At 45.2% G+C, this 141,682-nt stretch overlaps 4 protein-coding genes across 7 annotated transcripts; all 4 read left to right on the forward strand.

The window, feature by feature from the left end:
- Nucleotides 1-20,461: 20,461 nt before the first annotated feature.
- On the forward strand, nt 20,462-26,745 carry LOC138794163 (short-chain dehydrogenase/reductase family 9C member 7-like). Its single transcript, XM_069972932.1, has 4 exons — nt 20,462-20,793; nt 22,232-22,490; nt 23,285-23,451; nt 26,525-26,745. The coding sequence occupies exons 1-4, from the start codon at nt 20,478-20,480 to the stop codon at nt 26,743-26,745; spliced, it is 963 nt and encodes a 320-aa protein (XP_069829033.1). The 5' UTR covers nt 20,462-20,477.
- A 2,512-nt stretch (nt 26,746-29,257) lies between these two features.
- Nucleotides 29,258-45,738, forward strand: LOC138792700 (short-chain dehydrogenase/reductase family 9C member 7-like). 3 transcript variants are annotated; one of them, XM_069970415.1, is made up of 5 exons: nt 29,258-29,299; nt 38,196-38,530; nt 41,094-41,352; nt 43,444-43,610; nt 45,379-45,738. In XM_069970415.1, the coding sequence occupies exons 2-5, from the start codon at nt 38,215-38,217 to the stop codon at nt 45,597-45,599; spliced, it is 963 nt and encodes a 320-aa protein (XP_069826516.1). In that variant the 5' UTR covers nt 29,258-29,299; nt 38,196-38,214; the 3' UTR covers nt 45,600-45,738. The 3 variants fall into 3 exon arrangements, with proteins under 3 accessions (XP_069826516.1, XP_069826514.1, XP_069826515.1); XM_069970413.1 differs by lacking the exon at nt 29,258-29,299 and adding an exon at nt 29,320-29,486; XM_069970414.1 differs by lacking the exon at nt 29,258-29,299 and adding an exon at nt 29,320-29,482.
- A 2,860-nt stretch (nt 45,739-48,598) lies between these two features.
- LOC138793626 (short-chain dehydrogenase/reductase family 9C member 7-like) lies at nt 48,599-98,354 on the forward strand. 2 transcript variants are annotated; one of them, XM_069972281.1, is made up of 5 exons: nt 48,599-48,827; nt 85,914-86,248; nt 93,143-93,401; nt 95,151-95,314; nt 98,007-98,354. In XM_069972281.1, the coding sequence occupies exons 2-5, from the start codon at nt 85,933-85,935 to the stop codon at nt 98,225-98,227; spliced, it is 960 nt and encodes a 319-aa protein (XP_069828382.1). In that variant the 5' UTR covers nt 48,599-48,827; nt 85,914-85,932; the 3' UTR covers nt 98,228-98,354. The 2 variants fall into 2 exon arrangements, with proteins under 2 accessions (XP_069828382.1, XP_069828383.1); XM_069972282.1 differs by lacking the exon at nt 48,599-48,827 and adding an exon at nt 56,705-56,780.
- A 32,252-nt stretch (nt 98,355-130,606) lies between these two features.
- On the forward strand, nt 130,607-137,957 carry LOC138794164 (short-chain dehydrogenase/reductase family 9C member 7-like). Its single transcript, XM_069972933.1, has 4 exons — nt 130,607-130,938; nt 132,091-132,349; nt 134,968-135,134; nt 137,737-137,957. The coding sequence occupies exons 1-4, from the start codon at nt 130,623-130,625 to the stop codon at nt 137,955-137,957; spliced, it is 963 nt and encodes a 320-aa protein (XP_069829034.1). The 5' UTR covers nt 130,607-130,622.
- The last annotated feature ends 3,725 nt before the right edge of the window (nt 137,958-141,682 follow it).

Below are 141,682 nucleotides of genomic sequence, written 5' to 3' on the forward strand. Positions count from 1 at the left end.
AAAAATAAAAAAAAAAATAAAAAAGGGAAAAAAGAAGGGGGGAAGAAAAGGTACGCAAAAAAGAAAAGAAAACTCAGAATACATAGTAACAAGCGTAACATAGCCATGTAGATAGGTAAAGTAATACTCTGCAATCCGTCAATGGGCCAGGAGAAAGACCGTGTGGATACGGGTATAACTAGAAGGGAACACAGGTTTTTCTCATGAATGCTGGGGCTCAACTAGTGTCTATTTAGTACCTGATTCAACATGTTTTGAACCGGATTCCTACAGCACTCCCACAGAATTCTCGTTGGTAGACCTGGAGTATCTATCCATTGTCCCCAAATTTTTTCAAACTTGTTTGGACATTTGCGTTTAATGTACACTCCCCTTTCCAATCTTATCAGGGCATTTACTTTAGAAATAAATTCTGGTACAGTGGGTGGGTCAGCCTGAATCCACCTGGAGGCAATAGTTTAACTGATGTCTCTATTGATTGTATTCTATGAAACTGTCTGCTGGTTCTTCACCCTGACCAATCCCCGAGACAGCTACCTCAGGGGCCACTGCCCTATCACAGAGGGTTATCCTGTCTCTTTGCCCAATTAGATTCTCCCCCGAAGTGCTAGTATATATATTAGGGTTGTGACTAATTGGTTCAGTCACGATGAGATCAGAGTATTGTATTAGCTAGTGTGTATGCTTAGAGCCTGCTGAGGAGATTCTTCTAGGGCCTGGCCAGACGGCCAGGACCCATGTGTGGAACTATAGTCTTTTTCTCCTAACCTCTGCTACTCTAGCCATGTCCGTCTAGAGAGCCATGAGTGAGGGGCTGTGGTGAACTACAGGACTAATCCTATCCACGCTGGGTTCCTGTTCCCCTACCTCTGATTACTACACAAGATTAACTGAGGTACTGTACAGGTGAGAAGTTAAGCACAGTGCAAAGGCTGAGTCTCTACTGCAACCTGCTAGGATTTGTAGATGTTCATTCCCTTTAGTACAGGGCTCTTTTCTTATTCTCCCAGCTGAGTACCACATTCTCTGGATAGGATCCCAAGTTTACAGCCCACAGACCCCCAAATGGCCTCAGCTCCACATCTAAAGGTTATTCTATTCTAATTATTTATAGTTTCCAGAGCCTAGGTCAATGGCTTATTTTTATATTACTCCCAGCTTCCAAGCTGTGCCTGAAGTGTCAGTTTTATCTTCTCTCGTCTACCAGTGTACCACCTGTGTTCTATACCTGTAAAATCACAAATGTATATTGTATTATTGAGATTCCTACCCTGCCATGTTCCAGACTCTTCCTGTTTTGTCTGGCATGTGCCGTCTTTCTGCAATTTAAAGGGACAGTACATCCCTAATTGGTTATGCACCTAAATGCCTCCTCACTATAAATACTGTATGTGCACCTGTCCTGCCCTTCCTTGTTGGAGCCTCTGCATGCTTCCATAAAGTGTGGTCCCAGCTTCTGCCCATGATTCCTGCCCGTGATTCCCCCAGCCAAACCTTACTGGCAGCTCTGCCGCCAGAAGTCATATAGTATGTATAGTTCTATACGTAGCGATTGTGTGCCATACTCTGACAATAAGCAAGAGTACTGCCGACAGAGCAGGGCTATTGGCTCTGCCTCCCCTTGTGACAATAATAGTTAGGTCACATGATTTGCCTGGATATAATATAATATAATTTTTTTTTCTTTTTTTTAAACACATCATAAAAGTTGCCTTTTTTATTTTGTAAATGATCACATTTTGCAATGGTTCAATTTCAAGCATACTGTCACAACAGACTTATTTACTTATTATTTGACACAATTTATACAAATTTGTTGAACAAAAGAAATTAAATGTTTACCAACTGACCTTGTTAGATGGAGATGAGAGTAATTGGAGCATACCGGTGGCTGAAGAAGTTGGGTGTAGCCCTGTGGAGTCCTGGAAAACATAGGTACAGCCATAAGCATAACTTATAGGTACATGACATTTCCTGAGAATCTTCTCAATGGAGATCAGTGATGTAGAATGGTAAACTTTATTTTTTTTTTTTTTTATAACCAATGAAGCGGGTGGGCCAGATGGCAATTTGGGAGTGAGGCTGTGCTCCTAACAGTGCTCCTGGCCAAACATTATGCTGACTAAGGGTACAAACACACCGTATACGCAGCAGATACGCATCAAATACGCAGCAGATCTGCAGCAGATTTGATGGTGCAGATTTGATGCTGTGTTCAGTTATTTAAATCTAATCTGCTGCGTATCTGCTGCGTATTTGCTGCGTATCGCAGCAGTAAATACGCTGCGTATACAGTGTTTGTGTTTGTACCCTTACAGCGCAGGACCGACACTGAGGAGGAAGGTAAGACATACACCTTCTTTCTTAGTGTCCCGGCCGCTATAGGGGACTCTCAGCTGGTTAGATTTGTCTAACCTGCTGATAGCTCCCCGTTAAGGGTCCATTTACACAGAAACATTATCTGACAGATTATCTGCCAAAGATTTGAAGCCAAAGCCAGAAACAGACTATAAACAGAGATTAGGTCATAAGGAAAGACTTAGATTTCTCCTCTTTTCAAATCCATTCCTGGCTTTGGCTTCAAATCTTTGGCCAATCTCGACCAACCACTATGCCATCAACACACCCAGCTCTACACAGGTTCTGTACACCATATAAATTACACTGCAGTTATATTAAGTGACTTACAGGGGACGTCTTCTCTCATTAGAGTTGTTTCCTTTTCATTTTCTTCTCCATATGCCCTGGGCCATTATAAGAACTTCTCCGAGCCACGAATCCACAGAATCTGCCAGACAGACAAATTAGGCTCTGTGTAGACAGCTTATAGATTGCCCCTTGTTCAGTCCTTCATATAGATGGCCCCATGTGCATCTACTATAGTAGAGATCCCCCTCTGTGTAATCCATTTATAGTAGATGACACCCTCTGTGCATCACCTACAGTATATCAGGGGTAGGGAATCTCGGCTCTCCAACTTCTGCAAAACTACAACTCCCATCATGTGTGGACAGTCAAAAATAAAGCTGTAGTTTTGCAATAGCTGGAGAGCCAAGGTTCCCTATCCCTGCCGTACAGTATATGGTCCCCTCTGTGTAGTCCTCTTAGATGACCCCTCTGTGTAGTCCACCCCCAGTGTAGTTCCCCTTATAGATGCCCCCTAGTCCCCTTCATAGATGGCCCCTCTGTGTAGTTCCCCTTTTAGATGGCCCACATTCCCCATAAAGGTAGCCCCCAGTGTTGTCCATCCCCGTCCCGCATATAGGTAGCCCCCAGTGTTGTCCACCCCCCATATAGGTAGCCCCCAGTGTTGTCCATCCCCCATATAGGTAGCCCCCAGTGTTGTGCATCTCCCCTATAGGTAGCCCCCAGTGTTGTGCATTCCCATCCCCCATATAGCCCCTAGTATTGTGCATCCCCCCATATAGCCCCCAGTATTGTGCATCCCTAGTCCCCATATAGCCCCCAGTATTGTGCACCCCTAGTCCCCATATAGCCCCCAGTATTGTGCATCCCCCCATATAGCCCCCAGTATTGTGCATCCCCCCATATAGCCCCCAGTATTGTGCATTCCTAGTCCCCACATAGCCCCCAGTATTGTGCATCCCCAGTCCCCATATAGCCCCCAGTATTGTGCATCCCCAGTCCCCACATAGCCCCCAGTATTGTGCATCCCCAGTCCCCACATAGCCCCCAGTATTGTGCACCCCTAGTCCCCACATAGCCCCCAGTATTGTGCACCCCTAGTCCCCACATAGCCCCCAGTATTGTGCACCCCTATTCCCCACATAGCCCCCAGTATTGTGCACCCCTAGTCCCCACATAGCCCCCAGTATTGTGCACCCCTATTCCCCACATAGCCCCCAGTATTGTGCACCCCTAGTCCCCACATAGGCCCCAGTATTGTGCACCCCTAGTCCCCACATAGCCCCCAGTATTGTGCACCCCTAGTCCCCACATAGCCCCCAGTATTGTGCACCCTAGTCCCCACATAGCCCCCAGTATTGTGCACCCCTAGTCCCCACATAGCCCCCAGTATTGTGCACCCCTAGTCCCCACATAGCCCCCAATATTGTGCACCCCTAGTCCCCACATAGCCCCCAGTGTTGCCCCTCTGATTAAAAAAACAAACAAACACATAACTCACCTAACCACACGCTCCCCCGTCGGTCACCGGTCTCCTCTTCTCTCTGCCTCCGCCCGATGAGCAGCCCTCTGGTGAAGTCCTGGCAGCGTCATCGCTGAGCACTCAGCGTGCGCCGCGGCGGCTGGGACTTCCGGTACTAAGAACACAAACCGGAAGTCCCAGCCGCCGCGGCGCACACTGAGTGCTCAGCGATGACGCTACCAGGACTTCAGCAAAGAGCTGCTCATCGGGCGGGACACTCTTGTGATCGCAAGCAGAATGCTTGCTTGCGGTCACAAGAATGATTGACAGGGCTGGAACACTGAACACCCGTGAGGCCCGGGAGGCCGCTGAGTGTTGCAGGCGGTCATCTTTGGGGGGGGCGAGGCCACGGACCCCCTGATGTTAGGGGCCCCGTAGCAGCCGCTACGGCTGTTACGGCGGTAGTTCCGCCCCTGTGTCAGTTGCAATTGATGTTCCAAACTGCTGGCACTGTTAGGGTGCCTTTAGGGTGTGTTTACACAAAGAAATGTATCTGACAGATTTTTTAAGCCAAAGCTAGGAACAGACTATGAACAGAGAACATGTCATTAAGGAAAGACTGACATTCCTCCTCTTTTCAAATCCATTCCTGGCTTTGGCTTCAAAATAAATCTCTCTGTGTAAATGCACCATTACACACAGATATCTGACAAATTATTGAAGCCAAAGCCAAGAATGGAGAAATCTTAGTGTTTCCTTCATGACCTGTTTTTTATTTATAGCCTGTTCCTGGCTCTGGCTTCAATCATCTGTCAGATATCTTAATGTATAAAAGGACCGTGAGATAGCTTTTAGGTGAGGGAGACACATGGTACCTTTCATATATCCTTCTGTGATTCAAAAACATAGAGAAATGCTTTTATTCTATGGTACAAAGAGATGCTTTCCTGAGCTTCTGAAGGGCAGCAAGCTGTAACCACTCCTTACTCCCCCTCCCATACCTGACCCTGCTTGGGCTTCCAGGTGTCAATCAAGCAGGTAGGGGAGGGAGAGGAAGCATTCAGCCTGCAGCTATTCAGGAGTTTGAGAAAACATCTTTGTACCAGAGAATAAAAGCATATTTCTACATTCTGGAAACACAGCTGGATATATGAAAGGTACCATGTGTCTCCTGACCTAACAACATCAGTAGTTTCAAATGTGAATTACAGCTGACAGATTCCCTTTAAGTTTTCCCAAGGGCAGCCTAAAAGCTTATTAGTCTTCAAGTGTTCCTGTCATGATGGGCCACTGCCAGATCAAAGGCAAGTTCCCTTGTTCATCCTGAAGTTTGAGTCTCAATAGATGAGAACACACAGATGAGACTGTAATGCGCAAGACCCCCATTAGATCAAAAGGGGGAACTGCGCATTGCATGTTTACATACCTCCCAACTTTTTTGGGTGGCCAAAGAGGGATATTCAGAGGTTTTGCCGGTCTGTATCTCAGAGGCATGTCGTATCTCAGAGTTTAATGCATGGTAAGGGTATAAACCCACACACCGTATAAGCAGCGTATTTACTGCTGCGATACGCAGCAAATCCGCAACAAATACGCAGCAGATTAGATCTCAATAACTGAACACAGCATCAAATCTGCTGCGTTTTTGCTGCGTATCTGCTGTGTATACAGGATTTCTGTCCCCGACCAGTAAAGACAAATAAGTGTATCCGGATTGGTGAGAGCGCAGTGGTTGGTGCTGTAGACAAAGTGGTTGGTGCTGTTGATGTAGTTGTTGGTGCTGTTGTCGCAGTTGTTGGTGCGGATATTGGTGCTGTAGATGCAATGGTTGGTGCGGTTATTGTTGGTAAGGAAGATGCTGTTGGTGCAGTAGATGAAGTTGGGAATAAAGGTATTATGAAGCTTAGTAATCTTCGGGCAATGTGTAAGAATGCTCGCAGCTTAGGAAACAAGATCTGTGAGCTGACGGCCATTATGTCTAGAGATGATTTGGACCTTGTTGCTGTAACAGAGACCTGGTTCAAAGAGTCTAATGATTGGGACATAGTTATACCGGGATATATTTTGTACAGGAAAGACAGAGCAGAGAGAAGGGGAGGCGGGGTAGCCATTTATGTCAGGGATAGTCTTAAATCGACACTCATCCAAAATACATATAAAGAGCTGGAGACTCTCTGGGTTTGTATGCAGTCCAAAGAGGGATCTGTTATTAGGATAGGTGTTATCTATAGGCCTCCGGGGCAAAGTGAAAACTGTGATAACATGCTGATGGATGAAATGACTAAAATGTCATTAAAGGGGGACATCATAGTTATGGGTGACTTCAACATACCGGATGTGGATTGGAATATCCCTTCTGCACTTACATGTAAAAGCAAGAATGTAATGGAGGCCCTTACAGGGGCATCTCTGAAACAGCTTGTGAAGTCACCAACCAGAGGAGAGAACATTCTAGATTTAGTATTTACTAATGGGGATCCGGTGTCTGAAGTTAGAGTGGAAGAAAATTTAGGTTCCAGTGACCACCAGTGTCTATGGTTTGACGTACAAACTGACTACGTCCAATCCCATACTACAACAAGAGTATTGGATTTTAGGAAGACAGATTTTAATAAAATGGGGGAGTATTTAGATAAAGAATTAAGAGGGTGGGATAAAACATCGGGAGCGAGCACTCAGTGGGCAGAATTAAAAAAAATGTCATATTAAAGGCAACTAGACTACATGTACGAGAAGTTAGCAAAAGTAAAAGGAAGAAGAATCCATTATGGTTTACTAGAGAGGTTAAGGCCATTGTAAAAGGAAAAAAGGCAGCGTATAGGAAGTATAGAGAGACTGGGAATGATGCTGACAGAGAGACGTATACAATTATACAGAAGGAGGCAAAGCAGACTATAAATGCTGCTAAAGCCATAAATGAAGAATAAATGGCAAAATCTGTTACTGTGGGGAATAAAACCTTCTTCAGATATATAAGTGACAGGAAGAAGAAGAAGAATGGCTGCAGCATTACTAAAATAAGTAATGGGGAGAATACGTTTATTGATGGAGATAAGGCGGTCGCTGACTATTTGAATAGTTACTTCTGCTCAGTGTTTTCAGAAGGTGGCCTTCACAATCACAGGATGGTTGGACACAGCATTGCCTCCAGCTATATGGGTTCGGCTCCAGTATTTTCAGAGACTGAAGTTGCAGAGGAACTTGCCCGTTTAAAGCTGAATAAGGCGATGGGTCCAGATGGGATCCATCCCAGGCTACTTAAAGAACTCAGATCTGTGATTGCTGCCCCCCTGACAGATCTGTATAACCAATCCCTGCTAACAGGAGATGTCCCCGATGATTGGAGAACAGCCAATGTTATACCAATCCACAAGAAGGGGAATAGAGAAGAGCCCAGTAACTACAGGCCAGTGAGTCTGACATCTGTAGTAGTGAAAATGATGGAAACTCTTCTAAAAAAGAAGATAATGGATCACCTAAGGATCAACAATTTGATGGATCCAAACCAGCATGGCTTTACTGAGGGCCGATCATGTCAGACTAATCTCATTGATTTCTTTGATTATGCCACAAAAGTGATGAATGAAGGTGGTGCTGTGATATCGCCTATCTGGACTTCAGCAAAGCTTTTGATACAGTTCCCCATAAAGAGCTGATAGAGAAGTTGGAGAAAATTGGACTAAATCCCTGGATAGTTCAGTGGATTTGTGGTTGGCTGAAGGATAGATATCAGAGGGTTGTTGTTAATGGTGTATATTCCGAGCAGAGATTGGTTACAAGTGGTGTGTTCTGGGTCCTATTCTTTTTAATATGTTTGTAAGTGACATAGGAGGAGGGTTGGTAGGTAAAGTTTGTCTGTTTGCTGATGACACAAAAGTGTGCAATAGGGTTGATATTCCTGGAGGTGTCAGTAATATGGAAAATGATTTAGCTTCGCTAGATAAGTGGTCCAAACAGTGGAAATTGAAGTTCAACGTTTCCAAATGTAAAATAATGCACTTGGGGAGGAGGAATCCTCTATCCGAGTATCACATCGGCAGTACTGTGTTGGAAAAGACTTCAGAAGAGAAGGATTTAGGGGTAATGATTTCTGACAGCCTTAAAATGAGTCACCAGTGCAACCAGGCGGTGGGGAAAGCAAATCGTATGCTGGGGTGTATAGCTAGAGGTATAACCAGTAGGAAGCTGGAGATTGTGATCCCGCTGTATAGAGCTCTGGTGAGACCACATCTGGAATACTGTGTCCAGTTCTGGAGACCTCACCTCAAAAGGACATTGATAAAATAGAACGGGTCCAAAGACGGGCTACAAAAATGGTGGAGGGTGTGAGGCATAAACCATATCAGGAAAGACTTAAAGATTTGAATCTGTATAGTCTGGAGGAAAGACGGGAAAGGGGGGACATGATTGAAATCTTTAAGTATGTTAGGGGACTAAATAAGGTTCAAGAGGGAAATGTTTTTAGTAAAAAACTGAGCTCAAGAACAAGAGGACACAATGAGAGGTTAGTTGGGGGAAAGATCAGAAGCAATGTAAGAAAATAATTTTTTTACTGAAAGAGTAGTAGATACCTGGAACAAACTTCCAGCAGAGGTGGTTGGTAAATCTACAATAACAGAATTTTAACACGCCTGGGACAGACATATATCTATCCTAAGATAATAAGAAAGAAAATACTAAAAGGGCAGACTAGATGGACCCAGTGGTCTTTTTCTGCCGACAATCTTCTATGTTTCTATGACACTTGGGTTTCAGTCGAGGAATATTTTACACTTCTATACTTTTTCATTCAAGGATGCATTCACACATCCAGGATCTGCCGCAGATTGATGCAATCACACATACAGGATCTGCCGCAGATTGATGCAATCACACATACGGGATCTGCTACAGATTGATGCAATCACACATACAGGATCTGCCGCGGATTGATGCAATCACACATCCAGGATCTGCCGCAGATTGATGCAATCACACATACAGGATCTGCCGCAGATTGATGCAATCACATATACGGGATCTGCTACAGATTGATGCAATCACACATACAGGATCTGCCGCGGATTGATGCAATCACACATACAGGATCTGCTGCAGATTAACCCTTAGGGGACACAGCCAGTTTTCATATTTGCGTTTTCGTTTTTCCCTCCTCGTGTATATAAGGCCATAGTGCCTGCATTTTTCCACCTAGAGACCCAAATGAGCCCTTATTTTTTGCGCAACTAATTGTACTTTGCTATGGCAGATGTAATTTTTGCCTAAAATGTGCCGGGAAACCAGAAAAAAATTATATGTGTGGTGAAATTGAAAAAAAAAATGTTTTTTTTTTATTTGGGGGGGGGGGGGGGGGGGGTTGTTTTTACTCCGTTCGCCCTGGGGTAAAACTGACTCGTTATATATGTTCCTTAAGTTGTTATGATTACAACGATATGTAACATGTATAACTTTTATTTGATTTGATGGCTTGTAAAAAATTAAAACCTTTTAAAGAAAATATATGTTCCTTAAAACCGCTCCATTCCCAGGCTTATAGCGCTTTTATCCTTTGGTCTATGGGTCTGTGTGAGGTGTCATTTTTTGCGCCATGATGTGATCTTTCTATCGGTACCTTGATTGCGCATATACGACTTTTTGATCGCTTTTTATTACAATTATTCTGGATTCGATGCGACCAAAAATGCGCAATTTTGCACTTTGGGATTTTTTTGCGCTGACGCAGTTTACCGTGTGAGATCAGGAATGTGATTAATTAATAGTTCGGGCGATTACGCACGCGGCGATAGCAAACATGTTTGTTTATTTATTTATTTTTATTTATAAAATGGGGAAAGGGGGGTGATTCAGACTTTTATTAGGGGAGGGGATTTTGTGTTATTAAAAATACATTTTTCTTTTACTTTACACATATACTAGAAGCCTCCCTGGGGAACTTCTAGTATATGTACTCTGATCTCTCATAGAGATCCATGCAGTATAGTTATACTGCATGAATCCATGAGATCGGTGTTCTATTGCTTTTGGCTGCTGCAGCCAAAAGCAATAGAATGCCGAGCCGGGATCAGCGCCATTACGGCGCAGACCCCGGCCCGGGATGGATGCGGGGATCGCCCCCCCGCAATCGCGCCCCAGGGGGGCGATCCCCCCACTAGACCACCAGGGATGGAGATGAGCAAGTATTTAGAAGCAGCTGTCAACTTTGACAGCTGCTTCTAAGTACTTAATTAGCGGGCACGGCGATTGGACCGTGCCCGCTAATAGCCGCGATCCCGGGCTACATGCGGCACCCGGGATCGCGGCAGTTCAGAGGGGGGTCGCCGCGGGACCCCCCTCTGAACTCCCATAGCGGCACGAGGACGTTCAGTAATGTCCTGGTGCAGCTATGGGTTAATGCAATCACACATACAGGATCTGCTGCAGATTAATGCAATCACACATACAGGATCTGCCGCGGATTGATGCAATCACACATACAGGATCTGCTGCAGATTGATGCAATCACACATACGGGATCTGCTGCAGATTGATGCAGTCACACATACAGGATCTGCTGCAGATTGATGCAATTACAAATACGGGATCTGCTGCAGATTGATGCAATTACACATACAGGATCTGCTGCAGATTGATGCAGTCGCACATACGGGATCTGCTACAGATTGATGCAATCACACATACAGGATCTGCTGCGGATTGATGCAATCACACATACAGGATCTGATGCAGATTGATGCAATCACACATACAGGATCTGCTGCAGATTGATGTATCACACATATAGGATCTGCTGCAGATTAATGCAATCAGACATACAGGATCTGCTGCAGATTAATGCAATCAGACGTACAGGATCTGCTGCAGATTGATGCAATCACACATACACGATCTGCTGCAGATTGATGCAGTCACATACATGATCTGCTACAGATTGATGCATTTAGTCACACTGATATCTGCAAATCTGCAGCAGATCCTGTATGTGTGTCTGCATCTTTAGGTCCCATTCACACACCAGTAATTCTGTCTTTATTAGCAGACCCACAACTGCGGACAGGATTAGGAAGGTGTTTCAGTAACTGTCCCCATTTGCAGGGACCCACTGTCAGATAGGTGACATGGCGGCACAATGGCTTAATCATTGTTTTGTGGCACGGATCATGTCCCCAAAACGTATCCGTAACACTTACAGATGTGTGTATGGGGCCATATAAACTGCATGTGTGAAATGATGTGTGAAAGGGGCCATAATGTCACATGATTCATCTGAATATAAAAATTTTTAGGATCCAACTTGCACCACATTATGGAATAATATGCAACTTTGGGTCTATTATACAATAATAGGCCCATTTCTAGTAAAAAAAAACCAGGGACATGTAAAGAGCAAAGAGGGACGTGGGTCAAAAGTAGGAACTGTCCCTCCAAAAGAGGTTTGTGTTTGTATCTATGGATATCCGGAATTCTGGACAGAGGAACTTGCCAATAATCCGGCAGAGGGCCGTCATGACAGGTACACTTTTAGTCTGATACCACATCACCAGCAGTACTTGACATGTCACTTCTTTCGGCAGATAGCGGAATACACCGGCCCATAAAATGGTGTCTATGGAGCCGGTGGAAAGGCGCGCGGACACACAGCGGAATTCCTCAGTATGAACCCACCCTTTAACTGAAAGCACCCCTGACCAGCGCTTGCAATTATGCAGTTATGACTACACCTGACAGCTTGGTTGTCAGTCAGGAAGGGGGGCGGGGGATCAAATGTTTGCTATGGGGCCCAGCCATTTCTAGTTACGCCCCTGGTTAGACAGGAATTACCTGTGTGGGGTGTTAACATGTAGGAGTCTTCTAACAATGGCATTAACATTAACTTAATATTGCACAGATAATGTATATATCTATGTGTGTGTGTATATATATATATATATATATATATATATATATATATATATATATATATATATAAATGTGAGTTTAACCCTATAGCCCCTGAAGATGTTTGGTAACAGGAAACGCGTTGGGCTGAAGAATATGTGATGTGAACAGGACCCAAACAAAAAAGGAAAAAAAAAGGGAAGTAACCTCTTCACTTCTTTGTGTGAAAAATATTTATAGACGCAATAGTCTGAATACTCACAAAACAAAAATAGTGCAAAAAATTAAGGGACATGAAAAGATACAAGTAATAAATATTGTACACAAATATACATGGACAAATAAGAAGAAAAAAGGTGTACTGATATATGTGATTTTTGTAAAAAAATTTTAGTCTAGCATTTTTTGTACAAGCTAAATTATTGGTGGTGGCTGTGTAAATAGGTAATAGGTCTTTTTGCCTGGTGATTCTTGTGAACTTTTAAACGAGGAAAATAAAAGTTATATTTTACAGTACATTTCCTACTTTTTCAGTGCAATATATATATATATATATATATATATATACAGGATGATCACTACAATATGTGTATAGGGTTTGTCTATTGCAGTGGGCATTGAATACACATGTATCACAGAAACAGTATACATAGCTATGGAAATGACTGTGTGTATAACAGGTATGGTGTTGGGTGTGTCGGGTATTCACAGCTGATCATTATCACCCACAAAACCAGGTCTTTTGTGTACAAGAACCCAGGTCACAACTGTTGGTAATAGCTTGGGGGCATAAATAAATACCAGGATGGAAGGATGACCTATTCCAACCTTCTATATTTGGTCCTATACAAACACATTCCTGCAGAAAGCCCACAATTATCCTGTAGTGCCACCAATCAGGATAGGACACATTATAGTCAATGGCTACAATGTGTATAAAGAGGGCCCAGGGAGAAGATGGTAGGTATCAGGAAGCTATCAGGAGAAGAGAAGAAACCCCACAGCTGTGAAGAACAAGACCGCTGGACGGTAGAGAGAATCATATCATTAGGTACTGTTCTGATCCCTATAACTTATTTTATTTTCCTGCCTATGGTGCTGTGTGGCGATTCATTTTCTGTGCTGTACTCTGTAGTTTGGATGTGTACTAGTTTTGCATGAATTTTAATTTTTCATAACTTTGAGATTTACCGAAAATCAACTAATGTGATTTTTTTTTTAAATTAAGTCTTTTGTACAGGATCAATAATACTATATGTCAATAGTTTAAACAAATCCACATGCTTTAGTACCAAGAATGTTTTTTTTTTCTATAAAAAAGGGAGATGGCACTTTTTAGATTTTTTTTAACCTTTTTTTTTTTTTTACTCCCTCCCCCCCCCCCCCCCCCTCCCCTCTCCGATAAGGACAAATGGTGTCAGAGTGTTTGATTTTTCTGTGCAAAAGATAATACTGTTAAAGGGCAACTCCAGCAAAAAAAAAATTATTTCATATCAACAGAATATCAAAAACATATCTTCCAGTAAGCCCTTTAACTTGTAGTTTGGAATAGTCAATATGACAGCACTCATGGGGTGTATTTATTTTAGGGTTTCTGTCAGGGCCGGACTGGGACTTAAAGTCAGCCCTGGCAGTCAAACCCCAGCAGCCCACATACCATATCATGGTTAGCGGTGTTAAAGGGAACCTGTCACCCCCCGTGCCGGGGTGACAGGCTCCCGACCCCGTTAGAGCCCCCTATACTCACCTAATCCCGCCGGGTCCCGCTTCTGGAGGTGGTCGGGTGATGAAGATCTCAGCTGCTGCAGCCCGGCGCGCGCACTGAGAGATGAGTCCAACACCCATAGAGAATGACGGAGCGCTGGACTCTCCTGTCATTCTCTATGGGTGTTGGACTTATCTCTCAGCGTGCGCGCCGGGCTGCAGCGGCTGAGATCTCCGTCACCCGACCGGATCCAGAAGCGGGACCCGGCGGGATTAGGTGAGTATAGGGGGCTCTAACGGGGGTCGGGAGCCTGTCTACCCGGCACGGGGGGGTGAAAGGTTCCCTTTAAATACGAGCTGTAGCAAATTCTGCTTTATTTAGCCATGTCCCCCACCCTTAAACATGTGAACCCCACCATCAGCACCTAAAAATAATGATATAACATAATCTGCTGGGGATTTGATGCGGCATACTGTATTTATGCATTTATTTCAACTGATTAAATCAGAAGCATCAAATCCGCATTGGATTAGGTATGAACCTGTGAAGTCTATAGCAGGTACAAAGCTGTAGATCCCAGTGTACAGGTCAGGGATCGGACCTTTAGTCCATTGTAAACCTCTATAATCATTCTTTTCATTACCAGCTGAAGTGTCACAGAGGTGGAGCCACAGCAGCACCTTCTGCACCGCCCCTGTCTGCTCTGACTGATGGACGTATAGGGTGGTGGTGCTGCTACCGCTGCTGTTGTGAAACTCTAGTTGGTAATGAAAAGGACAATTATAAAAGTTTACACTGGACTAAAGGTCAGTGATATCTCGCTCACATCTGGCTGCTGAGATTTATAGCCCTAGACCTAGTATGGACCTCACAGATTCCCTTTAATGGTGCGTTCACACCTACAGGATCTGCAGCTGATTTTCTGCAGCAGATTTCATTTAAATAACTGAACACAGCATCAAATCTGCTGCAGATCTGCTGCAGATCCTGTAGGTGTGAATGCACCTTAAAGGAGAAAAACATGGCCACCTTCTTCCAGAAACAGCGCCACACTCTTCTTCAGTTTGTGTGAGGTATTGCAGCTCAGTTCCATTGAAGTGAATGGAGCCAAGTTGTAATACCACACACAGTCTGAGGACAGGGGTGTTTCTGTTTTTTGACAAAAGTTACTATATTTTTAAAATCCCTTTTATCCTGACTATGTCTCCATATAATGGCGGTATAAGTAGTAAGGTTTTAATTATTAAAATGTTTCTGCTGGTTGTGATCCCACATGTAATCAAAGCTACATAATGAGCTGCTAGGTAGATATTTCCTACTGGATATCTATCTATCTATCTATCTATCTATCTATCTATCTATCTATCTATCTATCTATCTATCTGTCTGTCTGTCTGTCTGTCTATCTATCTCAGGTATAAGTAGGTCCCCAGGACAAATTTTAGGCATATATAATGGAAACATAGGTAAGAATTTCCTGTGCATGATAATACAGTCATAGCTAATAACACTACTAAGCAAATATTATCCCCATACTGTACATGTTACTGCCATACTCTTACCAAGCAAACCCACCAATATTGCCAATTCTAGCAGTATATAAGTAACAAATAATATCACCCCACCATGAGCACGGCCATTATCACCACATAATGACTAACACCACTACACTGTGACTAAATACAATCCACTATATAAAACACTAATATTACCAATAATACGAGTAATACAATCACACCATGCCGACTACTCTCACCATACGGTGACGGTATAATACCACTATACTGTCACAAAATAACAGCCACTTTAAAAGACCAATATTCTCCCAAAGCAGTGACCATAGAACACAGGTGTCACACTCCGGCCCTCCAGCTGTTACATCACTACAAATCCCATCATGCCTGGACAGCTAAAGTATGATGGGAATTGTAGTTTTGTAACACCTGGAGGGCTGGAGTGTGACACCCCTGATACAGAGGTAAATCCCAGCTGTATAAAGGTTCTGCAGACCTTATAAGTGATTATAGTGCAGTTACATCATGTGACTCACAGTAGGTGTCTTCTCTAGACGTCCACTTTTCCTTTTCTTCTCCATCTGACTCCGGCCATCATGAAGGCTTCTCTGGCCATGACTCCTCTCCACGGGATCTGCCAGACAGACATTTTAAGCTTCTTGCTCCAGCAACATCCTCATCTATACATCCCTCCATATAGAATAACCCCCCCATGGTACTTCCCCCCCATATAGAATAACCCCCTGCTCATGTACATCCCCCCATAGAGAATAGCCCCATTGCTGTACATGTACATCCCTCCCACATAGAATAACCCCACTGCTGTACATCCCCCCATATAGAATAGCCCCCCTATGAATCCCCCCATTTAGAATAGCCTCCCCTGATGTACATGTACATCCCCCCATATAGAATAATTCCCCCCGTGCATCCCCCTACAGAATAGCCCCTGTGTGCATCCCCCATATAGAATAATCCCCCCCTCCTGCATCCCCCATATAGAATAGCCCCCCCGCTGTACATGTACATCCCCCCATATAGAATAATCCCCCCCGTGCATCCCCCCCTATAGAATAGCCCCTCTGTGCATCCCCCCATATAGAATAATCCCCCCCGTGCATCCCCATATAGAATAGCCCCCTGTGCACCCCCCCATATAGAATAGCCCCTCTGTGCACCCCCCCATATAGAATAGCCCCTCTGTGCATCCCCCATATAGAATAGCCCCCCCCTGCTGTATATGTACATCCCCCCATATAGAATAATCCCCCCGTGCATCCCCCCTATAGAATAGCCCCTCTGCTGTACATCCCCCCATATAGAATAGCCCCCCTATGCATCCCCCCATTTAGAATAGCCCCCCCCTGATGTACATGTACATCCCCCCATATAGAATAATTCCCCCCGTGCATCCCCCTTATAGAATAGCCCCTCTGTGCATCCCCCATATAGAATAATCCCCCCCTCCTGCATCACCCCATATAGAATAGCCCCCCCCGCTGTACATGTACATCCCCCCCATATAGAATACCCCCCCCCCTGCATCCCCCCTATAGAATAGCCCCTCTGTGCATCCCCCTATAGAATAGCCCCTCTGTGCACCCCCCCTATAGAATAGCCCCTCTGTGCACCCCCCCTATAGAATAGCCCCTCCGTGCACCCCCCATATAGAATAGCCCCTCTGTGCATCCCCCCATATAGAATAGCCCCCCCCCGCTGTACATGTACATCCCCCCATATAGAATAATCCCCCCCCATGCATCCCCCCTATAGAATAGCCCCTCTGCTGTACATCCCCCCATATAGAATAGCCCCCCTATGCATCCCCCCATTTAGAATAGCCCCCCGATGTACATGTACATCCCCCCATATAGAATAATTCCCCCCGTGCATCCCCGCTATAGAATAGCCCCTCTGTGCATCCCCCATATAGAATAATCCCCCCCTCCTGCATCACCCCATATAGAATAGCCCCCCTGCTGTACATGTACATCCCCCCCTATAGAATAGCCCCTCTGTGCATCCCCCCATATAGAATAGCCCCTCTGTGCATCCCCCCATATAGAATAGCCCCTCTGTGCATCCCCCCCTATAGAATAGCCCCTCTGTGCACCCCCCCATATAGAATAGCCCCTCTGTGCATCCCCCTATAGAATAGCCCCTCTGTGCATCCCCCCATATAGAATAGCCCCTCTGTGCACCCCCCCATATAGAATAGCCCCCCTGCATCCCCCCCATATAGAATAGCCGCCCCCCTGCATCCCCCTCCCATATAGAATAGCCCCCCTGCATCCCCCCATATAGAATAGCTGCCCCCCTGCATCCCCCCATATAGAATAGCTGCCCCCCTGCATCCCCCCATATAGAATAGCCCCCCCTGCATCCCCCCCATATAGAATAGCTGCCCCCCTGCATCCCCCCCATATAGAATAGCCCCCTGCATCCCCCCATATAGAATAGCCGCCCCCTGCATCTTCCTCCCATATAGAATAGCCCCCCTGCATCCCCCCATATAGAATAGCTGCCCCCCTGCATCCCCCCCATATAGAATAGCTGCCCCCCTGCATCCCCCCCATACAGAATAGCCCCCCTGCATCCCCCCATATAGAATAGCCGCCCCCCTGCATCCCCCTCCCATATAGAATAGCCCCCCTGCATCCCCCCATATAGAATAGCTGCCCCCCTGCATCACCCCCCACATAGAATAGCCGCCCTCCCCCATCTCTGGCCACATGTGAGGGGGTTTAAAAAAAAAAAAAAAACATTCTCATCTTACCTCGCTCCCAGCAGCTTTCTCCTCCTCGTCTTCGGTCCTCAAAGGCGGCGGCAGCAGCAGCAACTTCTCCTCTCTCTCCTCCAGGTCCTCAGCGGCGCGTCAGGGAAGTGACGTCGGTCGCTGGGGGCCTGGTGGAGGTGGCTGCAGACGTGCCTGCGCGCGGCACGTCTGCGGCCTAGGCATTTGGGGGAGGATCAGGTGGGGCGGAGACACGCCACCGCAGCCCCCTCCCGCCACCACAGCCCGCTGACCTCGGCCCGGCTGGCCCGCCCCTGCCCGCTCCTGATGTGCTCCTCCAATCAACGAGGGGCCGCTGCGGTCGGCCGCATCGGCCCCACGCTCCTGCTCCACGTTGATTGGATTGGAGTAGCACGGCAGGAGCGGGCAGGGGCGGGCCGAGCGGCTGGGCAGAGAGAAGCGGGATGCGGTGGCGGGCCACAGCGGTGAAGATTTTTTTTGTTTTTTTTTTAATTAAGCAGCCCGGGCGGGCCACGGACTGGTAATCCGGCCAGCCCAGCAGGCACTTGCCCGGCTTGCCAGATTATCGGTCCGGGCCTGGTTTCTGTCCTCCATGAACCCAGCCTCAGTGGACCTCTAAGCACCCCTCTGCACTGACTGGGCAGTACCCTTAACTGTATCAGCCCTAGCCAAAAAGGTGAATTTACCTACTCAAAAACAGCCCTAGTCAACAAAGAAGGACCATGGCCATATTGTCACACAACATATATGCAGTGTCCCAGATCAGCCCTTCTTATGCTCACACTTTTATTATAACCAGTTCTGTTCTGGAAAGCTATGGTCCACTGCAAACTGCGTGTATTGTGTCACCCCTGCAGTATTCAGGTCTGCTATTTCATTCATTTATTGCATGTATATTCAGTTATCAGTGCCTAATGGTATTATGTTGTCTCCCAGTGTTTAAGTATGGTACTTCTCATGTATATTTCTCTGTATATGCCTAAGGCTGGGTTCACACACTGTATACTTCAGGCAGTATTTGGTCCTCAAGTCAGGTCCTCATAGCAACCAAAACCAGGAGTGGATTGAAAACACAGAAAGGCTCTGTTCACACAATGTTGAAATTGAGTGGATGGCCGTCATATAACTGTAAATAACTGCCATCATTTCAATATAACAGCCGTTGTTTTAAAATAACAGCAAAAATTTGCCATTAAATGACGGCCATCCACTCAATTACAACATTATGTGAACAGATCCTTTCTGTGTTTTCAATCCACTCCTGGTTTTGGTTGCTATACAGCCTCACAAATACAGCCTCAAATATACATAGTTTGAACCCAGCCTAATGGTGTAATAATGCAATGACTGGATGTCACGTGACTGTGCCCCTGCTTCCATGGTAACTCCAATGGTCATCGAGCTTTGGCTGGGGTTACCATGTGACTTCCTGTTCTACCTCAGTCTATCTCCTGCCCCAGAGGGGATAGGGTGTGTTGCTCTGCTGTTCCTGTTCAGTCTGGTCTTGTCCTCCACCTTCAGGAGACAAGTTGTGTGTCTATTCCCTGTCACAGAGGAGACAAGTTCTGTCCGTCCTCTCTCCCTGCTAAGAGAGAGGCCTGCGTGTGCTCTGCTGCTCTAGTCCACTGGCTGTGTTCCTGTCTCAAGTCTCAAGATTCTCATCTGGGTGTCGATTCATCTTCTCTAATCATCAACAGCAAGTATTTCATTCAAGTCTCATTCCACCCAGCATCTCAACTTCAGTTTCACTACTACTCCCATCATTCAGCACGCTACTCTCACAGCCTATTGCAGCATCACCTATTACTCTGCTTTATTCAAGTTTGCCTTATTCCCGGTTGCATCCGGAGAGACTGTTGCTACTAGTTACCACCATTACAATAAATATACAACTACCGTTGTTTCTGAACCTTGGCATTGGTGTGATAATTGGTGCCCTGACTAAGGACAAAGAAGAATCGCATGCCCAGTATTCCCGCATGGTCAGGAGCCCGGTTTCCAGCTGTATCACCCTCGTGCCTACACCGTGACCTCATTATCCTACAGCTGCCCCGGTTCCTGCCTGTTAGCACCATCTATACTGCGGAGTGGCCCCTAGGGGCCAGGGCATCGCATATACACATGAAACATTGAACCGACTACCTTGGTTTTAACTAATATGCATGTTACTACTGTATATATCTGATATGCCATGGAGATTTCAAGATTTCCTTCCTCCTTACTTTGCATAATAAATTCATACAGAGCCGCTTTATACCAAAGATGTTTGGTTTGTTTAAAAAACTGTTTTATTAATATAAACACATCACCATCCAGCAATTGGGGGGTTCAGTTGCATCCCAGTAGGCCCAATAATAGAAGGCCCAGGAACCTTCTAGCAGGCTCCATAATAGAAAGCCCATTAGCAGTCTAGTGTAAACTGTAAGGACAGATGGAGGTCCATAACGCTAATATTATTTATATAGAACAAAAATGATCTAAATGACAGAATTTTATTACAGGATAAGACTATAACTCATCATGTGGCTTCTCCTTCTGCTGGTGGTATTTGCCCTGATGTTCTTGTACAGATGGTACAGACAAAGTCTGATCCTGGAGAATCTTACAGACAAATATGTCTTTATCACTGGGTGTGACACTGGATTTGGAAACCTGCTGGCCAAGCAACTGGACAAACGTGGGATGAAGGTTCTGGCTGCTTGTCTGACCGATCATGGGGCGAAGGACCTAAAGAAAGAGACCTCTAGTAGACTGCAAACAATGATACTGGATGTTACTAACAGCAAAAGTGTAAGCTCTGCTGCCGAGAGTGTGTCAACTATAGTTGGAGATTCAGGTGATCATTTGTTTTTCTATACCTACACAATTTGCATGCTTTCTGTAATGTTTTGTTGATTATATACTATACTATGATGTATAGAATAGGTTGTCCAGGACTTGATCATTTTCTTGCCTTCCAGAAACAGCGCTACACCTGTCCATTTGATATACTGTATCTGGTACTTCAGCTCATCCCCATTCATCTAAATGGAACTGAACTGCAATAGCAGACACAGCACATAGAAGCACTAAGTATCTAAACGAGAAAAATAAAAAAATAATTTCTTAGAACATTTTACTAATATTCTATTATAAAGGACCAAGTTGGCAACCATGACACATACCTGTTTGGCCTTCCACACATGGCTCTCTGGCTGTTGACAGCTACAAACACTATTGTTTATAACTGTCACCAGAAATATTGTATTATTGATGCTTTGAGTAATATTACACACACTAGGGCACCACTTTACATAGTGACTGTTAGATTAAATGACACTTCAGCACAGAATTGATGCCACTTTTTCAGTACACAATTGTGGTGTCCCACCGCAGGTGTTACCACAACTGTTGCAAAGGCCCTTCACTCAATGTCAGGTGGTGAAGAAGGTATTTATTGGTTTCACCACCAGATGTCAGTGTTTTGTATGTGAACCTGTATATATTGCACAGCTGTAGTGAACAAAGGGTTACTGCTCCTGTCTTGGATCAGTACTTTAATGTGTACCACTGCAAATGTCTGCCCCCGTCCAAATAGGTGAAGATTGGTGCATGCACTGGAAAAATCACACACTGAACACCAGCTCAGCTGTAAGAGACCTCTCTCCTTTATTGTGGGTTACAATTGTTTATATACGGTAGGTGGCCGGGTCAGTGTTGTGTGCAAAGCCCTACACAAACATTCCACAGTGGACTGGTCACTTCAGGATTGGTTGTTTCTTCATATGGGCGCTCTTCCTCTTGGACTTAGATTAAAACATCTTGGGTGTAGTCTCAAGTGGTTTGTGTAAAAATCTGCACCTTTTCATTGGTGAGAATCTAGGTGATATATTGACTTAAAGTAGGATCTCCAGCATAAAATATTTTCTATCACCCCATAACATAGCCCACATTAGAAGTATTCTTGTACTTTTTTATATTTTGTTCTTAAATCTTCAGTAACTGAAACATTTAAACATTCCTAGGATAAACAAATATCTATCCTAAGATAATAAAGAAGGAAAAAATATAAGGGCAGACTAGCTGGACCAGACAATTTTCAATGTTTTACCTGATGTACGGATCATATTTGATAAATTCCCATATATATATATATATATATATATATATATATATATATATATATATATATATATATATATTGCCCATTAAGATATGGAAACCGTTTTGATGTTCATGTAGTTTGTTGATTAGTTTTTTGTTTTTTTTTGTTTTTTCTTTTTGATATATTGCAGGGCTCTGGGGCTTGGTTAATAATGCTGGGTTTTTCCTTTGCATGGCTCCAAATGAATGGCAAAAAAAAGATGATTTCTTAAAGGTGCTCAATGTGAATTTGATTGGCATGATAGACGTGACCCTTCATCTACTGCCTCTTTTAAGAAAAGCAAGAGGACGTATTGTTAATGTATCTAGTGGCATTGGAAGAATAGCCATTTTTGGTGGAGGATATTGCTTGTCCAAGTACGGTGTGGAGGCTTTTTCTGATAGCTTGAGGTGAGTTTGTGTAAAATTCTAAAAAAATATTTAAAATTCTGGTAATATTGGCACAGCTAAATACTATTAAAAATTGTTACTACTACATTTTATATTCAATTTTTCTATTCTCCTTGCTGTTATTTAAAGCCACTCTGTACCCACAATCTGATGTAACTGTGCCCAAACTTTGCACCACCCCTCCGTCCCTCCTCCCCACCCTCTTCATCATTAGGAATGCCACTGGAACATTTTCTCCTGTCTGAACATTGCACAGGTGCCTTAACGATCCAGCCCATGTTCAGTATTCACACAGCTGAGGAATAGGAGACAATCTGCCTGGAGCATTCCTAACGATGAGGAGGGTGGGGAGGAGGGACAGAGAGGTTGTGCCAGCCTAATGAATACACAATCTAAGCCCCAGCCGTTGGGCACGGGGCTGCCAGTTTAAAAGTTGTTTTTAGGACAATAACTGCATAAAAATTCGCAGATCGCTTTGTGTAAACAGTCTTTCAAAGATTCACCCTATGTGAAAAATGGGCTTAAGCGATCTTAAAAACAAACGCAATAACGATTTTTATTACGAATTTTCTAACGATTTATTCATCTAAATGCTGATCATTATAAAAACTAAATTGTTGCTTTAAAATTGTTAGACGATCAATTGGGCGAATTATCACTCTGTGTAAACGCAGTATTAGGGATTAATGACAGGCAGCTGTGTGACCGAGGCAGGTGGTTTATAAGTTTAAATGGCTGATAAGAAGATAGATACTAGTAAACCAAACTTTAACAACAATGTTTTTCCTCCACAGGAGAGAAGTACGTGATTTTGGAATAAAAGTCTCCATCATAGAACCTGGCTGTTTCCAAACACCTATGACCCTCTCAGTTGATATTTATGCAAATAAACTAAAAAGTCTTTGGGAAAATCTCCCCACCGTAGTTAAAGATAGCTATGGCCAGCAATACTATGAGCAATGTAAGTTGATGCGTACAGATACTACTCCATGTGTTCTAAAGTCCCTTAGTTACATATTTCTTTGACTTGAAGCCACAGCATCCAGATAATTCTGCAACAAAATCCGAACATAACGCATGCATATTTAGGACAGATCTGCATGAAAAACATGTTGAATTGCGCTAATGGGGTGTATTAAATCCAAGTGACTATGGTAGCACAAGCTGTAAATACACCCCTGACTATGCCCCTCATCTTCTATACTGCTGCTACTGCTACATCCATCATCTACTATACCGCTACTACTTTTATTACACTCCTCATCTACTATACCTCTATTACTACACTCCCCATCTACTAAACCTCTACTACTACTATACCTCCTATTTACTATACCTCACTACTACTACACTCCTCATCTACTATACATCTACCACTACTACACACCTCATCTACTATACTGCTGCTACTACTACATCCATCATCTACTATACCTCTACTACTACTATTAGTCCTCATCTACTATACCTCTATTACTACTACTACTACTACACTCCTCATCTACTATACCTCAACTACTACTATTACACCCCTTATCTACTATACCTCTACTACTACTACACTCCTCATCTACTATACATCTACCACTACTACACTCCTCATCTACTATACCTCTACCACTACTACACTCCTCATCTACTATACCTCTACTACTACTATTATACCTCTTATCTATTATACCTCACTACTACTACACTCCTCATCTACTATAAATCTACCACTACTACACTCCTCATCTACTATACTGCTGCTACTACTACATCCATCATCTACTATACCTCTACTACTACTATTATACTCCTCATCTACTATACCTCAACTACTACTATTACACCCCTTATCTACTATACCTCTACTACTACTACTACTACTACCACTACTACACTCCTCATCTACTATACTGCTGCTACTACTACATCCATCATCTACTATACCTCTACTACTACTATTATACCTCTTATCTATTATACCTCACTACTACTACACTCCTCATCTACTATAAATCTACCACTACTACACTCCTCATCTACTATACTACTGCTACTACTACATCCATCATCTACTATACCTCTACTACTACTATTATACTCCTCATCTACTATACCTCAACTACTACTATTACACCCCTTATCTACTATACCTCTACTACTACTACTACCACTACTACACTCCTCATCTACTATACTGCTGCTACTACTACATCCATCATCTACTATACCTCTACTACTACTATTATACCTCTTATCTATTATACCTCACTACTACTACACTCCTCATCTACTATAAATCTACCACTACTACACTCCTCATCTACTATACTGCTGCTACTACTACATCCATCATCTACTATACCTCTACTACTACTATTATACTCCTCATCTACTATACCTCAACTACTACTATTACACCCCTTATCTACTATACCTCTACTACTACTACTACTACTACTACTACTACGCCCCTCATCTACTATACATCTACCACTACTACAATCCTCATCTACTATACATCTACCACTACTACTATTATACTCCTCATCTACTATACCTCTACAACTACTACTATTACACTCCTCATCTACTATACCTCTACTACTACTACTACTACACTCATCATCTACTATACATCTACCACTACTACACTCCTTATCTATTACACCTCTACTTCTATCACCATCATCTGCTATAAATCTATATCTACTACTCCTATACTACTATTACTACACCCCTCAGAATTATTATTGTTTTAAAATTAAGATTTAAATGGAGAATCATCCATAATTTAAAAATACAGTGGTGCCTTGGATTACGAGCATAATTCGTTACGGGACCGTGCTTGTTATTCAAATCCACTTTTAAACCAAAGCAAAACTTCCCATAAGAAATCACTGAAATGCAGACAATTGGTTCCACACCCCAAAAATAATGATTTTTTTTTACTGTGAATAACATGTAAAACAGATAAAACAAACATTTATAAACAGCTGAATATGTGATATTATAAGTGACTGTACAGTACAGCAATCAGCATGTGGTGTATAATGTATAGTAAGTGCATAACCCTGATAACACAGCAGCAGTTTGTAGATACAGGATAGAACTGCAGATCCCCATAATGGCGAGGATGGGAAACTCAAGGGCTGACAGAGACTGCAGGGAGTATAAAGGAATGAGCAGGGAAGATGTGGGCATAGTATAGCAGCACTCTCTGTGAGAGGAGAGAGGGGTTACAGCTATGAAGAGATTACCTCCACAGTCCTGTCCCCTGATGTAAGCCCCAGCCTGAAGTGGATCTGCTATGATTTGGAAGGTGAGGGAGACTTCCTGTGTCAAAGTACAGTGCTGTAGACCCCGCTGTGCAGACCATGTTCCTCCTCCACTCGCCCTCCCACCCAGTACAGGGAGCTCTTTAACCAAAGCAATGCTCTTAAACCAAGACACAATTTTGAAAAACTGTGAGCTCTTAAGCCAAAACGCTCTTAATCCAAGTTACTCTTAAACCAAGGTACCATTGTAATTGAGATTTTATTTTTTTGTCCATATCGTCCAGCCCTACTAAGGGTTTAAATATATTCCGACCCTCCCAGACTTATCCCACCTAAATAAATACAGTCCTTAGATCTGACCTCCCCAAAAAAATACAGACTTAAGAAAAAAATCACCAATACGGACCCCATAAACCCAGTAACTTTTGTTTTTTATCCTTGCTGCCCATGAGGACCTGCAGAGGTTGTGTGACTACTTTGTATTGTCTTTTAACAGTATCTGCATATGAATAGTCCCCATTTGGAGGTGTTACAGTGATAATGATACTGCACAGCATGTCAATGGAGCCTCAGTTGCTTCTTGCTCCATGCAGGGCACATGCCCTAGTTGTTTCCTGTTGCTACATCCCTGGATATAGTTGTTTCTCTGCGTATGTAATACTTAAAGGTTTTGGAGAAGAAATCTGGTTATATAAATATATATTTTTTATTATTTATTTATTCTTTAATTTATTTTACATCACAACATTTTTACCGCTTTATTTACAGATGAGAAAAATCTGAAGGTTTTAATGAGAACCGCAAGTCCCAGGGCTTATTTAGTTCCAGACTCTATGGAGCATGCTTTAACTGCCGTATACCCCTGGACAAGATATACACCTGGCTTGGACTGCAAGCTCATCTACATCCCTGCATCTTACCTCCCTACTGTGTTTGCTGACTACTGGCTGAGTCGCTCTGCACCCAAACCAGCAGATATGAAATGCTGACCTAACAAAGTACAACCCAATGCTGCTGAATCAGAATAAAATTGGTTGTAATTCTAATAATAATTGTATCACCGAGACATAATAATACACCTTCTTGTAAACACGTCTAATAAAGTATAACATTTTTCTCATTGAAAATGCATTTGTGCTATTATTATGTAAATATATTTAAAATATTTGCGATATTTATTCTTATTTGTAAGACGAGCCAAATGTCAGGCAGCGGCTAACAAGAATAATAAAATTATGGGATGCATCAAAAGAGGCATAGATACTAAATATAAGAACATAAGGCCAGATCTACCAATCTGTGTGAAACAAAAACTGTAATTTCGCAAAGCAACCAATCATTTAACCAGAGCTCATTAAGATTTAAAATCTGAGCTGTAATTGGCTGCTATAGGTGAAGTACACCAGTTTCTGTTTCACAAAGATTGATAAATCTGAGCCATAGTGTCACCTCTGTACAGATCACTAGTGAGACCACACATGGAATGTTGTCTACAGTTTTTGGTCACCTGTATATAAGAAGGACATGGCTGAACTGGATCAGGTCGAGAGTGACCAAAATAATTAGGGGAATCGATAACAGATAAGTTTAGAAAAAAGATGTCTTGGGGGGATCTGGTCAGAATGTACAAATATTGAATGGACAGTATAGAGATCTTTGTAGTGATCTTTCTACACCTAGGCCTGTAACCAGGACAAGGGGACATCCTCTACGTTCAGGGGAAAAAGAGTTTCACGATCAGCACAGTTGGGGATTCTTTACTGTAAGAGCAGTGAGACTATGGAACTCTCTGCCACATGATGTTATCATGGCTTAATCAGAAAACAAGTTAAAGGGAGACCTGGATGCTGTTCTTAAAAAATATAACATTATAAGCTATGGGCCCTAGATTTCAGGTGATAGGATGTTGATCCAAGGATTTATTCTGATTACTCTATTTGGAGTTGAAAAGGAATTGTTCTTACTGCTATGTGGCAATTGGCACCTGTCTCATAAATAAGGGTTTTTTGCCTTCCTATGGATCAACACAGGGTTATAGGTTGAATGTGATAAACTCTTTTTTTGTCTTTTTTTTCCAACATTATTAACCATGTAACAGGATAGCCAAATATGACGTGAGCCCTCATTTATATCTGTCTGTATACTCATGGGAAGAAAAAACATGAGCAGCACTCAGAGACTCAAGTATCCAATAAGATCAATGAACAAGTGTCCTAACTCAACCAACATGCTACTTACTCTACAGTGGGGGATACAGGTCTGCAAGCCACAGCTTGTAAGTTGCTGCACAATCCAACCTTGTCATCCACAGAAATGTAAAAAAGGAAACAACCACCAAAGAGAAAAAAATCCACAGAATCAGGAAAAAATAACCCCTCCCATGCTTTCCTGATGAAGTATCTGGGCAAAACGTGTACGGGTGGATAGTATGGTGCTGCATGTGAAGCAGTCAGAGTTGGTATAAGCTATGTATAGAATTTAGGCAGGCTGCATTGGATGTGTGTCGGATCAACAGTTTTATGCAAATTTGATAAATGACTTAAGAAGCATCATAACCTGGAAATTAATATTTTTGGAGGTATCTAATATTTATATCATCTAAGCACTACGCACTTTGGGCATACACACACACACATATATGTAATTATTTATTTGCAGGTCTCATGGTCTCCTATACTAACATATTTTTTTGTTTGATTTCCCTTTTAAGAGCAAAAAAGGTATGTTCTTTAATGGGTTAAAAACATATCTGAGCCTGTTTTTGATAATATTTGGTAAAACGTAATTGGTGTAATTGCCAAGATACCTGTTTAAGTTTAAGTTTATATTTAGCAAAATTCCAATAATCCGGTATTTGAACAACTCTGTCCATTAATCCAGTATATAGTGTGAAATTGCATAAAACATTTTAAATAAAAAAGGTGATGTGAGTAAATTTGATAAGATTTTATGGTGGGAACACTTTTACCTATTTTGGCTGCCAAGTGTTCATGTGTTAGTGACATATCCAGGGCAGGAAAGCATTGAGCCTTAAACTGAGCCCACGGCTCATCCCTGCCTGTTTGGATGACCTGCCATAAATAGCAGTTCCCAACTGGGCAATGATCCCTACACCGGCTTTGTGCACAGGATTGGAAATGAAATAGTCACCAGTCTTGGAAAGACAAAGAATACCACGGCTAAGCAAAATAACAAACAGGAGATCCACAAGTTCAAGCCAGTAGTCAGAACCAGGAAATGCAATCAAAGGGGAAAGAACCAAAGGCAATGCCAACACCAAATCAAAACCAGGAGCTGAAGCTAAATGCAGAGTTACAATAAAATATACCACAAGTCCCAGCCATAAGTCAAACCAGAGAAAACATTAAAGGGGTTAACTAGAAGAAAAAAACCTACATGCCAAGACGAAACCAGGAGGTGGCGTCAAAGCGAAATCAGTATCCAAAAGAGCAAAGTACACAACATGGGAGAAAAGAGTTAAAATTTTAACCAGCAGCACAAGGTAAATGCACAAGACAGACAGAAGACTTGATCATGGGTGAGGTAAGAATGCCTGCACCCGTCTAAATCAGCAGCAGGGAGGGTGTGAGGAGTCAGAGTTAGCTCTGATTGGACCAGCGTCTCTCTCCTCCGACAGGCTGAACACCATTCCTGTTAGACAGTCCAGACGCTTTCACATACTCTTGCTGGAGCCCTGGGAGAACAAAACTTACTACAGAGGCATGAGTAGGTACGTTTATAACCGTTGGATTAAAGGGGTATTCCACTAAAACATAACTTTTCATGTGTTGCTGCCCATGATGAGACTAACAATTTTGTCCATACTTGTTATTATCCTTTCAGTCTCCTCCCCCCAGTTCTGAGCTGCTGGTTTCTTCTGAAAACACAAAAACTGTGGGAGATTTTCTCTCTTTCTCCCCCTCCTCCCCCCACCCTTCTGATACAGCTGATATAAACAAGTCCCTGTAAACAAGACCCAGCCATTACAACATTGACTGCCAGGCAATGTTTACATCAGCCGTCTCGGAAGGGAGGGGTAGAGGAAGAAAAAAGCTCACACAGTTTTTTTGTGTCTTCAGCAGCTGAGAACTGGGTGAAGGAGACTGAATAGATAATAATAATAATAAGTAAGGAATTAATTGTTAGTCTCACCATGGGCAGCAACCTATCAAAAGTTATGTTTTAGCAGAATACCCCTTTAAGATAGTCATGGTTTAAGTGTTTGAGAGATGGCAAACCTATTGATGTGATTACAAAGAAGAAGGAGCTCCAGATGTGGCAAAGAATACAAATACTTGCTGAATATATTTGTGCTGGGTCCCAGAACCCATGCACCACTGCTGTGTATACATGTATATAGGCCGGTACTGACCTGCATAATAGAAGGGTAATCTGGGTGCCGTGGTCTGGGCTGCTGCACACTGGTGTTGTGACTGTTGGTGGGCTTCTTGTGTTTGGGGTTGGTTTTGTCACGGTTTCCAGGAGTAGCCACCCCTGGACACACGGGCACTGGTCCCTTGGTAGAATAGTAGTGTGGTGTAAAGGTGCAGGTGAGGGTCGCAAAGAAGGTGGCAGAGTTCAGCACTTTACCAGTTGATACTTTTAAAAGCTTCAGTGCAATACAAAAGGTATACAGTATGGAAAAATTGCTCACAGGTGTAGTGCAGAAAAACAATACAACTCTTCAGGTACACTTGTCTAATTAGTGCAGTACTCTGCTGGGATTGTAGTGTAGATACTTGAAAGAAAAAAGTCTTGTACTCATATGGGTTTTTCATATATGACTGCCTTCTGCCCCACCAGGTTGGAGACCGCAAGGTAGGGTAGTACTAGGTCTCTGTCTTAGGGTTAAGCTCAGACTGAAGAGTCCCCCAAGCCAAAGCCAGGAATGGATTTAAAAAGAGGAGAAATCTCAGTCTTTCCTTTTATGACCTGTTCTCTGTTTATAGTCTGTTCCTGGCTTTGGCTTCAAAAATCCAATAATCTCTCTGTGTAAATACAGGCCGCGGCCTGTGATTGGCTGAGCGTCCTGTCAGCTATGACAGGCCACTCTGAAGCTGCAGCGTGCGGGACCCGGGGAGAAGAGGAGCAGGATGAGCCCTGGATCAAGGATAGGTAATGTATTGTGTCAGCAGCAGTCTAAACATTACTTTTACAGCATACTGGATTCATGGGGCCCCAAAACGTAATGTTCACAGTGCTGCTGACACAGCATGCGCCAATGTACGGCCCCTGCTCTCCCTTCCTTTCCCACATAGACACACACTCACCCTCATGGACACTCACCCTTACTCTGCCTGGTGAAGACCCCCAGCGTTCATTCTCACAGCACACCGGTGCACGATAATTGTCCACCCCTGAGTTAGATGATAGATTTTATTTTTTACAGGATTGCTGGAGTTCCCCTTTAGGCATGGATGAATGTGTGTATGTGTTTTGATCTCTACACTGCAAAAGATGTCTTGAAAGCTTATCTCTATTTTGGAAAGCAGGGTGATTCATAGCAGCTTGCTCAGCTCAGTGAAATCTTTGCATTCTTTGTATCTTGTTTTTAACAAGGTGTCTTATCTTGTGCATTAGCTTTGAGAATATACTTCAGTTTGTGTAGACATTAAGTTTAGTTTTTGCCTTAGTTTATAGTGTTTGATAAATGCTTACCTGGCTGCACTTCAGTCGTGGTCCCCTCGGTGGTGCTGCGGTGGCAGAGGCGGATAAGCAGCCTATCACTGCACCAGCGTTCATCCTGTGTTTTTAAATCTTGTGTACCAGAGCTCTGCTAGTGTTTCCTGACCTCAGCCTGTATCCAGATTTTGTACCTCGCTCCTCACTGTACTTCTTACCTTGACTTGTTATACTTTATTCCTTTTGGTTCTGTTGTTTTGCTCTCTTGGTTTTGACCCCGGGCTTGTATTGGACTTTGATTTTGGTTCTAATTTGTGGCTTATATGTCCTGGCCAGTGGCGTAGCTACCATGAAGGCAGGGAAGGCGACTGCTATGGGGCCCTTGCAGGAAGGGGGCACCAGAAAGCCCTGCTCTGCCTTCATGTTAGGTATGCCACTGATAGCCGACCACCACATCTCCCCCCCGCCCAGGAAGAGGGACCCGGCACCGTACTCTTTAGCCCGCTCACTGAAGTGCAGGTTAAACGGGATGCGAAACAGAAGGAGAGGGACAGAGGAGCAGGACCTGCCAGAATCTGCACGGCAAAAAAGGAGAGGGATGAAGGACCTGATCACATGACTCAAAGGTCCTCAATACCTTTGTGTAAGGATCAGCCTACTACAGAAGGAGGAGTGGGAAGCCTGGGGGAGCTGTAAGTGCTGTGTATGTGTGCCAGTGTACATATGTATCTGTGTATATACACTCACCGGCCACTTTATTAGGTACACCATGCTAGTAACGGGTTGGACCCCCTTTTGCCTTCAGAACTGCCTCAATTCTTCGTGGCATAGATACAACAAGGTGCTGGAAGCATTCCGCAGAGATTTTGGTCCATATTGACATAATGGCATCACACAGTTGCCGCAGATTTGTCAGCTGCACATCCATGATGCGAATCTCCCGTTCCACCACATCCCAAAGATGCTCTATTGGATTGAGATCTGGTGACTGTGGAGGCCATTTGAGTACAGTGAAGTCATTGTCATGTTCAAGAAACCAGTCTGAGATGATTCTAGCTTTATGACATGGCGCATTATCCTGCTGAAAGTAGCCATCAGATGTTGGGTACATTGTGGTCATAAAGGGATGGACATGGTCAGCAACAATACTCAGGTAGGCTGTGGCGTTGCAACAATGCTCAATTGGTACCAAGGGGCCCAAAGAGTGCCAAGAAAATATTCCCCACACCATGACACCACCAGCCTGAACCGTTGATACAAGGCAGGATGGATCCATGCTTTCATGTTGTTGATGCCAAATTCTGACCCTACCATCCGAATGTCGCAGCAGAAATCGAGACTCATCAGACCAGGCAACGTTTTTCCAATCTTCTACTGTCCAATTTCGATGAGCTTGTGCAAATTGTAGCCTCAGTTTCCTGTTCGTAGCTGAAAGGAGTGGCACCCGGTGTGGTCTTCTGCTGCTGTAGCCCATCTGCCTCAAAGTTCGACGTACTGTGCGTTCAGAGATGCTCTTCTGCCTACCTTGGTTGTAACGGTTGGCTATTTGAGTCACTGTTGCCTTTCTATCAGCTCGAACCAGTCTGTCCATTCTCCTCTGACCTCTGGCATCAACAAGGCATTTCCGCCCACAGAACTGCCGCTCACTGGATGTTTTTTCTTTTTCGTACCATTCTCTGTAAACCCTAGAGATGGTTGTGCGTGAAAATCCCAGTAGATCAGCAGTTTCTGAAATACTCAGACCAGCCCTTCTGGCACCAACAACCATGCCACGTTCAAAGGCACTCAAATCACCTTTCTTCCCCATACTGATGCTCGGTTTGAACTGCAGGAGATTGTCTTGACCATGTCTACATGCCTAAATGCACTGAGTTGCCGCCATGTGATTGGCTGATTAGAAATTAAGTGGTAATGTGCAGTTGGACAGGTGTACCTAATAAAGTGGCCGGTGAGTGTATGTACTGTATATGTATATGTCAGTGAGTGTATGTATGTATCTGTGGGTATATGTATATGTCAGTGTGTGCATGTTTCTCTGGCTATATATGTACAGGGCAGTTTCTAGGCCATTTTGGCAACAGGGCAAATCCTGATAAAAGCGCCCCCCCCCCCCCTTCCTGGACCTTACTCAGTTCAGCGCAGGGAAAGGAACTGGGGCTTTTATCAAGATTCGGGTCCCTGGGAAGGAGCAGTGTACACACTGCACTGTCGGTTCCGTGTGACAGGAGCCGACAGTGCTCTAACTGCTCAGCCCTGGCTTGATTTTTTTAAATTAAGGTCCTCTCCTTTTGGTCCCTGATGCCTCCTGCCATACCCCCTCAACCTGCGTGGCGCAGATTGAGAAACCTGGCTGGTCTAGAGCAGGCCTGTATTTAGAGTTCATGCTGCCCTAGGCACCTTGCATGCTGAGACATCTGTATCTGTGACAAATCCCATGTGTTTTCAGTCTAACTAAAACTCTGAGAACACCCTACATTTATACAGCTCTCAGGGTATGCTGCGAGTTGTAGTTTCTTAGCGGACAACCCTTTAACAAATCATTGTGTACAGAGGCTCCCGGTAGCGGCAATCTGTGGGTGACAACCATCAGACCTGAAGGTAGAGCAATAAATCTGTCTACACTGTACTACAACTCCCAGCATATCCTGAGGGCTGCAGACTGTCAGCATATGCTGGGAGTTGTAGTGCCTGCAGCTGTTGTAGATGGATCCTAGGTGCATTATACACTGGATGCTTTGTGGCATATAAGAATACATAGATCTGTGGGGGCTCAGTGTAGGGAAGTGATCCCAGAACATCACTAATAGGGGATAGAGGTAGATGTTTTTGTTCTGTCCCCTATTAGTAATGTTCTGGGGTCACTTCCATGCACTGAGCCCCCACAGATCTATGTATTCTTATATGCCACAAAGCATCCAGTGTATAGGACCCAACTACAACAGCTGCAGGTACTACAACTCCCAGCATGAACTAACAGTCTGCAGCCCTTAGGATATGCTGGGAGTTGTAGTGCCAGCAGCTGTTGGGTCCTAGTTTAAAAGTTTGCGCTAGTGTACTGTAGTGACCGCGGGGCTGTGTCAGTACACTACCGCAAACAATACACTGACCCATTTAGACACCAATGGTACACAGGCTCTGCACACTATAGAAGTGATTACAGTGCAGTTACTAAAGACTCACAGGTGACGTCTTCTCACTCACTCTTTGCTTTCCTCTCCATCTGGCGCAGCCATCATGAACACTTCTCTGACCACAACTCATTTGCAGAGGGGCAGCTGGGGGTGACAGGGGACAGGGGAGCAGCTGGGGTGACAGCGGGAGGGGGAGAAGCTATGGATGCAGGGAAAGGGGGAGCAGCTGGGGGGCAGGGACAAGGGGAGAAGCTAGGGGGGCAGGGGAAGCAGCTGGGGTGACTGGGGGAGGGGGAGCAGCTAGGGGGCAGGGACAGGGGGAGCAGCGAGGGTGACAAGGTGAGCAGATGGGGTGAAAGCGGGAGGGGGAGAAGCTATGGGTGCAGGGAAAGGGGGAGCAGCTAGGGGGAAGGGACAAGGGGAGCGGCTAGGGGGGAAGGGACAAGGGGAGCGGCTAGGGGGGCAGGGGAAGCAGCTGGGGTGACTGGGGGAGGGGAGCAGCTAGGGGGCAGGGACAGGGAGAGCAGCTGGGGTTAGAAAGGGAGCAGATGGGGTGACAGCGGAAGGGGCAGAAGCTATGCGAGCAGCTAGGGGGGCAGTGGGAGCAGCTGGGGTGACAGGGGGAGGGCGAGAAGCTGGAGTGACAGGGACAGGGTGCGCAGCTGGGGTGACAGGGACAGGGAGAGAAGCTGGGGTGACAGGGACAGGGTGCCCAGCTGGGGTGACAGGGGAAGGGCGAGAAGCTGGGGTGACAGGGACAGGGTGCCCAGCTGGGGTGACAGGGACAGGGTGCGCAGCTGGGGCGACAGGGACAGGGCGCCCAGCTGGGTTGACAGGGCGAGAAGCTGGGGTGACAGGGACAGGGCTCGCAGCTGGGGTGACAGGGCGAGAAGCTGGGGTGACGGGACAGGGCGCGCAGCTACGGTGAGAGGAAGAAAGCTGGGGGGGAGCAAGGGGAGCAGCCAGAGGGCAGGGAGGGGAGAGGGAGCGGCCGGGGGGCAAGGAGAGCAGATGGGCAGTGGGAGCAGCTAAGTTGGTAGTGGGGGCAGCTGGGAAGGCAGGGGGGAAGATGGGGGCAGCTGGGGTGGCGGGGGGAAGATGGGGGCAGCTGGGGTGACAGGCAGGGAGCAGCTAAGGTGGCAGGGGGGAAGATGGGGGCAGCTGGGGTGACAGGCAGGGGGGCAGCTAAGGTGGCAGGGGGAGAAGATGGGGCAGCTGGGGTGACAAGCAGGGGGGCAGCTAAGGTGGCAGGGGGAGAAGATGGGGCAGCTGGGGTGACAGGCAGGGGGGCAGCTAAAGTGGCAGGGGGAGAAGATGGGGGCAGCTGGGGTGACAGGCAGGGGGGGCAGCTAAGGTGGCAGGGGGAGAAGATGGGGACAGCTGGGGCGACAGGCAAGGGGGGCAGCTAAGGTGGCAGGGGGAGAAGATGGGGGCAGCTGGGGTGACATGCAGGGGGGGCAGCTAAGGTGGCAGGGGGACAAGATGGGGGCAGCTGGGGTGACAGGCGGGGGGGCAGCTAAGGTGGCAGGGGGAGTATAGGGATCAGGAGGGGGCAGTCTGCGGGCAGAGGGAGGGGGGGGTCAGGCTGAGCAACAAGGGGGCAGGAGGAGCAGTGAGGGGGGGGGCAGGGGGAACAGCCCGGGTCGCCTCTCTGATGCTGTTACAAGGCGGGGGTGAGCTGCTTCCGGCACTGACAGCCTCTGTCAGACAACCTGGAAGCTCACAGCTGCAGCTCCGCGGTCCCAGCACAAATGACGTCATCGAGCAGGAGAGAGGTTCGGGGCTGCAGCTGTGAGCTTCCGGCTTGTCTGACAGAGGCTGTCTGTGCCGGAAGCTCACCTCTGCGGACCCATCACACCCCCGCACCAGCACCACCCCCCCCCGCCCCCCTCCCGGGGGGCGCACGATAGCGGCGGGCGATGCGGTGCAGGAGGCCCTGCTGATTTAGTGAGTGCGGGGGCCCGGGTGCTGTTGGGGGCCGCCGGGCGCCCCCTAGCTGTTGGCGCCCTGTGCGGTGGCCTGGCCCGCCCGGCCCTAGAAACGGCCCTGTATATGTGTATACAGTAGTGTCTGTAACACTGGTGTATATGTGTGTGTGTGTGTGTGTGTGTGTGTCAGCAGTGTCTCAAGTGATTGACAGGTTTGCTCCCAAAGATGTTCTGCAGCAGTTTCTATTAATGCTGGGCTCTAATAAAAGAACCCACCACTAAAAGAAAATGCAGCAGATATTATTTCTGGTTCTTATTACACTTGGGAGATGATTTCCCTGTATATGGTCTATTCATGGTGTATATGTCATCACTAGTGTAATCACATTCCAGTGTAAATATGTATATGTCAGTGGTGTATTTGTATATATGTAAATGGTGCCTCTGTGTGTTTATATGTCCGTCATTGTGTGTGTTTGAAAGTTGGCCATCTATGGGGGGTGGGGACGTACAGGATTCATGGGCCCTGTACAGTTTTTTGCCATGGGGCCCCATGAATCCTAGCTATGTCCCTGGTCCTGGCTGCTTTGATTCTGACTCCTGACTACTCTCACTGTCTGATGGCCCCAGCAGTTAGCAGCATTAAATACAAAATAATAAAGAAGGCCTTCTTACCTCTTTGCACTCTTCTTTTATGGTGTCTCTGTGTCCTCCGCTCAGTGACAGCCCACTCACTGGGATTCAGATGGGACAGCGTCACAGTCACTGATTGGGTGAGCGAGCTGTCACTGCTGAGACATGTTTGTCTTGGAAAACGCAGTGACTGTCAGCGAGGAACCCAGAGACACTTCAGGAGTATACCGGCGGAGGCAGGAGAGGTTATAATGTTTTTTGTATTATTTTTTATATAACAGCAGCAAAATAGTTTTCAAATGCCATGGCACTCTATTATTGCAGTGAAATAAAAAAAAATGCTGAAAATAAAGTTCCATAGACTTTAATGCAAATCAGATTTGCAGCGTGAAATCTTTTGCACGTGTGAATGTACCTTCAAATAGCCAAGGGTGGATAGAAGTGACATTGAACAAAAGTATTGTCCTTCAATTATGTATGAGCTCAATTATACAACTCATAATTGCACAACGTGCATAACTTTGATATCTAGGTTTTAGTTTATTTTGTTGATGTATAATCATATCAATTTGCATGATTTTCTTCATTATGTTTATGTGACACAGGTTTGTAATCTTTTCTGATTATTTGTTGGAGCTTAATATTTAGTTTGAAGATTGTTTTGACTACCTTGTCTGAAGTATGGAGCTTGTTATTTTATGGTAAAAGATGAAATACATAACATCTGTGCATTACAAGCTCATACAACTGTAGGTTACGTATGCCACTGTTTATTGAGTATAAACAGATGAGTGGGCTCTGATGAAGGTTGAAGCTCTGTACCTGTGTTTAGGGCCTCCCCATCACAGTGTTGGTTGTGCTCGTGTTTTAGGAAAGTCCGTCATGGTGTTGTTCTCCCTGGGGTTTTATGTCTTTGGCGGATCGGAAGCTTCCACATTTGATGATTCTGGGCAGATCTCCCACAAAGTATGAATGAATCTAACTTTGAGCACCGTTAGAGATCCATATACCTGGCTAAAAACAACATTTTCAGTGTTATACCTGGAATTATACATTGGACATGTTTTTTTCAGTAATATTACTTATAAAACAACAATTACCTTAAATTACTGAATTCTATTACAGGATAAGACTATAACTCATCATGTGGCTTCTCCTTCTGCTGGTGGTATTTGCCCTGATGTTCTTGTACAGATGGTACAGACAAAGTCTGATCCTGGAGAATCTTACAGACAAATATGTCTTTATCACTGGGTGTGACACTGGATTTGGAAACCTGCTGGCCAAGCAACTGGACAAACGTGGGATGAAGGTTCTGGCTGCTTGTCTGACCGATCATGGGGCGAAGGACCTAAAGAAAGAGACCTCTAGTAGACTGCAAACAATTATATTGGATGTTACTAACAGCAAAAGTGTAAGCTCTGCTGCCGAGAGTGTGTCAACTATAGTTGGAGATTCAGGTGATCATTTTTTTCTATACCTATATAACTTGCATTTTATGCCATGCTTTTAGATTTACCTGATTTGCATAATTAATGTGGTGCATCAGTGGTTGATGTGCCTTGTCTGATTTTGTGGGAGATTACATAAAGAATAGCAACTTTAGTGATACCTAAACCAAGGTGTAGAAAGATAATAAATGTCTCTATATTTATAGACCCTGCTTCTGGGCACCATACTGTGGATTCCAGCATTGTACTAACACTAGTGATGTGACCGATGTTCTTCTCCAGCACTTGGAGTTCTTTGTGATTACACTTTCCTTACTGTCACTGTTGGGAATCACATGGGGCTTTTACTATGTGACCCAGTCAGCAGTATCACAGTCAGGCTTCCCCATGTGATCTAAAGAATGGAGTATCAAGTTTTCTGTTGGAGTAGAGCAACTCTTGCGCATGCACACTGCCACTTCATTCATTATCCATAGAATCTGACAGAAATAGGTGAGAGGTATTACAGAGGTTTTTTTATACCAACTGTGCTCAGGGTGGAGTAAAATAGAAAATAAAACATATGCTTACCTTCCTCCTTTCCTCCCTCACTATCCTCTGTGCCACAGAGTCCAATCCTGCTGTACCGCACTTCCTTTGTCTCGGTGTTGACACAAAGACCTGCTCACTTAATCAGTGGCTGAGGCCAGGGAATCATTGCAGCCACTTATTAGCTAATAGGAGGTTCCTGTGCCAACACCGACACAAAGAAGTGCTAAATGGTGAGAGGGAGCAAGGAACATAAGTATAGTTTTTTTTTTCTATCTAACTGCACCCTGACCTCTCCATAACAGACCTTTAATGGTCAAACAACTTCTGTAAAGCCATATTCCCATGTGGGCAGTGGCGTAGCTATAGAGGTCGCAGAGGTCGCACTTGCAACCCGGCCCGTCATCAAGGGGGGCCCGCAGGGGAGATTTTCATCTGTAAGGAGGGGGAGGACAGGAGAGTTTGGGCAGGGGAGTCACTATCTGCCTCAGCAGCGCACTTACTTATTAAGCGGCAGCCCCTAATTTCCAATGTGTCTGTGGACGGAGAGGAGGAGGATGAGGGACAGAGCTACAGTAGAGAACAGCCGCCCCTCCCCCTCCTCCCCTCAGCTCTGTGTGCTCTCGAGCCACCCTGAGACCTGCCATGCTGGGCCTGCAGCTGCTGGTAAGGACTCTACACACTGCATAAACTATCTGCTGGATTTTATATTCTTATGTGCAGAAACTGGTTCCTCATGCCTCCCTGTGCTGTACACATCATATAGTGTGCCTTCCTGTACTGTACATAGCCCATAGTGTTCCCATCATGTGCTGTACATAGCCCATAGTGGGCCCATCATGTGCTGTACATAGTCCATAGTGTGCCCATCATGTGCTGTACATAGCCCATAGTGTGCCCATCATGTGCTGTACATAGCCCATAGTGTGCCCATCATGTGCTGTACATAGCCCATAGTGTGCCCATCATGTGCTGTACATAGCCCATAATGTGCCTTCCTAGTCTTGTGCATCTTTAACCTGGGGCCCAGGTTAAACTTTTACACCAGGGCCCATGAGCCTCTAGCTATGCCCCTGCATGTGGGACTTTTATTGAGTATCCAGAGATGTGGGTCCTATCTCTAGGAGTTAAAGAAACAGTGTGCTACGCTGTTTACCCAACTGTCTTTTAAGTGTCACTGTCATTAGAACTTTCAAAATCTAAATCAACAGGGGATGTAAAATAAAGCATATTTACAATTTACATTTTTGTTATCATGCTGTATAATAAAACTATACTTACTTGTATCCAGGTCCAGTCTCCTGAAGTCAGCTTTTTAGTCTTGTGCTGGTTTAAAAAAAAAGAGAGAAAACACAGTGCTTTCTCTGTGAGCGCTCAGATGACCGGGACTTCCTGCTTTTTGTCTCTTTTTTTTTCAGCCAACACAAGAACATAACAAAAAAAAAAATATTCATGTAAATTACAAACTTGCTTTATATCACATGACCTGTTGGTTCAGATTTTAAAAGTTTTAATGACAGGTACACTTTAAAGTCAATGGGAGTAATGCAAATTGCATTAAACAGCTAACTAAGCTGTTTTCGACTTCCTGATCACCCCTGCCAAGCAGGCAGGAGAAGGCCATGAAGCCCTCATTTCCATATAAGAATACTACTAGAGATGAGCGAACCTCGAGCATGCTTGAGTCGATCTGAACCCGAACTTTCGGCATTTGAACTTTCGGCATTTGATTAGCTGTGGCTGCTGAACTTGGATAAAGCCCTAAGGCTATGTGGAAATCATGGATAAAGTCATTGGCTGTATCCATGTTTTCCAGACAACCTTAGAGCTTTATCCAAGTTCAGCAGCCACAGCTAATCAAATACTGAACGTTCGGGTTCGGATTGACTCGAACCCGAACCCGGTTCGCTCATCTCTAAATACTACTTTAAGTATTAAGACAAAAAGGATAAGTGTCCGGTAAGACATGAAAACAGTTTTGATATTGATATGTAGTTTGTTGATTTAGGTTGTCAATTTTGCTTTGTCTTTTTCTGCATTTCAGGACTCTGGGGCTTGGTTAATAATGCTGGATTTTGCTTTTGTTTTGCTCCCAATGAATGGCAAAAAAAGGAGGATTTCTTGAAGGTCCTGAATATAAATTTGGTTGGTATGATAGACGTGACCCTACAGCTTCTGCCCCTTTTAAGAAAAGCCCAAGGACGTATTGTTAATGTATCTGCTGCTTTAGGAAGACTAGCAGCTGTTGGTGGAGGATATTGCGTATCCAAGTATGGTGTGGAGGCTTTCTCCGATAGTTTAAGGTGAGTTTGTGTAAAATGGTGATAAAAGACTTTCAATACTGGTAAAATTGGTACATCTAAGGTAAGAGCTAATAAAAATGGCTGTTGCTGCATTTTATGCCCAGTTGCCTATCCTCCTTGCAGTTAATGAAACCATGGGATTATAAATTAGGGATTGTCCGAAACTGCCGAGGTTCGGGTTCGTATGAACCCGAACGCTCTGCATCAGATTCCCGCTGTCTGCCCGTTCCGTGCACTGGGTGGATACAGCGGGAGGACCGCCTAGAAAATTGGGATACAGCCTATGGCTATGGCTGTATCACAGTTTTCCAGGCGGTCCTCCCGCTGTATTCACCCTCTGCACGGAGCGGCAGACAGTGGGAATCATTTCCGAGAGTTGGGGTTCGTACGAAACCGAACTCGGTTCGGACCATCCCTATTATAAATAGATATACAGTTTACAGTGTTTAAATCATCTGTACAGTACTAGTCTAGCTAACTTAACAGTGTATATATATATTGGTCTGGTGCTCCATGCAAGATTTCACCTCATGAGGTAAGGATGATTCTAATAAAGTCAGGTTAGAAATCAGCCCAGAGCTACATGGAAGGACCTGGTAAAAGACCTGAAGAGACCTTGGACTTAAAGATTAATGTTAGTAACCTACTACACTGTCTTGGATTAAAATCCTGCAGGGCATGCAAGGTCCCTCTGTTTATGCCAACTCATGTCTAGGTCCATTTAAAGATCTCCATTGACCATCTGGATGATCCAGAGGAGAAGGTCATATGGTCAGATAAGACCAAAGTAGAACTTTTTGTAACTCCACTTGTCATGTTTGGAGGAAGAAGAAGGGTGAGTACAGCCCCAGGAACACAGTCCCAACCATGAAGCATGGGGGTGGAAACATCATACTTTGGAGCTGCTTTTCTGGAAAGGGTACAGGGAAACTGCACCATATTGAAGGGAGAATAGATGGGGTCATGTATCAAAAGGTTTTGCCCAGCAGCCTCCTTTCCTCAGCAAGAGCATTGAAGATGAATCCAAACGCACAACCAGGGCAACTAAGTAGTGGCTCCGTAAGAAGCATTTCAATGTCCCGGAGTAACCAATCAAAACACAATAGAAAATCTTTGAAGGGAGCTGAAACTCAATGTTCTGTTTGGAGGAGTGGGATAAAATCCCTGCTGCAGTGTGTGCAAACTTGATCAAGACCTACAGGAAACATCTGACCCCTGAAACTGCACCAGATATTATTGTGTGAAATACTTATTTTATGCAAAATGCTAAATAATTATTTAAAAATAAAACAATTTGATTTTCTGGAAATTCTTTTATAGATTCTGTCTCTCACAGTTGAAGTTTACCTACTATAAAAATGACAGATGTTTCCATTTAATAATCTTGCAAATATATGTATAGTCAGACCAGATGGAAAGTTATAGTAATTGATAGCACTTGTAACCTCCAGACAAATTATATAGGCACTGACACTTCGTTTTTTCCCAGACTTATTTTATAGTCATATATCTGGATGTTCTGTAGCAAAGTATAGAGACAAACAAGAGGGTGCTTCCTAGTGCAATACAATCAGTAAAAGGTGAGCACACACAAAATTTTATTGAAATGAACTCACCTAATCGAGTTGTGCACAAATAGGCACAACTCTATAGAAGCATGTTGTGGTATACATAAGTCACTGCAGCTCAAAGGAAAAGGGATCACCACCCGTGTCCACAGGTGTCAGGAATATGTTAGACACAATGGCTCGATCCAGACCTATCGTGCCACTTGAGCCTCTATGAAATCCCAAGCGCCGGATTAGCGGTTACCACAGTTTGTGATAGATGCAGTACAGATCGATCATCAATTAAGTAGCACAAATAATTTAATAATAAGCGCAACGCATTTTGGCACCCACATATATCAGAGCCTCAAGCATTCTCAAGCATGTCATAAGGTACAAACAAGTACTGTAGCAAAGTGGAAGTATGGCTGATACTCTATTTAGTGAGAGTGCGACTCCATATTGTCACAATTCAGGAGGAAGGAAGGAGGGAGGGAGGAAGGAAGGATTTATGATTTAACAATAATGTTTCTTTAATCTACAGGAGGGAAGTACATGACTTTGGCGTAAAAGTTTCCATCGTAGAACCTGGCTGTTTCCAAACGCCTATGACACTCGCAGTTGATGCTCACGTAAATAACCTAAAACGTCTTTGGGAAAACCTCCCCACAGGTGTTAAAGATAGCTATGGCCAGCAATACTATGAGCAATGTAAGTTGAGTACATGTGTTGTTATACAGATACTGTTTCATGTGTCCCAAATCCTTCATCACACCTTAGTAAAAATACAAACAGAATATCCCCAAGTCACCAGACTTACTTACAACTTTTATTTTATCAGCATGTATAGATTTAATAAATAACACAGCGACATTTCAGCCACAAGGGCCTTTTTTCAAGCTTGTATAACAGTTGTGAAAATACAAGGGTATTTAATATATATATATATATATATATATATATATATATATATATATATATATACACACACATCTATCTCATGGCGGTTGAAACACTACACTCTCAATTATTTAATGCTTAGCCACCCCTTCTTCCAGAGTGTGACACAAACAACTCTTTGACACTTCATTGCAGTAGGATTGTGGACAAATTACCAAAAGGCACCATGCTCACTAGGGGCCAGCTACAGCACCATACTGTCAGCACCTTAGGTAGGGCACAGGGGCTCCCTTTAAAGTGCCAAGACTTTATTGGAGCACATGTAGCTAGGCCTTATTTCCTACTCAGAGGTTAACTTTTGCACCTGAAACTCACAATTCCCACAAATAATCATTATATTAAGTTAAGGCCCTATTAGGGTGCGTTTACACAGAAAGATTTATCTGACAGATTTTGGAAGCCAAAGCCAGGAATGAATTTGAAAAGAGGATAGATCCCAGTCTTTCCTTTCTGACCTGATCCCTGTTTATAGTCTGTTCCTGGTTTTGGCTTCAAAGATCTGTCAGATAAATCTGCCTGTGTAAACGCACCATTACACAAAACCATTATCAGCTGTATTTAGCAAATTATCGGTCGTTACAGATGATAATCGCTTGGTTTAAGGGTCCATTTACACAGAAAGATTATCTGACAGATTATCTGCCAAGGATTTAAAGCCAAAGCCAGAAACAGACTATAAACAGAGATCAGGTCATAAAGGAAAGCCTGAGATTTCTCCTCTTTTCAAATCCATTCCTGGCTTTAGCTTCAAATCTTTGGCAGATAATCTGTCAGATAATCTTTCAGAGTAAAAGGATCTTAAAAGGTGGTGTTAAAAGGCAATGATCAGCCGACATGCACAATGTCAGCTGATCTTTGTCTTTTAACATGATGAAAGAAAACGATAACAATAGTGGCAGTCTGCTGGCTGTTGCTCTATATAACAGGAGCGGCCGCAGCAGATCGCCACTGTCTTCTATGGGCCACCAGAACACAGCCCCCCGAAATTCCCTGCAGTCTCCCCGATTCTTTCTGCTCGCTGTCTGTACATGTAATAGCACAGACAGCCAGCAGGAAATGAAATATACCAAAATAGACCCCCTAACCTGACAGAGACCCCATCTGTAGCCTTGCTGCTCTCCCCTCTAGCTTAGAGGACCAGTAGAAGTCATGTGCATGTCCTTTTGTAGGTCCTGCTACCTCCTATTATAGCTACTGTGACATGGTGCAGCATTGTTATAGTTATTTTCCTGTCAGTTACATCAAAATCTTCAACTAAATGACCCATAGCCCCTAAGCTGCAGCCAGGGGTGCTTCATTTTTTCCTACCAGCTATCACTTGATGTGAACCCTGCACATCTCAAGCATTTATGGCATATCCATTAGATATCTGATGCCATAAATGTTTAAGATGGAAGTTTAGAAGACATTTTTTTTTATTATTTTTAATTACAAAGAATCATAAAAATTAAAGTCTAGAACTCATAGAAAATAATATGTTATATTTTATAGCAAAACATTTTTACTCATTTATCCACAGATGAGAAGGGGATGAAGGGATTGATAGGAACTGCCAGTCCCAAGACTTATGAGGTTACAAGCTGTATGGAGCATGCCCTGACTGCTGTATACCCCTGGACAAGATATTCTCCTGGCCTGGACTCCAAGCTCATCTACATTCCTGTATCATATCTCCCTACTGTGTTATCTGACTACTGGCTGGGTCGATCATCACCAAAACCAGCTCTTATGAAATGTTAACAGAACAAAGCACAACCAATAGTGGATGAATTACAATGAAGCTGGTTGGAATTCCAATTAATTTTATCACCAACTGAGATATAATAGTACACCTTCTTGTAAACATGTTGAATAAAGTATAACATGGATTTCTCATTGAGACTTCTTAGAATAGAATTAATAAAGATGAGCAAACATGCAGGTCCGAGCTATTTCAAGTATTGCGCTACTCGAAAGTACTTGATATTTGAATGAATAGCGCATGGTGCTCAAGTAAAAATGATAGTCTCTCTTGAGACCCTATTACAAAGGGTCGACCTGTCAGGTCAGCACTCACTTGCTCCTCGTTCCCTGCTCGCTGCCTGCATTATTACACGCGCTGACAGCAGGCGGGTAAGAGCGGGAGGGGGGGTCACAGGGAGCAGCCCATAGGGGATAGCGGCACAGGTACATGAAGCCATTCCTTATGGACAAATAGTCCGACTGCGCCGGGTGAATAATACTGACAATTTTCTTGTTGCTTAGGGCTCGCAATCTGGAGGAGAGATTTTCCGGTAGGGCACCAGACTGCCCAAGAGGATGTTGGTCTGGTAAAATATATATCTATTCCACCAGTGAGATGCTCAAATATGTCCAAAGTGCTACCCCAAGTACCCAGCTCAAAAGAATCTCACAATTGATTGTATTGCTGCACTTATATTGAACCAAAGACTATTGATTGTACTGCACCTTTAAAGATTCAGTAAAGTGTTTTCCTGTTTAGGTCTAACTGCTGGACTCTGTGGTTCTTCTCAAACTACACCACGACTAACTGTTGTACTTTAAAAAGCTGTGTGTCCATACATCCAGGGGTGGGATTCTACCACTCCTAGCCACCATGACTAGTGCCTCAGCAGTACACCACCAACTTGCCCAGATAAACACCACCTTCACAACAGGTGCAGCGTATTTCTGCGGAGCATGCGCTGCGGAATCTGTTGGCGCAATACAAATGAATATTATTATTATCACATGCTCCTATGTGTGTGGCCATCTTATGGATGGAATTTCCATCTGCGCTGTACAGACAGAACAGGGCCATGGGCAGTCCAACTGATGGAACTTTCAGTGATTTATAGAATGGGTTCCCAAGTCTCCCATCAGAACAGAGATTTTGTCATAGTGACTGAGAACACTGATGGGGTGGCTGCTGTTAGAGAGGGAGACAGTGATCAGCGCAGCTAACTAACAGCAGCCACCCGGTCACCCCCAGCCCAGAGCTCACCCCCTGTGTCCAGAGCCTGCCGGCACACCGTCCAGCACTCACCCGCAGCACACAGCCCCGCGCCCCACAACCAACCGCCCCCCCATCACCCGTGGCATCCCTCACTCACCCACGGCATAGCCTCCGCACTCACCCGCGGCACCCCCCCCCACATCACCCCGCGGCAAGCTCTCCCCACCCCCCAACATCGCCCGCGGCAAGCCCCCACTATCGCCAGCGGCACCCAACCCCACGATCACCGCACGATCACCAAGTGGCACCCCCCCTTCGTGATCAGCCACAGGGCACCACCTTCACTCGCAGCACTCACCATCTCAGCTCTGCTACTCGGTTAGTGCCATCTCAGCTCTGCTACACCGTCCCCCCCAACTCAGCTCTGCTACATCGTCATCCCCAACTCAGCTCTGCTACACTGTCACCGCCAACTCAGCTCTACTACACCGTCACCACCAACTCAGCTCTGCTACACCGTCATCCCCAACTCAGCTCTACTATACCGTCACCGCCAACTCAGCTCTGCTACACCTTCCCCCAACTCAGCTCTGCTACACCTTCACCGCCAACTCAGCTCTGCTACACCTTCACCGCCAACTCAGCTCTGCTACACCTTCCCCCCAACTCAGCTCTGCTACTCGGTCAGTGCCATCTCAGCTCTGCTACACCGTCCCCCCAACTCAGCTCTGCTACACCTTCCCCCCATATCAGCTCTGCTACACCGTCACCGCCAACTCAGCTCTGCTACACCGTCATCCCCAACTCAGCTTTGCTACAACGTCACCCCCAACTCAGCTCTGCTACACGTCACCGCCAACTCAGCTCTGCTGCACCATCACCGCCAACTCAGCTCTGCTACACCGTCATCCCCAACTCAGCTCCGCTACACTGTCACCGCCAACTCAGCTTTGCTACACCGTCATCCCCAACTCAGCTCTGCTACACCGTCACCGCCAACACAGCTCTGCTACACAGTCAACGCCAACTCAGCTCTGCTACACCGTCACCCCCAACACAGCTCTGCTACACCGTCACCGCCAACTCAGCTCTGCTACACCGTCACCGCCAACTCAGCTCTGCTACACCGTCATACCCAACTCAGCTCTGCTACACCGTCACCGCCAACTCAGCTCTGCTACACAGTCACCGCCAACTCAGCTCTGCTACACCATCATCCCCAACTCAGCTCTGCTACACCGTCACCGCCAACTCAGCTCTGCTACACCGTCCCCCCCAACTCAGCTCTACTACACCGTCCCCCCAACTCAGCTCTGCTACACCGTCACTTCCAACTCAGCTTTGCTGCACCAACACCGCCATCTCCGCTCTGCTACACTGTCATCATCTCCTTCATTTTCTCAGCTTTACTTTACCATCATCAGGCATAAGCATTGCATGATGGGAAATGTAGTTTCCTATCTTGGATATAGATTGGCTTTTAGAAAAACTTGTGACTCAGGAACGGCAGCAGCTAGAAAGATGGGAGACGTCTCAAAATACTCAGAGGGACTGGGTGAGTAAGGCCAGCTAGGTTTGGGAGCATTACATTATTTTAGCTCTTGTGGGGAATACCTCTTTAAGCTTTCTAATGGTAAGAGTCTCTTTGTTGCCCATAGCAACCAATCACAACTCAGCTTTCATGTTCCCAGAGCAATGTGAGAAATGAAGCTGAGCTGTGATTGGTTGCTATGGGTCTCTTACTACAGCAGCACAATGCATTTCCCTTAGTAGTCCATAGCAACCAATCAGAGCTCCTCTTTCACTTTACCAAGGCAAATAATATGTGAAAGCTGAGCTGTGATTGGTTACTATCTGGAAACAAGGATAAATCTACTGAGACCCCACCGGGTGTTTTTGTTTGGGCAGCGTATACTCCTACAGCCAGTGGCAGAGGGAAGAGCTGGAGAAGGAGAGTGACCAGCAGGGGGCGCTCCTGTGTGCCGTCCACCATGGTTGTAGTTCCCCTTTCCTCCTCACCTCACACAATAACGGTGAGTACGGCAGAGCGGCCATCTTTGGGGGGGGCAGAGCTGACAGGTACAGTGTAAGAGAGGTGGTGTATGGTGTTTTTAGTGTCCCACATTATCATTATTACACACTTACACCCTTGCACACCTTACTACAATGTATAGTGACATAAAAAAGTACACATTCTTGGCAACAAGAAAAACCTTTATTTAAGTTATTAAATTATTCGCTGTCGGCGGTCGGGATGTCCCTCGGAGCGTGCTGTGGTGGTGGCGGCGGGGAAGCCGCTGAGCAATTTCTTGGAGATGATGGCCAGGCATTTCCTCAGCTCCTCGGTACTGGTGAAGCATCGCAGGATCAGTCTGATACTCTGTAGGAAGCCGATCAGCATCCTGCTGGTGGTTATAGTCCAGGACAATGTCGCACTCGCTGTGATTGCTTGCAGATCGCTGGTGCTGATGGTGGAAATCCACGTGATCCGCTCACCGGCAGTAGTAGTGGTGATCCAGGTGGCTGTGGTCATCCAGATCTCCAGGAAGCTGGTGAGGGTGGTGGTCCAGATGATAAGATCTCTTGTGCTGCAGATCCAGGTGATGAAATCACAGGCGGTGGTGATCACACTCACTGGCTCTACAGCAGCTGTGATCCAGGTCAGCAGGTCACATTAGTGAAAGTTCAGCTCAGCAGGCGGCTGGTGGTGGATGTCCAGCTAAGCAGGTCAGTGAAGGTGGTTGCTGCACTCTGGAGATGGCTGCTGATGGAAATGAGGTCACAGGTGGTCATATTCCAGTTGAGCAGTTCTCCAATGGTGTTGTTTGGGCTCTGCATTTTGATGGTGCTGGAGTTGCTACGCTGCAGGTTGGTGGTGGTGGAATTGGGCCTCTGCAGGTTGGTGGTAATCTTCCAGCTGGGCTGCTCTCTGATGGAACTGCAGGCCCCTGGTGATGTTGTCCCATCATTTTAAATGATTCGCTGTCGGCGGTAGGGATGTCCCTCGGAGCGTGCTGTGGTGGTGGTGGCGGGGAAGCCGCTGAGCACTTCTTCGGATATGATGGCCAGGCATTTCCTCAGCTCCTCGGTACTGGACAGACATCGCACAATAAGTCTGATGCCCTGTAGGGCGCCGATCAGCATCCTGCTGGTAGTGTTCATCCAGGACAACGCCTCACCCGCAGTTAGCAGCCAAGCGCACCTGTTGCAGCGACTGGTCAGCCAAGTGAGAAGCTGGAGGGTTGTGGCAATCCACACCAGCTTCTCACTTATGCTGCTCAGTGCGGCCTGCAGATCGCTGGTGGTGACGGTGGAAATAAACATTGTCAGCTCACCGGTGGTGGTGTTGGTGATCCAGGTGGCTGTGGTCGTCCAGATGTCCAGGAAGCTGCTGCGGGTGAGGGTTGTGGTCCAGATGATGAGGTCTCTGGTGCTGCAGATCCAGTTGATGTAATCACAGGTGGTGGTGATCACACTCACTCTCTCTACAGCAGCTGTGATCCAGGTCAGCAGGGCGCTATCACTGAAAGTCCAGCTTAGCAGGCGACTGGTAGTGGATGTCCAGCTGAGCACATCGCTAACAGCAGTCAGCCAGCTAAGCAGGTCAGTGAAGGCGGTTGCTGCGCTCTGGACATGACTGGTGATGGACATCAGGTCACAGTCGGGCAGGTCTTCAATGGTGGTGTTTGGACGCTGCAGGTTTCTGGTGGTGTAATTGGGCCTCTGCAGGATGGGGGTAATCTTACAGCTGGTCTGGTCTGTGATGGTGCTGTTTGGCCTCAGGCCCAAGGTGATATTGTCCCAGCTGAGCGGATCGCTGATGGAATTGCCCCAGCTCAGCGGGTTGATGAAGGGTTCAATCATGCTGAGTGGTTGTCTGGTGGAAAGACAGCCCACTAGGATTGGAACCAGATAGCACAGGAGGTTGCCAAAAATGGCAAGCTCCCTCTCAATCCTCTCCTCTCTCTCCATGGATTGACGAAAATCGAAAACACTAGAAATGACTATCAGTATACACAGGCAGAAAGCAAGGTAATACCAACAGTGTGATCGCTAGTGAGTCCCTAAGAACAGAGATTCTGGGGCTCTGCACCTTCTTTTATAGGGCCCTTGGATGACATCACCAATTATGTCACTTACGTGATGTCACTGCTTGTCGTAGTGATGTCATGAGCATGCCCAGACACGTTGTCAGGTTGTTGTTGTTTACAAGTCAATGGATAAACTGGATCCAACCGGTTCCAACCGGTTCCAACCGGTTCCAACCGGATCCAACCGGATGGCACACAATTGCATCGGTAGTTGCATCCGTTTTTTCCATAAAATGGATACGTTAAACGTATAGGATAAAACACATTGTGAACCTAGCCTTAGCCATGTCACCCACTATACAATGTCAGATGTGAAATAGGCTTTTATGGCCTCTCAGAATGATGTAGGGTGAGTTCAGACATGGAGGATATGTTGCAGATTTTTACAGCCCAATACATGGTGGCATAGAGCTCCCAAACAGTAACAGGACCCTCTTTGTGCCCCCCATCTGTAGGTGAGCTGCACCTTGTGCTTCAGTCTGTAGTTAGCCCTTCTCTTGGTGCAAAAATAACTTTGCACTTATGAATTATGACAATGCCCCCCGTCACTGCACCCCTAGATAAATTGGGTCACTGTCCTCCTAAATCATTGTTTCCCAACCACTGGCTCTTCAGCTGTTGCCAAAATACAACTCCCATCATGTCCTTCCAGTAGTGCGTGATGGAAGTTGTCGTTTTGCAGCAACTGGAGAGTGAGTCACTTGTTGGAGAACACTGGATTAAATAAACAGTTTTCCTAAATCTTTCTTTCCCAGTCAGTGACTTTTCAGCTGTTGCCAAACTATAACGGCCATTATACCTTGCCAGCAGTTCCTATTGGGGGTTGTAGTTTTGCAGCAACTGGAAAGTCACATGTTAGAGAGCGCTGCACTAAAAAAACTGTCCCACAAGTGACAGTTTCCTAACAAGTGACTGTTAACCTGTTGCCAAAATACACCTGCCATCAGGTTCTGCTAGCTGCTAACAGGGCCCGTCACTTGCCCAGGTAAGCCGGGTGCTGATGCCGACGCTGTGACTAGCGGTTGTACAACCTGTCCACATGCTTGTGTATGCAGCTCTCTACCTGCTACGAACCAGACAGATTTCCTTGATCTTGGCGTCCTGTATATCCACCCTGGTTGAGTATACATTACAAGGCGTATGCAGCCCTAAAAACCCTGAGGACCCCAGGGCAATAGGAAAAATGGCATTTATAATATGTTTAGTCCTTGCTTCACATCTTTAAAAAATAGTTTTTAAATCACCTGGTGTCAATAAGTTAAACTAATTTGTAACCTATTTCTGTATAAAAAAAAAGTCCAGTACTTATCAGCTGCTGTATGTCCTGCAAGAAGCAGCAGCGGATTAAATGCAACTTGGGCCCAGCCTGGGCCCCCATTGTGGCTGAACCACCCCCGCTAGCAGTGGCGCAAGCTCAATATTCTTCCGGTAAAGGAGGACACAATCCAGCCCTGGACCGTTACTGAAATGCAGAGAGGTGGGAAGCAAGCACAGAGAGGCATTACAGGCCTAGGCCCTGCTAGTGATGTCACCATACCAGCTTTTTTATTTTGATACTCAATACCAGTTCGATACCTCAAAAAAACAATACAAATATACCTCCTTGTGCACAACAACTATCATAGCCGCAGTCTGGGGGGAGGGCCCCCAGACAGCGGCTATGATAGTTGTTGTGCACAAGAAGGTATGCTGGGAGTTGTAGTGCACACTGAGGTATAATGAGAGTTGTAGTGCACAATGAGGTATGCTGGGAGTTGTAATGCACAAGGAGGTATGCTGGGAGTTGTAGTGCACAAGGAGGTATGCTGGGAGTTATAGTGCACAATGAGGTATGCTGGGAGTTGCAGTGTTACAGCAGCAGCCTTCCAATATAACAACAACTCTCAGCATCAGGGTTCTTGAGACTTGTAGTCCTGACAGCCCCACACTGTGCATGTTGCCATGGCTGCAGCCGCACGCAGTGACAGCACCCTCCTCTCCCGGCAGGCAGTAGCGGTCTTGGGCACCAAGCATCCCACGCAATTGCGTGGGGCCCCCGACATCCAGGGGGGCCCCGCTCTGGCACTGACAGGGCAGGAGCCATTGGCTCCCTCCCTGTCAGTCACTCTTGTGGCCGCAGGAAGTGTTTTCCCTGCGGTCACAAGAGGCCATGACAATGGGAGAGCGGCCTCTTGTGACCGCAGGGGAAACACTTCCCGAAGCCACAAGAGGGAAGAGAAGAGATGAGAAGAGGAGATGCCGGTCCCAGGTGTGTAAAAATGTTTTTGTTTTTTTTTCTGTTATATACTATATAGGAGGTAGAGCACACAGTGGGGGCCTATATAAAACGGGAGGAGCGCACAGGGGGGCTATATAAACGGGGGGAGCGCACAGGGGGCTATATAAACGGGGGGAGCGCACAGGGGGGGCTATATAAACGGGGCGAGAGCACAGGGGGGCTATATAAACGGGGGGAGCGCACAGGGGGGCTATATAAATGGGGGAGCGCACAGGGGGTCTATATAAATGGGGGAGCGCACAGGGGGGCTATATAAACGGGGGGAGCACACAGTGGGGGTCTATATAAACGGGGGAGCACACAGGGGGGCTATATAAACAGGGGAGCACACAGGGGGGCTCTATACAAGTGGGGGAGCGCACTGGGGCTATATAAACGGGGGGAGCGCACAGGGGGGGCTATATAAACGGGAGCACACAGGGGGCTATATACAAGTGGGGGAGCTCACAGGGGGCTATATACAAGTGGGGGAGCTCACAGGGGGCTATATATAAGTGGGGGAGCTCACAGGGGGGCTATATAAAGGGGGCAGCACACAGGGAGGCTATATACAAGTGGGGGAGCTCACAGGGAGGCTATATACAAGTGGGGGAGCACACAGGGGGTATATAAAACTGGGGGCAGCACACGGGGTATATACAACTGGGGGCAGCACACGGGGGGTATATACAACTGGGGGGAGCACACGTGGTATATACGACTGGGAGCAGCACACAGGGGGTCTATATAGTATACTGGGGGAGCACACAGGGGGGCTATGTATAACTGGGGGATCACACAGGTCTATATATAACTGCGGGAGCACACAGGGGGGTCTATATACCACTGGGGACAGCACACAAGAGGTATATACTACTGTCTGCAGCGCACAAGGGGTCTATATAACTGGGGGCAGCACACAGCGGTCTTAATTACATTGGGACTGCACAAAAGTGCCTATATGCCTCACTACTATACTGGGGCACAGAACATACCTAATTATTAAGTGGGAGCACAGGGACACCTTTAATCTGTGGGGGCACAGAGGGGCGTAACTACTATATATACGTAGAGGGGACCTAACTACTGTATGTGTTGGAGCCTAAAATATTTCTCTGACAGATTCTGGAGGGAAGATTACCAGCCGGGAGAAGACTTCAAGGTGGCTCACGCTGGATGGAGAGAGAAAGAAAAAGAAGTAAAAGATGCTGATCAGAGAAGACGCCTCCTGTAAGTCACTGGATGTAACTGCACTCTGTTATAGGGTCTGTAGTGATAGGGGTCATGGTGTGGCAGTATTATGTTATGGCATCATTGGTAATATCTTCCTGTTTTGTTCAGAGTAGTTTTGAGGTGATATGTAATCTCTGTATGGTGGTAGGAGGGTTATAAGAGGACTACTGGGGGGGGGGGGGCAGCGCATGTCGAGGAGGGGGGGCATGGGGGGGCCCCAGACATGACTTTGCTTGGGGCCCCAGAAATGCCAAGACCGCCCCTGCCGGCAGGCCATGCAGACACTGTCTAAAGTTAAGTAACTTTCAGCCACTCTCCTCTTTTCCTCCTCCCAGAGTGGCTGCAAACACTGCACAATGTGTACAGCACCAAGCAAACTGACAGCGCTCTGCACCCGCAATCAGCACCCTCCTCTCCTGACATCCTCTGTGCTGCTGTGACCTCCCCTATAAGATCAGCATCCTCCTCTCCTGACATCCTCTGTGCTGCTGTGACCTCTCCTAAAAGATCAGCACCCCTCCTCTCCTGACATCCTCTGTGCTGCTGGGACCCTGTGACCTCCCCTATAAGATCAACACCCGCCTCTCCTGACATCCTCTGTGCTGCTGTGACCTCTCCTATAAGATCAGCACCCTCCTCTCCTGACATCCTCTGTGCTGCTGGAACCCTGTCATCTCCCCTATAAGATCAGCACCCTTCTCTCCTGACATCCTCTGTGCTGCTGTGACCTCTCTTATAAGATCAGCACCGTCCTCGCCTGACATCCTCTGTGCTGCTGTGACCTCCCCTAGAGATCAGCACCCTCCTCTCCTGACATCCTTTGTGCTGCTGTGACCTCCCCTATAAGATCAGCACCATCCTCTCCTGACATCCTCTGTGCTGCTGTTACCTCCCCTATAAGATCAGCACCCTCCTCTCCTGACATCCTCTGTGCTGCTGTGACCTCCCCTAGAGATCAGCACCCTCCTCTCCTGACATCCTCTGTGCTGCTGTGACCTCCCCTATAAGATCAGCACCCTCCTCTCCTGACATCCTCTGTGCTGCTGTGACCTCCCCTATAAGATCAGCACCCTCCTCTCCCAGCAGGCAACGCAGCCACTGTCAAAGGTTCAGGGGCAGTACACATAGCTCCTCACTTGCAGTCCGGGCAGTGTCCCCCCCCCCTGGTTTCCTCTCGGGTCATGTATGCCTCCTGTGTGTGCGCTCCGTCTCTCTATGCCTCCTGTGTGTGCGCTCCATCTCTCTATGCCTCCTGTGTGTGCGCTCCGTCTCTCTGTGCTTCCTGTGAGTGCGCTCCGTCTCTCTGTGCCTCCTGTGTGCGCTCCATCTCTCTGTGCCTCCTGTATCTGCGCTCCCTCTCTCTATTCCTCCTGTGTGTGCGCTCCGTCTCTCTATGCCTCCTCTGTGTGCGCTCCCTCTCTCTGTGCCTTCTATGTGTGCGCTCCGTCTCTCTGTGCTTCCTCTGTGTGCGCTCCGTCCCTCTGTGCCTCCTGTGTGCGCTCCATCTCTCTATTCCTCCTGTGTGTGCGCTCCGTCTCTCTGTGCCTCCTGTGTGTGCGCTCCATCTCTCTGTGCCTCCTGTGTCTGCGCTCCCTCTCTCTATTCCTCCTGTGTGTGCGCTCCATCTCTCTATGCCTCCTCTGTGTGCGCTCCCTCTCTCTGTGCCTTCTATGTGTGCGCTCCGTCTCTCTGCGTTTCCTGTGTGAGCACTCCGTCTCTCTATGCCTCCTGTGTGTGCGCTCCATCTCTCTGTGCCTCCTGTGTGTGCGCTCCGTCTCTCTATGCCTCCTCTGTGTGCGCTCCCTCTCTCTGTGCCTTCTATGTGTGCACTCCATCTCTCTGCGTTTCCTGTGTGAGCACTCCGTCTCTCTATGCCTCCTGTGTGTGCGCTCCATCTCTCTGTGCTTCCTCTGTGTGCGCTCCGTCCCTCTGTGCCTCCTGTGTGTGCTCCGTCTCTGTGCCTCCTTTGTGTGCGCTCTGTCCCTCTGTGCCTCCTGTGTGTGCTCTCCGTCTCTTTGTGCCTCCTGTGTGTGCGCTCCGTCCTTCTGTGACTCCTGTGTGTGCGCTCCCTCTCTCTGTGCCTCCTGTGTGTGTGCTCTGTCTCACTATGCCTCCTGTGTGTGCGCTCTGTCTCTCTGTGCCTCCTGTGTGTGCGCTCCGTCCCTCTGTGCCTCCTGTGTGTGCGCTCTGTCTCTCTCCTGCTGCCACTGATAACAGGGCACTCTTTCCCCGCTCTCCACTCATCCTAGTCCTCATGTTCTCCAGGGTGTGTGTGCGCTCAGCTTCTCAGGATCCCTCTCTCCAGATCAAAAAATACCGACCTGCTGACTCTGGGAGCGGACAGTGCCGGGCAGAGGAGGTGACACCAGGGGGCGACACAGAGAACATGGCCGGCGCTCAGATAGGTAATTTAAAAATAACACTTTTTGCACTACTTTATTGCACATTTGCTGCGTCCTGGATGTACATATTAAAGGGGGACTCTGGAGAAAAAAATGTTTTTAGATAATCTGGTATCAGAAAGTTAAACAGATCTGTAAATTACTTCTATTTAAAAATTTCAAGAACTCTTCCAGTACTTATCAGCTGCTGTATGGCTTGCAGAAAGTGGTGTATTCTCTCCAGTCTGATACAGTGCTCTCTGCTGCCACCTCTGTCCATGTCAGGAACTGTCAGAGCAGTAGCAAATCCCCATAGAAAACCTCTCCTGCTCAGGACAGTTCCTGACATGGACAGAGGTGGCAGCAGAGAGCACAGTGTCAGATTGGAAAGAATGCACATAGAGTAAAGTTTACAATACATCAGTCTGTGAGTGCCGTCTATGGAAATTATAAGAAGAAAAGAGCAAGGAAACAAGGAACATGGCAGTTTTATTTGGGATAGAAACAAATAAAGAAAAGGTTTAATAGATATTTTGACCTTTTTTTCCTGCATTTTCCTTCTGGTTCTAATAGCCACAAATCTGTAGTTTTATATCAGGGCAAATAATAGGGACGTTCATTTCTAGCCCAGATCTCAGTGATGTCCTAGAAAAAGGAAAACTGGATCCGCCTCTGCGGAGCGTCTCCAACAGGTTATAATGATAAATGACACTTACTGCTTCTAATGAGGAGGCGAGGCCGGGTAACCCCCATAATATTATCAATGCCCAAAGACAGAAGCTCCTGTACCATCAGTGCAAGGTGGCTGAGAGCTTGTACCTGCTATATTACAGCCCATAGGGAAAGAGACATTTCTCCTGATAAACTGCAGACCTGTGTTACTAATCTATAACTATAATTACATCTTATTAGAATAAAATTACTTCACACGTACAAAATAAATCTGAATGTAACAGTTTTGGGTCTTTGATAGATAATATTTGCGCCCATATTCTGGGAAGAACATAGTGATACATGGTCCATAGGTGGATACAATATGTTGCCTCTCTTTCCAGCTATTTGCCATGATGATGGTTCCCGGACTCCGGATACTACATGGAGCAGATGCAGCTGATGGTTCCCGGACTCCAGATACTGCATGGAGAAGATGCTGCTGATGGTTCCCGGACTTCGGATACTGCATGGAGCAGATGCAGCTGATGGTTTTGTGGCTGATATTCCTGTGTTGTAGACTTGTCTCTCCACAGCTGGACATGAGGTTTAGATGACAATGAGGGTGGAACGTTGCGTCTGCAACCTGAGGAAATGTATTGTGTAAAATGATATCACTTCCATCATATTATCTAAAGGGGTACTCCGGGGCGGGAGGCCTTTTTTCAGTATCGCCGAAGAGGGAGTGGATGAAATCAATGACGTCCACTTATCTCCCCAATTCCAGAGCGGAATTGGGGGAACTGTGTTTTTACGCCATTCGCCCTGGGGTAAAACTGACTTGTTATGCATGTTCCACAAGTCGTTACGATTACTATGATATATAACATGTATAACTTATATTGTATCTGATGGCCTATAAAAAATTCAAACCATTGTTAACAAATATACGTTGCTTAAAATCGCTCTATTCCCAGGGTTATAGCGCTTTTATCCTTTGGTCTATGGGGCTGTGTCAGGTGTCATTTTTTGCGCCATGATGTGTTCTTTCTACCGTTACCTTGATTGCGCATATACGACTTTTTGATCGCTTTTTATTACATTTATTCTGGATTTGATGCGACCAAAAATGCGCAATTTTGCACTTTGGGATTTTTTTGCGCTGATGCCGTTTACTGTGCGAGATCAGGAATGTGATTAATTAATAGTTCGGGCGATTACGCAAGCGGCGATACCAAACATGTTTATTTATTTATTTAGTTACTTTTATTTAAAACCTGGGAAAAGGGGGGTGATTCAGACTTTTAGTAGGGGAGGGGGCTTTTTACTATAAACAACACTTTTTTTTTTTTTTTTTACACATATACTAGAAGCCCCCCTAGGGGACTTCTAGTATATATACTTAGATCTCTCACTGAGATCTCTGCAGCATAGATATGCTGCAGCCGGAAGTAAACGAGTGCTGAGCCGGGGACGGCGCCATCTTGGACGAGTCCCCGGCCGGCATCAGTAACGGAGATCGCTCCTCCGGGACAACGTCCCGGAGGAGCGATCTCCCCCACTAGACCCCAGGGAAAGGTTGCCTCCGGTAATCGGAGGCAGCTGTCAACTTTGACAGCTGCCTCCGATTAGCTAATTAGCGGGCACGGCGATCAGACCATGCCCACTAATAGCGGCGGTCCCGGACTACACGTGGCACCCGGAACCGCGGCGCTTCAAATCGGGGTCGCCGCGTGGCCCCGCTTTGAAGTGCTAATGAGGACATATGACGTACGGGTACGTCATATGTCCTTAAGAGGTTAAATGGAACAATTCACCACCTTTTTTGAGTTCTAAACCCCCAAAAATAGCATAATAAAGCAAGCTGCAATAGTTCCCACCATATATTGTGATGGTCATCTGTATTTTCAAAACGCCCAAAGTCACTGTTTTATCTTTTCTGGCATTGTATGTGGATTTAGTTTTATCTAGGTATCTGGGCAGTGTCTTTCTCCAAACCAGTCACAGTTCCTGGGCTGTAATCGCACCTCTTGGGGAATGATTGACAGTCAGGCAAGCTGCTTGGTCACCGGTGTGTTGGCGTATCCCCAAGATTTCATCCGGCTTCCCAGTGTCCCAGCAGGTTCCCTGACTGTCAATCATGCCCCAAAAGGTGCTATTACCACCCAGGACTGTGACTGGTTTGGAGAAAGAGTTAAACTACCAAAGGAGAAGATGCACAGCTTTTGGGTAAAAAGCGGCGGCTACAAAGCCAACATACAAGAAGACAACAAAAACCAACTATATATAAAGTATGTAATTAAGGCAATGGCACACCAAGGTGTCAAAATGTAGAAAATATCTTTATTTGTAATTCATTAAATACACAAAAAAAACACCCCAAAAAGATTTTACTTAAAAAACAAATAAAACCGCTAAATAGAGAGACATTACAGGTCATCATGTTCTCAGGGCCAATAAAGGAGGAGGGAAACTCCAAAGAAAGTCTCATTCCTTATAACACCATCATCATCTTATATGTAAATGCCAAAAGAACCATGTGCATGCCATCCCTATGAAGTAGCTGGTCCTCACCTTACTGTATACTGGGTTGACCCCCGGTGTGTCGGTACGGCCTGTCACTTGCTAGGTGGTGAAGTGTGAAGCCAGCTCTATGGTGGTTGGCCGAGATATAGCCGGGCCCAGTGATGTTATGTTGTTACGCCAGTGCCGGTTGGGTACACAGGTATGGTGGCACACCTGCTTTAATTTTAAAGGGCCGGTTATACCTTGTTCCCCTATGGACAGTGACCTGCCGGGTTGTTGCAGGGTCCCTTGAGTACTTATCACGGTGGTCCGGAGTGGAATAGTGACCCACCCGGACTATTGGTACTGTCACCCACAGAAAGGGGAGATGAGTGTGTGTGTACTGTGTTGGTGCTTGACGAGGAATCACATAGAATTTAGTTTACTAATTATTATTATTTTCACAGTAAGGCTATGTTCACGCTATGTAAAAGTACGGCCGATGACAACAACGGTCGTACTTTATGCGCCTGTGAACATAGCCTTATCTGCTATGGGATCCTGGCCGGAGCGTATACACATCGTATACGCTCCGGACGGGATCCCATGCGGACCTGCAAATAACTGACATGTCAAGAACAAGTATGGAGAAGCGCTTTGCTGAGTGCTTCTCTCCCCATCTCACTGTAAGAGAAGGGCTCCATAGACTCTTTACAGAATCTGTCCCTTGAAGAAAGACAGAGAGAAGGACTCAGCAAAGCACTTCTCCAAGCTCGTTCTAGGAATTTTTTTCAAAACAACTGGTACCAGAAAGTTATATGGATTTGCAAATTACAGTAGTTATCAGCTGCTGTATGCCCTGCAGGAACCGATGTATTCTTTCCAGTCTGACACAGTGCTCTCTGCTGCTACTTCTGTCCATGTCAGGAACTGCCCAGAGCAGGAGAGGTTTTCTGTTTCAATATATTTATTAGGTTTTAACAAACTTTTCCAAATAAAAACAGTTGTACAACTTAGAACCGTACAATATTTCCAACAAACATACATAATTTCCAAACAATTATACATACATTTCAACAAGAAAAGAAGAGTATTATAGTAGACAAAGATCTGATTATACATCAGGAAACCATCCATAGTCATAATCCTTGTTTAACAAAATAGAAAATGTTAAGATGAAAAATAGGAGCTTGATGTCCATGGTGACCAATTTTCTCTGAACCTTTTAATAGAGTTATTACCAAAGGCTATAGCCTCCTCATATTTGTATGTAGTGTTAATTTCTTGGATTGTGTCCTCTATTTTAGGAATAGAAGAAGATTTCCATCTTCTTGTTAAGAATAGTTTCGCAATTACTACTATTTTGCAAAACAAAATGCGAAACGGTGGTGGAATCATATGGATACCTAAGAGCAAAGGTGCTAATTGGGGTGTTAGTGGGATTTGAGGATTTGAGTTTTAAATAATTTGTCCACTAATTTAGAGATTTCACTCGAATATTGTGTTATCCGTGGGCAATACCATAGAATGTGCTGTAATGATCCTTCACACCCACATTCCCTCCAACATAAACTAGAGGATGAGGGGAACATCTTGTGAAGTCTAAGTGGGGTGTAGTACCACTGTAACCTTGCATTGGTGATAGCCTCTACATGAACTATACATTTTAGGGCCTTGTGTGACCACGAGAAAGCATGTTTCCAGTCTTCTCCGGAGGGGGAAATATTCAGTTCTGCGGAACATTTAGCATATGGTCCAATTGCTTCAAATGAGGTAGTTTTCCCTAATATTTCATAAATAGGTTTAAGACCTTTTGGTTGGGATTTAAGGATTTTTATAAGATCCAAATTACATTTCACATTTGTATGTTTCCTAGTTAGTAGAAATTGTCATAATTTTAGATATTTGTGTAGGTCTTCTTTTGGGAGGCCATATTCATTTTGTAAATCTAAAAAAGAACATAAAACACCTTCCCGGAATAACTGGTTTAATTCTGATAAACCCTTCGAAACCCACTCAGAAAGGTCGGTTTTGGGTAATGCGACATGTAATATATCTAGTGGAGTATTCGGCAATATAATATTATGTTGTACACGAACTGGAGAGAATGGAACGGCTGCACATCCCATCTATGGCTGACACTAATGCCACTAGGCCTATATTAAAAATCAACACCAGAGTGTCTGTATATGAATTGATCAAGCCATATTGCCCCGTGTACCACCGTGCAGGTCCTCTGGTCCACACGGGTCCCTACGCTAACTCCACACGGCACGAGGTACATGGGGCAGTATGGCTTGATCAATTCATACACAAAATTCTGATGTGTTTTTTTATTTAGCCTAGGGGCACTAGTATCAGCCATAGGTGTGAGGTGCAGCACTCTTTTTCTTCCTTGAACCGCATTTTGTTTCTCTCTTTTCTCCGTGTTTTGCACTCCTCCTGGTGAGACCCACATGACCGCAATTAGCAGGAGACACCTGAGTGCACATGGTTTTAATCCCTCCTGTCTTTTCCCATTCTGTCTACAGCAGCTATGGTGAGTGCAATACCTCATCCATACTCGTGCTGTTTGGGGGCGACCTTCTCCGCCGGCGGTGCTGGCCGGGTTCTGGTGTGGTGTTTTTGGGTCTGGTCCTGTGGCATGGGGGTCGCAGGGCCGTCCCATGGCCCCCGTTCCCTGGCTGTGCGTGCCTGCGGGGTTGGTGGCCACTGACTGGCACTGTGTGGACTTAGGGACCCATGTGTATCAGATACCGGCACGAGGTACATGGGGCAGTATGGCTTGATCAATTCATACACAAAATTCTGATGTGTTTTTTATTTAGCCTAGGGGCACTAGTATCAGCCATAGGTGTGAGGTGCAGCATTCTTTTTCTTCCTTGAACCGCATAATATTATGTTGTGTCCCTGTTGATGTGTACGAGATAATCCACATCTTAAATCCAGCGACTACTGTGGGAGAGAACATTTTGGGGAAAGGTAGATGCGCAGGAGAGGTTTTCTATGGGGATTTGCTGCTGCTCTGGACAGTTCCTGACATGGACAGAGGTGGCAGCAGAGAGCACTGTGTTAGGCTGGAGAGAATACACCACTTCCTGCAGGACATACAGCAGCTGATAAGTACTGGAGGAGTTCCTGAGATTTTTAAATAGAAGTAATTTACAAATCTGTATAACTTTCTGAGACCAGTTGATTTGGGGGGGGGGAATTCAGGAAGTTTCTCCCTTGACAAACTGCTCTCCTCTACACTGCTCCACTCTGCTCTCAACTATACAAGCACCGCTACAACTACCTCTACTGTACTCAGGACTGCCGTGACAAGAGCCCAAGGGACTCATCACAGCCTGGCAGGTCACCGACCATTTGGGGGAAGTACAGCCAGCCACAACACTAAAGCAGGTACCAACATCGCACCTGTGTGCTGGACTATCACTGGCATCACAACATTACTATCGCTGGCTGAGGTGTACAACACAACCGACCAACCACCACAGAAGTGGCGTCACCAGTAACATCACAGCACGTCACTGGTTGAGTACCACAATTACTTAGCGGCTCTACATTCCTGCCCATAGAGGTTAGTGTCAGCGTGACATCCTGTGTATGATGCCTGATAGGGTATATGGACGTGGTTAGGGGAGACAAACTCTTTAATTACTCTTAGAATGGTAAGTACTAGATCGGTTACATGTTAGTCGTGTGGCTTTTTGTACCCAGCATGTGTTTTTTATTAGAACTTACACACTTATACAGCGCCATCAGTGGTTCAGCTACCGCGGTCGCGGCGGTCGCCGCCGCGACCAAGTTCGCCACGAAGGGGGGCCCGCGGGGCCCCCAGGGCCCTGCGAGGCCCTCCCGATCAATCACTCTTGTGACCGCAAGCATTGTTTTGCTTGCGGTCACAAGAGTCCGGCTCCGTCTTCCCCCGGCTGCTGCGCGTCTCATCCCCTGCAGCGCGCGCATCCCAGAGCTCCCTGCGCGCCGGAACCGGAAGTCAGGGCCCAAGGCGCGCAGGGAGCTCTGGGATGCGCGCGCTGCCGGGGATAGGACGTGACACCCCCGGCAGCCGCCCAGCAGCCGGGGACAGACCAGGGGGAGTTAGGATCAATGTGGGAGCGCGTTGTTTTGTTTTGTTTTTTATCAGCCTGCAGGGTGGGGGGAAAGAGGGGGGCATCTATGAGGGTGGGGGAAAGAGGGGGACATCTATGAGGGTGGGGGGAAAGAGAGGGGCATCTATGAGGGTGGGGGGAAAGAGGGGGGCATCTATGAGGGTGGGGGGGAAAGAGGGGGGCATCTATGAGGGTGGGGGGGAAAGAGGGGGGCATCTATGAGGGTGGGGGGAAAGGGGACCATCTATGAGGGTGGGGGGAAGAGGGGGGCATCTATGAGGGTGGGGGGAAAGGGGACCATCTATGAGGGTGGGGGGAAGAGGGGGGCATCTATGAGGGTGGGGGGGAAAGGACCATCTATAAGGGTGGGGGGGAAGAGGGGGGCATCTATGAGGGTGGGGGGAAAGGGGACCATCTATGAGGGTGGGGGGAAGAGGGGGGCATCTATGAGGGTGGGGGGAAAGGGGGGCATCTATGAGGGTGGGGGAAAGAGGGGGGCATCTATGAGGGTGGGGGGAAAGAGGGGGGCATCTATGAGGGTGGGGGGAAATAGGGGCATCTATGAGGGTGGGGGGAAAGAGAGGGGCATCTATGAGGGTGGGGGGAAAGAGGGGGGCATCTATGAGGGTGGGATGAAAAAGGACCATCTATGAGGGTGGGGGGGGGAGAGGGGGGCATCTATGAGGGTGGGGGGAAAGGGGACCATCTATGAGGGTGGGGGAAAAGAGGGGGGCATCTATGAGGGTGGGGGGAAAGAGGGGGGCATCTATGAGGGTGGGGGGAAAGAGGGGGCATCTATGAGGGTGGGGGAAAGAGGGGGGCATCTATGAGGGTGGGGGGGAAGAGGGGGTATATGAGGGTGGGGGGAAAGAGGGGGGGCATCTATGAGGGTGGGGGGAAAGAGGGGGGCATCTATGAGGGTGGGGGGAAAGAGGGGGACATCTATGAGGGGGGGAAGAGGGACCATCTATAAGGGAGGGGGGGAAGGGGACCATCTATAAGGGCGGGAGGGGACCATCTATAAGAGAGGGTGGGGGGAGAGGAGGCCATCTATAAGGGAGGGTGGGGGGAGAGGGGCCATCTATAAGGGAGGGTGGGGGAGAGGGGCATCTATATGGGAGGGTGAGGAGAGAGGGGGCCATCTATAAGGGAGGGGGTAGAGGGGGCCATCTATAAGGAGGGGGGAGAGGAGGCCATCTGTAAGGGAGGGGTAGAGGGGGCCATCTATATGGAGGAGGGAGAGGAGGCCATCTATAAGGGAGGGTGGGGGGAGAGGGGGCCATCTATAAGGAGGGCAACATGGAGGGAGAGGGGCCATCTATTTGGGGGGGCAACATAGGGGGAGAGGGAATACACAGAGGGGGCATATATTATTAGGGGGTCACATAGAGTCAGGGCTACCCACTAAATGAGGGTGTAAAGGGGACAATACAGATGTGCAGCATGTATAGAGATGAGGATGGTGCAAGTGTGAGGAGACTAATATGTCTGTCTGGCAGATTCTGTGGATTCGTGGCTTGGAGAAGTTCTCATAATGGCCCAGGACAGATGGAGAAGATGAAAAGGAAAGAACTCCGATCAGAAAAGACGTCTCCTGTGAGTCACCTGATATAACTGCACTGTAATGTATAAGGAGTATAGAACCTGTGTAGAGCTGGGGCCACCTCTATATGACTGGATGAGGTGATTTAGAATACTGGATTTGGTCAGTAACAATATGGTGGTGATGGTAGTGGTTGTGGTGTGGCGGTAATGTTTCCTTCCTATATACTGGTATTACTGGTAATATTGGTCTCAGTATACAGGATTTGGTCGGTAACAGTATGGCGGTAATATGTACGGTGATAATACTTTCTCTTCCAATATGCTGGTGTTCTTGGTAATATCTGTCTTGGTGTATATATATATATATATATATATATATTAGGGCTGGGCGATATTGGCCTAAATCAATATCGCGGTTTATCGCATATGTAGCTGCGGTAACGATAATTGGACGATAACTATGACACGCCCCCTTTGTAAGCCACACCCCTTTTACAAGCCACACCCACTCGGCCGTGCCAAACTGGGGATAGTTTGTTTCAATAAAGTTAAAAAAAGTACAGTAACTCAATGAGCAGCAACCCAAGCTAGGTACACACTACAGGACATGTATATACAGGTATACAGCTATGTGCACACTACAGGACGTGTATATACAGGTATACAGCTATGTGCACACTACAGGACGTGTATATACAGGTATACAGCTATGTGCACACTACAGGACATGTATATACAGGTATATAGCTATGTACTATAGGTATCCAGAGTATATATGATGGGTATATAGTATATACAGGTGAAAGTACAGGGACGTACATTATAGGGGGCTGTAGATGGCACTGCACTGACACGCTGTAAAGATATCGATCTATCGTTCGTGACAGACGCACATCCAAGGCTGAAGTAGAGGGTGCTGAACACAGAAAGGCCTTTGGCAGGGGATCCCAAAATACAAAGCAGCAAGAGTCCGCAGCACACCAGCATATAGTGAAGAGATAAGCATGCTTGAAAATGATTCTGGAGTGAATTGAAACGTCGTATCCTGCACCTTATTTGATGGAATGAACCACTCTTCACTACATGCTGGTGTGCTGCGGACTCTTGCTGCTTTATCTATATCTATCTATTCCCTATCTATCTATCTATCTATCTATCTCCTATCTATCTATCTATCTATCTATCTCCTATCTATCTATTCCCTATCTATCTATCTCCTCTACGGGGAGGTGGGCAGGGGTGTACGGGGGGGCAGGCAGGGGTGTATGGGTACACAGGGGAGCGGGCAGAGGTGGATGGGTACACAGGGGAGCGGGCAGGGGTGGATGGGTACACAGGTGGGCCCGCAGGGGTGGATGGGTACACAGGGGGGCCGGCAGTGGTGGATGGGTACACAGGGGGGCGGGAGGGGTGGCTGAATACACAGGGGGGCGGGCAGGGGTGGCTGGGTACACAGGGGGGCGAGCAGGGGTGGCTGGGTACACAGGGGGGCGGGCAGGGGTGTTTGGGTACACAGGGGAGCGGGCAGGGGTGGCTGGGTACACAGGGGGGCGAGCAGGGGTGGCTGGGTACACAGGGGGGCGAGCAGGGGTGGCTGGGTACACAGGAGGGCGGGCAGGGGTGGCTGGGTACACAGGGGAGCGGGCAGGGGTGGCTGGGTACACAGGGGGGCGAGCAGGGGTGGCTGGGTACACAGGGGGGCGAGCAGGGGTGGCTGGGTACACAGGAGGGCGGGCAGGGGTGGCTGGGTACACAGGAGGGCGGGCAGGGGTGGCTGGGTACACAGGGGGGCGGGCAGGGGTGGCTGGGTACACAGGGGGGCGGGCAGGGGTGGCTGGGTACACAGGGGGGCGGGCAGGGGTGGATGGGTACACAGGGGGGCCGGCAGTGGTGGCTGGGTACACAGGGGGCGGGCAGGGGTGGCTGGGTACACAGGGGGGCGGGCAGGGGTGGATGGGTACACAGGGGGGCCGGCAGTGGTGGCTGGGTACACACGGGGCGGGCAGGGGTGGCTGGGTACACAGGGGGGCGGGCAGGGGTGGATGGGTACACAGGGGGGCCGGCAGTGGTGGATGGGTACACAGGGGGGCGGGCCGGGGTGGATGGGTACACAGGGAGCTGCATGCATATGCACCTTGAGAACTGACCGGCGTCCCTGCACACACATGACATTAATGTGCAGCGCTCGCCGGGAGGGGGAGTTGGGGGACCGGCACCAGTCCTGTCCGAGCGCCCTTCTCCTCCGGCCGGTGAGCGCTGCACGTTAATGTCCTGTGTGTGCAGGGACGCCGGACGGGACAGGATCAGCGGGACGGGGGAAGGGCTGTGCACTCAGGAACATTCTCCCCTGGACCCTGCTGCTCCTCCACTTCCCGCGCGCACACCGGCCTCCCTGCACACACAGGACATTAACGTGCAGCGCTCGCCGGCCGGAGGAGGAGAACGCTCGGACAGGACTGGTGCCGGTCCCCCAACTCCCCCTCCCGGCGAGCGCTGCATGTTAATGTCCTGTGTGTGCAGGGACGCCGGATGGGACAGGGGGAGGGCGGGCGCTCAGACTGGACGGGTGCGGGGGAGGGCTGTGCACTCGGGCATTCTCACCTGGGCCCTGCTGCTCCTCCACCTCCCGCTCTGATTCCGGCGTCCCTGCACATGACGTGCAGCGCTTACGCCGGGCCGCGACTGCGTGCAGAAGCTCTCTGGGAAATACAAAATTACCGCAGATACCGTCCTGGCTAAGTTGAGGTCGGTTAACCGACGCCAGTGACGGTATCGGTATTTTTGCGGTATACCGCCCAGCCCTAATATATATATATATATATATATATATATATATATATATATATATACACACACCAATAGCATCACTTGGTCGTGAAAGGAGGAGGGGGGGGCCCAAGTTGACCTCTCGCACCAGGGCCCAGGAGACATTAGCTACGCCCCTGAGCGCCATGTTCTGCAGTAATACTTACAGAGATTCCAAAAGCTGCCATCTTTTTGCCAAATCTTTGTAGAAACCAGAATGGGATACTGAGGACAGCCGAAATCTGGAAATGATAAAAACATTCAAATATTATCTGTCTATCTATCTATCTATCTATCTATCTATCTATCTATCTAGAAGATGGAGAGTCCACAGCACACCAGCTCAGGTAGTAGAAAATGTGTCGTTTATTCCAAAAAAATGGTGAACAAAAAGATGCAACGTTTCGATAGCCTCTCACTATCTTTCTCTATTCCCTGAGCACCCGCCACATTGGAATTGGATGTGCGGCTTGTTTTCTACTTGTTTTCTATCTATCTCCTATCTATCTATCTATCTATCTATCTATCTATCTATCTATCTATCTATCTATCTATCTATGTATCTATCTACACATTTAGAGAAGACGCTGCCCTCAAAAGTCAGGTGAGTATCGGGTGCCAGCAGTGTGCTGGGGATCTCCAGTACACAAATATCCGATAGAAAATACTGCAGCACGCCATTTCAAAGTGAAAAAAATAAGGTGGTTTATTCAATCCATACAGCAGGTGATGCGACGTTTCAGTCTCACCATTGAGACTTTTTTCAAGCAAATGAACACATTTCATTACACACGTGTTTTATAGTGATCATCTCAATACATAAAAAAAATATCAATCAGTGTAAAAAAGCAAATAGAGTGCAATAATAATCATGGTAGGGTTAACCAAATAATAAATAATAACAAATAATGTCTTTAAGACATACATGTTTAACAAAAGTGTTACTAAATATCAAATAGATAAAAATATATAAAGTGTATCTTTGTGTTAATTATAAGTTAATGAACATACAAAGCAGCTGGGGAACTCACCACACGCCATCAGTAAAGATGTAAACAACTGTTAAACATCCGTGAGAGACCATACTAGTGAATGTAACGCGCGCCAAGGTGAACCGCATTACTCAATGGAATGCATACGCGCATGCGCAGTGGTCACAATCGTGGAACGCATATCGTCTCATGTGACCAGTGTAGCGCAATGCACGCCCAGCCGGGAGTTGACAATCATGAGTGTGCAAAATGACCCACTATTTTAGATGGTCTCCTATGTTGTATGTCTCCATATCTTCATGTGACTAGTGTCCCTGGCAGCTGATTCTCCTGCTCCTTTGTGGCAGAGGTAGAACTTCAGCTCCCAGCATGCTCCTGTGTGGCTGTGGTAGAACTACATGATGACACGATCATCAGCTGATCGTTCTCTCTATTCCATGGAGCGAAAATCGGCCGAATCGGGCCGAATGGGGCGGATTCGGCTGATTATCGCTCCTGTGGAATAGGGCCCTTAAACTTCCAAAAGAGAAGATGCACAGCTTTTGGGTAAAAATCTAACATACAAGAACACAACTAGAACCAACTATATATATAAACATGTAAAATTTTATATATATAAAGTATGTAATTAAGGCAATGGCACACCAATGTGTCAACGTACAAAATATCTTTATTCGTAATTCATCAAATACACAGAAAAAACACCCGAAAATATATTTATTTTATTTTTTTTAAAACAAATAAAAACCGCTAAACAGAGAGACATGTCAGGTCGTCATGTTCTCAGGGCCAATAAAGGAGGAGGGAAACTTTAAAGAATGTCTCATTCCTTATAACACCATCAACATCATCATATATGTAAATGCCAAAAGAACCAAGTGCATGCCATCCCTATGAAGTAGCTGCTCCTCCCCTTGGTTCTAGTTTGGAGAAAGACACCGCTCAGATGCCGAGGTAAAGCTATGGTGCAGGAAAAAATAAGGGTGGTATTACATGGCCCAATACACCTGTTTAGCGAGCGCCGATCTGCTAGATTATCATACAGCAAGGGCTGAACGGCCATCATTGACGTCAGTGACAGGCCTCTCAGCCAATCACTGGCCAAGATGGAGCAGCACTGCGGCCAGTGATTGGCTGAGCGGTCTGACACTTCAAAGAGAGGTTAGGAAGTGTCAGCAGTGGCTCTGGTCAGTGCGGGAACATGGACAGGTAAGTATGCATATTTCTTATCTTCTATACACCGAGTACTTTGAAGTAACAGATAATCTCCCCAGGTAATAGGGCCCTTAAACAGTGATTTCAGGCACTTTGGTAATAATATGTCCCTGGCCCACGGGTCCAAGCCTGTTTTAAGACATGACAATATCCTGCTGGCCTTAGAAGCAGCTGATTGACATTGTGCAGTTCTGTACAGTCATGGCCAAAAGTTTTGAGAATGATACAAATATAAATTTTTACGAAGTCTACTGCTTCAGTTTTTAAAATGGCAATTTGCATATACTCCAGCATGTTATGAAGAGTGATCAGCTTAACAGTAATTACTTGCAAAGTCAATATTTGCCTAGAAAATGAACTTTATCCCCTAAAACACATTTCAACATCATTGCGGCCCTGCCTTACCAGGGACCAGCTAACATGGTTTCAGTGATTGCTCCATTAACACAGGTATGGGTGTTGATGAGGACAGGGATGGAGACAGGGCTGGCGTTTTGGGGGGGGTGGCAAACAGGGCAATTGCCCAGGGCCCCCATCCCCCAGTTACAGTAAGTTTTAGGTGAAGGAGCTCACAGTAAGCGTCCTGCAGCTGATGGCAGTGATCGCTGGCTGCAGCTGATGGCTGCTATCAGGGGTCACACAGAGGCTGCAGGACGCTCTGCTCCCGGAGTGTGTAGCTTCCCCCTCCACCTCCCTTCTGCATCATGTGATTTCCTCTGTCTTCCTAATGAGACTGGTGTGGCAGTCGGGACGATGGAGGAGAGGGCTGCAGGGTGAGGATCACAGCCTGCTGCTGCTGCTGCCGCCATGGATAAGGACAGCTACACCCAGCATGCTGTTAGAGGGGGTAAGTATACTGTACATGTAGTGTGTGTATGTACAGTATATTTGTGTATAATGGATGAATGTAGTGTGTATGTATACATGTGTATAATGGATGAATGTAGTGTGTGTTACATGTCATATGTATAGTGTGTGGACTGGATGGTTTGGATTTGTATAATGTGTTTTCATGGATGTGTGTGTGTGTATGTATATGTATATATATATATATATATATATATATATATATACAGGTGGTCCTCGGGTTACAACGGTCTCGAGTTACATCGTTTCGTGGTTACAACGCCTTATTCGACGCCTTATTCTGACTTACACGTTATGGACGTAACTCGAATACATGCAGCGGCAGAAGAATAAAGTACGATACTATACTGGTACAGTACTCAGTTATGCGGTTCTAGACTGAGGATATTGATAATTATGTAGGGTACTATGTTAGGATAGGCTAAGTGTTTACAGGACAGTACTGTTGTTATGGTACAGTACTGTATGAACATATGATCCGACTTACATCGAAATTCGGTTTACAACCCTGCCTAAGAACGGATCACTGACGTAAGTCGAGGACTACCTGTATATATATAGTGTGTGTATCAGCACTGCTGACTCCACTGTCCAGCGGAAGTGTAGCGGTGAATAGACTGTGTATAGGAGCTGCAGCCATTCTCTGGCCTCATCAGTCCTATGTAATTGCTGCAGGTGATCGGTGATTGGCTGCAGCTCCTATGTATAGTGTATGATGATGTCACTAAGGCAATAACGTGTGTTTTATTGAGAAAAAAAATAAGGTGGTGGTAATATTGGTCCGTATATAGAGTCATTATGCAGTGATCATTCTTTGGCAGCAATATTGGTCTGTATATAGCGTGTATAGTGTCATTATTCAGTGTTCAGTCTATGGTGGTAATATTGGTCTGTATGTAGTGTGTATATAGAGTTATTACCGCCATAGAGTGACCGCCACATAATGCATAATGACTCTATATATACACTATATACAGACCAATATGACCGCCATAGACTGACCGCCACATAATGCATAATGACTCTATATATACACTATATACAAACAGTGGCGGTCTTTGGCACCAAGCACCCCAAGCGATCGCTTGGGGCCCCCACGCCCCGCTCTTGTGCTCAAGACCGCTGGACAGGGCCGCTGCCCGCTCGCTGCTGCCATCTCAACTGTAACTATGAGCACTTGTAATGAGCGCTCAGTTACATGCAGCAGCACTGACAGGGCGGGAGACATTGGCTCCCTTCCTGTCAGACACTCTTGTGGCGGAGGAAGGGTTTTTCCTGCGGTCACAAGTGGCAGCTTTGTCCTTGTGGTGCCGGCTCTCCAGTGACATCACTGGCGCATCGGCGCCAGGACAAGGGGAGTGCGGCCTCTTGTGATCACAGGGAAAACCCTTCCTGCGACCACAAGAGTGAAGAGAAGAGGAGACGCCCGGACCCAGATGAGTATATATGACTATATACTACTGGGGGAACCACACAGGGGGTTTATATACTACTGGAGGAGCACACAGGGGTTTATATACAAGTGGGGGAGCACACAGGAGGTCTATATCCAAGTGGGGGAGCACACAGGGGCTAAATACCCCTGAGGGAGCACACAGGGGGCCTACATACTAGTGGGGGAGCACACAGGGGGTATATACAACTGGGGGCAGCACACAGGGGGTCTATATACAACTGGAGCAGCACACAGGAGGTCTATATACTTCTAGGGGAGCACACGGGGGGGCTATATATAACTGGGGCAACACACAGGGGTCTATATACTACTGGGGGAAGCAAACAAGGGGTATATACTACTGGGGGCAGGACATAAGGGGTATATACTATTGGGGGCAGCACACAAGGAGTATATATTACTGGCGGTAGCGCACAAGGGGTATATACTACTGGGGGCAACACACAGCGGTCTATTGTTTTGGAACGCGTGTCGAGGGGGGGGGCCAGACATAACTTCGCTTGGGGCCCCAGAAATGCCAAGACCGCCCCTGTATACAAACCATTATTACCACCATAGAGTGACCGCCACATGATATTGGTCTGTATATAGTGTGTATAGAGTCATTATGTGGTGGTCACTCTATGGCAGTAATATTGGTCTGTATATGGTGTATATAGAGTCATTATGTGGTGGTCACTCTATGGCAGTAATATTGGTCTGTTTATAGTGTATATAGTGTCATTATGTGGAGGTCACTCTATGGAGGTAATATTGGCCTATATATAGTAAAGTTTTCTTCAATTACGAAAGGAGGTAATATTTGGTCCTGATATAGTGATATTTTATTTTATTTAAAAAAAAAATGCATATAAATAGTTTTTGTGTTTACACCACTAGTGAGAGTCCTGGCATGTAGCAGCAGTCCTGATATGTAGCGGAGGTCCTGGCATGTAGCATTAGTCCTGGCATGTAGAGTTAGTCCTGGCATGTAGCGTTAGTCCTGGCATGTAGCGTTAGTCCTGGCATGTAGCATTAGTCCTGGCATGTAGCGTTAGTCCTGGCATGTAGAGTCAGTCCCGGCATGTAGCGGCAGTCCTGGCATTTAGCGGCGGTTCTGGCATGTAGCGGCAGTCCTGGCATGTAGCAGCGATCCTGGCATGTAGCGGCAGTCCTGGCATGTAGCGGCGTTCCTAGCATGTAGCAGCAGTCCTGCCATGTAGCGGTGGTCCTGGCATGTAGCAGCAGTCCTGCCATGTAGCGGCGGTCCTGGCATGTAGCAGCAGTCCTGACATGTAGTGGCAGTCCTGACATGTAGCGGCATGTTCCTTAATACCCCCTTAGTATGCCCCTTAGTACCTTCTTAGTATGTCCCTTAGTGCTCCCTTAGTAGCCCCTTAGTATGCCCCTTAGTACCCCCTTAGTATGCCCTTTAGTACCCCCTTAGTATGCCCCTTAGTACCCCCTTAGTATGCCCCTTGGTACCCCCTTAGTATGTTCCTTAGTACCCCCTTAGTATGCCCCTTAGTACCTTCTTAGTATGCCCCTTAGTACCCTATTAGTATGCCCCTTAGTACCTTCTTAGTATGTCCCTTAGTATGCCCCTTAGTACCCCCTTAGTATGCCCCTTAGTACCTTTTTAGTATGCCCCTTAGTACCCCCTTAGGATGCCCCTTAGTATGCCCTTTAGTACCCCCTTAGTATGCCCTTTACTACCCCCTTAGTACCCCTTTAGTATGCCCCATAGTACCCCCTTAGTATGCCCCTTAGTACCCCCTTAGTATGCCCCTTAGTACCCTTTAGTATGCCTCTTAGTACCTTCGTAGTACCCCCTTAGTATGCCCCTTACTACCCCCTTAGTATGCTCTTTAGTACCCCTTAGTATGCCCCTTAGTATGCCTCTTAGTACCTTCTTAGTACCCCCTTAGTATGCCCCTTAGTACGCCCCTTCGTATGCCCCATAGTATGCCCCTTAGTACCCCCTTAGTATGCCCCTTACTACCCCCTTAGTAAGCCCCTTAGTATGCCCCTTAGTATGCCCTTTAGTACCCCCTTAGTATGCCCCTTAGTATCCCCTTAGTATGCCCCTTAGTATGCCCCTTAGTACCCCCTTAGTATGCCCTTTAGTACCCCCTTAGTATGCCCCTTAGTACCCCCTTAGTATGTCCCTTAGTACCTTCTTAGTATGTCCCTTAGTACCCCCTTAGTATGCCCCTTAGTACCTTCTTAGTATATCCCTTAGTACCCCCTTAGTACCTTCTTAGTATGTCCCTTAGTACCTTCTTAGTATGCCCCTTAGTATGCCCCTTAGTACCTTCTTCGTATGTCCCTTAGTACCCCCTTAGTATGCCCCTTAGTACCCCCTTAGTATGCCCCTTAGTACCTTCTTAGTATGCGCCTTAGTACCCCCCTTAGTATGCCCCTTAGTACCTTCTTATTTTGCCCCTTAGTACCCCGTAGTATGCCCCTTATTACCCCCTTAGTATGCCCCTTAATACCCCCTTAGTATGCCCCTTAGTACCTTCTTAGTATGCCCCTTAGTACCCCCCTTAGTATGCCCCTTAGTACCTTCTCAGTATGCCCCTTCGTACCCCCCTTAGTATGCCCCTTAGTACCTTCTTAGTATGTCCCTTAGTATCCCCTTAGTATGTCCCTTAGTACCTTCTTAGTATGTCCCTTAGTACCCACCTTAGTATGCCCCTTAGTACCCCCTTAGTATGCCCCTTAGTACCCCCTTAGTATGTCCCTTAGTACCTTCTTAGTATGTCCCTTAGTACCCCCTTAGTATGCCCCTTAGTACCCCCTTAGTATGCCCCTTAGTACCTTCTTAGTATGCCCCTTAGTACCTCCTTAGTATGCCCCTTAGTACTCCCTTAGTATGCCCCTTAGTACCGCCCTTAGTATGTCCCTTAGTACCTTCTTAGTATGCCCCTAAGTACCCCCTTAGTTTGCCCCTTAGTACCTTCTTAGTACCCCCCTTAGTACCCCCTTAGTATGCCCCTTAGTACCTTCTTAGTACCCCACTTAGTATGCCCCTTAGTACCTTCTTAGTATGCCCCTTATTACCTTCTAAGTATGCCCCTTAGTATGCCCCTTAGTACCTTCTTATTTTGCACCTTAGTACCCCATTTGTATGCCCCTTAGTACCCCCTTAGTATGCCCCATAGTACTTTCTTAGTATGCCCCTTAGTACCCCCCTTAGTATGCCCCTTAGTACCCCCTTAGTATGCCCCTTAGTACCTTCTTAATATGTCCCTTAGTACCCCCTTAGTATGTCACTTAGTACCTTCTTAGTATGCCCCTTAGTACCCCCTTAGTATGCCCCTTAGTACCTTCTTAGTACCCCCCTTAGTACCCCCTTAATATGCCCCTTAGTACCTTCTTAGTACCCCACTTGGTATGCCCCTTCGTACCTTCTTAGTATGCCCCTTATTACCTTCTTAGTATGCCCCTTAGTATGCCCCTTAGTACCTTTTTATTTTGCACCTTAGTACCCCATTTGTATGCCCCTTATTTCCCCCTTAGTATGCCCCTTAGTACCCCCTTACTATGCCCCATAGTACCTTCTTAGTATGCCCCTTAGTACCCCCCTTAGTATGCCCCTTAGTACCTTCTTAGTATGCCCCTTAGTACCCCCCTTAGTATGTCTCTTAATTTGCCCCTTAGTACCTTCTTAGTATGCCCCTTAGTACCCTTCTTAGTATGTCCCTTAGTATGCCCCTTAGTACCTTCTTAGTTTGCCCCTTAGTGCCCCCTTAGTATGCCCCTTAGTACCTTCTTAGTACCCCCTTAGTATGTCCCTTAGTTCCCCCTTAGTATGCCCCTTAGTACCTTCTTAGTACCCCCCTTAGTATGTCCCTTAGTACCTTCTTAGTATGTCCCTTAGTACCCCCTTAGTATGCCCCTTAGTACCCCTCTTGGTATCCCCCTTAGTACCCTCTTAGTATGCCCCTTAGTACCTTCTTAGTATGCCCCTTAGTACGCCCTTAGTACCCCCCTTGGTATGCCCCTTAGTACCTTCTTAGTATGCCCCTTAGTACCCCCCTTAGTATGCCCCTTAGTACCTTCTTAGTATGCCCCTTAGTACCCCCCCTTAGTATGCCCTTTAGTACCCCCCCTTAGTATGCCCCTTAGTACCTTCTTAGTATGCCCCTTAGTACCCCCTTAGTATGCCCCTTAGTACCTTCTTATTTTGCCCCTTAGTACCCCCTTAGTATGCACCTTATTACCCCTTTAGAATGTCCCTTAGTACCCCCTTAGTATGCCCCTTAGTACCTTCTTAGTATGCGCCTTAGTACCCCCCTTAGTATGCCCCTTAGTACCTTCTTAGTATGCCCCTTAGTACCCCCCTTAGTATGTCCCTTAATATGCCCCTTAGTACCTTCTTAGTTTGCCCCTTAGTACCCCCCTTAGTATGTCCCTTAGTATGCCCCTTAGTACCTTCTTAGTATGCCCCTTAGTGCCCCCTTAATATGCCCCTTAGTACCTTCTTAGTACCCCCTTAGTATGTCCCTTAGTTCCCCCTTAGTATGCCCCTTAGTACCTTCTTAGTACCCCCCTTAGTATGTCCCTTAGTACCTTCTTAGTATGTCCCTTAGTACCCCCTTAGTATGCCCCTTAGTACCCCCCTTGGTATGCCCCTTAGTACCCTCTTAGTATGCCCATTAGTACCTTCTTAGTATGCCCCTTAGTACCCCCCTTGGTATGCCCCTTAGTACCTTCTTAGTATGCCCCTTAGTACCCCCGTTAGTATGCCCCTTAGTACCTTCTTAGTATGCTCCTAAGTACCCCCCCTTAGTATGCCCCTTAGTACCTTCTTAGTATGCCCCTTAGTACCTTCTTAGTATGCCCCTTAGTACCCCCTTAGTATGCCCCTTAGTACCTTCTTATTTTGCCCCTTAGTACGCCCTTAGTATGCCCCTTAGTACCTTCTTAGTATTTCCCTTAGTACCCCCTTAGTACCTTCTTATTTTGCCCCTTAGTACCCCCTTAGTATGCCCCTTATTACCCCCTTAGTATGCCCCTTTGTACCCCCTTAGTATGCCCCTTAGTACCTTCTTAGTATGCCCCTTAGTACCCCCCTTAGTATTCCCCTTAGTACCTTCTTAGTATGCCCCTTAGTACCTTCTCAGTATGCCCCTTAGTATGCCCCTTAGTAGCTTCTTAGTATGTCCCTTAGTACCCCCTTAGTATGTCCCTTAGTACCCCCTTAGTATGCCCCTTAGTACCTTCTTAGAATGCTCGTTAGTATGTCCCTTAGTACCTTCTTAGTATGTCCCTTAGTACCCCCTTAGTATGCCTCTTAGTACCTTCTTAGTACCCCCCCTTAGCATGTCCCTTAGTACCCCCCTTAGTTTGCCCCTTAGTACCCCCCTTAGTTTGCCCCTTAGTACCTTCTTAGTATGCCCCTTAGTACCTTCTTAGTATGCCCCTTAGTACCCACCTTAGTATGCCCCTTTGTACCTTCTTAGTATGTCCCTTAGTACCCCCCTTAGTATGTCCCTTAGTACCTTCTTAGTATGTGCCTTAGTACCCCCTTAGTATGCCCCTTAGTACCCCCATTAGTATGTCCCTTAGTACCTTCTTAGTATGCCCCTTAGTACCCCCTTAGTATGCCCCTTAGTACCTTCTTAGTATGTCCCTTAGTACCCCCTTAGTATGTCCCTTAGTACCTTCTTAGTATGTCCCTTAGTACCCCCTTAGTATGCCCCTTAGTACTCAATCTCGTGGAGCTTCTGGTGCAGGCTTCCATAGTTGCAAACAGTATGACCCGGTAAGCCCCGCCCCCGGCGCCCACCGCAGCGCTAACTAACCAGCAGAGGGGACCCACACAGGGCCAGAGGAGGGGAGACGCCATGGACAACTAGAAATATGGTAGGAGACTGACCCATTATACTTACCATATTTCCTGTTGTCCATGGCGTCTCTCCTCCTCTGGCGCTGTGTACTCTGCTGGTTAGTTAGCCGGGGGTGAGGCTTACCGCAGTGGGGGCGGGGCTTACCGGGTCATACCTGTTGGCAGCTATGGGCTTCCTCTTCCAGCTCTACGGTGCTCTTTCTCACATCATCTGACGCCGCAGGGCTAGAAGAGGAAGCCTGCACCAGAAGCCTGTGCATCACCTCCTGGGCCTCCTCAGCGTCGGGTGCGGTGTCAGGGGGGGGGGGGGCATACTCCCGGCCAGTAGGTGTCGCTGTGAGCGCTCACAGTGTAAGGGCCGCTGTCTGAAACTGCAGCTGCCGGTGCAAACGCCGGTCCTTGGTGGGGGACAGCGGGACACATGGGGGCCGTTCCGGGACATCACCCCAAAATCGGGACTATCCCGCTGGATCCGGGACGGTTAGGAGGTATGACAATACATACAAGCCCTAATATAGCACCGTATATGAGGGTTGATAGGTGTCCCCCCCTACACACACATACATTTGTAATACAGTGCCGCATATGAGCATAGATGGGCGACCTCCCTACATATATAATATGGCGCCACATATGAGCATTAAGCAGCGCCCGCCCTACACACACATACATTTATAATACAGCGCCACATATGAGGGGTGAGTGGCCACTAATCAGGGGCGGCACCTGAACTTGTCACTTGCTGCCATCTGCAGCCACAGAACATATGAGGCAGCTGCAGGTCGGTGCCGCTATGTGTAACATCTCTTTTGTCTTGTGTTTTTACTAAGAATGGGGGTTATTTGTTAAAGGGGTATTCCCCCCAAAATTATTTTTGCATTAATACGTTGCCCACCCGTAGCTTTCCATCTTTCCAATATAAAGTTATTATAGATTCTGCACAGTTTTGCTATTATCCAGCTGCATTCACCCCCACGGAATGCATAGAATCATCAGACCTCAGTCCAACCCGACACGCTCCCTGCTCCTGGCCCCCACCCTCGGAGTCGGCACCACGTGTCCTCAGTCCCAGCACAGTGAAGTGACTGAGAACACTGATGGGGTGGCTGCTGTTAGAGAGGGAGACAGTGATCAGCGCAGCTAACTAACAGCAGCCACCCGGTCACCCCCAGCCCAGAGCTCACCTCCCGGTGCACCGTCCAGCACTCACCCGCAGCACACAGCCCCGCGCCCCACAACCAACCGCCCCCCCATCACCAGTGGCATCCCTCACTCACCCACGGCATAGCCTCTGCACTCACCCGCGGCACCCCTGCCCCCCGCGGCAAGCTCCCCCGCAAAATCGCCCGCAGCAAGCCCCCCCTATCACCTGCGGCACCCGACCCCACGATCACCTTCCAACCCCACCAACGCACGATCACCAAGTGGCACCCTCCCTTCGTGATCAGCAACGGGGCACCACCTTCACCCGCAGCACTCACCATCTCAGCTCTGCTACTCGGTCAGTGCCATCTCAGCTCTGCTACACCGTCCCCCCAACTCAGCTCTGCTATACCCTCACCCCCAACTCAGCTCTGCTACACTGTCAGTGCCAACTCAGCTCTGCTACACCGTCACCGCCAACTCAGCTCTGCTACACAGTCACCCCCAACTCAGCTCTACTACACCTTCCTCCCAACTCAGCTCTGCTACTCGGTCAGTGCCCTGTCAGCTCTGCTACACCGTCATCTCCAACTGAGCTCTCCTACACTGTCACCCCCAACTCAGCTCTGCTACACCGTCACCGCCAACTCAGCTCTGCTACACCGTCATCCCCAACTCAGCTTTGCTACCCCGTCCCCCCCAACTCAGCTTTGCTACACTGTCACCCCCAACTCAGCTCTGCTACACCGTCATCCCCAACTCAGCTCTGCTACACCGTCATCTCCAACTCAGCTCTGCTACACCGTTACCCCCAACTCAGCTCTCCTACACCATCACCCCCAACTCATCTCTGCTACACCGTCACCGTCAACTCAGCTCTGCTACACCGTCACCGTCAACTCAGCTCTGCTACACCGTCACCGCCAACTCAGCTCTGCTACACCGTCATCCCCAACTCAGCTCTGCTACACCGTCCCCCCAAACTCAGCTCTGCTACATCGTCACCTCCAACTTAGCTCTACTACACCGTCAACCCCAACTCAGCTTTGCTACACCGTCACCGCCAACTCAGCTCTGCTACACCGTCATCCCCAACTCAGCTTTGCTACACCGTCCCCCCCAACTCAGCTTTGCTACACCGTCACCCCCCAACTCAGCTCTGCTACACCGTCATCCAAAACTCAGCTCTGCTACACCGTCACCGCCAACTCAGCTCTGCTACACCGTCATTCCCAATTCAGCTCTGCTACACCGCCACCGCCAATTCAGCTCTGCTACACCGTAAACGCCAACTCAGCTCTGATACACTGTCATCCCTAACTCAGCTCTGCTACACCGTCACTGCCAACTCAGCTCTGCTACACCGTCATCCCCAACTCAGCTCTGCTACACCGTCACCGCCAACTCAGCTCTGCTACACTGTCATCCCCAACTCAGCTTTGCTACACCGTCACCGCCAACTCAGCTCTGCTACATTGTCATCTCCAACTCCGCTCTGCTACACCGTCACCGCCAACTCAGCTCTGCTACACCTTACCCCCAACTCAGCTCTGCTACACCGTCACTGCCAACTCAGCTCTGCTACACCGTCACCGCCAACTCAGCTCTGCTACGCCGTCACCGCCAACTCAGCTCTGCTACACCGTCACCCCCAGCTCAGCTCTGCTACACTGTCACCGCCAACTCAGCTCTGCTACACCGTCACCGCCAACTCAGCTCTGCTACACCGTCACCGCCAACTCAGCTCTACTACACCGTCACCCCCAACTCAGCTCTGCTACACCGTCACCCCCAACTCAGCTCTGCTACACCGTCACCGCCAACTCAGCTCTGCTAGACTGTCATCCCCAACTCAGCTTTGCTACACCGTCCCCCCGAACTCAGCTTTGCTACACCGTCACCGCCAACTCAGCTCTGCTACACCGTCATCCTCAATTCAGCTCTGCTACACCGTCACCGCCAACTCAGCTCTGCTACACCGTCCCCTCCAACTCAGCTCTGCTACACCGTCCCCCCAAACTCTGCTCTGCTACACCGTCACTGCCAACTCAGCTCTGCTACAACGTCACCGCCAACTCAGCTCTGCTACACCGTCATCCCCCAACTCAGCTTTGCTACACCGTCACCCCCAACTCAGCTTTGCTACACCGTCACCCCCAACTCAGCTCTGCTACACCGTCATCCCCAACTCAGCTCTGTTACACCGTCACCGCCAACTCAGCTCTGCTACACCATCATCCCCAACTCAGCTCTGCTACACCGTTACCGCCAACTCAGCTCTGCTACACCGTCACCGCCAACTCAGCTCTGCTACACCGTAACCGCCAACTCAGCTCTGCTACACCGTCACCGTCAATTCAGCTCTGCTACAAGGTCATCCCCAACTCAGCTCTGCTACACCGTCCCCCCCAACTCAGCTCTGCTATACCGTCACCACAACTCAGCTCTGCTACACCGTCATCCCCAACTCAGCTCTGCTACACCGTCACCGTTAACTCAGCTCTGCTACACCGTCACCGCCAACTCAGCTCTGCTACACCGTCACCGCCAACTCAGCTCTGCTACCCCGTCACCGCCAACTCAGCTCTGCTAAACCGTCAACGCCAACTCAGCTCTGCTACACCTTCAACGCCAATTCAGCTCTGCTACATTGTCATCTCCAACTCAGCTCTGCTACACCGTCACCGCCAACTCAACTCTGCTACACCGTCACCCCAACTCAGCTCTGCTACACCGTCACCCAAAATCTCAGCTCTGCTACACAGTCATTCCCAACTCAGCTCTGCTACACCATCACTGCCAACTCAGCTCTACTACACTATCACCGCCAACTCAGCTCTGCTACACCGTCACCGCCAACTCAACTCTGCTACACCGTCACCGCCAACTCAGCCCTGCTACACCTTTACCCCAACTCAGCTCTGCTACTCGGTCAGTGCCATCTTAGCTCTGCTGCACCGTCCCCCCAACTCAGCTCTGCTACACCGTCCTCCCCAACTCAGCTCTGCTATACCGTCACCCCCAACTCAACTCTGCTACACCATTACCGCCAACTCAGCTCTGCTACACCGTCACCACCAACTTAGCTCTACTACACCGTCACCGCCAATTCAGCACTGCTACAAGGTCATCCCCAACTCAGCTCTGCTACACCGTCCCCCCCAACTCAGCTCTTCTACAGCGTCACCCCCAACTCAGCTCTGCTACACCGTCATCCCCAACTCAGCTCTGCTACACCGTCACCACCAACTAAGCTCTGCTACACCGTCACCGCCAACTCAGCTCTGCTACACCGTCACAGCCAACTCAGCTCTGCTACCCCGTCATCGCCAACTCAGCTTTGCTACACCGTCACTGCCAATTCAGCTTTGCTACACTTTCACCGCCAATTCAGCTCTGCTACATTGTCATCCCCAACTCATCTCTGCTACACCGTCACCGCCAACTCAGCTCTGCTACACCGTCACCCCCAACTCAGCTCTGCTACACCGTCACCGCCAACTCAGCTCTGCTACACCGTCATCTCCAACTCAGCTCTGCTACACCGTCACTGCCAACTCAGCTCTGCTACACCGTCACCGCCAACTCAGCTCTGCTACACCTTTCCCCCAACTCAGCTCTGCTACTCCGTCAGTGCCATCTCAGTTCTGCTACACCGTCCCCCTAACTCAGCTCTGCTACACCGTCCTCCCCAACTCAGCTCTGCTATACCGTCACCCCCAACTCAGCTCTGGTACACCGTCACCGCCAACTCAGCTCTGCTACACCGTCATCCCCAACTCAGCTCTGCTACACCGTCATCCCCAACTCAGCTCTGCTACACCATCACCGCCAACTCAGCTCTGCTACACTTTTCCCCCCAACTCAGCTCTGCTACTCCGTCACTTTACTCCGTGTACTGCAGTTTTGTTAATTTCTGTGGAAGCAGCAGCAATTTAGATTTCACCTGTGATCATTCACTTATCCTCTATTGTGTGGGTACTGGATGAGTACTAATGGTGTTACCGCACATTCTTTACCTTTTATAAAAATAAAAACATATATTTAACCCCTTCACGACCCAGAACATAACTGTACATCCTGAGTGGCGTAAGGGAGTTCAGAGGGGGCCATGCGACAATCCCACTCTGAACCTCCGCAATCCCGGCTGCTATTAGTAGCTGAGGACCGCTGCAGTTAGCGGGCGTGGTCCTATTGCTATTGTCCTACCTATTGTCCCCCATCCGTGGTGGTCTAGTGGGTAGATTGCCCCCCCCCCACACACACACACACGATGTGATGATGGGGGGCGATGCATTCAACTTACCAGGCCTCATTCAACTTACCAGGTCTCAGTAATTGACAGATCTGCTCTGCAGCAGATCAGAGTAATACAGCACTGATCTATGAGAGATCAGTGCTGTGTATATAGAAGTCCCCCAGTGGGAATTCTAATTACCATGTGGGTAATTGCCCGAACTATTAAATTATCACATTCCAGATCTCGCACGGTAAATGATGTAAGCACAAAAAGTGCAAAATTGCTTTGTCACATCAAATCCAAAAGAATTTTAATAAAAAATGATAAAAAGTCTCATAAACGCAAGCAAGGTACTGATAGAAAGTACAGATCATGGTGCAAAAAATTAGACCTTTCACAGCCCCATACATCAACAAATAAAAACGTTATAAGCATGGTAATAGAGCAACATTTAGTATTTTAAAAAGGTTTTAATTTTTTAAAAGCCATTAAATAAAATAAAAGTTATACAAGTTGACTATCGTTGTAATTGTACCGAATTGAAGAACATTGATAACATGTTAGTTTTACCATAGGGTAAATGGTGTAAACACACAGATACAAATGAAAAAAAAAAATCCATTTTATTTTTAATTTTACTGCGCAAATAATTTTTTCCCAGTTTCATAGCATATTTTATGAAAAAATTAAGTCTGCCATTGCAAAGTACAATTAGTGGCACAAAAAATAAGGGCTCATGGGGGTCTGTAGGTGGCAAAAAAAGAAGTGCTATGGCCTTTTAAACACAAGGAGGAAAAAACAAAGGTGCAAAAACGAAAATCAGCCCGGTCATGAAGGGGTTAAATAAAGGTGCAGGTATCAATGGTCAAATTTCCATCCCCACCTGGATGATACTGGCTTGGCTCCTCCATGTGCACCACACCTTTTCTGTGACCTTTCATGTACAGAATTTGCCCCAAAAGTAATGTTAGACAGGAATTACCTGTGTGGGTTGTTAATTTGCCGGAGTCTTCTAACAATGGCTTTAACAGTAATATTATTAAATTTTGCACAGTTAATGTATATAGATATATGTAAACCATCACTATAATATGTGTATGGGAATTTGTCTATTGCAGTGGGTACTGAACATATATGTATCATAGAAACAGCACACATAACTATGGAAGTGACTGCGTATCCAAGGTATGGTGTTGGGTGTGTCAGGTATACACACACAGCTGATCATTATCACTCACAAAACCAGATCCTTTGTATAAAGGACCCAGATCACAAGTATTGGAAGTAGCTTGGGGACAACCATAAATAACTGGTCACATACACATACCAGCAGAAACTACACAATTGTCCTATGGCACGACCAATCAGGATAGAACACATTATAGTCAATGGCTACAGTGTGTATATAGAGGGTCCAGAGAAAAGATGGTATGTTATCAGGAGAAGAGAAGGAACCTCACAGCTGTGAAGGACAAGACCGCTGGATGGTACATATAAACGTATTATTAGGTACTGTGCAAAATGTCCCTATAACTTTTGTATTTGTCTGCCTAGGGACTTTTGTATTTGTCTGCCTGTGTAGGGACTCCTTTTTTGTGCTGTGATCTGTACTATCTTTTCATATTTGTGAATTTTTGATAACTTTAAATTCTATTATTTGGAGGTGTGATTTGACCATAAATCTGTAATTGTGGTGTTTATATTATATATATTACATAGTTGTCTTTACAGGATCACAATCACTATGTTTCAATAGTATATTACAATAGTATTCTGCAATTCTATTACAGGATAAGACTATAACTCATCATGTGGCTTCTCCTTCTGCTGGTGGTATTTGCCCTGATGTTCTTGTACAGATGGTACAGACAAAGTCTGATCCTGGAAAATCTTACAGGCAAATATGTCTTTATCACTGGGTGTGACACTGGATTTGGAAACCTGCTGGCCAAGCAACTGGACAAACGTGGGATGAAGGTTCTGGCTGCTTGTCTGACCGATCATGGGGCGAAGGACCTAAAGAAAGAGACCTCTAGTAGACTGCAAACAATGATATTGGATGTTACTAACAGCAAAAGTGTAAGCTCTGCTGCCGAGAGTGTGTCATCTATAGTTGGAGATTCAGGTGATCATTTGTTTTTTATACCTACATAATTTGCATGCTTTCTGTAATTATTGTAATATGATGCACAGAATAGGTTGTCCAGGACTAGAATAAAGGTGCTGCTTCTTCTTCTTCCAGAAACAGTGCTACACCTGTCCATTTGAAAGATCTGGTACTTTAGCTCATCCCCATTCAGCAAAATGGATCTGAACTGCAATACCAGAAACAGCACATAGAAGGACAAAGTACTGTATCTGAAGAAGAAATTATATATATATATATATATATATATATATATATATATATATATATATATATATGTATCTTAGGGATGAGCGAACCGAACCGGTACGAACCAGATTCCTTACGAACTTTGCAAAAAGTTCGGTTCGGTACCGAACCGAACTTTCAAAAAGTTTGTGGCGAAGTTCGTTAAAACCGCAACGGAGTCGCAAAACTGTATTGTTTTCACAGAATGGAAGAGGATATAAGGAATTATTACTCCTATAATCCCTTTTATCCTGTTATTATGTGAATATCAAGGTGTGTGACGTCACTACAGGAACAGGAAGTGCCTGAGCGTCCATGCTCTCTCTCACTGTGTGTCTAGACTGCAGAGAGAGAGGAGCTCTGTGCTAGTTAGGGAGGGAAAGCACATAGATAGATAGGCAAACAAGTAGATATTTACAGGGAGGTAGAGAGAGGGAGAGATAGGCAGAGATAGGAAGTAAAAAACTTGTGATATCCAGAAAATAGTCAAACACTGATATATCAGAAAATATCTTTATTACATGCTCGAAATAGTATAAAGCACAGGATAGTGGTTGAGGGGGGGGGGGGCAGAGGCTGTGTGACCACTAATCACAATCATTTATGCCAACAACAACCTTAGTATAAGAGGGAGTGCAGGCAGGACGCCCACAATTTATTCTTTAACGTCAAGCCAGATGTTCGCCTCCCTGGCCAGGCTCAACAGGGCCCTCTTGGCCTCTTGGTGGTGGAGTCATGGTGCGTGCCTCCGTCAGATGAGGCTCTTTATTCTCTTCATCCGATGAGGCCTCTGCTGTTTGTTGAGCTTCTTCATCTCTGCTGACAAATGAACAGTGGACAAAAATCTGTTATTACAAACATGTTAGCAACATTGTAACAATTCTCATGAACCAATATGCATCCAATGCAGGATTTTACTTAGGCTTTTTGTGTCCTTTTTTATCCAGTATGTCCAATGTGTCAGCCAGGGGCGTAACTACCACTATAGCAGCCATAGCGGCTGCTATGGGGCCCACCGCATCAGGGGGCCCCATGGCTTGCTCCTGCAATACACTGGGCCCCCTGAGCCGTCATCATTTGCAGCACCGGGTGGCCCTGCTGGTCTCCTGGGTTTTGCAAATGTCCCTTTAACTGCAAGCACTCCGGACCAGAGCTAGCAGTTATGTAGTTATGACTTCACTTGACCGTTTAGTGGTCAGTCGGGGGGGGGGGGGCAGCCATTTCTATTTACGCCCCTTGTGTTAGCCTTACCTTTGCGCATAATCTAGACTATTCATCAACATTCACACACTGCTCCCCAAAAATGATGCTCAGGGAAAATAATATGTCTGCAAAGAAATAGTAATTTATTCTCACATCTTGCGCTAATTAGCCCTTGGCTCCCTAAAAATCTCACTTGAGAAATGAGTGGGACATTGTTAGGTCATATGTAATCATTGAGGCACATTTGTCGCCATTTATCCTGTCCGTGCTTTGTAGCTAAATCGAACTCCAGTTAGGTCTTACATCATCGACTTATTAAACAATTTTTAGTATCCAGTTAGGGCATGCTGCATTTATAAAGAATATTGAGTGTACAGCAGGGGGAGCATTATTGTTAGTAACTGTATTATTATCCAGTTCCAGAAATATATAGGTCCCCCTGCAGGAAGCTCGATGTATATAATCTCTGTCTACGTAACACATGTCTATATGTCTGCACACATAACAGACTGAACTAATACTGACATCATCTGATCCTAGCATGGACAGATGCAATTGAGACACACACTTACTGGCGCCGTCTGCTGGCATTCAAAATGAAACGCAGCATTGGGGCAAAACGCAAAGAGCCCCATGCCTCATCAGCTGCCGTCGCTCCCTGATGAATCTGTCCCTCACACTGGACCACCTGGTCTCCACATGTTTGGCTGAAAGCAAAAAACGTACAGACATTAGTAATATATGAGCGTCAGGTGACCATAACAGTAGAGTTTCTTGTTTGACATAGTGGGTAAATAACTTACCAATGATCAACTTCTGTAATCTACTATGCTTGTCCCAATCTGGGTACACAATCCGGGCAACCTCCCTCCATGCGGCACTCCGCCTTAGCCGGCTTGTGTACCCAGGCGCAGGGCCGTCCCATAGCAGTGGCCGAGCATGGACCTTAATAAAAAGATAAATAAATAATATAAACCTCTTGCAAACAATGCTCGCTTGGTAAGGTAATAATAGCTAGTCGAGGCTTTTTCCTTGTTAGAGGCAATGTTGCTGACTAAATATGAAGTCACTTATGTAGGTGGGTTATGGAGCTTCCCGTGCTGCTAACTACGTCCCTCCTCCCTCTCCCTTCATGATGTCTGCTGCCGGCCCATATCATATACACAGTACACAACTACTCCCATCATGTGGTCATAGTGTAAGCCTCAAATATTTAAAACATAAAGTAATAGTGAATTCGACACCACAATCCGGAGGGGGGATAGGGGAGGGGGGAGTGAGTTAGCTGCACGGGCAGCTCGCTAACACATACCATAAAGGCCCTATTCCACGGAACGATAATCGTTCGTATTCGGCCGATATCGGCCGCTACGGACGATAGTCGTCCCGTGGAATAGAGTGCAACAATCAGCTGACATCGTTCATGTCGGCTGATCGTTGCAGTCGCTTGTTTTTCAACATGTTGAAAAACAAGTGACTGATATAGCAGCGATCTGCTGCCATCGCTCCGTTGAATAGGAGCGTCGGCAGCAGATGCTGCTATATCCTATGGGCTGCCCGGACAATCTAGCGATCCCCCGGGCAGCCCCCCCGCAGCTCCCCGCCGCCCCCTCCCGCACTCACCCGCTCGCTGAAGCCACATTGAATAGCGGCGGCAGCGAGCAGGGAACGCTCTCAGCGCTCGTTTGCTCCTCTGACGACCAGTGGAATAGGGGCATAAGTCACACCCTCGTTTCTCAGCAACATGTGATCAATCAAAGAAAATTCCTGGAAGAGATATTACACAAACATAGCGAATCAAACATAATTAGCGGCACATTGGCTACAATTGGAAATACATTGCATTATGTTTCACACAGACACATAGCCTAAGGGTACACACACACACACCGTATACGCAGCCTATTTACTGCTGCGATACGCAGCAAATACGCAACAAATACGCAGCAGATTAGATCTAATTAACTGAACACAGCATCAAATCTGCACCACCAAATCTGCTGCGTATCTGCTGCGTATACGTGTGTGTGTTTGTACCCTAACAAATATAAATGTATAGTGCGATTTAGAGCTAACCCTTATGGGCAAGCCATAGGAATTACACACATTCATAGGGACGTGAACTACTATCAGCAGTGTATGGTGACCAAAGTAGTCACAGAGGGCAATAGGTGGGGGCAAAAATCCCTAATAAACATTTAGCTTCGTCATAAATAAAAATCATTCATGACTAACTTGTAATTGATAAATTAGGAAGGAAAGAGCCTTTAACAACACATATATAAAATGAAGCAATGTAAAGTACCGGGACAGAATGTAAGCATTATTGAGAACAGATATCTGATATATTCGAAGACCAGACCTGTACATTTAATTTTGACACTAACTCTAAAAAATACATCAAGTGACTGTCACACACATTGCTTCTCAGACTCACAATGATAAGCCAAAAAGCGGTAAGCTGTTAGAACTCCACCTATGTCAACATTAATTATAACTAATTAATGGCAAGGCGTTATCAAATACTTACTTGTAAGATTAGTCCATAAACGTCGATGAGTGATTTATCGATAACCATATCTGCCTCCATCGATTTGCCTTCACAGTTCTAAATAAGCTAATTGAGTGAATTGCTTTCACTCTTCAGATGTGAAAATACAGAAAATGGCGAAATAACCTTGGCATATACACACAGGAACAAAAAACGATACAACGATGTTATTTTGTTTCTCAAAACAATCACGTGACCCCCTAGATGCAATTGTATCATGGCCAGTGAACCTGCTTTGTAGGAGTAAGTAGATTTAGTTTCTCAGAACTTTGTAGGCCGAGGAACAAAAATAGAAATATAATCATCACTAGCAATAGTGGATTATAATAGGGGCGTTTTGGGCGGCAGCCCGGGGCCCTGAGCTCCTGGGGGGCCCATGACCACCCAAAAAGATTTATACTTTCAATGGTGTACTGTCTCCTGGCTACACTTCTGCCATGATTTGCAAAAAATCACAGTTTTTTTATGGAAATTTTGCACAAATCAGGTCATCATGACATTATCTATCCTGTACTATGAACGCCAGGCTAGTGCTTCCATAGTTACAGTGGGGTGGGGGGGCCCAGGTTTGGTGAACAGCCCAGGGCCTATGGTAAAGTTAATCCGCCCCTGATCACTAGTAGTCTGTTTTTAATTATACTGGCCTGTAATCGATCAACTGCTGCCTCCTCCTCAAGTAGCCTCTCCTCAATAATACTGGACTGGAATCAATCAACTGCTGCCTCCTCCTGCTGCTGCTCAACTTGTCTCTTCTCAACAATACTGGCCTGGGTGCAATCAAGTGCTGCCGCATCCTCCTTGTAAACTTTTTTTCCAATATTTTTTTTCACTATTTTGGCACTTTTATTCACTATATTTTATTAATTTTATTCCTATTATTATTATTTTTCTCATTATTTTTGGAAATTGTTTTTCCCACTTTTTTCATTGTAATAGCAACTGCAACTAAACGAAACTATAGCCTATCACACTCCCACTATTGTAGTTGCAATTATTCAGCCGTTAGAGCAAGGTTCGTTTTCAAAAGTTCGCTCATCCCTAATATATATGTATATATACAGATGACTGTCTCAGAACTTTACTCATATTATATTATAAAGGAGCAGATTGGCAAACACATACTGTACCTGACTGGCCTTCTACACATGGCTCTCTAGCCGTTGACGGCTACAAACACTATTGTTTATAACTGGCATCAGTCATATTATTGAATTATTGAAGCTCTGTACAATATAACTGGGTACTAGGGCACCATTTTACATAGTGGATGTTGAATACTGATCAGTCCAAAAGGGGTCTTGCATAGTCCATTAGTAGTCACTGTTTCATAATCCTTACCTAAGGGGTAAATTTAGCAGTTTTCATACCTTATTTTATATCATACATCATGGTGCTTTTTCCAGTAAAAAGTGATCTTTTATCATCTGCAGATTGTGCTACCTGGGCGAGGATTCATGGTAACAGCGCCACTTAGCCCCGCCCACATCACATTCATAGGCCCCATGCCTTTATGATGTCATTGCGGCACAGCCTAGACCTTTAGGCTGGCCTGGTCCAATGGCCATTGAGGAGGCGTGACCTAGATGACTATAATGTCACAGAGGGGCAGGGTCTACTGTGACATTGTGGGCGGGGCGCCCAGGTAGCACAATCCGCAGATTATAAAAGATCCCTTTTTACTAGACGTATGATAAAAATAAGGTATGAAAACTGCAAACTTTACCCTTTACACCTGTGTAGAGGAGTCATAATGCAAAAAGGGGGGGGGGGGTATAGTGTCACTTTGAAGGGCAACTCCAGCAAAAAATAATAATTTTTGCTCAGTATTTTGCAACCAAAACCAGGAGTGGATTGAAAACACAGAAAGGCTATGTAAACACACTGTTAAAATTTAGTGGATGACTGCCATTTAATGGCAGCTATGACCTATCACTGATACAAAGTAACTGTACTTATTAAATCTTTATATACACAGTACGCGGCCTAGCTTCTTGAGAGCCTACAATTATATACAGTATGCCCGATTACACAAAGAGATTATCTGCCTGAACGGCCAATAATCGTTTCCTGTAATAGGGCCTTTAGTTTATGTAGATTATTTTATCATACATATTTAAATAAGAAAAAAAAAATCAGAAATTCTTAAATGTCCAAGAGAACATTTTTTTTGTAAACACATTCATTTAGCAAAATTGCCTCCTTCTCATGATATGCCTAGTCTTTACTTCATTTTGTGAACAGCTCATTGTCTAGGGTTCGTACCACCACTCTGCTCTAAAAGCAGTGGTCTGGCTGGTGTGTGTATACATAGCTATAATGTAAATGTATAGTGATATACTATATACCATATAAGATAGATAGATATACATACTATACCTATATACTGTTTATATCAGACCACTGCTTTTAGAGTGATGGTCCGTAACTTGGACAACAAGCTGTCAACAATGGGAGGGAAAGAGCGCCATATCAGGAGAAGGAGATAAGTTTGCTAAATTAATGTATTAGCAAAAATATTTAACTTGACGTGTCCTACAAGTATAGTCAGAGATGGGAATGTCCCTTTAAGAGTAAAGAGAAAGTACAATGATCCCTCAACTTACAATGGCCTCAACATACAATATTTTCAACATACAATGGTCCTTTCTTGACTATCGTAACTTGAGACCAGATTAAACATACAATGCTACAGACAGTCAGGCTCTGCAGGACATTTGGGGGATTCAGAACCAATTACCACTTTTCCATTGAATTTTGGTCTCAACATACAATGGTTTCAACATACAATGGTCGTCCTGGAACCAATTAATATTGTATGTTGAGAGACCACTGTATATGTTGCCCATTAAGGTATGATTTTTCAGCTTTCTTTTCTTCTTGATATATTGCAGGACTCTGGGGCTTGGTTAATAATGCTGGGACTTTCAATTGCATTGGTCCAAATGAATGGCACAAAAAAGAAGATTTCTTAAAGGACCTCAACGTAAATTTGGTTGGCATGGTAGACATGACCCTACATCTACTGCCTCTTATTAGAAAAGCCCGAGGACGTATCGTTAATGTATCTAGTGGTTTAGGAAGACTGGCAGCTCTTGGTGGAGGTTATTGTATGTCCAAGTCTGGTGTGGAGACTTTCTCCGATAGTTTAAGGTGAGTTTTTGTAAAATGCTAAAAACAATTCATAATACTGGTACAATTGACACAGCTAAATACTACTGAAAATAGTTGCTACTACATTTTATGTCCAGTTTTTCAAAACTCCTTGCTGTTAATGAATCCATATGGTTATATAATGCATTGGTATTCAATATTATTTTTATATATTCAAAGACTTAAGCAAGAAGCACTGTCAGCGCTCGTTTGCTCCTCATTCCCTCCTCGCTGCCGCCACTATTACACACGTCAACAGCGAGCGGGTGAGAGCTGGGCGCCGCGGGGAGCTGCCTGGGTGATCGCTCCTATTCCATGCAGCTACAGCAGCAGAACGTTGCTTTCCTGGTTGTTTGTCTTTAAACATGTTGAAAGACAAACGACAGCAACGATGAGCCAACATCGTTTATGTCGACTGATCGCTGTCTTCTATCACACCAGTTGATTATCCGCCGTAACGCCCGATATCAGCCAGATATGGCCGATAATCGTTTAGTGTAATAGGACCTATATTGTAGCTTTCATTGGTAACATTTTGTTTATAAAAGGGAATTCTGTGTGTGTGTGTGTGTGTGTTTTAGTCATTCAATATGCAGGATAAATAGATGTGGAATTATGGAAGTTATTATAAATTATGGAAGTTAACAAACTTTTCTTTATACTATCTAAGATCAAGACCTTTTACTATACTAGTCCCATAACGGCCAATTATTTGAATAGCTCATAGAGACGGCTAAATGCTGCCATTTTTTTGAGTGTTATTTTCTGCTAAAAAAAAAAAAAAAAACGTGAAGAATTTGTGTCTAAGGGAAGCCTAATAAAATATAAACTATCCCCAATAAGTCTTGTTAGGACGGGCTCCAGCCATGCCCTACAGTTCATATCCTATGTTCACATGATAACACCAAAGAGACACAGACATTAGAATAAAAATCCAATGAAAATCCAGTGAAAATATATTTTAGATACCAGAGCGCTATGGAGTAGTTATGGTGTAGATAAAGGTGGAAATTTATATAAAAAAAAAATGCACCTGGCATATGTCAGGGGAAAGGCACCGATTTTTGTGCACTTTTTGTGTCTTTAGTGGGTGGTTGGGGGGGGGGGGAGTGTGGTAGCAAGTAGCAAAACAATATTAGTAGTATCTCCAATAGGTAAAAGTCATGGAGAAGCTGCAGATCTATATTCATAATCATATTTCAGCTGAAAATTCCTCTGGGAAAGGAAATATTTTTTGTGCTATTTGGATAAAAAATATATTGATAAATGCAAATAATTGTACTTACTAAAATGACTCCTAACCCCATAAAAAAACCTGAAGTCTTGACCAGAGTCTTATTTCCCTGCAAACTGTTGTCTACTGCCTGTCATGACAAAATCACCTCTAGCGGCAGATAGACCAGGGCAGAACATAGGAAGTGAGGGAGGGGCTTAGCTTGTACTATGTGGTTTAGATAACCTGTACTATGTGGACGGAAGCTGAGGCAGTATGCTTTCTCCAGAGGGTCTACACTCTGCAGTAAAACAAGTCTGATACCTAAAGACCCAACTGGCCATCGTCTTGGTTCTAGGTACTACATGACTCCTTAAGAGGTCTTGTACATTCTGTGCCTTAAAGTGTAAGATATGTTTTGGTAGCACAAGAGAGACTCACACAATATTAGGCAGATGGTTTATATGTTTTAATAGCTCATTAGAAAATAGATACTGGTAAACCTAACTGCACCAATACTGTTTTTTTATCTACAGGAGGGAAGTACGAGACTTTGGAGTAAAAGTCTCCATCATAGAACCTGGCTGTTTCCAGACACCTTTAATCTCAGTTGATGTTCATGAAAACAACTTAAAACGTATCTGGGAAAATCTCCCGACCGGAGTTAAAGATAGCTATGGCCAGCAATACTATGACCAATGTAAGTTAATGCGTATAGATACTGCTCCATGTGTTTCAAATCCTTAGTTGTTTTTTTTTTTTTTTTTAATACCTTGGGCCTCACCGCCCATTTCTATGTTCTATGTTTCATAAACATTGAATAACCATCCAACATGCCATTGATGCCTGGCACAGGCTGCTACATAGGTATGCAACCAGCGGTCGATTAGGTTTACCATAGGCCATGAGCTCTTCCCCTATGTTAGCCCCCAACCAGTGCCACAACATCACCCTACCATAACATGTCTATATTTAACAATGCATTTGTGTTAATATTAAATGATGCCCTGCGCTACATAGAGGCAATCTATATTTTTTGTAAAATACCTGTTTGCTAAAAAGAAAAAAAGTTCAGGAGAACTGACAGCTTTTCCCAAAATGCAGTAACTTACAGGCAACATCTTCTGTAACTCTTAGCATTCATTTCCTTTACTACTTCATCTAAATAAAAACTACCTTGATGACTTTTACAAATTCCAGACCTGACTTACTAAAAACTGTTCCTAGACTTTGCCCCCTAAACAAAGACTGACGATCTCCCCCTTTAGTAAATGGCAAAATTCCTGATCCTCGGGTGATCACATTTTTGGTACGGCGGCAAAATATATTGCTATCGGCTACACATCTCCCTGTATAAACAGGAGATGTGTGGCTGATAGCAATACATTTAAATGGCAGTACAAATAATTCAGTGATTGTTCGTGAGGCCCAGCCGCTCAGTTCATTGTGCCTTCTAAAGACACTGCAAACAAGCCCCGACCTTGATGACCAACAACTTGCTTGCGTCCTTGCACAGCCCCATATCTGTCAATGTAAAAGGTCCTTATGGCCTTACTCTGACTCATACTCCTTTTTATGTTGTGGTCAGAATAAGCTAATGCACCAATCACAAGAGCTCCCGCTGTAGCTACCCGAGAGGAAAAACCACCACTCCAGGTAGTTTAATCAAATACATTAAATAAAAACTAAAAGAAAATAAAGGGAATAAAAACATTCAGACCCCACACCTATACCCCTAAATAAATACATATCATAAACAAATGTATACAGACCCCATACAGTTACTGTCAGGACTGGCAGGCGTAGACAAGACAAGAGACAGTGGGCCCTAGATCTGAACCCACCCACTGTCACCTGCCTACTTGCCTCAGTCGGCCCTAGACGGCCGTGGACAACCACGTTGACGTTCCCTGCGCTAAATACATGCACACGGAACAAAACGAACAAACAACACAAAAGAATGGTCAAACAAGCCGGGTCCAAAATCCAAACAGGCAATGCAGTACAAAATCAGCAAGCAAACGGGTAGTCAAAAAGTCAGGCAGGAGGTCAGGGATCAAGTCGAGCAAAACAGAGGGATTAGGAGTGGGGATCGCAGGAGAAGACAAGGGAAGCTGGGATCAGGGTATTAAAGGGGTTGTCCGGCGATAAAAAATTATTCACAGAATAACACACATTACAATAAGTTATACAACTTTGTAATGTATGTTATGTCTGTGAATGGCCCCCTTCCCCGTGTCCCACCACCCCCACCCGTGTACCCGGAAGTGTGGTGCGCTATACATTACCTGTCACGTGCCGACCACGGTCTTCGATCCTCAGCAGTGACGTCTTCTTCGGGAGGCCGGCGGATCTTCCCGAGTGCCGGCCGCCCTCTGCAGCATCATCCGAAGCTCAGCCGCGATTGGCTGAGCATAACTGTGCTCAGCCAATCCCGGCTGAGCGGCTGATGACGCGGCCACGTCATCAGCTGCTCAGCCGCGATTGGCTGAGCACAGTTATGCTCAGCCAATCGCGGCTGAGCTTCGGATGACGCTGCAGAGGGCGGCCAGCACTCGGGAAGATCCGCCGGTCTCCCGAAGAAGACGTCACTGCTGAGGATCAGAGACCGTGGACGACACGAGATGCGGTGAGTATAATGCACCACACTTCCGGGTCTAGCGTGGGTGGGGGGAAACACGGGGAAAGGGGCCATTCACAGACATAACATACATTACAAAGTTGTATAACTTTGTAATGTGTGTTATTCTGTGAATAATTTTTTATCGCCGGACAACCCCTTTAAGCTAATAACCAGCACTGGAACTCTGTCTTAGCTTCCTATTTATACTGAACCAGAGCCCAGTCCGAATCCCCCATTGGACCGGCGCTCAGATATCCAGGTTCCAGATAGGCAGAGATTCCTGTCAGTCTAAAGACCTACTCAGCTGGAAAGATCAAGTCTCCTAGGAAATCAGATTAACTCCCGCATTGCCAGGTAGCAGAGAAGCAAGCGGGTGTGGCACACAGAAGCAAAAGCAGGTTCAGTTCACACCAGGTTTCAGCACAATCCTGACAGTTACCTAGCATGGCTGTATCCCTGTTTTCCACGACTCCCTAGGGCTGCATCCAACTTTTCCAGCTACCGGGAGTCAAATGCAGAGCATTTGGGTTTCACAGAACTAGTAGCCTTGCTGCTCACGAGGACCTGCAGAGGTTGTGCATGTCTTTCAACAGTAGCTGCACATAAATAGTCTCCATTTGCAGGTCCTGGAAAATGTAGTGGGTATGTATTCTTAGAGGTTTTGGAAAATAAATGTGGTTATCTGAATTCATTAAAAAATAATTATATATAATATATATATATATTATTTTTTTTATATATCAAAACATTTTCACTCCTTTATCTACAGATGTGAAATATCTGAAGGCTTTACTAGGAACTGCAAATCCCAAGACGTTTTTAGTTCCAAACTCTATGGAGCATGCCCTGACTGCTGTATACCCATGGACAAGATATTCTCCTGGCCTGGACTCCAAGCTCCTCTGCATTCCTGTATCTTACCTCCCTACTGTGTTCTCTGACTACTGGCTGCGTCTCTTTGCACCCAAACCAGCAGATAAAGAATGTTGACCAGACAAATCACAATTCAATATGGGTGAATCAGACTAAAATTATAAAATTGGTTGTAATTCTAATAATAATTTTACCACCAACTGAGATTTATTAGTACACCTTCTGATGTCTAATAAAGTATAACATGGACTTCTCATTAAAACCTAATTGTTATATTAATCATATCTAAATGTCGTCAAAATATTCACAATTTTTATTCTCGTTTGTTAAGCTGGGCTGGGGGTGGGCTTATTTACACTAGTATGTTGTAAAGCAGATGTGGACTGGACACATCTGTTTAATAGCCCTGTAGCACTTAGGAGAAATCACAGAGGTTTTCCAGGGAAATATTAACTTCCCCGTGACATAAAACAACTAACAAGTAGTGATGAGCGAGCATGTTCTCGAGAATATCTCATCATCCGTTTCCTGTAAGTTTGGGTGCTATTTCTAAGCCAATAAACATGCAGGAGACTCTTTGGTACATCCTGCCATGATGTGGGACCCATACATGTCGATAGCAGCGATTGGTTGGCCAGATCAGATGACCCTGCCATATAAAACGTGCAGCCAGCAGTGCTCGCTTCAGACGCATGCTGTGAGAGATTAAGGACAGAGCTGCTGCTGGTCAGGGAGAGTGTCAGTGTAGGATTTAGCGCTCCAGTAGGCAGGGTATATACTAGCAATATAAACAAACAGCCCTTTCAGGGCTTCAAATCGTTTTTTAATACTATTACTACAGACTGCTGGCTAGGAGTTGCAGTGCTGCCACCACGATTTCAGCAGCACACTGTGGTGATCGGCTGCTGGCAGAAAGGGGACATTAGGTGTTGCATACAGACCCCTAAGAAGTGCTCAGTGTACTCTTTTTTTATTTTGGGGCTGGTGGTCCTGCTGTACTACATTGGATTGCTGGGATTTGTAGTACACCTTTAAAACTTCACTGCTCATTGGACGGGGGTATCACAGCATGTATCTAGGTCCAGCCACTACCAGATAGTACCGTACAGCCCCCCTAAACTAGTGGGTACTACACTGTATTACTGGGATTTGTAGTACACCTTTATAAAACTTCACTGCTCATTGTACTGATTATACCAGATTGTACTGTACAGCCCCCCCAAAACTTGTGGGAGCACAAGTATTTTTCCTGATTTCTGTATTTCATATGCAAGGCCTATCTAAGTTCCATACTGTGCAGTGTTCATAACATGGTGAACCCCAGGAGGCCGTGTTTCAGGGCAGGGTGACACAGCAGCACCTGTTGAGGAGGTAGCAGTGGCACACCGCAGACATCCACTCCCTAGCTTCTTTGCCCAACTTACAGGGTCTCAAGGTAGACCGCTATTGAAACCGCAGCAGTGTGAACAGGTGATCACGTGGATAGCGGATAATGTGTCCAGTACTTTATCCACCACCCAGTCTTCCACGCAGTCCACCCACGCTACCCAAGGGAGTGGAACCCTTGCTCCATTAGCTCAGCCTCCTTCCCCACAGCCTGGCCCCTCCAAGGAAACAAGGGATTCAGATCCACCACCATGCTCCCAGGAACTCTTTTCTGGACCCTTCCCTGAGTCAGAGCAACTGGAGCAGTCGATCTGTCCTGATGCCCAAACCAACGGCGTAGCTACCGTGGTCGCGGAGGTCACCAAGGGGGGGCCCGTCCCAGCCTCCCTCTTGTGACTGCAAACGAAATCCTGCTTGCGGTCACAAGAGGGAGGCTGGGACGGGCTCCCCGGCTAATGCGCGGCTCCCCCGGTCTGTCCCGTCTTCGGCAGCACAAGTATCAATGAGGTCAGTGTGTGTCGGGGAAGTACTTCCGGCGCAGGTTGCGTCTATAACAAGTGCCCCCATGCCGGAAGTAACATCCCCAGCGCGCACACTGACCTCACTGATGCTTGTGCTGCCGGGGACGGGACAGACCGGGGGAGCCGCGTGCCAGCCGACAGCCAGACAAGACTGCAGGAGGAGAGAGACACGACGGGGGAGCGAGTTGTCAGGTACTACACTGTATTACTGGGATTTGTAGTACACCTTTATAAAACTTCACTGCTCATTGTACTGATTATACCAGATTGTACTGTACAGCCCCCCCAAAACTTGTGGGAGCACAAGTATTTTTCCTGATTTCTGTATTTCATATGCAAGGCCTATCTAAGTTCCATACTGTGCAGTGTTCATAACATGGTGAACCCCAGGAGGCCGTGGTTCAGGGCAGGGTGACACAGCAGCACCTGTTGAGGAGGTAGCAGTGGCACACCGCAGACATCCACTCCCTAGCTTCTTTGCCCAACTTACAGGGTCTCAAGGTAGACCGCTATTGAAACCGCAGCAGTGTGAACAGGTGATCACGTGGATAGCGGATAATGTGTCCAGTACTTTATCCACCACCCAGTCTTCCACGCAGTCCACCCACGCTACCCAAGGGAGTGGAACCCTTGCTCCATTAGCTCAGCCTCCTTCCCCACAGCCTGGCCCCTCCAAGGAAACAAGGGATTCAGATCCACCACCATGCTCCCAGGAACTCTTTTCTGGACCCTTCCCTGAGTCAGAGCAACTGGAGCAGTCGATCTGTCCTGATGCCCAAACCAACGGCGTAGCTACCGTGGTCGCGGAGGTCACCAAGGGGGGGCCCGTCCCAGCCTCCCTCTTGTGACTGCAAACGAAATCCTGCTTGCGGTCACAAGAGGGAGGCTGGGACGGGCTCCCCGGCTAATGCGCGGCTCCCCCGGTCTGTCCCGTCTTCGGCAGCACAAGTATCAATGAGGTCAGTGTGTGTCGGGGAAGTACTTCCGGCGCAGGTTGCGTCTATAACAAGTGCCCCCATGCCGGAAGTAACATCCCCAGCGCGCACACTGACCTCACTGATGCTTGTGCTGCCGGGGACGGGACAGACCGGGGGAGCCGCGTGCCAGCCGACAGCCAGACAAGACTGCAGGAGGAGAGAGACACGACGGGGGAGCGAGTTGTCAGGTTAATTGTGTTGTTGTTTTGGTTGACTGGGGGGCCATCTATAAGGGGTATTACCTGGGGGGGGCATCTATAATTGGTATTACCCTGGGGGGGACATCTATAAGGGGTATTACCTGGGGGGGCCATCTATAAGGGGTATTACCTGGGGGGCATCTATAAGGGGTATTACCTGGGAGGGGCATCTATAAGGGGTATTACCTGTGGGGAAGCATCTATAAGGGGTATTACCTGGGGGGGGCATCTATAAGGGGTATTACCTGGGGGGAGCCATCTATAAGGGGTATTTCCTAGGGGGGGCATCTATAAGGGGTGTTACCTGGCAGGGGCACCTATGAGGAGTATTACCTGGGGGGGCATCTATAAGGGGAAACTTGAAGGCCATCTATTAGGGGGGATTACATGGGGGCTAACAGAGGGCCATCTATAAGGGGGGATACATGGGGGCCATCTATAAGGGAGATAACACATGCAGGGCCATCTATAAGGGGAATACATGGGGGGGCCATCTATAAGGGGGACTACACGGGGGTGTACACAATAGGGCATGTACTATAGTGGACCACACAGAGGGGGGCATATACTAAAAGGGGGTCAGCCTACCCACTAAACGAGAGTGTAGAGGGGCCGATACAGATGTGCAGTTAGTATAGAGATGAGGATGGTGCCAGAGTGAGGAGCCTAATATGTCTGTCTGGCAGATTCGGTGGATTCGTGGCTCGGAGACATTCTAATAACAGCCCAGGGCAGATGGAGAAGAAAATGAAAAGGGAAAAACTCCGATCAGAGAAGACGTCCCCTGTGAGTCACTAAATCTATCTGCACTGTAATGTATATGGTGTAAAGAGTCTGCGTAGAGCTGGGTCTCCCTTTATGTGACTGTATGAGAATGTATGTGATAGTGATCTTTGTACAGTGGATTTTATTCAGTAGCAGCTGCGGTGTTAGTCAGTATGTGGTGGTGTTAGTCAGTAGCAGCGGTGGTGTTAGTCAGTATGTGGTGGTATAATTCAGTAGCAGCGGAGGGGTTAGTCAGTATGTGGTGGGGTTAGTCAGTATGCAGTGGTAATATTTGATACTTGTAATCTGGTACTGTGTTTTATTGATCCTAGTATACAGGATTTGGTCAGTAACAATATGGTAGTGGTTGTGGTGTGGCGGTAATACTTGCCTCTTACTGGTATACTGGTATTATTGGCAATATTGGTCTCCGTATACAGAATTTGGTCAGTAACAGTATGGCGGCAATATTTGTGGTGATAATGTTTCCTATATACTGGCGGTATTGGTAATATCAGTCTTGAGATTTTATCTATCTATCTATCCATCTATATATCAATAGCATCGCTTGGAAAGGGGGGGGGCCTAGGTTGATCTCTTGCACCAGGGCCCAGGAGACATTAGCTACGCCTCTGGCTCAAACTATGCAGCTCATGCAGTCAGTGGGTGATGAGAGTGGGGACTTGCAAGCCGTGTTGGAAGAGGTGTCTGATGATGACGATGAGACCTGGTTGTCAGACAGTGAGGTTGTTGTCATGGATGTAACTCAAAGTGAGGAGGAGAGTGAGGAAATGGAGTTGACAAAAATGATGTTTAGGATACACACCGCCACAGTTAATAGTTTGTTAATGCTGTTTGTGCCCTAAAGGCAGGACCGGATTAAGGAATGGGCACGAGGGGCACGTGCCTCTGGGCCCCCACCACAAAGGGGCCCCCACCAACCCGAACCCGGAAGCAGAGTTCCGGGTTCAGATTGGTGCATCTATGGCTACATTTCCACGTTCCGTGATCCTGTCGGATCACGGACGTGGAATGCATGTACCGGAGCTCCGGTACAAGCATTCCACGTCCGTGATCCGACAGGATCACGGAACGTGGAAATGCAGCCCTCACCAGCTCCAGCGCTCTCCTGCGTCCGGTTGCCGCTAGACACAGGAGAGCGCTGTGCCTGTCAGCTCCGGGGAGGCAGCGCACGACTCTTCTCTCTGGCGGGCTGCGCGCGATGACATCATTTCATCGCGCGCCGCCTGCCGGAGAAGACGTGCGCTGCAGAAGATGGCAGAGGGCCCGGCCAGCTCAGGAGCGAGGAAAGGTGAGTGGAGTGTTTTTTGTTTTTTTTTACTACATCAGCACACCAGAAGGGATTGGGGGGGGGATACATCTACCAGCACACCAGAGGGGATTGGGGGGAGGGATACAGCTACCAGCACACCAGAGGGGATTGGGGGGGGGGGATACAGCTACCAGAACACTACAGGGGATTGGGGGGGGATACAGCTACCAGCACACCAGAGGAGATTGGGGGGGGGGGGGATACAGCTACCAGCACACCAGAGGGGATTGGGGGGGGGATACAGCTACCAGCACACCACCGGAGATTGGGGGGGGGATACAGCTACCAGAACACCACAGGGGATTGGGGGGGGGATACAGCTACCAGCACACCAGAGGGGATTGGGGGGGGGGATACAGCTACCAGCACACCAGAGGGGATTGGGGGGGGGGGATACAGCTACCAGCACACCAGAGGGGATTGGGGGGGGGGGGATACAGCTACCAGCACACCAGAGGGGATTGGGGGGGGGATACAGCTACCAGCACACCAGAGGGGATTGGGGGGGGGATACAGCTACCAGCACACCACAGGGGATTGGGGGGGGGGATACAGCTACCAGCACACCACAGGGGATTGGGGGGGGATACAGCTACCAGCACACCACAGGGGATTGGGGGGGGATACAGCTACCAGCACACCACAGGGGATTGGGGGGGGGGATACAGCTACCAGCACACCAGAGGGGATTGGGGGGGGGGATACAGCTACCAGCACACCAGAGGGGATTTGGGGGGGGGAGAACTACAGCTATCAGCACACCACAGGGGATAGCTACATGAGCACCACTAAATCGTTAATTACAATGCTAGGGGCACTGGGGGCGCAAGTACTTTTCCTTGCCCCAGGTGCTGCTAACCCACACACAGCACATCTGCACACAGTATAACATTAAGTGCGGACACAGCAGGAGCAGAAGATATTATTGCTATATGGAGGCACAGCCAGGGACATTATGACTATATGGAGGCACAGCAGGAGACATTACTACTATATGGAGGCACAGCGGGAGACATTACTACTATATGGGGACATAGGGACTTTATAACTATTTGGGCGCACAACAAGGGAATTCTACATACACGGGCAACTCACATACAGTACTCACTCACTTTACTGGAAATCACACCAAAAAGTGGAATTACTACTGTTTGAGACCTTATAGGTTGGGAAAAAGGAAGTAAGTTGTTAAAAAGGGCGGAGCCTAAGATGTTTGTCTCGCAGGTTCTAAAGAGACGAATTGTAGCTGGAAGAAATCATCATGGTGGTCCAGGCCAGATGGAGAGGAAAAGGAAAGTGACACTTCAGATCAAAGAAGACATCACCTGTGAGTCACTGAATGATGTTTTGTTTTGTTTTTGTATTTTTAAGCACATTATTTGGTAGGGGTGCCCCAGGGTAAAGTAAAAAAAATGTTAGACTATATTGCTCTAAGCCATAATACCCACACTGCTTCTCCCTAGCAAAATCTCCCCACATGTTCAAAATCTGCCACCGGCCGTGCATCGCTACGTTTAATAGTGATGTGCGACCGATGGCTGATTCAGCCTTATAAAAGGCTCTGTAAGCAAGCGCCAATCTAGCAGAACGATGCTACTAACCCAGTGGGTAAGAACACACAGAAGGTGCTGGGTTCTCACATTGTGTTTGTGATAATAATGCAATGTGAGAACACACCCTGATAGTCAGCCTTCCCCGCTCCTGTCTCTAGGCCTGGCATCTTCCTCTGCACTCTAGTGACCATCACATGCACAACATAGGAGGATGCTGAGCCACACAGCCAGGAGTGAGAAGGGGTCTGTGCTAAGTCGCCTACAGTAATCAGCCACCTGTATAGATTGCAGTATAGTTTTTTTTTTTTTTTTTTGGGAGGGGGGGGAATGGGGGGGGCCCCAAAAAAATTGTCGCCCAGGGCCTCCACCAACCTTAATCCGGCCCTGCCTAAAGGGGAGGGTAATTATTACTTCATAGAACGATTGACGTGACTATAACTTTCATATTGACATGTCAGCCTCCTTACCCCCAACAGTTGCCAAAATAGGGCAGAGGTGGTCAGGTCGTTACCTTTTTGTTTCTGTTTGTCTATCCGGGAAGTGATGATCAGGTAGGAACAGATGCCGCACTCTGCTGAGGGCCCTCTGCCCCTTCCTTTAAGCAAGTAGGGTTAGGGTCAGCACTTGGACCGTAAAAAGTTTGGTGACATGTCAGAAATTTGGAAATGATGGTTACCCTTCAGTTTAATTTTTTGGGCTATATACTGTGGCATGGTGGGGCTTTGAGAGGCAGTACTATGCCTCTGGAGTGGGAATTGGAGTTCAGGTGGAGCTCCTGTTCCAGATACTCCACTCCAGCCCTAGAGCTAATGAGGCTCTGAAACCACCTGGTGGAGCTCTATTAGAGACTCCAGAGCTGCCCAGGTGATGGCTCTCAGGTGAAGACTCCCAGGGTGGGAGAACAGGCAGCACTAGGCCTGTGGGAGCTGCAGACAAGAAGTCTGGGTGAGACCAGTGTACCTGGTCAAGTGGAGCAGTAGGCTCAGAAAGTCAGCTAGGGAAGCTGTAATGTGTTAGTCAGTGGCTAGACAGCCCAGGTTTTATTTTATTGGCAGTGTTGCATATGTCTTGTGTTATTTGAACGGATAAATAAAGCTGACTGAGGTCAGTATAAAGCATACAGCACTGACTGGACTGCAATTTGTGATGTGCCAACCGTCTCAGGCTCAGGAGATGGCGATCCCAGCGAGTGAGTAACCCCCAGATTGTCACAATACATATTGTAAGTTTGCACAGTATGAGAAAGAAATCCATCTAGCTGTGCTAATGCTTGTTTGTTAGCACTTAAACCAGTTAGCACTTAGAATTGTCACATTAGTCAACTAGGGAATGGGATGCCACTATTGTTGGGTGACTGTTTTCAGTTCATAGTTCACATTGTAAAAGTTTAAAGTTCTGCACTTATCTCACTTTTCATTGGTTTTTGTTGTTTGATTGCACAGTTTGTGTTCACTTTTACCACAGTTTAGAAGGATGTGTGCTTCCCCCCCCCCCCCCCCAAACATTTGCACTATGATGTACCACACCACCCCATACTAAGACACCATGCATCAATATATTTTCTACTTTTTTCTTAATTTAATATTTTCTTATTTTTTTCTTTAAGGGGAACTTTGGATTGAGGCAAGAAAAAATGAAACGTCTGCAGAAGCATATAGCATTATTTATTACCTATCTATCCCAGTTTTGAAACTACCAAAAATCCATTTGTTTTGTGTTTTTTTGTTGTTTTGTGTTTCTGTATTTCCTGATTGAGCAGATGTACTCAGTACTACAGGTTCCAGAATGCATTGCTGTCCCTCTGTTTTAACCAGGTTGTTGCACAGAATTAGGCATAATGGTGCCATTAGGCAGCCTCAGAGGCATCCATGCATACATGCTGCCCCTGCTGTTTCCTGTCCATTTCCATTGTGTTTCCATCAATTTCAGAGGTTTACAGGTTTTCACACGACCTTCTCTCTACCGAACTTGAGTCTCCGGCAAAAATACTCGAGTCTCCCATTGACTTCAATGGGGTTCATTACTCGAAACGAGCATTTGAGTATCGGGAAATACTCTTCTTAAATAACGAGCACTTGAGCATTTTATTACTCGCTCATCACTACTAACAAGCCATGCTGGATAACAGAAACAGTTATATTAGCTCACCTCTAGTCCATGTTTGTGAAACACCACTCCACTGAAGCACAGTAGGTATAGCCGGGCAGACTCCTGGTGTTAACCCTAGCAATGCTAACAGAAGAAACCTCCAGCTCCAAACGTATAAAACAATCCTTCTTTGTTTAATTCTTACATAATGGCCCATAAAGGTATTTATTGTCAGGCGTCTGAAGATGTATTGTTTCTATTGGCAACCTTAGACAGTCTGCATTGGGACCTATGTATTTGCTGCTTTTTCCTAACTCTCTTATGGAGATAGTGTTTTCTGTCATATATTTATTCAATATGTTGTTATGTATTAATCGCTAATAATACAAGTGTTGAGCTTGATCAGTGCTCCTCCCCTGCAACCTATCACACTCTAGTGATTGGCCAGGGGAAAGCTAGCTCTGCCCACCTTTTACCCAGAAGGGCTCTGCGGTCTTGTCAGTGTCAGTTGGTAGTCTGGCATTGCCAGAGTCACATCTAACCTCCCTACATCACCTCAGTAATCCTGTCAGACTCCGTCTTCCTCCTACATGATAGCGAGTGTTGACAGCATCAAGTCTCTTCAGTAACTTCAAGCACCTATTCACACATACATTATAAGGGCTGGAAAACCGCAAAGTCCCTGGAACAGGTCTGTCTCTTTGAAATCCTATTTATCCACCAAGTCTAAGCTATAGTAACCAAGGTAACCCTCCCCCTGAAGCTAAGGAGTCTGATCAAGCCAACAGTTTGCCAGCATCCGATGCCCCTGTATTGGATTGTACATAGTTATCCTTCAAGTAAAGTCTTAATATACTTTCACCGCTATTATGTGAAGACTTTTATTAAAAATTATATGTCCCTGTGTGTATGCTGAAGAAGACAAGGGCCCCAGTACCCTCAGACCCCACCGTGACAGGAAGGTTTCAGAAGGTGAGCCCAAAGGTTGCACTACACCACCCAGCAACACAACCCCACAGCATGTCACCGCACAACACCAAAGGGACATTGTACTTATTTAAAACAAGACTTATTCATTGATGTGTAAACACCAACATGCTTCGAACCCATGACTAAGAAGCTGGGCTCTGAAACGCATTGGAGTTTACACATTGATGTACATGTCTAGTTTTCAATAAGAATGAAATAGAGAAGGATGCCGGAGGTTACTTTCATTAACATAACAAGCCATACTTACTCTCTCCCCCCCCCCCCCCTCCCCATTTCTGGTCCTGGCTGTGTTCCCATTTTGCCAGTTTTCAATGACACCACAATTCTGGCTCAGCCAATAACAGAGCTAAGTGGGACAGTTTCCCCCCTACCTTGAATATTTATGCATGGTTCTTTCTTTAGGAATATTTACATACTGTGCCCCTTGAGAGTTCATGTATCATCTACCCTCTATGAATATGTGTATACTCTGCCCCCTCTTTGACATTTTTATACACTGTTCCCCCTCCATGACATTTTTATATATTCTGCCCTCTAAGTGTCTAGAAAATCTAGTCAGATATTACAGCAGTAGTTCAGTTTTTCATATGGGTTCTTTTGTGACCTTAAAGGGAATGTGTCATCAGAAAATTTATTTATTGTTTAAAAAATGTTTTATATCAAACATGTTTTGTTTTGTTTTTTAAATTTGGTGTAATCTTTTCTAATTACTAACTATATTCTCACCACTGGGGCTAAAATTAAGTTGAGACTTCCTGTTCTGTCCGTAATGATAAGAGAAGGTTGCTGTAAAGTGATCTGTACAGCATTGCAGCAACATGTGACACCAGTAGATAGAGGAGACAATAGCAGGTCCCTGTGAAATGATCTCTTCAAAGGTCACAGAGTATGCTCAGCAATGTTTCACATTCATCTAAAGGGGACAGAATCTGTCTAATGTAGTCTATGTCCAGGAGTCTTCCTGTAAAGCATGTCACTAAATGCTTTTTAGAACAGCCCAGACAAGATGGCAGCCCCATAACAATGTACAAAAATCTAAATAAAAAATTAATTACAGACATAAAAGTGAAACAGATTAGAATAAAAAAAAAGTTTTAGTATTTGTCTCTAATCAGTAAAAGAAAATCTAGGTGACATTTCCTCTTTAAAAATGAAGTGAAATGCTGCAGTACCACAACAGTACTGCAAAGAAACTGTAACACAGCCTTTAAAATGTTTTTTTTTGTGTTTACTTGGATTATTGTTGTTAAAGCTAGTAAAAAGACATCTGAAGGGATGAATAAATTATTAAGCTAACTATAATTTAATACAAATTAGTGTGGGTTTAGTGGGTAAGGGGTTTTCTGAGCAAAATGGAATGATGACCTATCCAGAGGATAGCTCATCAATCACTGATCAGAGGGGTGCAAACACACAGTACCTACGCTGATCAGCTGTTCAGCATCCACACTCCACAGTGAATTGGGCCAGAAGCAGTCTGTCTCCATTCAATTTGTATCAATAGCAACCTGTAACTGCAGCTCAGCTCATGTTAACTTGAATAGGAGCTGAGGTGTAGTTACAGCGAATGATGTAGCTACCATTTAGGCAGACTACGCAACTGCTACAGGGCCCAGGTGGTAAGGTACTTTGCTTTTATTTCTATGGTGGTTATTTTATGAACATTATGGGGGAGATTTATCAAAGGGTGTAAATTTTAGACTGGTGCAAACTACCCACAGCAACCAATCACAGCTCAGCTTTAGGCAGTGCTGAAAGGAAAGAGGAACTGTGATTGGTTGCTGTGGGCATTTTACACCCTTTCATAAATCTCCCCCTATGTGATGATCTCAGTGAAACAAGAGACAATTCAGTTAGACCCAAATATTATCTTTTGCATATAGAAAAAAGAAGTTGCACTCACCCGAGAAGTCTTCATAAACTCTTGTCTTTATTTATAGTAAGCGGACATAGTGCGGACAAAAATAAAGAGCAGACGCCCTGTGAATGGAGTGGTGACAAGCCTGTTTCACGCTATGCAGCGCTTCTACGGACCTCCTCCTTTCCATACGTCACCACGCTATTCAAATAGCGTTCACAATCAGTGACGTATGTACACATGTGAATTAAAAAACATAAACAAGTGAAAGGTTAAAAACAATACAAACTCAGCGCTTTTTTTCACTTAGATAAGAAAGCCTCTATCAACACGCTCATTGAGACCCCCCGGGCCCTCTGCATTAGTTCTTATGATCCATTTCAATTCCGCTCTCAAGAGCGCTCTATGTGTATCCTGGCCCCTTTCACTATACACCCTTTCTATTCCAGCTACCTTTAGTACTGCAGGGTCTCCATTATGTATGTTCCTCATGTGCTCAATAAACCGGGGAGCTCCCTTTCCCGACCTCAGCAAGTATACGTGTTCCCTGAAGCGTGTACATAATGACCTTTTAGTCTGTCCTATATAGAACCGTCCGCAAGAACAAGAAATTGCATATACCACTGAACATGTTTTACAACAGATAAATTCTTTAACCGGTATCTCCGTACCATTAAGTCTCATCATAGTGCCTTTTTGTATATACTTGCACCAATTACATGCACCACACTGGTAGTTACCTTTCAGGTCATTTCTCAGCCACATTTTGCTCCCTTTATCTACCGAGGAGAATTTACTATGGACCAATATATCCTTAAGGCTGGCACTGCGTTTAAATGCCACGTAGGGTTTTTCTTTTGCCAAGTCTCTCAAAGACTCATCGTCGGCAATCAAGTGCCAATGCTTAGAGATAGCCGAACGGATATAAGGGGCCATGGCCGATAGTTTAAAGGTAAATGCAAATCGTTCTCTTTTTTCTTTAGTAGCTAACCTTTTAGTCCTGGATCGCCTTAGTAATGTAGTTCTATCTTTCACGGCCGCTTTCTCTTTTGCTTCCTCTAATAAAGATCGAGGATATCCTCTCACCAGAAGGCGTTGCAGCAAGTCGTCCGCCTGTCGGTGGAAAGATTCCATGGTACTATTAATGCGTCGCAGCCTCAAGAACTGTCCATACGGGACAGCTCTCTTTGTCGCTGCCGTGTGATAGCTGTCAAATCGGAGGAGAGCATTGGAAGCAGTAGGTTTCCTGTACCCTGTCGTCTCTATACTCAAGCCACTTTTATGCACCATAACATCCAAGAATTCTAGTTGTTCTGTGCTAGTTTTATGTGTGAATAGCATATTCATACAATTGTACGTATTTAACCATAAAACAAAATCATCAAAGTCCTTTATGGTCCCCAGCCAAATAATGAATACATCATCTACAAAACGGGTATAATGTCCAATAAATTTTAGAAATTGATTATTTACCGTAAAAATATATTCCATTTCAAAATATGCCAGAAATAAATTGGCTACACTGCAGGCCACCGGCGTGCCCATGGCTACGCCGGAGACCTGCAGGAACCACTCACCATCAAACTGAAATGTGTTATTAAATAAAATTAAATCTAATGCTTCGCTTATGAACCCTATATACTCCTCACTTTTACTTATTTGCTTTAATAATTTACAGATGTTATCAATAGCTAATTTTTGCGGAATACGCGTATATAATGACTCCACGTCAATGGAAGCTAGAAGAAATTCTTCTCCAAGTACACAGTCCCCCATGGCCCCTTATATCCGTTCGGCTATCTCTAAGCATTGGCACTTGATTGCCGACGATGAGTCTTTGAGAGACTTGGCAAAAGAAAAACCCTACGTGGCATTTAAACGCAGTGCCAGCCTTAAGGATATATTGGTCCATAGTAAATTCTCCTCGGTAGATAAAGGGAGCAAAATGTGGCTGAGAAATGACCTGAAAGGTAACTACCAGTGTGGTGCATGTAATTGGTGCAAGTATATACAAAAAGGCACTATGATGAGACTTAATGGTACGGAGATACCGGTTAAAGAATTTATCTGTTGTAAAACATGTTCAGTGGTATATGCAATTTCTTGTTCTTGCGGACGGTTCTATATAGGACAGACTAAAAGGTCATTATGTACACGCTTCAGGGAACACGTATACTCGCTGAGGTCGGGAAAGGGAGCTCCCCGGTTTATTGAGCACATGAGGAACATACATAATGGAGACCCTGCAGTACTAAAGGTAGCTGGAATAGAAAGGGTGTATAGTGAAAGGGGCCAGGATACACATAGAGCGCTCTTGAGAGCGGAATTGAAATGGATCATAAGAACTAATGCAGAGGGCCCGGGGGGTCTCAATGAGCGTGTTGATAGAGGCTTTCTTATCTAAGTGAAAAAAAGCGCTGAGTTTGTATTGTTTTTAACCTTTCACTTGTATATGTTTTTTAATTCACATGTGTACATACGTCACTGATTGTGAACGCTATTTGAATAGCGTGGTGACGTATGGAAAGGAGGAGGTCCGTAGAAGCGCTGCATAGCGTGAAACAGGCTTGTCACCACTCCATTCACAGGGCGTCTGCTCTTTATTTTTGTCCGCACTATGTCCGCTTACTATAAATAAAGACAAGAGTTTATGAAGACTTCTCGGGTGAGTGCAACTTCTTTTTTCTATATGCAAAGGATTTATGATGGACTTTTATTTCAGTTAGCACCCCCGTGTCTTGGCTAATGAGAGCCGATTCCCACTGAGTGATCTTGCACGTGTATTCCCTACCTGTAGTGCCGCCCGTATCTCTCTGTTGTATCATTGTTTGCCTGGACTTTTTTCTGGGGCAGAGCACACAGGCGTTTGTTGTTGGATACTAGACGGCACATATGGATATCACTGAAAATATGGTGGAAGCGGCGTTAGCCGAAGTGAGCTTGGACAATACACTATGTGCCGGACGAGCAGACGCCGATGAGTTTTTCACAGCATGTGATCAGAGTGATCCATTACAACTCATGAGCGCCAAACAATTGGAATTCAAAACAATGAATTTGGCGGAAAAAGAAACACGCTTGTTTTGGACTATCCATTCACTAAAATCATATATTGATTGTAACAGAGTACCTCGAGGCTTGAGATGCTATAAGGATGCTTCCCAGTTCATGGAAGACCCGGCTTTTATGCAGGAATGGACTCAGTTGCATTTAGACCATTCCATGAACATATTGAAGCTTGTCACTCTCAGAAATGAGAAAGAGTATGCCCTGATTACCAGCGAGCTTTTAAGAGCTAAAATAGAGCTTAGAACAAGAATGACAGAAGAACAATATAAACAGTTCACCACAAAAATGGAAAAGAAACTGACCGTGTTGCAAGTAACAATAAAGGAACAAAAAAGAGATAAGTTTTTACGTGATAAAACCGATTATGAAAGTAACAAAATTTTCGAGAAAAAGAAAAACACCAACACCAATAAAAACCAACACAGGAGGAATAAGTTCCGGAACCGCCCCCGAAGCGACTTTTGGACCACGGACTCGGACTCCAGCGTTTCTGATCAAGGGGCACCGGCGGAGATAAGGAGAACGTCGATTACATCTGAGGATGGACGCCCAGTGACCCCTTTAGACGGAAGACGAGACGGGGAGGAAAGAGAAGAAAGAAGAACCATTCCAGGAGGAGCAAGAGGAGGGAGGGGGAAGAGAAAGAGTGTCTCTTGGAGACACTAAGAAACAATAATGCACAGAAGGGTGTAAATATCTTTAACCTTACAGACATTATACTGGATGAGCCTACAAAATCTGTACTTTCACGAGGTCTAAATTTTTGTTTCCCGGAACCTTTTGATTTTACAGATTTTGAGAAGGACCTGTTTGCAGCGATCCGTAAGTTAAACCTTAAAAAATTCTTTCAGGATAAAATGCCACCCAATGATGTGATACGGGAAGGAGAGTTACAGTCAAGGATTGGCCCCTTGGGGTTCATTGCGCCTAGTTTAGACATTATGTCTGAACGTGATAGCTTGATTAACCTTCTAGAATTGGCTAATGAACAACCCATAGATTTGGAAGGTCCCGCCATGATACAAGATAATTTCACAAGGGGGGTACGATCCACCTTCTCCCCTCCCATTGTGGCGGGGAGCAACTTGGATCTTTTCCACAAAGAAATTTTGAATGAGGTTCGAGCATTAATCTATCCGACAGATGCATACAATATTCCAAAAGTCGAGTGGGAGGCATTGCAAAAATTAAAGAAAAAAGAGGATGTGATTATAAAAGGGGCCGACAAGGGTGGAGGGATTGTTCTCATGTCTAGGGACTATTATGTTGCAGAGGCCAAACGCCAGTTATACAACACAGAGAACTACACCAAACTCCCTGCAGACCCCACCCCCAAAATCTATAACAAATTGCAAACATTTTTGAGGTCACAAGTTGAACGAGGTATGATATCCCAGAATACGGCCCGTAAATTACTTCCAATTAATCATTCACCTGCTTCCTGGTATTTCTTACCAAAGGTACACAAAAATGTACACAGTCCCCCAGGCCGTCCTATAGTGTCGGGTGTAGGCTCGGTCCTTGAACCCCTTTCCCAATATATTGACTGGCTGCTCAGTCCGCTGCTGGGAGGGGTCACCTCACTAGTAAAAGACACTAATGAATTTTTGGACGTCCTGGGGGACTGTGTACTTGGAGAAGAATTTCTTCTAGCTTCCATTGACGTGGAGTCATTATATACGCGTATTCCGCAAAAATTAGCTATTGATAACATCTGTAAATTATTAAAGCAAATAAATAAAAGTGAGGAGTATATAGGGTTCATAAGCGAAGCATTAGATTTAATTTTATTTAACAACACATTTCAGTTTGATGGTGAGTGGTTCCTGCAGGTCTCCGGCGTAGCCATGGGCACGCCGGTGGCCTGCAGTGTAGCCAATTTATTTCTGGCATATTTTGAAATGGAATATATTTTTACGGTAAATAATCAATTTCTAAAATTTATTGGACATTATACCCGTTTTGTAGATGATGTATTCATTATTTGGCTGGGGACCATAAAGGACTTTGATGATTTTGTTTTATGGTTAAATACGTACAATTGTATGAATATGCTATTCACACATAAAACTAGCACAGAACAACTAGAATTCTTGGATGTTATGGTGCATAAAAGTGGCTTGAGTATAGAGACGACAGGGTACAGGAAACCTACTGCTTCCAATGCTCTCCTCCGATTTGACAGCTATCACACGGCAGCGACAAAGAGAGCTGTCCCGTATGGACAGTTCTTGAGGCTGCGACGCATTAATAGTACCATGGAATCTTTCCACCGACAGGCGGACGACTTGCTGCAACGCCTTCTGGTGAGAGGATATCCTCGATCTTTATTAGAGGAAGCAAAAGAGAAAGCGGCCGTGAAAGATAGAACTACATTACTAAGGCGATCCAGGACTAAAAGGTTAGCTACTAAAGAAAAAAGAGAACGATTTGCATTTACCTTTAAACTATCGGCCATGGCCCCTTATATCCGTTCGGCTATCTCTAAGCATTGGCACTTGATTGCCGACGATGAGTCTTTGAGAGACTTGGCAAAAGAAAAACCCTACGTGGCATTTAAACGCAGTGCCAGCCTTAAGGATATATTGGTCCATAGTAAATTCTCCTCGGTAGATAAAGGGAGCAAAATGTGGCTGAGAAATGACCTGAAAGGTAACTACCAGTGTGGTGCATGTAATTGGTGCAAGTATATACAAAAAGGCACTATGATGAGACTTAATGGTACGGAGATACCGGTTAAAGAATTTATCTGTTGTAAAACATGTTCAGTGGTATATGCAATTTCTTGTTCTTGCGGACGGTTCTATATAGGACAGACTAAAAGGTCATTATGTACACGCTTCAGGGAACACGTATACTCGCTGAGGTCGGGAAAGGGAGCTCCCCGGTTTATTGAGCACATGAGGAACATACATAATGGAGACCCTGCAGTACTAAAGGTAGCTGGAATAGAAAGGGTGTATAGTGAAAGGGGCCAGGATACACATAGAGCGCTCTTGAGAGCGGAATTGAAATGGATCATAAGAACTAATGCAGAGGGCCCGGGGGGTCTCAATGAGCGTGTTGATAGAGGCTTTCTTATCTAAGTGAAAAAAAGCGCTGAGTTTGTATTGTTTTTAACCTTTCACTTGTATATGTTTTTTAATTCACATGTGTACATACGTCACTGATTGTGAACGCTATTTGAATAGCGTGGTGACGTATGGAAAGGAGGAGGTCCGTAGAAGCGCTGCATAGCGTGAAACAGGCTTGTCACCACTCCATTCACAGGGCGTCTGCTCTTTATTTTTGTCCGCACTATGTCCGCTTACTATAAATAAAGACAAGAGTTTATGAAGACTTCTCGGGTGAGTGCAACTTCTTTTTTCTATATGCAAAGGATTTATGATGGACTTTTATTTCAGTTAGCACCCCCGTGTCTTGGCTAATGAGAGCCGATTCCCACTGAGTGATCTTGCACGTGTATTCCCTACCTGTAGTGCCGCCCGTATCTCTCTGTTGTATCATTGTAGACCCAAATATTATATTGGTAGTAAGCGCCCAGTTAATTCATATCAATTCAATATCTGCCCTGCTCATTCCTTCATGCTCCCTGCTGTCTCTGTCAGCCCTTTTTTCCATCCTCTCTATCCCTGCTATAATGTGCCTGCACTTATACTCAGCCATTCACACTGCTGTATAGAAAAGTTTCTGTCACTGTCATGCACAGCTGTGATTCTCACTTCCTGGTATCTACAAACTACTGCTGTTTTTCAGGTTTATGCACTTACTATACATTATACTCCACATGCTGATTGCTAAACTGTACAGTAACTTATAATGGGACAATAAGGGAATTCCATACTAAAAATAATGAAGCTTCACTGATTGGTTATTATAAGTCAATCTAATGGTTACATAATAGGTCACATTGTAGAGATTTTATTGTATTTATCCGTTCTGCTATTTTTGGTTTATGTGTCAATCAACTTTTTGCTTTGCTTTCACCATTAGATAAGATTTGCTCACATCTAAACTTTCAGAAACTTTTTAACGTTAGTTGCTGGGACTTTCCAATACCCACATGATGCCGAAGTGATAGAGTCCTTGTGATAGAGTCAAGTCTGTTATATGCAGTGAATAGCTTATTGTCTCATCCATTGGTCTTCAAACTGCGGCCCTCCAGCTGTTGCGAAACCACAACTCCCATCATGCCTGGACAGCTAAAGCTTTGGATTTGGCTGTCCAGGCATGATGGGAAATGTAGTTCTGCAACAGCTGGAGGGCCGCAGTTTGGAGACCCATGGTCTAATCACTCAGTGTCACAGGGAGACTGTAGAAAGAGTGACAGGAGACTAGGTTAGGTTTGAGACGGAGGATGTCCTACCTTTAAGGCCATCCTCGGTAAAGGGACCTAGAGCAGGTGGCTACATCTGTAGTCAAGATTAGGGACAAGTCTTAGGGACAGGAGTGATGAGACAATAAGGTTTGGTTATTTTGGTATCTATCAGGTGATTGGACGGGTATGCTTCCATTATGTAAATACAACTGGAATTTCTGAGTAATGATTAGAGATGAGCGAACCAGCCGGATTTCTGGTTCGTATGAATCAGAAATCTCGGCGGCTGACTCCTCCCGCTGTCTGCCGACTCCGTGCAGTGGGTGGATACATCATAAGGAACGCCTGGAAAACTGGGATACAGCCATTGGCATTGGCTGTATCCCAGTTTTCCAGGCGTTCCTTATGATGTATCCACCCACTGCACGGAGTCGGCAGACAGCGGGAGGAGTCAGCCGCCGAGATTTCTGATTCATACGAACCAGAAATCCGGCTGGTTCGCTCATCTCAAGTAATGATGACAGTAGTTAAAGTGGAGCAGATGAGAAGAAGAATAGTGTAAAGCACCAGCGGCATCTGATGAGGATTATTGATTATTCTTTTCATAGTTAAATTCTGTAATTTTAGATCTTATTGGAAGATAGTTTTCAGGAATCATACAGATACTAGTTTGAATATTGATAACAGCTTTTATTTCTTTTGTTTTGACTAAGCTGTATATTGACGTATACTGTACAGACTTGCACACTCTTTTCCTTTAGAGGATTGTTGGCAGAACAAGACCCCTGGTCCATCTAGTCTGCCCTATTAGTATTTCTGTTCAGGCATTGTAGAGTTATCTATTTGCTTACCTTTTCCCCCAACTAACCTTAGACTATGTCCCTTGTATTCAGTTTCTTATTATTAAGACCCTTTTCCTCTTCTTACTGGTTATACCTCTAGTTATACAGCCCAACATAGCTTTGCCTTCTGCCTGATAGCACTGGTGACTCATTTTCAGAGATCACTGCCCCCAGATCCTTCTTTGCTGAAGTCTTTGGTAATGCAGAACTCCTGATATGATGCTAGGATAGAAAATCCCTCCTCAAATTATGCTAGGTACACACTGCGTTTTTGCAATCCGTTTTTTTCAAAAAAACAGATTCATTTGTGTGCATCTGTTTTGATCAGTTTTTTCATTGACTGCCATTGTAAAAAAAAACGGATCAAAACGGATCCGTTTTTTTTTTTGACGGACACAAAAACGTAGCTAACACTATTTTTGTACAGTAACGATCTAAGGTGCAGCTCACCTGTATCTGATGTGGCTGAGGTTAACAGGAATACACCATCCAATGTACACAGAAACTAAAAAATTCTAAACATACCAGTCCTCAAAGCAAAATCTGATAATATGTGTCAATTTATTGTAATAAAATGTAATAAAAATATAATTAAAAAAAAAAATTAAACCTGAAGTGTCTTTCTGTCTAGTCAAGGATACAGTACTCATAAACACATTAAAAGCATAAACCATACAAATATATAAGCCCCAGGGCTCTTATAGTACAATAGATCAACACAGAGGGTTAGGGAATGCGGTACAAAAGCATATGAAAACAAATGGAAGAAAAAAAAAACATATAAAGGTGTAAAAGTATATAAAACAACTAGATATTCATATAAATAGCCATATAGTCATTGTAATGCAATGCTTCAAATATATAATCAGCACAAAAAGTGGTAGAACTGGTCTTTTGGTTCAGACCAAGAGAGGGATTCCCATCATCCTCTCACTGACTTGCAGTAGAATCACACTGTGAAAGCAGGCAGATGGGGGTAGTAGTCCTGGCTCACTGGACTGATCCCACTTTGTTGTTAAAATTCATTAGTCAGTTCGTTTGTAGATTACTATCCTAAGTAAATGAACTCCTTGTGTGGAGTGTATAGTTATTAGACCAGTATAATAGATATCACTGATCCCTGGTGTTCTGTCTGAGATGTACTGCAAGCACTGGATCTCTCTGGCTCTATCACTGTTTGTTGTCATAGGGGAGGATTTATACACATTCACATAGTTTGGTGCATGTGCACTGCTCACCCATACAGGATCTGCGTCTTCTCTGGGGCCACCGGCGTCCCAGTCTGCCCACGGTGAATACGGTGATGTCCCTGCTCCAAAAAGGTGTCCCCATCCTATACCACTCCCAGATTTTTTTCTTTGATGGTCCTGATGGAAAGACCTCTATCAGGTCTTGTTATTGTTTTCTTTGTTATCCATTGTATCAAATTCCCTGTTTAACCCTTAGAGGACCCGGCCAATTTCAATTTTTGCATTTTCTTTTTTCCTCCTTGTGCTTAATAGGCCATAGCACTTGCATTTTTTCACCTAGAAACCCACATGAGCCCTTATTTTTTGCGCATTGTGTTTATTTGGGGGGGTATTTGTTTTTACCCCATTCGCCCTGGGGTAAAACTGACTTGTTATTCATGTTCCTCAAGTTGTTACGATTACGATATGTAACATGTATAACTTTCATTGTATCTGATGGCCTGTAAAAAATTCAAACCATTGTTAACAAATATATGTTCCTAAAAATCGCTCTATTCCCATGCTTATAACCTTTTATCCTTTGGTCTATGGGGCTGTGTGAGGTGTAATTTTTTGCGCCATGATGTGTTATTACTATGGGTACCTTGATTGTGCGCATATGCAACTTTTTGATCGCTTTTCATAACATTTTTTCTGGATTTGATGCGACCAAAAATGCGCAATTTATACTTTGGAATTTTTTCCATGTGGAATGTGATTAATTAATAGTTCGGGTGATTACGCGCGCGGAGATACCAAACATGTTTATTTATTTATTTATATTTATAAAATGGGAAAAGGGGGGTGATTTGGACTTTTATTAGGGGAGAGGATTTTTTATTAATAAAAAAGAATTTTTCCTTTTTTTTTTACTGTAACTGGAAGTCCAGTCCTGGGGGACTTGTATATAGACATCACTGATCTTTCATAGAGATCAATGCTGTGTATATACACAGCAAAGATCCATTAGATCTGTGATGCATTGCTTTGGCCTGCTGCAGGCCAGTGCAATGTATTGCCAAGCCGAGATCAGTGTCATTGCGACGCTGAGTCCCGACCCGGCCAGAAGCACAGATCTACCCCCCCCCCCCCCGGGATCGCATCGCGGGGGGGGGGGGGGGGGGGAGATCCATCCCACTAGAAACCAGGGACAACGAAGCAAAGCGTCTAAATGCAGCTGTCAGGTTTGACAGCTGCATTTAGATGCTTAATTAGCCGGGACCCACGTCGGCTAATAGAGGCGCTCCCCGGCTGCAGATAACAGCAGGGAGCAGCGCCGCTCAGAGCGGGATCCAGGCGGGACCCCTCTCTGAACTCCCCCCGCTTCACCATGACGTACCAGATACGTCATGGGACGCTAAGGGGTTAAACTAACTTGATGCTTATAGATATTTTCCAGGAGGAAGAACAACATGTCGTCGAGGAACAGCCAGATGTTATACCCATCCCAGATGTTATACCCATCCCAGATGTTAAAGAAGCAACTCCAACTGTGTATGCCGATTTCACTACCTCAGATGATTAAAAGGAAAAAAAAAACTGACACCAATGAACAATGAAGAAGCAAAGTCACCCCCATACATTTCAGAATAGACCAGAATTGGACTTTTGACTTTCATTTGTATAAGCCCCTTAAGAGGTAGCCTATCTGCTAGAGATGGGTTGTCCCCAATGTGATGAAGACCTCAGAACACACACACTGTGGGACAGATTGTTAGCTTTTTGACCTAGCAATAAAGGTCATCTGCTTTTGATAATGGCTTCAAAGGGGGGGACTGTTAAGGACATGATATTTTGTATATTTTGTGAAGCCATTACAGTATGGCGCTGACCTCCTAAACAAGTAAGAGATGTTTACATTCCTTACAGCTTACGTTAGTAACACTAGTGCTACGTAACTAACTCCTTTTGTACCTCAGCCAATGAAGTACTGACACGAGCCTTAGTAGAAGGACACACGCCCCCAGGGTATATAAACTGTTTGCCATCTTTGAATAAAGGAGATCCACCTTAACCATCAATGTGTCAGGGTGTTTAATTCTCAGTGCGCCATATAAACTTATAACTTAAAATTTGGAACAGACAGTCAATATGACAGCACTCTTTATGTGCATCCATAATAAATAGATCCAGCATAAAATAAATATTTACCAGAATATCACGCATCTTGCACAAATAGAGATCTGTAACCAGGGGCATAGTTAGGATTCATGAGGCTCCATAGAAAAAAAAAATCTATACGGGGGCCCTAGTAATCCTGTACAGTCATGGCCAAAAGTTTTAAGAATGATACAAATATTAATTTTTAAAGTCTACTGCTTCAGTTTTTAAAATGGCAATTTGCATATGCTCCGGAATGTTATAAAGAGTGATCAGCTTAACAGCAATTACGTGCAAAGTCAATATTTGCCTAGAAAATGAACTTTATCCCCCAAAACATTTCAATATCATTGCAGCCCTGTCTTAAAAGGACCAGCTAACATTGTTTCAGTGATTGCTCCATTAACACAGGTGTGGGTGTTGATGAGGACAGGGCTGGAGATCAATCTGTCATGATTAAGTAAGAATGACACCACTGGACACTTTGAAAGGAGGCTGGTGCTTGGCATCATTGTTTCTCTTCTGTTAACCATGGTTATTTCTAAAGAAACACGTGCAGTCATTATTGCACTGCACAAATATGGCCTAACAGGGAGAAAGCTAGAAAGATTGCACCTCAGTCAACAATCTATCGCATCATCAAGAACTTCATGGGGAGAGGTTCTATTGTTGCCAAAAAGGCTCCAGGGCGCCCAAGAAAGACCAGCAAGCGCCAGGACCGTCTCTTAAAAGTGTTTCAGCTGCGGGATCGGGCTACCAGCAGTGCAGAGCTTGCTCAGGAATGGCAGCAGGCAGGTGTGAGAGCATCTGCACGCACTGTGAGGTGGAGACTCTTTAAGCAAGGCCTGGTCTCAAGGAGGGCAGCAAAGAAGCCACTTTTCTCCAGAAAAAAACATCAGGGACAGACTGATATTCTGCAAAAGGTACAGGGAGTGGACTGCTGAGGACTGGGGTAAAGTCATTTTCTCTGATGAATCCCTTTTGCCATTGTTTGGGACATCTGGAAAACAGCTTATTCGGAGAAGACGAGGTGAGCGTTACCACCAGTCTTGTCTAATGCCAACTGTAAAGCATCCTGAAACCATTCATGTGTGGGGTTGCTTCTCAGGGAATCGTCTCTCTCACAGTCTTGTCTAAAAACACAGCCATGAATAAAGAATGGTACCAGAATGTCCTCCAAGAGCAACTTCTCCCAACCGTCCAAGAGCAGTTTGGTGATCAACAATGCCTTTTCCAGCATGATGGAGCACCTTGCCATAAAGCAAAGGTGATAACTAAATGGCTCAGGGGACAAAATATAGAGATATGGGGTCCATGGCCTGGAAACTCCCCAGATCTTAATCCCATTGAGAACTTGTGTTCAATCATCAAGAGATGGGTGGAAAAACAAAAAACACCAAATTCTGACAAAATGCAAGCATTGATTGTGCAAGAATGGATTGCTATCAGTCAGGTTTTGGTCCAGAAGTTGATTGAGAGCATGCCAGGGAGAATTGCAGAGGTCCTGAAGAAGAAGGGTCAACACTGCAAATATTGACTTGCTGCGTTAACTCATTTTAACTATCAATATAAGCTTTTGCTAATCATAATATGATTGAAATTATATTTCTGTATGTGATAAAAACATCTGACAAACACACATAAAATTTTTTTTTTTTACTATGGGGCCCCATGAATCCTAGCGACACCTCTAGTTACATGTCTCTTTCTGTGCAAGATGCGTGATGTGCTGGTAGACATCTATTTTATACTGGATTAAGTTCTAGCATATGGGACTAGCAAGCCGCACATTTACTAGCTACAGACTACAGCAGTGTTTAGAGGTGTAAGTAAGGTCCCAGAGCAAATTTTATGAGTGTGTGTGTGTGTGTGTGTGTGTGTGTCTATATCTATATATCAATATAGTGTTAACATAGGTAGGACAAAATATTTATGATGATATTAAAATTAAAGCAGCTATACTCACCAGGCTTCTGTACATTCCACCAGAAGCTGAAGCACTGTTATTTTAATTGCACCAAAGAATCATTCTTAGTATAGTTGAATACTGTTTAAAGTGGGCCTCTATGTCATCTATACACCTCACATCAGTTCTGCACTGATGACATCTGCACCTCACATCAGTTCTACCTAAGGTCCGGTTGCTGTGTGTCCAGGGGTGGGTAATACCACTCCTGGCTACTGTCCCAGTGACCCAGGCCACGGTAATATTATTGGTTAGATTATGACACCTAGACAGGGGTATAAGCCTCCTACCCCATCGCATCATATTTTTGAATAGAATAAAAATTAGCAAAATGGTCCCTGGAGAAGCAGTGACTAGTTTCAGAAACTTCATTGTGTGCACCACTGAGTATTCTCCACTAATGCAGCATTGCATTAACCTAAGAACACATTTGCCCTTGGTGGTATTCAGAGGTGTGGTCTCTACCATCTCAGTTGTCTGCTGATATAGCGGCTGGGTCTTTACAATAAATGATATCATAAGTTCTTGTCTGGATAGTAATTGGAGCAATGGCTTAAGAGGGGTCCTTGCCACACTCATATGCCCTTCCACCCCCTTTCACCTTTGGTTTCAAGAGGCCTCCTGTAGATGTTGGAGGGACTGTTGGACAGTTCCTTCTGCCCTTTGCTCCTACTATACAGACTACTCCTCAATAGCCCAACTAACTGTTGCAGAACACTTGGGCACCCAGCCAGCCAGAAGGACACAGTTGGTCCAAAGACAAAGAACTGGACTTTATCTATAGAAGTAGCATTCCTGAATCTTAACAGTGGCTTACTTTACTCAGCTGCCCCCAGGAAATAAAGAATTGTGTGGGCTAAACATGTTGGGGGAGATTTATGAAAGGGTGTAAATAAACACCTGGTGTAAACTGCTCATTGCAACCAATCACAGCTCAGCTTTCAGCTCTAGTAAAATATAAGAGGAGCTATGATTGGCTGCTGTGGGTAGTTTACACCAGGTGTATATTTACAGTACATCCTTTCATAAATCTCCCCCGTTGTGTTTAGTTTTGTGTCTTGTATTGCTCATGATCATTTGGAATTTATCAAGAGCAGCCCTGACCCATGCATGCCGCCAGATTTACTAGGAGGCTTCTTAGCAAATCCAGAGGATTTGTGGCTGCCGCATGGCAGGTGCACAAATCTACAGCTACTCCAGAGCCAATGTAGATTTTTGCCATGATTTATGCCTGCTAGCCACACAGGAACTACGCCTCCTACCTGTCTTGCTGCACCTCCCTGCCCACCCATCAGGTGAGAAGGGTATACATTGCAGAAAAGGTGCAGATTTTTGTGAAAATGGAGGGGTTTGTACAAAAATCAGTGTGTTTTCCCTGGTGTTCTTTGGGTACAGTTTTGGTAAATCCCAAGTTTTTATCCTTATAGTTCCTAGGACAGTAAGGTTTCTGTGCCTCGTTTGATCTCTGATACATGTCATGAGCAATATAATGTGAATACCACTCGGAATTTCAAAAACCTGTAATTCACACTTCTACACAAGTCAGTCTCGCCCAGTGGTTTTAGACCATTTTTGAGAACTAGTCCAACAAGACCTACTGGATTTATCCGGCAATCTCTAGTTAGGACATGATAATATAACTCTAGGTGAATGCAGGGCAATTCAAGAATTGAGAGATAATTCCAACCTGACTTTTAAAAGAGGAGACAAGAGAGGATCTACACTACTTCCTAATACATCACTGAATATAGTGAAGTCATATTCCTAAACATTTTTTGCTATAGGGCCTTAGTAGGGATATTATGTCTCAGAAAGAACTTGAATATCTACAGTATATCAAGTTTCATAAAAAATGGTTCCCACCTCCACTTAAGACCAGGGATCTTTTACACCGTCACGTCAGCCATACGGCTATATACGTTCCTGCAGCACATACCCTATGCAGTCGGAACATATATAAACCTTCCTAACTGTGAAGGGGTGTTATTATGTGCAGGACCATTTCAATGCATTGAAGGCCCTGCACACATTACAGCCCTCAGACTCGGGAATGACAAGGAGCCACTGTCCCTCAGCTGCCTGTCATTAACCCCCTTAAATGCTGCAATGCACAGCGATTGCAGTGTTTAAGGTAGTGATAGGACAAGGACTTGTCACTGACTAATCGGGACCCGCACAGCATGGCTGCGGGGTGCCGGGGTCCTGATCACTTGTGCCGACAGGCAGTGGTAAGCCATTAACCTCGTCCTGTCGGATCGTCCATCTGTTCTTAGAGTCTGCTCTCAGGCTGACTCTATGCACAGATCGCTGATAGTACTGATGAATGTTATGCTATGTCATAGCATAGATCAGTATATGCAATCAGAGCTTTGCATACTGTATATAAGTCCCCTAAGGGACTTATATACAGTATGCATATATAAGTTCTAAGGGACTTATATATGCAATACAAAATGTGTAAAAAAAATTAATAAATAATGAAGTTTTAAAACATATTTAAAAAAAAAACCCTAATAAAATGCCCGAATAAAGATTTATATTAAACCCCTTTCCCATTTTAAAAACATTAACAAAATACAAAAAATTAACATATTACATATCATAGCGTGTGGAATTGTCCCATCTATTAAACTGTAACAATATTTTTCTCATACGGTGAACAGCATAAATGAAAAGTGTAAAATTATACAGTAGAAAAAAAATAATAAAAAACATCAAAATTTTTCTCTTACAGAAATTTGATACCAATAAAAAGATCATAAAAGAGATCATGGTGAAAAAAAAGACAATCCAACCATCCCTGGAGGTGAAAAAATAAAAGCGCTATGGCTCTTAGAAGATGAGGAGGCGTCATGCGTGCAATCCTCCCCATGTGCGACCTCAAGACATTTTTGACAACATGTGGCAATGATCACTTTATAGAGACTGTGTGCTGTCACTGTACTTGAATATTTGTTGAACCATATATTTTTACATCAGAAAATTCTTTATGTTGACACTTTTGTGTGGTACGGTTGCTCTATAGACGATATCATCCTTATCATCTGGACTATGGACCCATGTTCATGGACTACATAAATCCAAATAAATGTAATCTATACTATATAAATGCAATCTATATTATACGTTCAGCTAGGACAAACAAATGCTTAGTTTTTTAGTATTCTGCATTTCTGGTGAAAATTCCAACCAGTTGCATTGTCACTTGTACACATCAACAGCAGATTCGTGTCACCCTGCCCACACAATTGAGGGAATTCCAGGGGGAACTTTCCGAAGAAAAATTTAATAGTTCAACTGTAAGGGTGGTATTACACGGGATGATTTTTTCGGCGATTAACGATAAACAAACGAATGCTATGACGAACGATCTTAATCATTCACCCTATTACACAGGACGATGATCGTTACTTGCGCTCGTCCTTTCCTGGCTAATAGAACAGGGAATGAGCGAATGACACGTTATTACACCGAACGATGTTTGAACGATTGACGGTAAAAATAGGTCCAGATTTTATCAAACGATCAACGATTTCTCGTTGCTCATTTAATCGTTGCCTGCCATTACACGTAATGATTATCGTTCAAATCCAAACAATTTAACGATTTTTTTGAATGATAATCGTCCCATTTGATAGGGCCCTAAGGGTTTCAAAATTTTCTCTGCTCTCAGCATCATATTGATACATGATGCCGGGCAGCAAAATGGTCCACTTTAGGGCTCCCCGTCTGTAGGATAGGTAGAATACACAATAAGGAAGTAAGATCTTAGTATGTTTTAAGCACAGGTGATAAACATATTTAGTGGGCCTACAACTCAAGATTACCCCAAATGGCATCGAGATAGGGCAAACAGATTCCATTTTTATTCAGCACAGAGATTCAGATTCTCTAATCCTAGGGCTCCCACCCTTGGTTGCTGTGGGCAGTTTACACCAGGTGTATCATTACACCCTTTCATAAATCTCCCCCTAAAAGTTCATCTGATATACAGTATATATATAGGGTTCGGTGTAATGCATGCAATCTCTCTTATATAGGTTCCACACAGCACAAGTGGGAAAAAAAACATACACAATAGCATGTCATCACAGTTAACCCAAAGGCACCTTAATATGTCCAACGTATCTAAGCCCTTTAGAAATGTCATGTTAGGCAGGTGATTTTTTTCAGGTGATGTTAGCCAGTATAATTTCTGTAATGTTGAGAGGTCCCACAAACCTCTACAAGGGGGTGACTGGCATTAAGCACTTTTGAAACATGAAATTGATTGAATCTTTATATTAAAAATTTTTTTAAAGGCTTGAACTTTAAAACCAACCTCATTCTGCATTATTAATTCAATGTAGTTTCCATATGTTTATAATCATTTTGTTATATTTTAATTATGATCAGTATGGGGGGGAGTGTATGACTGTTTCTCTTGCTATTTTTATATATGTTCTGCCTCATGTTGAACTACATATAGTCATGACAGGGCAAGGGCAGTTACAGTCCAAAATGCGTTGGTTAAACCCACAATACTGCTGTATTTTCTCTCCACCTGTTCACTGTGTTTAAATCTGTAGTGGAAATGTTTATGCAATAATAAAGGATCTAAAGTTTCATCCATTGATGCAGACTCGTTTGTCGATGTCTGTTCAACAGATTGAGCTTGTGCACCTGTGAAGCGAGCTGCCCATCTGTTTCCTTTACTCACCCAGTGCTACAGATTACCTTGTAATAGTCATACTACTAGTGTAGCAACTAATTCCACAGCTGATGGCTGATACCTCATCCATCAGACAGAACTGCCGGGACTAGACAGGACACATTTCCCACCAGGAGACAGTCCATGAGCAGACTCCCAACAAATTAAGAGTAAATATATTTAGATTGAAGCTATAAAACATTATTGTTTTTTTTTTTGTTTGTTTGTTGTTGTTTTTTTTAGAAATGCCACATTCTCTAAAATAATTCTATTGAAGCATTCTTGCCTTTATATTTTATAAATCCACAAATATTCACATTTTCCAATAGTTCAATTTCAAGCATACTCAGCACTGTCACAATTGATTTCCATTTATACTTATTAGCTGTATAAAGGGAACAAAACTTTTACCAGTTGACCTTTTTAATGGGATTGTCACCATTTTTGATGATGAGACTAGTATGAGGTACTGCTCTATTCCTGCTGTCAAAACTCATATTGCAATTGACTGCACCAATCCAAGTGTGAACAGAGATTTAGGGAAATGACACTTTGTGAAAATATTCTTGAAGCGACTCTGTACCTACAATCTGCCCTACCCCTTGTACCATCAGATAGCTGCTTTTATTCCAAGATCTGGCTAGGGGTCTGATTGGCAGGTGATGCAGTTATTGTCCTAAAAAATAACTTTTAAACTTGCAGCCCTGTGTCAAATTGGCGTGGCCTACAGTGTCTGTGCCCTAGTCCTGCAAAACCTCTCTGTCCTTCCTCCCTGCCCTCTCCATCATTAGGAATGCCCCATGGCGGGATTTCTCCTATTAATCACCTGTATGAACACTGCATTAATGCTGGATCGTTAAGGCACATTTGCAGTGTTCAGACAAGTGATGAATAGGAGAAATCCTCCTAGGAGCTTTTCTAATTATGAAGAGGGAGGAGAGGAGGGACTAAGGGGCCTCGCAGGGCAAAGAAACTCTAGTCCATGCCAATTTCACACAGTGCTGCAAATTTAAAAGTAGTTTTTTAGGACAATAACTGCATCACCTGCCGAATGGACCCCAGGACAGATCTTGGATTAAAAGCAGCTATGCGACACTACAAGCGGTTTAGGGGGGGGGGATCAGATTGTGGGTACAGAGTCACTTTCATAGTAATCAGTAATGTAGATTCCTGAACTTGTTTATTTTTTTTTTGTAAACTGGTTTTTCATATATAAGAATGTTTGTGAATGCTATGGTATTTTCACGTGTCACTTCTAGAGCAAAGATGATTTAAAAAAAAATTTGCTTAGCAGACAAAATCTGTACATCGGTTATATGATCCATACTGCGGAGCTTCTGCCTCCTCCCTCCCCTTCCTGTTCTGTTCAGTGCATTTAAATTTTCCCAAGAGAAGCTTAAAACCTCATTCAGTCTGATGCCACATCACCAGCAATACATAAGATAGCTCAGCCTTTACAGAACAGGTTACAATAATCCCAGCCACAGGTGAGGACTTTGGTAAAATGGTTTTAGTTGTAAAGTAAAAGTAAATGTGGATTCTTGTTATTCTTGTGCAGAGAAATTTTATTAATTTCTGTGGGAGCTGATGATGATATCCAAGAGCTGTACTATCTGTCATGATCTCGCCTGAAAAGGCATCAGTGCCACCCTCTGCTGTGAAGATTAGACCTCTGCGCCAAAGACTGCGATTTTGTCCATAATCTTCCATTTATTCTGTGTTTAGTTTGCCTTGTTTTTTCCCTGTCTGAACTGTGTCTTATTCCTTCTGGTCTGCTAATTGTTTTCCCTGCCCCACGCGTGTCTGTTCTGCTAAGTTTCTTCTGGTCTTGTAACAGTTAACCTGCCTTTGCCTTAGTGATTGACAGCTGGTCCCTCCTATCACTTTCTGGACATGGTTCCTGGTCTCCTATTTAAGATTTCTGTTTCTGCCTGTGCCTGGCTGGTTATTGACTTAGTCTCTGCCTGCTTGTGTGTTCTGTTTTCTGGTTTCTCCTGACTCCTGCTCAGTATTTTTGACCTCCCTTGCTTGCCGCCTGCCCCTGACCTTATTGCCTGTTTTCTGACTATGCTTTTGGATCCGATTTTGTACTTTTGCTGCCAGACTGTTGTGACCCGGATTGCTGACTATTCTTATTGTGTTTGTTCGTTTTGTCTTGTCTATTGTTTCACGTATCCAGGCCAGGGATCGCCGCCAAGTTGTCCGCTGCCATTTTAGGGCAGATTGCGGCAATTAGGTAGGGACAGTGGGAGGGGCTGAGCTCAGGGCTCACTGTCTCTGTGTGTTTGGTGTGACTGGTCCTGACACTATCACTCATGTACACGTACGACCACATTTCCATTCCATTCGAGAAGGGATTAAAGGGGCCTAATAGTAAAGGCACATCTAGGAAATGACCCGTTATCAGTACAGTGGGGCCCAATGATAAAAGGCCACCCTAGAAGACAGTCTAATAGCAGTCCAATAGGCCTAATAGTGTAGAGATTTGTAAGTATGGCTATAAGCTACATTTACAATTCTAGATCTGGAATTAAACAGTACTTATGGTTTTCAATAATATTACTTATATAGAACAAAAATGATCTTGAATTAACAAATTCTATTATAGGATAAGACTATAACTCATCATGTGGCTTCTCCTTCTGCTGGTGGTATTTGCCCTGATGTTCTTGTACAGATGGTACAGACAAAGTCTGATCCTGGAGAATCTTACAGACAAATATGTCTTTATCACTGGGTGTGACACTGGATTTGGAAACCTGCTGGCCAAGCAACTGGACAAACGTGGGATGAAGGTTCTGGCTGCTTGTCTGACCAATCATGGGGCGAAGGACCTAAAGAAAGAGACCTCTAGTAGACTGCAAACAATGATACTGGATGTTACTAACAGCAAAAGTGTAAGCTCTGCTGCCGAGAGTGTGTCAACTATAGTTGGAGATTCAGGTGATCATTTGTTTTCCCTTATGCACATAATTTGCATGCTTTCTATAACGTGTTTAATTTATTATCCTATTATGATGCACATAGCAAGATAAAGAACTATCAACTAATACAGTTTTAAATTTTACATCGGTTGCATTATCATTTGGCCTTTCTGTACAAGGTCGGAGCTAGAGCCGACGATATATGTCCTAAATGTGACCAGGTGGGGGCAAACTACGTCCATATGTTATGGAGATGCAATGTAATTCAGGGCTATTGGAGGAAGGTCATTGGATGTATTGTGGAGAAAATGGATGTGGTGATACCGTACTGTGCGAAATATATTATTCTTGGCTGCTCGATAGGTATAGAAGCTCATCAGTTTTTTGTTCTCAAAGCTCTGTTGTTAGCTAGAATAATAATTCTGAGAGCTTGGCTGGACCCCTCCCCTCCAGTGTTTGACCGATGGCAAAATCTGATGAGAAAAATACAAATGTATGAGAAGATACTAGCAGGGACTAGGGATACATCTAGGAAAAAACACCTGAAAGTTTGGGGTAAATGGATGGAGGTTTAAAAGTATTGTTTTTTTTTTTCTCCTCTCTTGCCAGTCTGGGGGTGGGGGGGGGGGAGGGTTGCTATGGTTTTAAGGATGTCTTTGAAATTTGTTGAACATTGCATGTTTGGTGTAAATATGTTCTGAGCTCCCTGTGAGGAGAATTATTTGTAATTTTTTTTCTTTTGGGTTATTTATGGAAAATAATAAAAAAATAGTAGATAATTGAACAAAAAAAATTAAAGATTTTGCTTTTTTTTTTTTTTTTTTTAATTTCTCCCCATAAGTAGTGCCACATGTGTCCTTTCATTGTATCTGATGCTTCAGCACATCCCCATATTTTTGTATCTGATTCCCCTTGCCCAGTTTCTCCTGCCATGCACACAGGAAATGACTGCTTAGCAAAGACTGGCTGAGCAGTCATTTCCTATCCACATAGCACGTTAGCAGAATTTCATAAGAGGAAGACAGCGGCAGGCAGCGGGAGGCCGTGTAACATAAAATTGATATTTGCATCGGGCAACCCCTTTAAGGGAACAGTATACGCTGACTAGTAAAACATGAAAAAACTGTTTTGATATTTATACATAGCTTGTTGATTTTCTTCTGAATTGCAGGACTTTGGGGCTTGGTTAATAATGCTGGGTTTGGCATTTCCTTTGGTCCAAATGAATGGCAAAAAAAGGATGATTTCATAAAGGTCCTGAATGTGAATTTATTTGGTATGATAGATGTGACTGTACAGCTACTGCCGCTTTTAAGAAAAGCCCAAGGACGTATTGTCAATGTATCTAGTGGTTTGGGAAGACTGGCAGCTGTTGGTGGAGGATATTGTGTATCTAAGTATGGTGTGGAGGCTTTCTCCGATAGTTTAAGGTAAGTTTATGCAAAATGTTGATAAAGAAACTTCAATTTGATAAAAATGGTTGTTGCTACACATTCTGTCTAGTTTTCCTTAATTCTTGCAGTTAAAGAGTCACTGTCGTTTTTTTTTTTTTTTCTTTTCAGAAATCAATAGTCCAGGCGATTTTAAGAAACTTTGTAATTGGGTTTATTAGCCAAATATGCCATTATCTGCATTTAAAAAGCCTTTTCCCAGGTCCCCCCTCCTTACTCTTTTCCATCCACTGCAAAAAATCAGGAAATTGTGACTTGTTGCATCAGACGTACCCAGTCTGGTCTTGGGAGAGGGGAGGGGGAGGAGGGAGTAAGCCGACAGCAGAAAGCAGATAACAGAGGATTAAAGGCACAGAGCTGAGTGACAGCTGTAATCAGAGCTCAGAGAGGTCAGTGGTGACTGTCAGAGGAGATAAAGGGGGAGGTATTTGTAGATTAACTCTTTGTTGTCCTGTTTTGGTCTTTTATTCAGCTCTCTCCACAGGAGAACAATGAAGACAGGGGGGAGAGCTTCAGGCTATGTTCACACTACATATCTTTCCGGCCGTAGTTCGAACGCAGCCGTACATGTGCGGCTGAAAGTACGGCCGTGGGAAAAATAGACATGCGGCCGGATTGCGAACATGCGGGCGAACCGCAAACATACGCCCGTAGTAGAGTTATGCTTCCCTAGCTTGTTTCGAAGCGATCTGAAACAGGTCATTTACTTGGAAATCTTCGCCCAGCACAATAAAACACACAGAACCTTTTGGATCTAAAAATCACGTTCAATTTGGCTGAAATAAGTACTCCGTACGGGACCGCATGGAAATCCACGGCCGTGAGTTGGAACATTTCTGTCTTCAAACAATGGTCTTGTTCATTTTTCACGGCGCCGTATATGATCCGGCCGTAAGCTCATACGTAGTGTGCATTGTGCGGCCGTATATCGTATACTTTCAAGCGGACGCATCAACCTCAAAACTACGTGCGTATATTTGCGGCTCGCACTACGCCCGGAAAGATACGTAGTGTGAACATACCCTCAAACTGCTTTTTCATTATAAAAATGCATTTTTCGGCTAATAAACCCAATTACAAAGTTTCTTAAAATCACCTGGACTATTGATTTCTGCAAAAAGAATTTCATGACAGTGACACTTTAAATATACAGTTCTTGCAGTGCTGTCTCTTCCTTTATTGCTGGATTTTCTGCCGCCCTGGGCCAGGGTGGTGATATGGGAACCCACCCCATCTATATCGGGTTTGTGCTGCTGTAAAACATTTTTTTCTATGTTCTTGCAGTTACATATAGTTATAAACCAGTTTTTCATATATAAGAATGTTAGTGAATGCTCTGGGATTTTCATGTGTCATTTCTGGAGCAAAGATGATTTGAAAAAGAAATTGCTTATACCTAGTCAACTCCTCTGCCTGCTATGAGAATATGTGTGCCAACCTCACTCATGCTTACACTAAGTTTCAGTCCCAGTAGTCTTGTTAGTTGAATAGCAAATTTTTTTCAGCCTAGTACTCTCCCTTACATTCGATGCTCACTTCTACTCTTACAAGTGTGCAAACCACATACTCAATATGTCTCTTTTATGTCTATACCACAGAATATTCTGCAAATTTGTTCTTTTGGTTCTGGGTATGGAACTGGACCCTTTGAATAACTCTTGACAATGTTGGTCTCCGACTCTGTACTGTTGGTTTTGTCATGCCAATGTTGTGACTTGTATATTGTTATATTTTTCATGTCTTATAAAACTTCAATACAAATTATTGGAATTTAAAAAAAAATGCTTAGCAGACAAAATCTGTGAACATAGACAAAAGCTATGTTCACACACAGTACTGACAATGGCCGTTTGGCACCCAAAAACAACGGCTGTTGTTAAACTGAAACTTGTATTGATTTCAATGCACAATGGCTGGAAAAGATTGACATGTCACTCAAAAACACAACTGTTGTTCAATACACTATATAAATAACATCTGTTGTTTGCATTGACTTTAATTCAAGACATTTTTCAATCACAAGAACGGCTGTTGTTTTAATTGCAAACAACGGCCGTTCTTGTCCTAAAATATGTAGTGTGAACACAGCTGAGAATTTTTTTTTTACTATATTGTTGTGCTAATATGGATTGCTTGGATCAGTTAGATAGGTGCCTTGCTATCAGAATCTGGCTGAGCTGCTGGAAGAAATCAACTGCACTGCTGGCAGAAATGCATATCTGGCACATGCCTGCAATGGAAGCATGGCAGAAGCACGGCTGGGGCACAGCGGCAGGTATTTTAAAATTGTATCCTGCAGCCACTAAATATTATAGTTAATCTTTAAGCAGTGTGTAGCAGTGTAGCAAGTACCAGTATATACAAGTAATATGCGATACCCAAACACTGCTTAGACTGCTAAGCAAGACATTCCTCAGCCTCATGACAACCTTGTATGTAAAGTAGCTGGGAAATGGGATGGTGCAATGATGCCAGAAGTCCGAAGTCCGGTCGCAGTATACAGTCCGTGCACAGACCATATACCAGATGTGTGAATGGCCCCCTTAGTTGGTATACCTAACTTTAACAATGATGATGTTTTTATCTTTTATCTACAGAAGAGAAGTACGTGACTTTGGAGTAAAAGTTTCCATCATAGAACCTGGATGTTTCGTAACACCCATGACCCTCTCAGTTGATGCTCATGTAAATAACTTAAAACGTCTTTGGGAAAATATCCCCACTGGAGTTAAAAATAGCTATGGCCAGCAATACTATGAGCAATGTAAGTTGATGTGTACAGATACTGCTCCATATATCTCAAATACAGTTGCAGCTTAGCTTCCAATAAAATACAAGAAAATTGACACTTAGCTTTGCCCCTTGGTGTAGTGGGTGCTGTGGGACAAGGTCCTATAGACATGTAGATAGTGTGAGTCATGTTGCACTACTTTGGTGGCTGTTTCACGCTCTCGCATTCTTCCGGCCTTGTAGAAGTACAAGGCCAGAAGAAGCACAAGATTGTGAAACAGCCGTAGCCTGGGTGGAACAAACCTGCAATGTGAACTGTCATACTTGTGTACCACTTACCTGGTGTTTGTCTGAATAACTTGATTCACTTGATGGTGAGTGGCTGCCACTTTCTTTGTTGTTTCTTCAGTCCGGTGGTTGCAGCCTAATAGAATAATATATAGAAGATAGATGTCAAGGACATCAGGATTGTTAACAATACAACTTTTAGGAACATACCTGTCCATGTTGCTGTGGTAGCTGTGGCTTCCTTGCTGTGGCATTCGGAACGGGCAGGAGTCCGAGGTCCGCTCTGTCTGTTGCAGTTGTGCAGCAAATCAGCAGCCGGGGAGTGGCTGTTCGGTCAGCCCCAGTGATGCCGAGGTTGGTTATCCAAACAGCACTACAAGAATGCCAGGCCAATCATGTGGCCCAGCGCTCCTGCAGAGTGTTTTGGAGATATATTTAAATAGGTGTCAGCATACAGAAGATGCCTGTGATAATTTGTGACTTGCACTCTACACTAGCTATTTCTACAAGTTATTTCTGGGTGCCAGACCCCTGCTTGTATTACCTGATCTAGGCTTTGTCGGTTATTTTGTACTATGTAAGATTAGCGTCACCGATAGCGTCTTCTCAAACTTTATTAATCCGAAATCTTGCAGGGAGGGGAACGGTGGATCAGTGTAGACGCAGACACATCATCCAGATGCACCTGCTCCTACACTGATCCACCATTCCCCTCCTTGCCAGATTTCGGATTAACAAAGTTTGAGAAGACGCTATCGGTGAGTGCTGGATTTAATCTTACATGAACATTTTGAATCTACCTTTTCTTCTATGCACCCCGATTGTCTCCTTAGAAGGTACACCCTGTGTTGGGCATTTATTCTATTTCAGGGACTGATTGTATGCAGTGTGGGCTAGCTGTTACTCACACATGTCTATTATTTTGTACTATGCTCCTATCTGTGTATCTGACCTTGGCTGTTATGTTGTTTCTCTTTGGCTCTAATTTTGTACTGTGTATTGTTCTCTCGGTTCAGACTCCATGACTTGGTTTTTGACTCTTCTCTGGTTCTGTCTTGTGGTTCATCTGTTCCCGGTTGGTTGGGACATGGACTATAAACTACTCTATACTTAGCAGTGTAGGGACCGTCACCCAGTTGGGGTCTGCCACCTAGGGCCGCACAAGTGGGCAGGGACAGAAGGCTAAGCTTCGTTATTGCTCACTGTACCTCCCTGAAGTGAAAACACTGCACTGCATTGATAGTACACTTTAAAGGAGAAATCCGGGAGGAGGTGGCTGAACATAACAACCGAGCCTGGACCCCGCTATGGCTGCGGTCTGGTTGAATGGGGCTGACACATCCCATGTTCCCGCTCAGTCCAGTAAGAGGCCAGGGGACCAGGGACCAGAGGGGGGGCAGCCAACTCATGCACTGGAGCCAGGGAGGTACTGTAAGTGCCTGTTATGTTCAACACCTCCCAGCTGTTTAAAAAAAAAATGGATGCCTGACTTCTCCACTTCTCCTCCATTTCTGTTCTGTGCTACCATTACGGGTGGCTTGAGCTACATAGAGACTGACTGTATACTTTTTGTATTATATTCAAGTAATTACTAAAAGAGAAAACCAGAGTGCTTACAGCCCTAGCGTAAGCACAAGATCCAGTAACACACAGACAACTCCTACTCTGATTATAAACATTCCCTTCTCTGCTATATTCAAATAAAAACTATCAGGACTTTTTCAGACCCCAGGCCTGACCCCTTAAAGAAATAGAAACCCCCTATATCCAGACCTGCCCCTTAAATATATTCAGAACCCAGAACTCTTGCTTTAAGTAAATGCAGATCTTGGATCTGAACCCATAAAAAATACAAAACAAAGAAAAGATCCCCTATACACAGACATTAGAACATCCCTTTAGACTCATTTCTCATTAGACCAACTAATACAGACCCCATACACTGACCCAGCAGATCTCATCATGTATCCTCACTGTTCCCCCCCTCTGACGTAATGACTTGCAGAGGTCATGGGATCTTTCTGTTCAGGCCTTTTAACAATAACAGGACCTGCACATGGGTCGACATGTGACTTTAAGTGTGCAGGCCCTTGTGCATTTCCTGTGTACCCTATCTCCACCCAGGGCACATGCCCCCATGCTGCATCTCTAAAGGTGGCCCCTGCTCCTGTCAGGCATTTCTGGCAATTGTATTTACAATAATATTTAGGTTGCATGGGATCTTTCCAGGAAAACATAATCCATTAACATAAATTAATAAAAAATATTATATATATATATATATATATATATATATATATATATATATATATATATCATAACATTCATTTTAACTTATTTTTCTACAGATGAGAAAAATGTAAAGGCTTTAATAGCAACTGCCAGTCCCAGGAATTATTTAGTTACAAACTCTATGGAGCATGCCCTGACTGCTGTATACCCCTGGACGAGATATACACCTGGCCTGGACTCCAAGCTCATCTATATTCCTGCATCTTACCTCCCTACTGTGTTGGCTGACTACTGGCTGAGTCTCTCTGCACCCAAACCAGCAGATAAGAAGTGCTGACCAAACAAAGCACAACCAAATGCGGCTGAATTGGAATGAAAATGATTGAAATACTTTTATCACCAACTATAACATAATAGTATACCTTCTTGAAACCATGTCTAATAGAGTACAGTATAATGAATTCCTCATTTGGACTTATTACAGCTATTATTAATTTATTTCATCAAAATATTTACCATTGTGATTCTCGTTTATGAGACCAGCCAAATGTCTCTCCACTATTTTCTCTAACATACTCTTTTCCATGTGCAAGTACTATTGCCATTATCAGCCAGTCCAAAAATATAAGCAAAGAAAGACCTAAACTTTAAAGAGTGCAGTATGATGCAAGTGTGGACTGAGCACTAAGGAACATACTGATACAACACCTAAAGGGTTATCCTTAGAGCAGAAAATGTCTACCAGTTGTGCTCCGTGGTGCTTACTTGCTCTTTCTGATAGTCCCAGAAGTATGCTTCCAAGATGGGAGGGGAAAGGGTGCATATTGCGAGCATCACATGTAGGCAAAACCACATCTCCATTTGATGTCCATTAACTGCTCAATGTCGCTACAACCAGACAGCAAGTTATTCGACATCTCATGCAGGCATAGCTTTAGGTAGGTTTACAACCACATATTTTTGAATATGGCTAGATTCACATTGAGTTTTTTGTATTCCGTTTATTCAACCGTTTTTGAAATCGTGCTGGATTTAAATTGTATTTATCACAAAAATAAACTTTTGACATGTCAGAGAGACATCCAGAAACGAAGTTGTCTGACAGCATCAAGTAGTGAAGATACAGTGAAAATTATTCAAGCATCATACACAGTATCTTCACCGTATCTTCACTACTGCATACTGTCAGACAACTTCATTTCTAGATGTCACACGGACTCCGTTGGGATTGGAGACATTCTGGTGTGCGTCCCACGCCTACTAACAAATAAGCCTATTCTCTACACATTCATGTTTGGGGCTGTTGGATTATCTGATGGAATGTCAGAGACAAGACAAAAGTTTTTCCAGAAATGAGCGGAATGAGCAGGGAGAAGACCACCCTGCAGTGTGTCAATGTGAAGAGACATGAACCATAAACTTCCATTATGTGGCCATCTTTTCATGTGACATAGAGTCGGGAAAGAAAAAAATGTGGCGCAACTTCTCCTGATCAGTCTTAGGGCCCCATTACACAAACTGTTTATAGTCTGTTCCTGGCTTTGGCTTGAAAAAATCTGTCAGATAATCTTTTGGGGTAGTAGGGCCCATGGTCTAAACAGTCAGACTTCGATTTTTGACAAGTTTATTTTCGTGATGGTGCCTTTTTAACATCCTTGTTAACCTAAAAAGGGGTAAACGTAAACTAGTCTAAACCAGTCTGAAACTAGCATTTGGCCAGAGTACATATCTGCTAGCTCAGCTCCTGTTAGTCAGATCATGTAGTCAGCTATTACTCTGTAGGAGGAGCATAGGGAGTAATAATATAGCATAAAGTATTCCCAAAAGGATGGATTGCAAAAGTGATACCTACTGATACAAAGTGCAATGACCGGCTTAAATGGGTACTCCATTGAATCCCCATACAGCAGTGGCAGAGATGGATGGGTGGATGCTCGTTGATAAGGAACATCCTTTCAGAACTATGTGTGTTGGTTTAGGACTTGAGAATATACTTAAAGGGGTAGTCCAGGTAAAAAAAAAGTCTTTTAAATCAACTGGTGCCAGAGAGTGCCAGAGATATGTAATTTACTTCTATTTAAAAAAAAATCTCCAGTCTTCCAGTACTTATCAGCTGCTGTATGTCCTGCAGGAAGTGGTGTTTTATATCCAGTCTGACACAGTGCTCTCTGCCGCCACCTCTGTCTGTGTGGAAAATGTGGAAAGCATTAGCAAATCCCCATAGAAAACCTTTCCTGCTCTGCAGACTGGAGTGCCCCTTTAAATGGCTATTTGACTAAAGGCCTTCATCAGGGCATCAAAGTCTTAGAATTATCCAGTTCCTCTTTATTCTATTTGTCAATTTCTCATTTATCTGGCTTCTTGGTGATCTGCATTAATTTTCCCACTTTATCCTTCCACCGTGCAGTGTTATTGCGAATGTCGCCTTTATCACCCACAATTTAAAGCAGTACAATGGCTGTGGGATCAAATCTGGGCTAATAGACAAAGACTGTTAATATAAGTGTGGTGTGATGATAATGTTGTAGTGGTGGGACGGCCGGTCACTTGCTAGATGGAAGTGTGACGCCACTTCTATGGTGGATGGCCGAGATACAGCCGGACAATAGGGTTTTGTCACATGACAGTGCCTGGTGGCCACACAGGTGTGATGGTACGCCTGCTTTTAAAGAGTAAGGCTGGTTGTACCCTTCTCCCCTGTGGTCAGTGTCCTGACGGGTTGCTGCAGGGTCCCTTGGGATAATGTTGTCACAGGTGGTCAGAGCGGTGTAGTAACCCTCCCAAATAGTGGTAGGACCCACCACCCACAGAAAGGGGAAATGTCCCAAAGTCTGTCTGTGCAGATGGTAGTGAATAATCACAGACTCTTGATACAGTTCCATTAAATACACGAACATAGAAACACCAGATCTGTGTGATAAGTGCTGAGTAAGATGTAGTAGAGTTGATAAGGTTGTACTGAAGTAGTAGAGAGGAGAGTGACGTGAGAGTCTTAACCCAAGTAGTAATGTGCTCTGCCAGGAGGTTGGAGTGCATAGAAGAATACTTGTAGAAGAAGAAGAAGAAACAACCTGTGCCTGTGTATTGACCTTTCCTATAGTCTTCACACCATCTGATGCCCACTAGCTTTGGCGGAACCGTACCAATGGGTGACACTGGCCCCAGACCCTGTTACCTGGGATGAGCAGAATGGTTAGGATTTCCTAAGTACACCCGCGCTGCGAGATGGAATTCATAGACCTTTAACTTTGCTCCACCCAGATCATTTCTTAGCTCTTTGACTCTCTTGTGGATGCTGTCCTGCACTGTAGTTACTCCTAGTCCTCAGCGTGGGTTGAGGTGATCTGTTGGCTTCACATAGCTTGTTTAATGCTTCAAGAAAGAGGTTGGTAAGGGAGCTCTGTCCTGGTTCCTACCCATGCGGGGTACTGACTAAGAACTGTGACTGTAGAGGGGGGGCCCAGGTAGAACCCCAGTGGAGAGCTATCTGAGCTGCGTCCTTTCTCCACCAAAGCTCTTCTTTTATGTCTAACACGATTTTTATAGCCATAGGTCACCACTAGGAACACTAGGAACTATGTTCCCAAAGGATCAATGAGAAAGTGCACCTGTATAGATAATGTGATATACACAAACATAATATAATTATCCATAAAAATTTACCATACAATTAAAATGTGCAGCCCCAGGAGTCCGAAATGAGCATGAACTACCAATTTCATCTGGTTACAATCTCAATAATTCTTAACATCCATAATTAACAGCATCTAATTTGATACCTCATCACTTTCGAACAACGGTCGCCTTAGTCTGATAACAAGCGCATTTGTATATCCGCACATTACTACTATATAAGTGCAAAAACATGCGCAATTGGACTTTCCCTGTTGGAGCATAGAATCTAAGTGACAAATCATGTGCACTAACCAACTTACTACCAGTTCTTCAGATTAAGTTCACGGTCATGCGTGATTCGGAAAACGCATTCCATCAGAGAAAAAGACTAAGTTCACTGTCATGCGCACATCCGAGACAATACATCTTAATAACCAAAGTGCAAAC

This window comes from Dendropsophus ebraccatus, chromosome 5 (genome assembly GCF_027789765.1).
Source record: "Dendropsophus ebraccatus isolate aDenEbr1 chromosome 5, aDenEbr1.pat, whole genome shotgun sequence".
Classification (NCBI taxonomy): Eukaryota; Metazoa; Chordata; class Amphibia; order Anura; family Hylidae; genus Dendropsophus; species Dendropsophus ebraccatus.

Bases quoted from the DNA above. Each gene is read 5' to 3' on its own strand.
- LOC138794163 (XM_069972932.1), top strand. From the start codon at position 20,478: ATGTGGCTTCTCCTTCTGCTGGTGGTATTTGCCCTGATGTTCTTGTAC. The intron at 22,491-23,284 runs GTGAGTTTGTGT...TTTCCTCCACAG, and splicing joins GCTTTTTCTGATAGCTTGAG to GAGAGAAGTACGTGATTTTG. The intron at 23,452-26,524 runs GTAAGTTGATGC...CTTTATTTACAG, and splicing joins CCAGCAATACTATGAGCAAT to ATGAGAAAAATCTGAAGGTT.
- LOC138792700 (XM_069970415.1), top strand. From the start codon at position 38,215: ATGTGGCTTCTCCTTCTGCTGGTGGTATTTGCCCTGATGTTCTTGTAC. The intron at 38,531-41,093 runs GTGATCATTTTT...TCTGCATTTCAG, and splicing joins AACTATAGTTGGAGATTCAG to GACTCTGGGGCTTGGTTAAT. The intron at 43,611-45,378 runs GTAAGTTGAGTA...ATTTATCCACAG, and splicing joins CCAGCAATACTATGAGCAAT to ATGAGAAGGGGATGAAGGGA.
- LOC138793626 (XM_069972281.1), top strand. From the start codon at position 85,933: ATGTGGCTTCTCCTTCTGCTGGTGGTATTTGCCCTGATGTTCTTGTAC. The intron at 93,402-95,150 runs GTGAGTTTTTGT...TTTTATCTACAG, and splicing joins ACTTTCTCCGATAGTTTAAG to GAGGGAAGTACGAGACTTTG. The intron at 95,315-98,006 runs GTAAGTTAATGC...CTTTATCTACAG, and splicing joins CCAGCAATACTATGACCAAT to ATGTGAAATATCTGAAGGCT.
- LOC138794164 (XM_069972933.1), top strand. From the start codon at position 130,623: ATGTGGCTTCTCCTTCTGCTGGTGGTATTTGCCCTGATGTTCTTGTAC. The intron at 130,939-132,090 runs GTGATCATTTGT...TCTGAATTGCAG, and splicing joins AACTATAGTTGGAGATTCAG to GACTTTGGGGCTTGGTTAAT. The intron at 132,350-134,967 runs GTAAGTTTATGC...TTTTATCTACAG, and splicing joins GCTTTCTCCGATAGTTTAAG to AAGAGAAGTACGTGACTTTG.